The sequence below is a fragment of the Ranitomeya imitator genome, chromosome 1 (genome assembly GCF_032444005.1).
Source record: "Ranitomeya imitator isolate aRanImi1 chromosome 1, aRanImi1.pri, whole genome shotgun sequence".
NCBI classification, from domain to species: domain Eukaryota; kingdom Metazoa; phylum Chordata; class Amphibia; order Anura; family Dendrobatidae; genus Ranitomeya; species Ranitomeya imitator.
The window spans coordinates 159,293,572-159,437,750 of record NC_091282.1 but is presented as its reverse complement, the minus strand read 5'-3'; positions in this window follow the sequence as shown (position 1 = coordinate 159,437,750).

The following is a 144,179-nucleotide window of genomic DNA, read 5'->3' as shown; positions in this document are numbered from 1 at the left end:
GTCTCCTTACTTCTTGGCCAATGTGCAGTTGCACAATTCCACCAATAACATGTCTGCCTCTGTCCACCCCTGAATGTAACCATAGGAAAGATGACACTACAGCTACAAAGGTGACCGTCTGATAGCCTAGCTCGACTACCCACCTCTCCTGAAGACCCTTCCAGCTTTTTGAGACTTGGGTGGAGGACAACATCTCTGAAAATAGGGTCCCACAGCTGCACCCAATCAGTTTGAGTAGCACTCTTAGATGAGTAAATAGCCTCAGAGAAGAAGAGGGTGCGCAACCCCTCACTATGTCACTGAGGATTTTAGCATTCTACCGTGATTACTCCGGAGTGTTTCTTGTGGTGGGATGCAGGTCTGGACAGCTGTCGTCATCCTATTAGATAGATAAGAATTAATATATGTGTGTTTATGCCCCATTGGGAATCTGTCACCCCTCGAGACATATATAACCTATTAATATGGGCATACAGGTAATAGAAATGTTAAGCTTGTCCTACCTGAATGCCTCATATTAATGGTTTTGTTGGGCAGAAATGTTATATTCTGTCTTTATGCTAGTGATCAGACCAATCACTCATCAAAAAGCACAATTTCATATACTTTGAAGGTGGAAATGGGTCCCCTTACTTCTTGGCCTATGTGCAGTTGCACAATTCCACCAATAACATGTCTGCCTCTGTCCACCCCTGAATGTAACCATAGGAAAGATGACACTACAGCTACAAAGGTGACCGTCTGATAGCCTAGCTCGACTACCCACCTCTCCTGAAGACCCTTCCAGTTTTTTGACACTTGGGTGGAGGACATCATCTCTGAAAATAGGGTCCCACAGCTGCACCCCATCAGTTTGAGTAGCACTCTTAGATGAGTAAATAGCCTCAGAGAAGAAGAGGGTGCGCAACCCCTCACTATGTCACTGAGGATTTTATCATTCTCCCGTGATTACTCCGGAGTGTTTCTTGTGGTGGGATGCAGGTCTGGACAGCTGTCGTCATCCTATTAGATAGATAAGAATTAATATATGTGTGCTTATGCCTCATTGGGAATCTGTCACCCCTCGAGTCATATATAACCTATTAATATAGGCATACAGGTAATAGAAATGTTAAGCTTGTCCTACTTGTATGCCTCATATTAATGGTTTTGTTGTGGAGAAATGTTATATTCTGTCTTTATGCTAATGATCAGACCAATAACTCAACATAAAGCACAATTTCATAGGCTTTGAAGGTGGAAATGGGTCCCTTTATTTCTTGGCCAATGTGCAGCTGCACAATTCCACCAATAACATGTCTGCCTCTGTCCACCCCTGAATGTAACCATAGGAAAGATGACACTACAGCTACAAAGGTGACCGTCTGATAGCCTAGCTCGACTACCCACCTCTCCAGAAGACCCTTCCAGCTTTTTGAGACTTGGGTGGAGGACATCATCTCTGAAAATAGGGTCCCACAGCTGCACCCTATCAGATTGAGTAGCACTCTTAGATGAGTAAATAGCCTCAGAGAAGAAGAGGGTGCGCAACCCCTCACTATGTCACTGAGGATTTTAGCATTCTCCCGTGATTACTCCGGAGTGTTTCTTGTGGTGGGATGCAGGTCTGGACAGCTGTCGTCATCCTATTAGATAGATAAGAATTAATATATGTGTGTTTATGCCTCATTGGGAATCTGTCCCCCCTTGAGACATATATAACCTATTAATATGGGCATACAGGTAATAGAAATGTTAAGCTTGTCCTACCTAAATGCCTCATATTAATGGTTTTGTTGGGCAGAAATGTTATATTCTGTCTTTATGCTAATGATCAGACCAATAACTCATCAAAAAGCACAATTTCATATGCTTTGAAGGTGGAAATGGGTCCCCTTACTTCTTGGCCAATGTGCAGTTGCACAATTCCACCAATAACATGTCTGCCTCTGTCCACCCCTGAATGTAACCATAAGAAAGATGACACTACAGCTACAAAGGTGACCGTCTGATAGCCTAGCTCGACTACCCACCTCTCCTGAAGACCCTTCCAGCTTTTTGAGACTTGGGTGGAGGACATCATCTCTGAAAATAGGGTCCCACAGCTGCACCCCATCAGTTTGAGTAGCACTATTAGATGAGTAAATAGCCTCAGAGAAGAAGAGTGTGCGCAACCCCTCACTACGTCACTGAGGATTTTAGCATTCTCCCGTGATTACTCCGGAGTGTTTCTTGTGGTGGGATGCAGGTCTGGACAGCTGTCGTCATCCTATTAGATAGATAAGAATTAATATATGTGTGTTTATGCCTCATTGGGAATCTGTCACCCCTTGAGACATATATAACCTATTAATATAGGCATACAGGTAATAGAAATGTTAAGCTTGTCCTACTTGTATGCCTCATATTAATGATTTTGTTGTGGAGAAATGTTATATTCTGTCTTTATGCTAATGATCAGACCAATAACTCAACATAAAGCACAATTTCATATGCTTTGAAGGTGGAAATGGGTCCCTTTACTTCTTGGCCAATGTGCAGCTGCACAATTCCACCAATAACATGTCTGCCTCTATCCACCCCTGAATGTAACCATAGGAAAGATGACACTACAGCTACAAAGGTGACCGTCTGATAGCCGAGCTCGACTACCCACCTCTCCTGAAGACCCTTCCAGCTTTTTGAGACTTGGGTGGAGGACATCATCTCTGAAAATAGGGTCCCACAGCTGCACCCCATCAGTTTGAGTAGCACTCTTAGATGAGTAAATAGCCTCAGAGAAGAAGAGGGTGCGCAACCCCTCACTATGTCACTGAGGATTTTAGCATTCTCCCGTGATTACTCCGGAGTGTTTCTTGTGGTGGGATGCAGGTCTGGACAGCTGTCGTCATCCTATTAGATAGATAAGAATTAATATATGTGTGTTTATGCCTCATTGGGAATCTGTCACCCCTCGAGACATATATAACCTATTAATATAGGCATTCAGGTAATAGAAATGTTAAGCTTGTCCTACTTGTATGCCTCATATTAATGGTTTTGTTGTGGAGAAATGTTATATTCTGTCTTTATGCTAATGATCAGACCAATAACTCAACATAAAGCACAATTTCATATGCTTTGAAGGTGGAAATGGGTCCCTTTACTTCTTGGCCAATGTGCAGCTGCACAATTCCACCAATAACATGTCTGCCTCTGTCCACCCCTGAATGTAACCATAGGAAAGATGACACTACAGCTACAAAGGTGACCGTCTGATAGCCTAGCTCGACTACCCACCTCTCCTGAAGACCCTTCCAGCTTTTTGAGACTTGGGTGGAGGACATCATCTCTGAAAATAGGGTCCCACAGCTGCACCCTATCAGTTTGAGTAGCACTCTTAGATGAGTAAATAGCCTCAGAGAAGAAGAGGGTGCGCAACCCCTCACTATGTCACTGAGGATTTTAGCATTCTACCGTGATTACTCCGGAGTGTTTCTTGTGGTGGGATGCAGGTCTGGACAGCTGTCGTCATCCTATTAGATAGATAAGAATTAATATATGTGTGTTTATGCCCCATTGGGAATCTGTCACCCCTCGAGACATATATAACCTATTAATATGGGCATACAGGTAATTGAAATGTTAAGCTTGTCCTACCTGAATGCCTCATATTAATGGTTTTGTTGGGCAGAAATGTTATATTCTGTCTTTATGCTAGTGATCAGACCAATCACTCATCAAAAAGCACAATTTCATATGCTTTGAAGGTGGAAATGGGTCCCCTTACTTCTTGGCCAATGTGCAGTTGCACAATTCCACCAATAACATGTCTGCCTCTGTCCACCCCTGAATGTAACCATAGGAAAGATGACACTACAGCTACAAAGGTGACCGTCTGATAGCCTAGCTCGACTACCCACCTCTCCTGAAGACCCTTCCAGCTTTTTGAGACTTGGGTGGAGGACATCATCTCTGAAAATAGGGTCCCACAGCTGCACCCCATCAGTTTGAGTAGCACTCTTAGATGAGTAAATAGTCTCAGAGAAGAAGAGGGTGCGCAACCCCTCACTATGTCACTGAGGATTTTAGCATTCTCCCGTGATTACTCCGGAGTGTTTCTTGTGGTGGGATGCAGGTCTGGACAGCTGTCGTCATCCTATTAGATAGATAAGAATTAATATATGTGTGTTTATGCCTCATTGGGAATCTGTCACCCCTCGAGACATATATAACCTATTAATATAGGCATACAGGTAATAGAAATGTTAAGCTTGTCCTACTTGTATGCCTCATATTAATGGTTTTGTTGTGGAGAAATGTTATATTCTGTCTTTATGCTAATGATCAGACCAATAACTCAACATAAAGCACAATTTCATATGCTTCGAAGGTGGAAATGGGTCCCTTTACTTCTTGGCCAATGTGCAGCTGCACAATTCCACCAATAACATATCTGCCTCTGTCCACCCCTGAATGTAACCATAGGAAAGATGACACTACAGCTACAAAGGTGACCGTCTGATAGCCTAGCTCGACTACCCATCTCTCCTGAGGACCCTTCCAGCTTTTTGAGACTTGGGTGGAGGACATCATCTCTGAAAATAGGGTCCCACAGCTGCACCCCATCAGTTTGAGTAGCACTCTTAGATGAGTAAATAGCCTCAGAGAAGAAGAGGGTGCGCAACCCCTCACTATGTCACTGAGGATTTTAGCATTCTCCCGTGATTACTCCGGAGTGTTTCTTGTGGTGGGATGCAGGTCTGGACAGCTGTCGTCATCCTATTAGATAGATAAGAATTAATATATGTGTGTTTATGCCTCATTGGGAATCTGTCACCCCTCGAGACATATATAACCTACTAATATAGGCATAAAGGTAATAGAAATGTTAAGCTTGTCCTACTTGTATGCCTCATTTTAATGGTTTTGTTGTGGAGAAATGTTATATTCTGTCTTTATGCTAATGATCAGACCAATAACTCAACATAAAGCACAATTTCATATGCTTTGAATGTGGAAATGGGTCCTTTTACTTCTTGGCCAATGTGCAGCTGCACAATTCCACCAATAACATGTCTGCCTCTGTCCACCCCTGAATGTAAGCATAGGAAAGATGACACTACAGCTACAAAGGTGACCATCTGATAGCCTAGCTCGACTACCCACCTCTCCTGAAGACCCTTCCAGCTTTTTGAGACTTGGGTGGAGGACAACATCTCTGAAAATAGGGTCCCACAGCTGCACCCCATCAGTTTGAGTAGCACTCTTAGATGAGTAAATAGCCTCAGAGAAGAAGAGGGTGCACAACCCCTCACTATGTCACTGAGGATTTTAGCATTCTCCCGTGATTACTCCGGAGTGTTTCTTGTGGTGGGATGCAGGTCTGGACAGCTGTCGTCATCCTATTAGATAGATAAGAATTAATATATGTGTGTTTATGCCCCATTGGGAATCTGTCACCCCTCGAGACATATATAACCTATAAATATGGGCATACAGGTAATCGAAATGTTAAGCTTGTCCTACTTGTATGCCTCATATTAATGGTTTTGTTGTGGAGAAATGTTATATTCTGTCTTTATGCTAATGATCAGACCAATAACTCAACATAAAGCACAATTTCATATGCTTTGAAGGTGGAAATGGGTCCCTTTACTTCTTGGCCAATGTGCAGCTGCACAATTCCACCAATAACATATCTGCCTCTGTCCACCCCTGAATGTAACCATAGGAAAGATGACACTACAGCTACAAAGGTGACCGTCTGATAGCCTAGCTCGACTACCCATCTCTCCTGAAGACCCTTTCAGCTTTTTGAGACTTGGGTGGAGGACATCATCTCTGAAAATAGGGTCCCACAGCTGCACCCCATCAGTTTGAGTAGCACTCTTAGATGAGTAAATAGCCTCAGAGAAGAAGAGGGTGCGCAACCCCTCACTATGTCACTGAGGATTTTAGCATTCTCCCGTGATTACTCCGGAGTGTTTCTTGTGGTGGGATGCAGGTCTGGACAGCTGTCGTCATCCTATTAGATAGATAAGAATTAATATATGTGTGTTTATGCCTCATTGGGAATCTGTCACCCCTCGAGACATATATAACCTACTAATATAGGCATAAAGGTAATAGAAATGTTAAGCTTGTCCTACTTGTATGCCTCATTTTAATGGTTTTGTTGTGGAGAAATGTTATATTCTGTCTTTATGCTAATGATCAGACCAATAACTCAACATAAAGCACAATTTCATATGCTTTGAAGGTGGAAATGGGTCCTTTTACTTCTTGGCCAATGTGCAGCTGCACAATTCCACCAATAACATGTCTGCCTCTGTCCACCCCTGAATGTAACCATAGGAAAGATGACACTACAGCTACAAAGGTGACCATCTGATAGCCTAGCTCGACTACCCACCTCTCCTGAAGACCCTTCCAGCTTTTTGAGACTTGGGTGGAGGACAACATCTCTGAAAATAGGGTCCCACAGCTGCACCCCATCAGTTTGAGTAGCACTCTTAGATGAGTAAATAGCCTCAGAGAAGAAGAGGGTGCGCAACCCCTCACTATGTCACTGAGGATTTTAGCATTCTCCCGTGATTACTCCGGAGTGTTTCTTGTGGTGGGATGCAGGTCTGGACAGCTGTCGTCATCCTATTAGATAGATAAGAATTAATATATGTGTGTTTATGCCCCATTGGGAATCTGTCACCCCTCGAGACATATATAACCTATAAATATGGGCATACAGGTAATAGAAATGTTAAGCTTGTCCTACCTGAATGCCTCATATTAATGGTTTTGTTGGGCAGAAATGTTATATTCTGTCTTTATGCTAATGATCAGACCAATAACTCATCAAAAAGCACAATTTCATATGCTTTGAAGGTGGAAATGGGTCCCCTTACTTCTTGGCCAATGTGCAGTTGCACAATTCCACCAATAATATGTCTGCCTCTGTCCACCCCTGAATGTAACCATAGGAAAGATGACACTACAGCTACAAAGGTGACCGTCTGATAGCCTAGCTCGACCACCCACCTCTCCTGAAGACCCTTCCAGCTTTTTGAGACTTGGGTGGAGGACATCATCTCTGAAAATAGGGTCCCACAGCTGCACCCCATCAGTTTGAGTAGCACTCTTAGATGAGTAAATAGCCTCAGAGAAGAAGAGTGTGCGCAAACCCTCACTACGTCACTGAGGATTTTAGCATTCTCCCGTGATTACTCCGGAGTGTTTCTTGTGGTGGGATGCAGGTCTGGACAGCTGTCGTCATCCTATTAGATAGATAAGAATTAATATATGTGTGTTTATGCCTCATTGGGAATCTGTCACCCCTCGAGACATATATAACCTATTAATATAGGCATACAGGTAATAGAAATGTTAAGCTTGTCCTACTTGTATGCCTCATATTAATGGTTTTGTTGTGGAGAAATGTTATATTCTGTCTTTATGCTAATGATCAGACCAATAACTCAACATAAAGCACAATTTCATATGCTTTGAAGGTGGAAATGGGTCCCTTTACTTCTTGGCCAATGTGCAGCTGCACAATTCCACCAATAACATGTCTGCCTCTATCCACCCCTGAATGTAAGCATAGGAAAGATGACACTACAGCTACAAAGGTGACCGTCTGATAGCCGAGCTCGACTACCCACCTCTCCTGAAGACCCTTCCAGCTTTTTGAGACTTGGGTAGAGGACATCATCTCTGAAAATAGGGTCCCACAGCTGCACCCTATCAGTTTGAGTAGCACTCTTAGATGAGTAAATAGCCTCAGAGAAGAAGAGGGTGCGCAACCCCTCACTATGTCACTGAGGATTTTAGCATTCTCCCGTGATTACTCCGGAGTGTTTCTTGTGGTGGGATGCAGGTCTGGACAGCTGTCGTCATCCTATTAGATAGATAAGAATTAATATATGTGTGTTTATGCCCCATTGGGAATCTGTCACCCCTCGAGACATATATAACCTATTAATATGGGCATACAGGTAATAGAAATGTTAAGCTTGTCCTACCTGAATGCCTCATATTAATGGTTTTGTTGGGCAGAAATGTTATATTCTGTCTTTTTGCTAGTGATCAGACCAATAACTCATCAAAAAGCACAATTTCATATGCTTTGAAGGTGGAAATGGGTCCCCTTACTTCTTGGCCAATGTGCAGTTGCACAATTCCACCAATAACATGTCTGCCTCTGTCCACCCCTGAATGTAACCATAGGAAAGATGACACTACAGCTACAAAGGTGACCGTCTGATAGCCTAGCTCGACTACCCACCTCTCCTGAAGACCCTTCCAGCTTTTTGAGACTTGGGTGGAGGACATCATCTCTGAAAATAGGGTCCCACAGCTGCACCCCATCAGTTTGAGTAGCACTCTTAGATGAGTAAATAGCCTCAGAGAAGAAGAGGGTGCGCAACCCCTCACTATGTCACTGAGGATTTTAGCATTCTCCCGTGATTACTCCGGAGTGTTTCTTGTGGTGGGATGCAGGTCTGGACAGCTGTCGTCATCCTATTAGATAGATAAGAATTAATATATGTGTGTTTATGCCTCATTGGGAATCTGTCACCCCTCGAGACATATATAACCTACTAATATAGGCATAAAGGTAATAGAAATGTTAAGCTTGTCCTACTTGTATGCCTCATATTAATGGTTTTGTTGTGGAGAAATGTTATATTCTGTCTTTATGCTAATGATCAGACCAATAACTCAACATAAAGCACAATTTCATATGCTTTGAAGGTGGAAATGGGTCCTTTTACTTCTTGGCCAATGTGCAGCTGCACAATTCCACCAATAACATGTCTGCCTCTGTCCACCCCTGAATGTAACCATAGGAAAGATGACACTACAGCTACAAAGGTGACCATCTGATAGCCTAGCTCGACTACCCACCTCTCCTGAAGACCCTTCCAGCTTTTTGAGACTTGGGTGGAGGACAACATCTCTGAAAATAGGGTCCCACAGCTGCACCCCATCAGTTTGAGTAGCACTCTTAGATGAGTAAATAGCCTCAGAGAAGAAGAGGGTGCGCAACCCCTCACTATGTCACTGAGGATTTTAGCATTCTCCCGTGATTACTCCGGAGTGTTTCTTGTGGTGGGATGCAGGTCTGGACAGCTGTCGTCATCCTATTAGATAGATAAGAATTAATATATGTGTGTTTATGCCCCATTGGGAATCTGTCACCCCTCGAGACATATATAACCTATTAATATGGGCATACAGTTAATAGAAATGTTAAGCTTGTCCTACCTGAATGCCTCATATTAATGGTTTTGTTGGGCAGAAATGTTATATTCTGTCTTTATGCTAATGATCAGACCAATAACTCATCAAAAAGTACAATTTCATATGCTTTGAAGGTGGAAATGGGTCCCCTTACTTCTTGGCCAATGTGCAGTTGCACAATTCCACCAATAATATGTCTGCCTCTGTCCACCCCTGAATGTAACCATAGGAAAGATGACACTACAGCTACAAAGGTGACCGTCTGATAGCCTAGCTCGACCACCCACCTCTCCTGAAGACCCTTCCAGCTTTTTGAGACTTGGGTGGAGGACATCATCTCTGAAAATAGGGCCCCACAGCTGCACGCTATCAGTTTGAGTAGCACTCTTAGATGAGTAAATAGCCTCAGAGAAGAAGAGGGTGCGCAACCCCTCACTATGTCACTGAGGATTTTAGCATTCTCCTGTGATTACTCCGGAGTGTTTCTTGTGGTGGGATGCAGGTCTGGACAGCTGTCGTCATCCTATTAGATAGATAAGAATTAATATATGTGTGTTTATGCCCCATTGGGAATCTGTCACCCCTCGAGACATATATAACCTATTAATATGGGCATACAGGTAATAGAAATGTTAAGCTTGTCCTACCTGAATGCCTCATATTAATGGTTTTGTTGGGCAGAAATGTTATATTCTGTCTTTATGCTAATGATCAGACCAATAACTCATCAAAAAGCACAATTTCATATGCTTTGAAGGTGGAAATGGGTCCCCTTACTTCTTGGCCAATGTGCAGTTGCACAATTCCACCAATAATATGTCTGCCTCTGTCCACCCCTGAATGTAACCATAGGAAAGATGACACTACAGCTACAAAGGTGACCGTCTGATAGCCTAGCTCGACCACCCACCTCTCCTGAAGACCCTTCCAGCTTTTTGAGACTTGGGTGGAGGACATCATCTCTGAAAATAGGGCCCCACAGCTGCATGCTATCAGTTTGAGTAGCACTCTTAGATGAGTAAATAGCCTCAGAGAAGAAGAGGGTGCGCAACCCCTCACTATGTCACTGAGGATTTTAGCATTCTCCTGTGATTACTCCGGAGTGTTTCTTGTGGTGGGATGCAGGTCTGGACAGCTGTCGTCATCCTATTAGATAGATAAGAATTAATATATGTGTGTTTATGCCCCATTGGGAATCTGTCACCCCTCGAGACATATATAACCTATTAATATGGGCATACAGGTAATAGAAATGTTAAGCTTGTCCTACCTGAATGCCTCATATTAATGGTTTTGTTGGGCAGAAATGTTATATTCTGTCTTTATGCTAATGATCAGACCAATAACTCATCAAAAAACACAATTTCATATGCTTTGAAGGTGGAAATGGGTCCCCTTACTTCTTGGCCAATGTGCAGTTGCACAATTCCACCAATAATATGTCTGCCTCTGTCCACCCCTGAATGTAACCATAGGAAAGATGACACTACAGCTACAAAGGTGACCGTCTGATAGCCTAGCTCGACCACCCACCTCTCCTGAAGACCCTTCCAGCTTTTTGAGACTTGGGTGGAGGACATCATCTCTGAAAATAGGGTCCCATAGCTGCACCCCATCAGTTTGAGTAGCACTCTTAGATGAGTAAATAGTCTCAGAGAAGAAGAGGGTGTGCAACCCCTCACTATGTCACTGAGGATTTTAGCATTCTCCCGTGATTACTCCGGAGTGTTTCTTGTGGTGGGATGCAGGTCTGGACAGCTGTCGTCATCCTATTAGATAGATAAGAATTAATTTATGTGTGTTTATGCCCCATTGGGAATCTGTCACCCCTCGAGACATATATAACCTATTAATATGGGCATACAGGTAATAGAAATGTTAAGCTTGTCCTACCTGAATGCCTCATATTAATGGTTTTGTTGGGCAGAAATGTTATATTCTGTCTTTATGCAAATGATCAGACCAATAACTCATCAAAAAGCACAATTTCATATGCTTTGAAGGTGGAAATGGGTCCCCTTACTTCTTGGCCAATGTGCAGTTGCACAATTCCACCAATAATATGTCTGCCTCTGTCCACCCCTGAATGTAACCATAGGAAAGATGACACTACAGCTACAAAGGTGACCGTCTGATAGCCTAGCTCGACCACCCACCTCTCCTGAAGACCCTTCCAGCTTTTTGAGACTTGGGTGGAGGACATCATCTCTGAAAATAGGGTCCCACAGCTGCACCCCATCAGTTTGAGTAGCACTCTTAGATGAGTAAATAGCCTCAGAGAAGAAGAGTGTGCGCAACCCCTCACTACGTCACTGAGGATTTTAGCATTCTCCCGTGATTACTCCGGAGTGTTTCTTGTGGTGGGATGCAGGTCTGGACAGCTGTCGTCATCCTATTAGATAGATAAGAATTAATATATGTGTGTCTATGCCTCATTGGGAATCTGTCACCCCTCGAGACATATATAACCTATTAATATAGGCATACAGGTAATAGAAATGTTAAGCTTGTCCTACTTGTATGCCTCATATTAATGGTTTTGTTGTGGAGAAATGTTATATTCTGTCTTTATGCTAATGATCAGACCAATAACTCAACATAAAGCACAATTTCATATGCTTTGAAGGTGGAAATGGGTCCCTTTACTTCTTGGCCAATGTGCAGCTGCACAATTCCACCAATAACATGTCTGCCTCTGTCCACCCCTGAATGTAACCATAGGAAAGATGACACTACAGCTACAAAGGTGACTGTCTGATAGCCTAGCTCGACTACCCACCTCTCCTGAAGACCCTTCCAGCTTTTTGAGACTTGGGTGGAGGACATCATCTCTGAAAATAGGGCCCCACAGCTGCACGCTATCAGTTTGAGTAGCACTCTTAGATGAGTAAATAGCCTCAGAGAAGAAGAGGGTGCGCAACCCCTCACTATGTCACTGAGGATTTTAGCATTCTCCTGTGATTACTCCGGAGTGTTTCTTGTGGTGGGATGCAGGTCTGGACAGCTGTCGTCATCCTATTAGATAGATAAGAATTAATATATGTGTGTTTATGCCCCATTGGGAATCTGTCACCCCTCGAGACATATATAACCTATTAATATGGGCATACAGGTAATAGAAATGTTAAGCTTGTCCTACCTGAATGCCTCATATTAATGGTTTTGTTGGGCAGAAATGTTATATTCTGTCTTTATGCTAGTGATCAGACCAATAACTCATCAAAAAGCACAATTTCATATGCTTTGAAGGTGGAAATGGGTCCCCTTACTTCTTGGCCAATGTGCAGTTGCACAATTCCACCAATAACATGTCTGCCTCTGTCCACCCCTGAATGTAACCATAGGAAAGATGACACTACAGCTACAAAGGTGACCGTCTGATAGCCTAGCTCGACTACCCACCTCTCCTGAAGACCCTTCCAGCTTTTTGAGACTTGGGTGGAGGACATCATCTCTGAAAATAGGGTCCCACAGCTGCACCCCATCAGTTTGAGTAGCACTCTTAGATGAGTAAATAGCCTCAGAGAAGAAGAGGGTGCGCAACCCCTCACTATGTCACTGAGGATTTTAGCATTCTCCCGTGATTACTCCGGAGTGTTTCTTGTGGTGGGATGCAGGTCTGGACAGCTGTCGTCATCCTATTAGATAGATAAGAATTAATATATGTGTGTTTATGCCTCATTGGGAATCTGTCACCCCTCGAGACATATATAACCTATTAATATAGGCATACAGGTAATAGAAATGTTAAGCTTGTCCTACTTGTATGCCTCATATTAATGGTTTTGTTGTGGAGAAATGTTATATTCTGTCTTTATGCTAATGATCAGACCAATAACTCAACATAAAGCACAATTTCATATGCTTTGAAGGTGGAAATGGGTCCCTTTACTTCTTGGCCAATGTGCAGCTGCACAATTCCACCAATAACATGTCTGCCTCTATCCACCCCTGAATGTAAGCATAGGAAAGATGACACTACAGCTACAAAGGTGACCGTCTGATAGCCGAGCTCGACTACCCACCTCTCCTGAAGACCCTTCCAGCTTTTTGAGACTTGGGTAGAGGACATCATCTCTGAAAATAGGGTCCCACAGCTGCACCCTATCAGTCTGAGTAGCACTCTTAGATGAGTAAATAGCCTCAGAGAAGAAGAGGGTGCGCAACCCCTCACTATGTCACTGAGGATTTTAGCATTCTCCCGTGATTACTCCGGAGTGTTTCTTGTGGTGGGATGCAGGTCTGGACAGCTGTCGTCATCCTATTAGATAGATAAGAATTAATATATGTGTGTTTATGCCCCATTGGGAATCTGTCACCCCTCGAGACATATATAACCTATTAATATGGGCATACAGGTAATAGAAATGTTAAGCTTGTCCTACCTGAATGCCTCATATTAATGGTTTTGTTGGGCAGAAATGTTATATTCTGTCTTTTTGCTAGTGATCAGACCACTAACTCATCAAAAAGCACAATTTCATATGCTTTGAAGGTGGAAATGGGTCCCCTTACTTCTTGGCCAATGTGCAGTTGCACAATTCCACCAATAACATGTCTGCCTCTGTCCACCCCTGAATGTAACTATAGGAAAGATGACACTACAGCTACAAAGGTGACCGTCTGATAGCCTAGCTCGACTACCCACCTCTCCTGAAGACCCTTCCAGCTTTTTGAGACTTGGGTGGAGGACATCATCTCTGAAAATAGGGTCCCACAGCTGCACCCCATCAGTTTGAGTAGCACTCTTAGATGAGTAAATAGCCTCAGAGAAGAAGAGGGTGCGCAACCCCTCACTATGTCACTGAGGATTTTAGCATTCTCCCGTGATTACTCCGGAGTGTTTCTTGTGGTGGGATGCAGGTCTGGACAGTTGTCGTCATCCTATTAGATAGATAAGAATTAATATATGTGTGTTTATGCCTCATTGGGAATCTGTCACCCCTCGAGACATATATAACCTATTAATATAGGCATACAGGTAATAGAAATGTTAAGCTTGTCCTACTTGTATGCCTCATATTAATAGTTTTGTTGTGGAGAAATGTTATATTCTGTCTTTATGCTAATGATCAGACCAATAACTCAACATAAAGCACAATTTCATATGCTTTGAAGGTGGAAATGGGTCCCTTTACTTCTTGGCCAATGTGCAGCTGCACAATTCCACCAATAACATGTCTGCCTCTGTCCACCCCTGAATGTAACCATAGGAAAGATGACACTACAGCTACAAAGGTGACTGTCTGATAGCCTAGCTCGACTACCCACCTCTCCTGAAGACCCTTAAAGCTTTTTGAGACTTGGGTGGAGGACATCATCTCTGAAAATAGGGCCCCACAGCTGCACGCTATCAGTTTGAGTAGCACTCTTAGATGAGTAAATAGCCTCAGAGAAGAAGAGGGTGCGCAACCCCTCACTATGTCACTGAGGATTTTAGCATTCTCCTGTGATTACTCCGGAGTGTTTCTTGTGGTGGGATGCAGGTCTGGACAGCTGTCGTCATCCTATTAGATAGATAAGAATTAATATATGTGTGTTTATGCCCCATTGGGAATCTGTCACCCCTCGAGACATATATAACCTATTAATATGGGCATACAGGTAATAGAAATGTTAAGCTTGTCCTACCTGAATGCCTCATATTAATGGTTTTGTTGGGCAGAAATGTTATATTCTGTCTTTTTGCTAGTGATCAGACCAATAACTCATCAAAAAGCACAATTTCATATGCTTTGAAGGTGGAAATGGGTCCCCTTACTTCTTGGCCAATGTGCAGTTGCACAATTCCACCAATAACATGTCTGCCTCTGTCCACCCCTGAATGTAACCATAGGAAAGATGACACTACAGCTACAAAGGTGACCGTCTGATAGCCTAGCTCGACTACCCACCTCTCTTGAAGACCCTTCCAGCTTTTTGAGACTTGGGTGGAGGACATCATCTCTGAAAATAGGGTCCCACAGCTGCACCCCATCAGTTTGAGTAGCACTCTTAGATGAGTAAATAGCCTCAGAGAAGAAGAGGGTGCGCAACCCCTCACTATGTCACTGAGGATTTTAGCATTCTCCCGTGATTACTCCGGAGTGTTTCTTGTGGTGGGATGCAGGTCTGGACAGCTGTCGTCATCCTATTAGATAGATAAGAATTAATATATGTGTGTTTATGCCTCATTGGGAATCTGTCACCCCTCGAGACATATATAACCTACTAATATAGGCATAAAGGTAATAGAAATGTTAAGCTTGTCCTACTTGTATGCCTCATATTAATGGTTTTGTTGTGGAGAAATGTTATATTCTGTCTTTATGCTAATGATCAGACCAATAACTCAACATAAAGCACAATTTCATATGCTTTGAAGGTGGAAATGGGTCCTTTTACTTCTTGGCCAATGTGCAGCTGCACAATTCCACCAATAACATGTCTGCCTCTGTCCACCCCTGAATGTAACCATAGGAAAGATGACACTACAGCTACAAAGGTGACCATCTGATAGCCTAGCTCGACTACCCACCTCTCCTGAAGACCCTTCCAGCTTTTTGAGACTTGGGTGGAGGACATCATCTCTGAAAATAGGGCCCCACAGCTGCACGCTATCAGTTTGAGTAGCACTCTTAGATGAGTAAATAGCCTCAGAGAAGAAGAGGGTGCGCAACCCCTCACTATGTCACTGAGGATTTTAGCATTCTCCTGTGATTACTCCGGAGTGTTTCTTGTGGTGGGATGCAGGTCTGGACAGCTGTCGTCATCCTATTAGATAGATAAGAATTAATATATGTGTGTTTATGCCCCATTGGGAATCTGTCACCCCTCGAGACATATATAACCTATTAATATGGGCATACAGGTAATAGAAATGTTAAGCTTGTCCTACCTGAATGCCTCATATTAATGGTTTTGTTGGGCAGAAATGTTATATTCTGTCTTTTTGCTAGTGATCAGACCAATAACTCATCAAAAAGCACAATTTCATATGCTTTGAAGGTGGAAATGGGTCCCCTTACTTCTTGGCCAATGTGCAGTTGCACAATTCCACCAATAACATGTCTGCCTCTGTCCACCCCTGAATGTAACCATAGGAAAGATGACATCACAGCTACAAAGATGACCGTCTGATAGCCTAGCTCGACTACCCACCTCTCCTGAAGACCCTTCCAGCATTTTGAGACTTGGGTGGAGGACATCATCTCTGAAAATAGGGTCCCACAGCTGCACCCCATCAGTTTGAGTAGCACTCTTAGATGAGTAAATAGCCTCAGAGAAGAAGAGGGTGCGCAACTCCTCACTATGTCACTGAGGATTTTAGCATTCTCCGGTGATTACTCCGGAGTGTTTCTTGTGGTGGGATGCAGGTCTGGACAGCTGTCGTCATCCTATTAGATAGATAAGAATTAATATATGTGTGTTTATGCCCCATTGGGAATCTGTCACCCCTCGAGACATATATAACCTATTAATATGGGCATACAGGTAATAGAAATGTTAAGCTTGTCCTACCTGAATGCCTCATATTAATGGTTTTGTTGGGCAGAAATGTTATATTCTGTCTTTTTGCTAGTGATCAGACCAATAACTCATCAAAAAGCACAATTTCATATGCTTTGAAGGTGGAAATGGGTCCCCTTACTTCTTGGCCAATGTGCAGTTGCACAATTCCACCAATAACATGTCTGCCTCTGTCCACCCCTGAATGTAACCATAGGAAAGATGACACTACAGCTACAAAGGTGACCGTCTGATAGCCTAGCTCGACTACCCACCTCTCCTGAAGACCCTTCCAGCTTTTTGAGACTTGGGTGGAGGACATCATCTCTGAAAATAGGGTCCCACAGCTGCACCCCATCAGTTTGAGTAGCACTCTTAGATGAGTAAATAGCCTCAGAGAAGAAGAGGGTGCGCAACCCCTCACTATGTCACTGAGGATTTTAGCATTCTCCCGTGATTACTCCGGAGTGTTTCTTGTGGTGGGATGCAGGTCTGGACAGCTGTCGTCATCCTATTAGATAGATAAGAATTAATATATGTGTGTTTATGCCTCATTGGGAATCTGTCACCCCTCGAGACATATATAACCTATTAATATAGGCATACAGGTAATAGAAATGTTAAGCTTGTCCTACTTGTATGCCTCATATTAATAGTTTTGTTGTGGAGAAATGTTATATTCTGTCTTTATGCTAATGATCAGACCAATAACTCAACATAAAGCACAATTTCATATGCTTTGAAGGTGGAAATGGGTCCCTTTACTTCTTGGCCAATGTGCAGCTGCACAATTCCACCAATAACATGTCTGCCTCTGTCCACCCCTGAATGTAATTATAGGAAAGATGACACTACAGCTACAAAGGTGACTGTCTGATAGCCTAGCTCGACTACCCACCTCTCCTGAAGACCCTTCCAGCTTTTTGAGACTTGGGTGGAGGACATCATCTCTGAAAATAGGGCCCCACAGCTGCACGCTATCAGTTTGAGTAGCACTCTTAGATGAGTAAATAGCCTCAGAGAAGAAGAGGGTGCGCAACCCCTCACTATGTCACTGAGGATTTTAGCATTCTCCTGTGATTACTCCGGAGTGTTTCTTGTGGTGGGATGCAGGTCTGGACAGCTGTCGTCATCCTATTAGATAGATAAGAATTAATATATGTGTGTTTATGCCCCATTGGGAATCTGTCACCCCTCGAGACATATATAACCTATTAATATGGGCATACAGGTAATAGAAATGTTAAGCTTGTCCTACCTGAATGCCTCATATTAATGGTTTTGTTGGGCAGAAATGTTATATTCTGTCTTTTTGCTAGTGATCAGACCAATAACTCATCAAAAAGCACAATTTCATATGCTTTGAAGGTGGAAATGGGTCCCCTTACTTCTTGGCCAATGTGCAGTTGCACAATTCCACCAATAACATGTCTGCCTCTGTCCACCCCTGAATGTAACCATAGGAAAGATGACACTACAGCTACAAAGATGACCGTCTGATAGCCTAGCTCGACTACCCACCTCTCCTGAAGACCCTTCCAGCTTTTTGAGACTTGGGTGGAGGACATCATCTCTGAAAATAGGGTCCCACAGCTGCACCCCATCAGTTTGAGTAGCACTCTTAGATGAGTAAATAGCCTCAGAGAAGAAGAGGGTGCGCAACTCCTCAGTATGTCACTGAGGATTTTAGCATTCTCCCGTGATTACTCCGGAGTGTTTCTTGTGGTGGGATGCAGGTCTGGACAGCTGTCGTCATCCTATTAGATAGATAAGAATTAATATATGTGTGTTTATGCCTCATTGGGAATCTGTCACCCCTCGAGACATATATAACCTATTAATATAGGCATACAGGTAATAGAAATGTTAAGCTTGTCCTACTTGTATGCCTCATATTAATGGTTTTGTTGTGGAGAAATGTTATATTCTGTCTTTATGCTAATGATCAGACCAATAACTCAACATAAAGCACAATTTCATATGCTTTGAAGGTGGAAATGGGTCCCTTTACTTCATGGCCAATGTGCAGCTGCACAATTCCACCAATAACATGTCTGCCTCTGTCCACCCCTGAATGTAACCATAGGAAAGATGACACTACAGCTACAAAGGTGACCGTCTGATAGCCTAGCTCGACTACCCACCTCTCCTGAAGACCCTTCCAGCTTTTTGAGACTTGGGTGGAGGACATCATCTCTGAAAATAGGGTTCCACAGCTGCACCCTATCAGTTTGAGTAGCACTCTTAGTTGAGTAAATAGCCTCAGAGAAGAAGAGGGTGCGCAACCCCTCACTATGTCACTGAGGATTTTAGAATTCTCCCGTGATTACTCCGGAGTGTTTCTTGTGGTGGGATGCAGGTCTGGACAGCTGTCGTCATCCTATTAGATAGATAAGAATTAATATATGTGTGTTCATGCTCCATTGGGAATCTGTCACCCCTCGAGACATATATAGCCTATTAATATGGGCATACAGGTAATAGAAATGTTAAGCTTGTCCTACCTGAATGCCTCATATTAATGGTTTTGTTGGGCAGAAATGTTATATTCTGTCTTTTTGCTAATGATCAGACCAATAACTCATCAAAAAGCACAATTTCATATGCTTTGAAGGTGGAAATGGGTCCCCTTACTTCTTGGCCAATGTGCAGTTGCACAATTCCACCAATAACATGTCTGCCTCTGTCCACCCCTGAATGTAACCATAGGAAAGATGACACTACAGCTACAAAGGTGACCGTCTGATAGCCTAGCTCGACTACCCACCTCTCCTGAAGACCCTTCCAGCTTCTTGAGACTTAGGTGGAGGACATCATCTCTGAAAATAGGGTCCCACAGCTGCACCCCATCAGTTTGAGTAGCACTCTTAGATGAGTAAATAGCCTCAGAGAAGAAGAGGGTGCGCAACCCCTCACTATGTCACTGAGGATTTTAGCATTCTCCCGTGATTACTCCGGAGTGTTTCTTGTGTTGGGATGCAGGTCTGGACAGCTGTCGTCATCCTATTAGATAGATAAGAATTAATATATGTGTGTTTATGCCTCATTGGGAATCTGTCACCCCTCGAGACATATATAACCTATTAATATGGGCATTCAGGTAATAGAAATGTTAAGCTTGTCCTACTTGTATGCCTCATATTAATGGTTTTGTTGTGGAGAAATGTTATATTCTGTCTTTATGCTAATGATCAGACCAATAACTCAACATAAAGCACAATTTCATATGCTTTGAAGGTGGAAATGGGTCCCTTTACTTCTTGGCCAATGTGCAGCTGCACAATTCCACCAATAACATGTCTGCCTCTGTCCACCCCTGAATGTAACCATAGGAAAGATGACACTACAGCTACAAAGGTGACCGTCTGATAGCCTAGCTCGACTACCCACCTCTCCTGAAAACCCTTCCAACTTTTTGAGACTTGGGTGGAGGACATCATCTCTGAAAATAGGGTCCCACAGCTGCACCCTATCAGTTTGAGTAGCACTCTTAGATGAGTAAATAGCCTCAGAGAAGAAGAGGGTGCGCAACCCCTCACTATGTCACTGAGGATTTTAGCATTCTACCGTGATTACTCCGGAGTGTTTCTTGTGGTGGGATGCAGGTCTGGACAGCTGTCGTCATCCTATTAGATAGATAAGAATTAATATATGTGTGTTTATGCCCCATTGGGAATCTGTCACCCCTCGAGACATATATAACCTATTAATATGGGCATACAGGTAATAGAAATGTTAAGCTTGTCCTACCTGAATGCCTCATATTAATGGTTTTGTTGGGCAGAAATGTTATATTCTGTCTTTATGCTAGTGATCAGACCAATCACTCATCAAAAAGCACAATTTCATATGCTTTGAAGGTGGAAATGGGTCCCCTTACTTCTTGGCCAATGTGCAGTTGTACAATTCCACCAATAACATGTCTGCCTCTGTCCACCCCTGAATGTAACCATAGGAAAGATGACACTACAGCTACAAAGGTGACCGTCTGATAGCCTAGCTCGACTACCCACCTCTCCTGAAGACCCTTCCAGCTTTTTGAGACTTGGGTGGAGGACATCATCTCTGAAAATAGGGTCCCACAGCTGCACCCCATCAGTTTGAGTAGCACTCTTAGATGAGTAAATAGTCTCAGAGAAGAAGAGGGTGCGCAACCCCTCACTATGTCACTGAGGATTTTAGCATTCTCCCGTGATTACTCCGGAGTGTTTCTTGTGGTGGGATGCAGGTCTGGACAGCTGTCGTCATCCTATTAGATAGATAAGAATTAATATATGTGTGTTTATGCCTCATTGGGAATCTGTCACCCCTCGAGACACATATAACCTATTAATATAGGCATACAGGTAATAGAAATGTTAAGCTTGTCCTAATTGTATGCCTCATATTAATGGTTTTGTTGTGGAGAAATGTTATATTCTGTCTTTATGCTAATGATCAGACCAATAACTCAACATAAAGCACAATTTCATATGCTTTGAAGGTGGAAATGGGTCCCTTTACTTCTTGGCCAATGTGCAGCTGCACAATTCCACCAATAACATATCTACCTCTGTCCACCCCTGAATGTAACCATAGGAAAGATGACACTACAGCTACAAAGGTGACCGTCTGATAGCCTAGCTCGACTACCCATCTCTCCTGAAGACCCTTCCAGCTTTTTGAGACTTGGGTGGAGGACATCATCTCTGAAAATAGGGCCCCCACAGCTGCACCCTATCAGTTTGAGTAGCACTCTTAGTTGAGTAAAGAGCCTCAGCGAAGAAGAGGGTGCGCAACCCCTCACTATGTCACTGAGGATTTTAGCATTCTCCCGTGATTACTCCGGAGTGTTTCTTGTGTTGGGATGCAGGTCTGGACAGCTGTCGTCATCCTATTAGATAGATAAGAATTAATATATGTGTGTTTATGCCCCATTGGGAATCTGTCACCCCTCGAGACATATATAACCTATTAATATGGGCATACAGGTAATAGAAATGTTTAGCTTGTCCTACCTGAATGCCTCATATTAATGGTTTTGTTGGGCAGAAATGTTATATTCTGTCTTTATGCTAGTGATCAGACCAATCACTCATCAAAAAGCACAATTTCATATGCTTTGAAGGTGGAAATGGGTCCCCTTACTTCTTGGCCTATGTGCAGTTGCACAATTCCACCAATAACATGTCTGCCTCTGTCCACCCCTGAATGTAACCATAGGAAAGATGACACTACAGCTACAAAGGTAACCGTCTGATAGCCTAGCTCGACTACCCACCTCTCCTGAAGACCCTTCCAGCTTTTTGAGACTTGGGTGGAGGACATCATCTCTGAAAATAGGGTCCCACAGCTGCACCCCATCAGTTTGAGTAGCACTCTTAGATGAGTAAATAGTCTCAGAGAAGAAGAGGGTGTGCAACCCCTCTCTATGTCACTGAGGATTTTAGCATTCTCCCGTGATTACTCCGGAGTGTTTCTTATGGTGGGATGCAGGTCTGGACAGCTGTCGTCATCCTATTAGATAGATAAGAATTAATATATGTGTGTTTATGCCCCATTGGGAATCTGTCACCCCTCGAGACATATATAACCTATTAATATGGGCATACAGAAAATAGAAATGTTAAGCTTGTCCTACCTGAATGCCTCACATTAATGGTTTTGTTGGGCAGAAATGTTATATTCTGTCTTTATGCTAATGATCAGACCAATAACTCATCAAAAAGCACAATTTCATATGCTTTGAAGGTGGAAATGGGTCCCCTTACTTCTTGGCCAATGTGCAGTTGCACAATTCCACCAATAATATGTCTGCCTCTGTCCACCCCTGAATGTAACCATAGGAAAGATGACACTACAGCTACAAAGGTGACCGTCTGATAGCCTAGCTCGACTACCCACCTCTCCTGAAGACCCTTCCAGCTTTTTGAGACTTGGGTGGAGGACATCATCTCTGAAAATAGGGCCCCCACAGCTGCACCCCATCAGTTTGAGTAGCACTCTTACATGAGTAAATAGCCTCAGAGAAGAAGAGGGTGCGCAACCCCTCACTATGTCACTGAGGATTTTAGCATTCTCCCGTGATTACTCCGGAGTGTTTCTTGTGGTGGGATGCAGGTCTGGACAGCTGTCGTCATCCTATTAGATAGATAAGAATTAATATATGTGTGTTTATGCCTCATTGGGAATCTGTCACCCCTCGAGGCATATATAACCTATTAATATAGGTATACAGGTAAGAGAAATGTTAAGCTTGTCCTACTTGTATGCCTCATATTAATGGTATTGTTGTGGAGAAATGTTATATTCTGTCTTTATGCTAATGATCAGACCAATAACTCAACACAAAGCACAATTTCATATGCTTTGAAGGTGGAAATGGGTCCCTTTACTTCATGGCCAATGTGCAGCTGCACATTTCCACCAATAACATGTCTGCCTCTGTCCACCCCTGAATGTAACCATAGGAAAGATGACACTACAGCTACAAAGGTGACCGTCTGATAGCCTAGCTCGACTACCCACCTCTCCTGAAGACCCTTCTAGCGTTTTGAGACTTGGGTGGAGGACATCATCTCTGAAAATAGGGTCCCACAGCTGCACCCTATCAGTTTGAGTAGCACTCTTAGTTGAGTAAAGAGCCTCAGCGAAGAAGAGGGTGCGCAACCCCTCACTATGTCACTGAGGATTTTAGCATTCTCCCGTGATTACTCCGGAGTGTTTCTTGTGTTGGGATGCAGGTCTGGACAGCTGTCGTCATCCTATTAGATAGATAAGAATTAATATATGTGTGTTTATGCCCCATTGGGAATCTGTCACCCCTCGAGATATATATAACCTACTAATATAGGCATAAAGGTAATAGAAATGTTAAGCTTGTCCTACTTGTATGCCTCATATTAATGGTTTTGTTGTGGAGAAATGTTATATTCTGTCTTTATGCTAATGATCAGACCAATAACTCAACATAAAGCACAATTTCATATGCTTTGAAGGTGGAAATGGGTCCTTTTACTTCTTGGCCAATGTGCAGCTGCACAATTCCACCAATAACATGTCTGCCTCTGTCCACCCCTGAATGTAACCATAGGAAAGATGACACTACAGCTACAAAGGTGACCGTCTGATAGCCTAGCTCGACTATCCACCTCTCCTGAAGACCCTTCCAGCTTTTTGAGACTTGGGTGGAGGACAACATCTCTGAAAATAGGGTCCCACAGCTGCACCCCATCAGTTTGAGTAGCACTCTTAGATGAGTAAATAACCTCAGAGAAGAAGAGGGTGCGCAACCCCTCACTATGTCACTGAGGATTTTAGCATTCTACCGAGATTACTCCGGAGTGTTTCTTGTGGTGGGATGCAGGTCTGGACAGCTGTCGTCATCCTATTAGATAGATAAAAATTAATATATGTGTGTTTATGCCCCATTGGGAATCTGTCACCCCTCGAGACATATATAACCTATTAATATGGGCATAAAGGTAATAGAAATGTTAAGCTTGTCCTACTTGTATGCCTCATATTAATGGTTTTGTTGTGGAGAAATGTTATATTCTGTCTTTATGCTAATGATCAGACCAATAACTCAACATAAAGCACAATTTCATATGCTTTGAAGGTGGAAATGGGTCCTTTTACTTCTTGGCCAATGTGCAGCTGCACAATTCCACCAATAACATGTCTGCCTCTGTCCACCCCTGAATGTAACCATAGGAAAGATGACACTACAGCTACAAAGGTGACCGTCTGATAGCCTAGCTCGACTATCCACCTCTCCTGAAGACCCTTCCAGCTTTTTGAGACTTGGGTGGAGGACAACATCTCTGAAAATAGGGTCCCACAGCTGCACCCCATCAGTTTGAGTAGCACTCTTAGATGAGTAAATAACCTCAGAGAAGAAGAGGGTGCGCAACCCCTCACTATGTCACTGAGGATTTTAGCATTCTACCGAGATTACTCCGGAGTGTTTCTTGTGGTGGGATGCAGGTCTGGACAGCTGTCGTCATCCTATTAGATAGATAAAAATTAATATATGTGTGTTTATGCCCCATTGGGAATCTGTCACCCCTCGAGACATATATAACCTATTAATATGGGCATACAGGTAATAGAAATGCTAAGCTTGTCCTACCTGAATGCCTCATATTAATGGTTTTGTTGGGCAGAAATGTTATATTCTGTCTTTATGCTAGTGATCAGACCAATCACTCATCAAAAAGCACAATTTCATATGCTTTGAAAGGTGGAAATGGGTCCCCTTACTTCTTGGCCTATGTGCAGTTGCACAATTCCACCAATAACATGTCTGCCTCTGTCCACCCCTGAATGTAACCATAGGAAAGATGACACTACAGCTACAAAGGTGACCGTCTGATAGCCTAGCTCGACTACCCACCTCTCCTGAAGACCCTTCCAGCTTTTTGAGACTTGGGTGGAGGACATCATCTCTGAAAATAGGGTCCCACAGCTGCACCCCATCAGTTTGAGTAGCACTCTTAGATGAGTAAATAGTCTCAGAGAAGAAGAGGGTGTGCAACCCCTCACTATGTCACTGAGGATTTTAGCATTCTCCCGTGATTACTCCGGAGTGTTTCTTGTGGTGGGATGCAGGTCTGGACAGCTGTCGTCATCCTATTAGATAGATAAGAATTAATATATGTGTGTTTATGCCCCATTGGGAATCTGTCACCCCTCGAGACATATATAACCTATTAATATGGGCATACAGGTAATAGAAATGTTAAGCTTGTCCTACCTGAATGCCTCACATTAATGGTTTTGTTGGGCAGAAATGTTATATTCTGTCTTTATGCTAATGATCAGACCAATAACTCATCAAAAAGCACAATTTCATATGCTTTGAAGGTGGAAATGGGTCCCCTTACTTCTTGGCCAATGTGCAGTTGCAGAATTCCACCAATAATATGTCTGCCTCTGTCCACCCCTGAATGTAACCATAGGAAAGATGACACTACAGCTACAAAGGTGACCGTCTGATAGCCTAGCTCGACTACCCACCTCTCCTGAAGACCCTTCCAGCTTTTTGAGACTTGGGTGGAGGACATCATCTCTGAAAATAGGGTCCCACAGCTGCACCCCATTAGTTTGAGTAGCACTCTTAGATGAGTAAATAGCCTCAGAGAAGAAGAGGGTGCGCAACCCCTCACTATGTCACTGAGGATTTTAGCATTCTCCCGTGATTACTCCGGAGTGTTTCTTGTGGTGGGATGCAGGTCTGGACAGCTGTCGTCATCCTATTAGATAGATAAGAATCAATATATGTGTGCTTATGCCTCATTGGGAATCTGTCACCCCTCGAGTCATATATAACCTATTAATATAGGCATACAGGTAATAGAAATGTTAAGCTTGTCCTACTTGTATGCCTCATATTAATGGTTTTGTTGTGGAGAAATGTTATATTCTGTCTTTATGCTAATGATCAGACCAATAACTCAACATAAAGCACAATTTCATATGCTTTGAAGGTGGAAATGGGTCCCTTTACTTCTTGGCCAATGTGCAGCTGCACAATTCCACCAATAACATGTCTGCCTCTGTCCACCCCTGAATGTAACCATAGGAAAGATGACACTACAGCTACAAAGGTGACCGTCTGATAGCCTAGCTCGACTACCCACCTCTCCTGAAGACCCTTCCAGCTTTTTGAGACTTGGGTGGAGGACATCATCTCTGAAAATAGGGTCTCACAGCTGCACCCCATCAGTTTGAGTAGCACTCTTAGATGAGTAAATAGCCTCAGAGAAGAAGAGGGTGCGCAACCCCTCACTATGTCACTGAGGATTTTAGCATTCTCCCGTGATTACTCCGGAGTGTTTCTTGTGGTGGGATGCAGGTCTGGACAGCTGTCGTCATCCTATTAGATAGATAAGAATTAATATATGTGTGTTTATGCCTCATTGGGAATCTGTCACCCCTCGAGACATATATAACCTATTAATATGGGCATACATGTAAAAGAAATGTTAAGCTTGTCCTACCTGAATGCCTCATATTAATGGTTTTGTTGGGCAGAAATGTTATATTCTGTCTTTATGCTAATAATCAGACCAATAACTCATCAAAAAGCACAATTTCATATGCTTTGAAGGTGGAAATGGGTCCCCTTACTTCTTGGCCAATGTGCAGTTGCACAATTCCACCAATAACATGTCTGCCACTGTCCACCCCTGAATGTAAACATAAGAAAGATGACACTACAGCTACAAAGGTGACCGTCTGATAGCCTAGCTCGACTACCCACCTCTCCTGAAGACCCTTCCAGCTTTTTGACACTTGGGTGGAGGACATCATCTCTGAAAATAGGGTCCCACAGCTGCACCCCATCAGTTTGAGTAGCACTCTTAGATGAGTAAATAGTCTCAGAGAAGAAGAGGGTGTGCAACCCCTCACTATGTCACTGAGGATTTTAGCATTCTCCCGTGATTACTCCGGAGTGTTTCTTGTGGTGGGATGCAGGTCTGGACAGCTGTCATCATCCTATTAGATAGATAAGAATTAATATATGTGTGTTTATGCCCCATTGGGAATCTGTCACCCCTCGAGACATATATAACCTATTAATATGGGCATACAGGTAATAGAAATGTTAAGCTTGTCCTACCTGAATGCCTCATATTAATGGTTTTGTTGGGCAGAAATGTTATATTCTGTCTTTATGCTAATGATCAGACCAATAACTCATCAAAAAGCACAATTTCATATGCTTTGAAGGTGGAAATGGGTCCCCTTACTTCTTGGCCAATGTGCAGTTGCACAATTCCACCAATAATATGTCTGCCTCTGTCCACCCCTGAATGTAACCATAGGAAAGATGACACTACAGCTACAAAGGTGACCGTCTGATAGCCTAGCTCGACTACCCACCTCTCCAGAAGACCCTTCCAGCTTTTTGACACTTGGGTGGAGGACATCATCTCTGAAAATAGGGTCCCACAGCTGCACCCCATCAGTTTGAGTAGCACTCTTAGATGAGTAAATAGCCTCAGAGAAGAAGAGGGTGCGCAACCCCTCACTATGTCACTGAGGATTTTAGCATTCTCCCGTGATTACTCCGGAGTGTTTCTTGTGGTGGGATGCAGGTCTGGACAGCTGTCGTCATCCTATTAGATAGATAAGAATTAATATATGTGTGCTTATGCCTCATTGGGAATCTGTCACCCCTCGAGTCATATATAACCTAATAATATAGGCATACAGGTAATAGAAATGTTAAGCTTGTCCTACTTGTATGCCTCATATTAATGGTTTTGTTGTGGAGAAATGTTATATTCTGTCTTTATGCTAATGATCAGACCAATAACTCAACATAAAGCACAATTTCATATGCTTTGAAGGTGGAAATGGGTCCCTTTACTTCTTGGCCAATGTGCAGCTGCACAATTCCACCAATAACATGTCTGCCTCTGTCCACCCCTGAATGTAACCATAGGAAAGATGACACTACAGCTACAAAGGTGACCGTCTGATAGCCTAGCTCGACTACCCACCTCTCCAGAAGACCCTTCCAGCTTTTTGAGACTTGGGTGGAGGACATCATCTCTGAAAATAGGGTCCCACAGCTGCACCCTATCAGGTTGAGTAGCACTCTTAGATGAGTAAATAGCCTCAGAGAAGAAGAGGGTGCGCAACCCCTCACTATGTCACTGAGGATTTTAGCATTCTCCCGTGATTACTCCAGAGTGTTTCTTGTGGTGGGATGCAGGTCTGGACAGCTGTCGTCATCCTATTAGATAGATAAGAATTAATATATGTGTGTTTATGCCTCATTGGGAATCTGTCACCCCTCGAGACATATATAACCTATTAATATGGGCATACAGGTAATAGAAATGTTAAGCTTGTCCTTCCTGAATGCCTCATATTAATGGTTTTGTTGGGCAGAAATGTTATATTCTGTCTTTATGCTAATGATCAGACCAATAACTCATCAAAAAGCACAATTTCATATGCTTTGAAGGTGGAAATGGGTCCCCTTACTTCTTGGCCAATGTGCAGTTGCACAATTCCACCAATAACATGTCTGCCTCTGTCCACCCCTGAATGTAACCATAAGAAAGATGACACTACAGCTACAAAGGTGACCGTCTGATAGCCTAGCTCGACTACCCACCTCTCCTGAAGACCCTTCCAGCTTTTTGAGACTTGGGTGGAGGACATCATCTCTGAAAATAGGGTCCCACAGCTGCACCCCATCAGTTTGAGTAGCACTATTAGATGAGTAAATAGCCTCAGAGAAGAAGAGTGTGCGCAACCCCTCACTACGTCACTGAGGATTTTAGCATTCTCCCGTGATTACTCCGGAGTGTTTCTTGTGGTGGGATGCAGGTCTGGACAGCTGTCGTCATCCTATTAGATAGATAAGAATTAATATATGTGTGTTTATGCCTCATTGGGAATCTGTCACCCCTTGAGACATATATAACCTATTAATATAGGCATACAGGTAATAGAAATGTTAAGCTTGTCCTACTTGTATGCCTCATATTAATGGTTTTGTTGTGGAGAAATGTTATATTCTGTCTTTATGCTAATGATCAGACCAATAACTCAACATAAAGCACAATTTCATATGCTTTGAAGGTGGAAATGGGTCCCTTTACTTCTTGGCCAATGTGCAGCTGCACAATTCCACCAATAACATGTCTGCCTCTATCCACCCCTGAATGTAAGCATAGGAAAGATGACACTACAGCTACAAAGGTGACCGTCTGATAGCCGAGCTCGACTACCCACCTCTCCTGAAGACCCTTCCAGCTTTTTGAGACTTGGGTGGAGGACATCATCTCTGAAAATAGGGTCCCACAGCTGCACCCTATCAGTTTGAGTAGCACTCTTAGATGAGTAAATAGCCTTAGAGAAGAAGAGGGTGCGCAACCCCTCACTATGTCACTGAGGATTTTAGCATTCTCCCGTGATTACTCCGGAGTGTTTCTTGTGGTGGGATGCAGGTCTGGACAGCTGTCGTCATCCTATTAGATAGATAAGAATTAATATATGTGTGTTTATGCCTCATTGGGAATCTGTCACCCCTCGAGACATATATAACCTATTAATATGGGCATACAGGTAATAGAAATGTTAAGCTTGTCCTACCTGAATGCCTCATATTAATAGTTTTGTTGGGCAGAAATGTTATATTCTGTCTTTATGCTAATGATCAGACCAATAACTCATCAAAAAGCACAATTTCATATGCTTTGAAGGTGGAAATGGGTCCCCTTACTTCTTGGCCAATGTGCAGTTGCACAACTCCACCAATAACATGTCTGCCTCTGTCCACCCCTGAATGTAACCATAGGAAAGATGACACTACAGCTACAAAGGTGACCGTCTGATAGCCTACCTCGACTACCCACCTCTCCTGAAGACCCTTCCAGCTTTTTGAGACTTGGGTGGAGGACATCATCTCTGAAAATAGGGTCCCACAGCTGCACCCTATCAGTTTGAGTAGCACTCTTAGAAGAGTAAATAGCCTCAGAGAAGAAGAGGGTGCGCAACCCCTCACTATGTCACTGAGGATTTTAGCATTCTCCCGTGATTACTCCGGAGTGTTTCTTGTGGTGGGATGCAGGTCTGGACAGCTGTCGTCATCCTATTAGATAGATAAGAATTAATATATGTGTGTTTATGCCCCATTGGGAATCTGTCACCCCTCGAGACATATATAACCTATTAATATGGGCATACAGGTAATAGAAATGTTAAGCTTGTCCTACCTGAATGCCTCATATTAATGGTTTTGTTGGGCAGAAATGTTATATTCTGTCTTTATGCTAATGATCAGACCAATAACTCATCAAAAAGCACAATTTCATATGCTTTGAAGGTGGAAATGGGTCCCCTTACTTCTTGGCCAATGTGCAGTTGCACAATTCCACCAATAACATGTCTGCCTCTGTCCACCCCTGAATGTAACCATAAGAAATATGACACTACAGCTACAAAGGTGACCGTCTGATAGCCTAGCTCGACTACCCACCTCTCCTGAAGACCCTTCCAGCTTTTTGAGACTTGGGTGGAGGACATCATCTCTGAAAATAGGGTCCCACAGCTGCACCCCATCAGTTTGAGTAGCACTATTAGATGTGTAAATAGCCTCAGAGAAGAAGAGTGTGCGCAACCCCTCACTACGTCACTGAGGATTTTAGCATTCTCCCGTGATTACTCTGGAGTGTTTCTTGTGGTGGGATGCAGGTCTGGACAGCTGTCGTCATCCTATTAGATAGATAAGAATTAATATATGTGTGTTTATGCCTCATTGGGAATCTGTCACCCCTCAAGACATATATAACCTATTAATATAGGCATACAGGTAATAGAAATGTTAAGCTTGTCCTACTTGTATGCCTCATATTAATGGTTTTGTTGTGGAGAAATGTTATATTCTGTCTTTATGCTAATGATCAGACCAATAACTCAACATAAAGCACAATTTCATATGCTTTGAAGGTGGAAATGGGTCCCTTTACTTCTTGGCCAATGTGCAGCTGCACAATTCCACCAATAACATGTCTGCCTCTATCCACCCCTGAATGTAAGCATAGGAAAGATGACACTACAGCTACAAAGGTGACCGTCTGATAGCCGAGCTCGACTACCCACCTCTCCTGAAGACCCTTCCAGCTTTTTGAGACTTGGGTAGAGGACATCATCTCTGAAAATTGGGTCCCACAGCTGCACCCTATCAGTTTGAGTAGCACTCTTAGATGAGTAAATAGCCTCAGAGAAGAAGAGGGTGCGCAACCCCTCACTATGTCACTGAGGATTTTAGCATTCTCCTGTGATTACTCCGGAGTGTTTCTTGTGGTGGGATGCAGGTCTGGACAGCTGTCGTCATCCTATTAGATAGATAAGAATTAATATATGTGTGTTTATGCCCCATTGGGAATCTGTCACCCCTCGAGACATATATAACCTATTAATATGGGCATACAGGTAATAGAAATGTTAAGCTTGTCCTACCTGAATGCCTCATATTAATGGTTTTGTTGGGCAGAAATGTTATATTCTGTCTTTATGCTAGTGATCAGACCAATAACTCATCAAAAAGCACAATTTCATATGCTTTGAAGGTGGAAATGGGTCCCCTTACTTCTTGGCCAATGTGCAGTTGCACAATTCCACCAATAACATGTCTGCCTCTGTCCACCCCTGAATGTAACCATAGGAAAGATGACACTACAGCTACAAAGGTGACCGTCTGATAGCCTAGCTCGACTACCCACCTCTCCTGAAGACCCTTCCAGCTTTTTGAGACTTGGGTGGAGGACATCATCTCTGAAAATAGGGTCTCACAGCTGCACTCCATCAGTTTGAGTAGCACTCTTAGATGAGTAAATAGCCTCAGAGAAGAAGAGGGTGCGCAACCCCTCACTATGTCACTGAGGATTTTAGCATTCTCCCGTGATTACTCCGGAGTGTTTCTTGTGGTGGGATGCAGGTCTGGACAGCTGTCGTCATCCTATTAGATAGATAAGAATTAATATATGTGTGTTTATGCCTCATTGGGAATCTGTCACCCCTCGAGACATATATAACCTATTAATATAGGCATACAGGTAATAGAAATGTTAAGCTTGTCCTACTTGTATGCCTCATATTAATGGTTTTGTTGTGGAGAAATGTTATATTCTGTCTTTATGCTAATGATCAGACCAATAACTCAACATAAAGCACAATTTCATATGCTTTGAAGGTGGAAATGGGTCCCTTTACTTCATGGCCAATGTGCAGCTGCACAATTCCACCAATAACATGTCTGCCTCTGTCCACCCCTGAATGTAACCATAGGAAAGATGACACTACAGCTACAAAGGTGACCGTCTGATAGCCTAGCTCGACTACCCACCTCTCCTGAAGACCCTTCCAGCTTTTTGAGACTTGGGTGGAGGACATCATCTCTGAAAATAGGGTCCCACAGCTGCACCCCATCAGTTTGAGTAGCACTATTAGATGAGTAAATAGCCTCAGAGAAGAAGAGTGTGCGCAACCCCTCACTACATCACTGAGGATTTTAGCATTCTCCCGTGATTACTCCGGAGTGTTTCTTGTGGTGGGATGCAGGTCTGGACAGCTGTCGTCATCCTATTAGATAGATAAGAATTAATATATGTGTGTTTATGCCTCATTGGGAATCTGTCACCCCTTGAGACATATATAACCTATTAATATAGGCATACAGGTAATAGAAATGTTAAGCTTGTCCTACTTGTATGCCTCATATTAATGGTTTTGTTGTGGAGAAATGTTATATTCTGTCTTTATGCTAATGATCAGACCAATAACTCAACATAAAGCACAATTTCATATGCTTTGAAGGTGGAAATGGGTCCCTTTACTTCTTGGCCAATGTGCAGCTGCACAATTCCACCAATAACATGTCTGCCTCTATCCACCCCTGAATGTAAGCATAGGAAAGATGACACTACAGCTACAAAGGTGACCGTCTGATAGCCGAGCTCGACTACCCACCTCTCCTGAAGACCCTTCCAGCTTTTTGAGACTTGGGTAGAGGACATCATCTCTGAAAATAGGGTCCCACAGCTGCACCCTATCAGTTTGAGTAGCACTATTAGATGAGTAAATAGCCTCAGAGAAGAAGAGGGTGCGCAACCCCTCACTATGTCACTGAGGATTTTAGCATTCTCCCGTGATTACTCCGGAGTGTTTCTTGTGGTGGGATGCAGGTCTGGACAGCTGTCGTCATCCTATTAGATAGATAAGAATTAATATATGTGTGTTTATGCCCCATTGGGAATCTGTCACCCCTCGAGACATATATAACCTATTAATATGGGCATACAGGTAATAGAAATGTTCAGCTTGTCCTACCTGAATGCCTCATATTAATGGTTTTGTTGGGCAGAAATGTTATATTCTGTCATTATGCTAGTGATCAGACCAATCACTCATCAAAAAGCACAATTTCATATGCTTTGAAGGTGGAAATGGGTCCCCTTACTTCTTGGCCAATGTGCAGTTGCACAATTCCACCAATAACATGTCTGCCTCTGTCCACCCCTGAATGTAACCATAGGAAAGATGACACTACAGCTACAAAGGTGACCGTCTGATAGCCTAGCTCGACTACCCACCTCTCCTGAAGACCCTTCCAGCTTTTTGAGACTTGGGTGGAGGACATCATCTCTGAAAATAGGGTCCCACAGCTGCACCCCATCAGTTTCAGTAGCACTCTTAGATGAGTAAATAGTCTCAGAGAAGAAGAGGGTGCGCAACCTCTCACTATGTCACTGAGGATTTTAGCATTCTCCCGTGATTACTCCGGAGTGTTTCTTGTGGTGGGATGCAGGTCTGGACAGCTGTCGTCATCCTATTAGATAGATAAGAATTAATATATGTGTGTTTATGCCTCATTGGGAATCTGTCACCCCTCGAGACATATATAACCTATTAATATAGGCATACAGGTAATAGAAATGTTAAGCTTGTCCTACTTGTATGCCTCATATTAATGGTTTTGTTGTGGAGAAATGTTATATTCTGTCTTTATGCTAATGATCAGACCAATAACTCAACATAAAGCACAATTTCATATGCTTTGAAGGTGGAAATGGGTCCCTTTACTTCTTGGCCAATGTGCAGCTGCACAATTCCACCAATAACATATCTGCCTCTGTCCACCCCTGAATGTAACCATAGGAAAGATGACACTACAGCTACAAAGGTGACCGTCTGATAGCCTAGCTCGACTACCCATCTCTCCTGAAGACCCTTCCAGCTTTTTGAGACTTGGGTGGAGGACATCATCTCTGAAAATAGGGTCCCACAGCTGCACCCCATCAGTTTGAGTAGCACTCTTAGATGAGTAAATAGCCTCAGAGAAGAAGAGGGTGCGCAACCCCTCACTATGTCACTGAGGATTTTAGCATTCTCCCGTGATTACTCCGGAGTGTTTCTTGTGGTGGGATGCAGGTCTGGACAGCTGTCGTCATCCTATTAGATAGATAAGAATTAATATATGTGTGTTTATGCCTCAATGGGAATCTGTCACCCCTCGAGACATATATAACCTATTAATATAGGCATTCAGGTAATAGAAATGTTAAGCTTGTCCTACTTGTATGCCTCATATTAATGGTTTTGTTGTGGAGAAATGTTATATTCTGTCTTTATGCTAATGATCAGACCAATAACTCAACATAAAGCACAATTTCATATGCTTTGAAGGTGGAAATGGGTCCCTTTACTTCTTGGCCAATGTGCAGCTGCACAATTCCACCAATAACATATCTGCCTCTGTCCACCCCTGAATGTAACCATAGGAAAGATGACACTACAGCTACAAAGGTGACCGTCTGATAGCCTAGCTCGACTACCCATCTCTCCTGAAGACCCTTCCAGCTTTTTGAGACTTGGGTGGAGGACATCATCTCTGAAAATAGGGTCCCACAGCTGCACCCCATCAGTTTGAGTAGCACTCTTAGATGAGTAAATAGCCTCAGAGAAGAAGAGGGTGCGCAACCCCTCACTATGTCACTGAGGATTTTAGCATTCTCCCGTGATTACTCCGGAGTGTTTCTTGTGGTGGGATGCAGGTCTGGACAGCTGTCGTCATCCTATTAGATAGATAAGAATTAATATATGTGTGTTTATGCCTCAATGGGAATCTGTCACCCCTCGAGACATATATAACCTATTAATATAGGCATTCAGGTAATAGAAATGTTAAGCTTGTCCTACTTGTATGCCTCATATTAATGGTTTTGTTGTGGAGAAATGTTATATTCTGTCTTTATGCTAATGATCAGACCAATAACTCAACATAAAGCACAATTTCATATGCTTTGAAGGTGGAAATGGGTCCCTTTACTTCTTGGCCAATGTGCAGCTGCACAATTCCACCAATAACATGTCTGCCTCTGTCCACCCCTGAATGTAACCATAGGAAAGATGACACTACAGCTACAAAGGTGACCGTCTGATAGCCTAGCTCGACTACCCACCTCTCCTGAAGACCCTTCCAGCTTTTTGAGACTTGGGTGGAGGACATCATCTCTGAAAATAGGGTCCCACAGCTGCACCCCATCAGTTTCAGTAGCACTCTTAGATGAGTAAATAGTCTCAGAGAAGAAGAGGGTGCGCAACCTCTCACTATGTCACTGAGGATTTTAGCATTCTCCCGTGATTACTCCGGAGTGTTTCTTGTGGTGGGATGCAGGTCTGGACAGCTGTCGTCATCCTATTAGATAGATAAGAATTAATATATGTGTGTTTATGCCTCATTGGGAATCTGTCACCCCTCGAGACATATATAACCTATTAATATAGGCATACAGGTAATAGAAATGTTAAGCTTGTCCTACTTGTATGCCTCATATTAATGGTTTTGTTGTGGAGAAATGTTATATTCTGTCTTTATGCTAATGATCAGACCAATAACTCAACATAAAGCACAATTTCATATGCTTTGAAGGTGGAAATGGGTCCCTTTACTTCTTGGCCAATGTGCAGCTGCACAATTCCACCAATAACATGTCTGCCTCTGTCCACCCCTGAATGTAACCATAGGAAAGATGACACTACAGCTACAAAGGTGACCGTCTGATAGCCTAGCTCGACTACCCACCTCTCCTGAAGACCCTTCCAGCTTTTTGAGACTTGGGTGGAGGACATCATCTCTGAAAATAGGGTCTCACAGCTGCACCCCATCAGTTTGAGTAGCACTCTTAGATGAGTAAATAGCCTCAGAGAAGAAGAGGGTGCGCAACCCCTCACTATGTCACTGAGGATTTTAGCATTCTCCCGTGATTACTCCGGAGTGTTTCTTGTGGTGGGATGCAGGTCTGGACAGCTGTCGTCATCCTATTAGATAGATAAGAATTAATATATGTGTGTTTATGCCTCATTGGGAATCTGTCACCCCTCGAGACATATATAACCTATTAATATAGGCATACAGGTAATAGAAATGTTAAGCTTGTCCTACTTGTATGCCTCATATTAATGGTTTTGTTGTGGAGAAATGTTATATTCTGTCTTTATGCTAATGATCAGACCAATAACTCAACATAAAGCACAATTTCATATGCTTTGAAGGTGGAAATGGGTCCCTTTACTTCATGGCCAATGTGCAGCTGCACAATTCCACCAATAACATGTCTGCCTCTGTCCACCCCTGAATGTAACCATAGGAAAGATGACACTACAGCTACAAAGGTGACCGTCTGATAGCCTAGCTCGACTACCCACCTCTCCTGAAGACCCTTCCAGCTTTTTGAGACTTGGGTGGAGGACATCATCTCTGAAAATAGGGTCCCACAGCTGCACCCCATCAGTTTGAGTAGCACTATTAGATGAGTAAATAGCCTCAGAGAAGAAGAGTGTGCGCAACCCCTCACTACATCACTGAGGATTTTAGCATTCTCCCGTGATTACTCCGGAGTGTTTCTTGTGGTGGGATGCAGGTCTGGACAGCTGTCGTCATCCTATTAGATAGATAAGAATTAATATATGTGTGTTTATGCCTCATTGGGAATCTGTCACCCCTTGAGACATATATAACCTATTAATATAGGCATACAGGTAATAGAAATGTTAAGCTTGTCCTACTTGTATGCCTCATATTAATGGTTTTGTTGTGGAGAAATGTTATATTCTGTCTTTATGCTAATGATCAGACCAATAACTCAACATAAAGCACAATTTCATATGCTTTGAAGGTGGAAATGGGTCCCTTTACTTCTTGGCCAATGTGCAGCTGCACAATTCCACCAATAACATGTCTGCCTCTATCCACCCCTGAATGTAAGCATAGGAAAGATGACACTACAGCTACAAAGGTGACCGTCTGATAGCCGAGCTCGACTACCCACCTCTCCTGAAGACCCTTCCAGCTTTTTGAGACTTGGGTAGAGGACATCATCTCTGAAAATAGGGTCCCACAGCTGCACCCTATCAGTTTGAGTAGCACTATTAGATGAGTAAATAGCCTCAGAGAAGAAGAGGGTGCGCAACCCCTCACTATGTCACTGAGGATTTTAGCATTCTCCCGTGATTACTCCGGAGTGTTTCTTGTGGTGGGATGCAGGTCTGGACAGCTGTCGTCATCCTATTAGATAGATAAGAATTAATATATGTGTGTTTATGCCCCATTGGGAATCTGTCACCCCTCGAGACATATATAACCTATTAATATGGGCATACAGGTAATAGAAATGTTCAGCTTGTCCTACCTGAATGCCTCATATTAATGGTTTTGTTGGGCAGAAATGTTATATTCTGTCATTATGCTAGTGATCAGACCAATCACTCATCAAAAAGCACAATTTCATATGCTTTGAAGGTGGAAATGGGTCCCCTTACTTCTTGGCCAATGTGCAGTTGCACAATTCCACCAATAACATGTCTGCCTCTGTCCACCCCTGAATGTAACCATAGGAAAGATGACACTACAGCTACAAAGGTGACCGTCTGATAGCCTAGCTCGACTACCCACCTCTCCTGAAGACCCTTCCAGCTTTTTGAGACTTGGGTGGAGGACATCATCTCTGAAAATAGGGTCCCACAGCTGCACCCCATCAGTTTCAGTAGCACTCTTAGATGAGTAAATAGTCTCAGAGAAGAAGAGGGTGCGCAACCTCTCACTATGTCACTGAGGATTTTAGCATTCTCCCGTGATTACTCCGGAGTGTTTCTTGTGGTGGGATGCAGGTCTGGACAGCTGTCGTCATCCTATTAGATAGATAAGAATTAATATATGTGTGTTTATGCCTCATTGGGAATCTGTCACCCCTCGAGACATATATAACCTATTAATATGGGCATACAGGTAATAGAAATGTTAAGCTTGTCCTACTTGTATGCCTCATATTAATGGTTTTGTTGTGGAGAAATGTTATATTCTGTCTTTATGCTAATGATCAGACCAATAACTCAACATAAAGCACAATTTCATATGCTTTGAAGGTGGAAATGGGTCCCTTTACTTCTTGGCCAATGTGCAGCTGCACAATTCCACCAATAACATATCTGCCTCTGTCCACCCCTGAATGTAACCATAGGAAAGATGACACTACAGCTACAAAGGTGACCGTCTGATAGCCTAGCTCGACTACCCATCTCTCCTGAAGACCCTTCCAGCTTTTTGAGACTTGGGTGGAGGACATCATCTCTGAAAATAGGGTCCCACAGCTGCACCCCATCAGTTTGAGTAGCACTCTTAGATGAGTAAATAGCCTCAGAGAAGAAGAGGGTGCGCAACCCCTCACTATGTCACTGAGGATTTTAGCATTCTCCCGTGATTACTCCGGAGTGTTTCTTGTGGTGGGATGCAGGTCTGGACAGCTGTCGTCATCCTATTAGATAGATAAGAATTAATATATGTGTGTTTATGCCTCAATGGGAATCTGTCACCCCTCGAGACATATATAACCTATTAATATAGGCATTCAGGTAATAGAAATGTTAAGCTTGTCCTACTTGTATGCCTCATATTAATGGTTTTGTTGTGGAGAAATGTTATATTCTGTCTTTATGCTAATGATCAGACCAATAACTCAACATAAAGCACAATTTCATATGCTTTGAAGGTGGAAATGGGTCCCTTTACTTCTTGGCCAATGTGCAGCTGCACAATTCCACCAATAACATGTCTGCCTCTGTCCACCCCTGAATGTAACCATAGGAAAGATGACACTACAGCTACAAAGGTGACCGTCTGATAGCCTAGCTCGACTACCCACCTCTCCTGAAGACCCTTCCAGCTTTTTGAGACTTGGGTGGAGGACATCATCTCTGAAAATAGGGTCCCACAGCTGCACCCTATCAGTTTGAGTAGCACTCTTAGATGAGTAAATAGCCTCAGAGAAGAAGAGGGTGCGCAACCCCTCACTATGTCACTGAGGATTTTAGCATTCTACCGTGATTACTCCGGAGTGTTTCTTGTGGTGGGATGCAGGTCTGGACAGCTGTCGTCATCCTATTAGATAGATAAGAATTAATATATGTGTGTTTATGCCCCATTGGGAATCTGTCACCCCTCGAGACATATATAACCTATTAATATGGGCATACAGGTAATAGAAATGTTAAGCTTGTCCTACCTGAATGCCTCATATTAATGGTTTTGTTGGGCAGAAATGTTATATTCTGTCTTTATGCTAGTGATCAGACCAATCACTCATCAAAAAGCACAATTTCATATGCTTTGAAGGTGGAAATGGGTCCCCTTACTTCTTGGCCAATGTGCAGTTGCACAATTCCACCAATAACATGTCTGCCTCTGTCCACCCCTGAATGTAACCATAGGAAAGATGACACTACAGCTACAAAGGTGACCGTCTGATAGCCTAGCTCGACTACCCACCTCTCCTGAAGACCCTTCCAGCTTTTTGAGACTTGGGTGGAGGACATCATCTCTGAAAATAGGGTCCCACAGCTGCACCCCATCAGTTTGAGTAGCACTCTTAGATGAGTAAATAGTCTCAGAGAAGAAGAGGGTGCGCAACCCCTCACTATGTCACTGAGGATTTTAGCATTCTCCCGTGATTACTCCGGAGTGTTTCTTGTGGTGGGATGCAGGTCTGGACAGCTGTCGTCATCCTATTAGATAGATAAGAATTAATATATGTGTGTTTATGCCTCATTGGGAATCTGTCACCCCTCGAGACATATATAACCTATTAATATAGGCATACAGGTAATAGAAATGTTAAGCTTGTCCTACTTGTATGCCTCATATTAATGGTTTTGTTGTGGAGAAATGTTATATTCTGTCTTTATGCTAATGATCAGACCAATAACTCAACATAAAGCACAATTTCATATGCTTTGAAGGTGGAAATGGGTCCCCTTACTTCTTGGCCAATGTGCAGCTGCACAATTCCACCAATAACATGTCTGCCTCTATCCACCCCTGAATGTAAGCATAGGAAAGATGACACTACAGCTACAAAGGTGACCGTCTGATAGCCGAGCTCGACTACCCACCTCTCCTGAAGACCCTTCCAGCTTTTTGAGACTTGGGTAGAGGACATCATCTCTGAAAATAGGGTCCCACAGCTGCACCCTATCAGTTTGAGTAGCACTATTAGATGAGTAAATAGCCTCAGAGAAGAAGAGGGTGCGCAACCCCTCACTATGTCACTGAGGATTTTAGCATTCTCCCGTGATTACTCCGGAGTGTTTCTTGTGGTGGGATGCAGGTCTGGACAGCTGTCGTCATCCTATTAGATAGATAAGAATTAATATATGTGTGTTTATGCCCCATTGGGAATCTGTCACCCCTCGAGACATATATAACCTATTAATATGGGCATACAGGTAATAGAAATGTTCAGCTTGTCCTACCTGAATGCCTCATATTAATGGTTTTGTTGGGCAGAAATGTTATATTCTGTCATTATGCTAGTGATCAGACCAATCACTCATCAAAAAGCACAATTTCATATGCTTTGAAGGTGGAAATGGGTCCCCTTACTTCTTGGCCAATGTGCAGTTGCACAATTCCACCAATAACATGTCTGCCTCTGTCCACCCCTGAATGTAACCATAGGAAAGATGACACTACAGCTACAAAGGTGACCGTCTGATAGCCTAGCTCGACTACCCACCTCTCCTGAAGACCCTTCCAGCTTTTTGAGACTTGGGTGGAGGACATCATCTCTGAAAATAGGGTCCCACAGCTGCACCCTATCAGTTTGAGTAGCACTCTTAGATGAGTAAATAGCCTCAGAGAAGAAGAGGGTGCGCAACCCCTCACTATGTCACTGAGGATTTTAGCATTCTACCGTGATTACTCCGGAGTGTTTCTTGTGGTGGGATGCAGGTCTGGACAGCTGTCGTCATCCTATTAGATAGATAAGAATTAATATATGTGTGTTTATGCCCCATTGGGAATCTGTCACCCCTCGAGACATATATAACCTATTAATATGGGCATACAGGCAATAGAAATGTTAAGCTTGTCCTACCTGAATGCCTCATATTAATGGTTTTGTTGGGCAGAAATGTTATATTCTGTCTTTATGCTAGTGATCAGACCAATCACTCATCAAAAAGCACAATTTCATATGCTTTGAAGGTGGAAATGGGTCCCCTTACTTCTTGGCCAATGTGCAGTTGCACAATTCCACCAATAACATGTCTGCCTCTGTCCACCCCTGAATGTAACCATAGGAAAGATGACACTACAGCTACAAAGGTGACCGTCTGATAGCCTAGCTCGACTACCCACCTCTCCTGAAGACCCTTCCAGCTTTTTGAGACTTGGGTGGAGGACATCATCTCTGAAAATAGGGTCCCACAGCTGCACCCCATCAGTTTGAGTAGCACTCTTAGATGAGTAAATAGTCTCAGAGAAGAAGAGGGTGCGCAACCCCTCACTATGTCACTGAGGATTTTAGCATTCTCCCGTGATTACTCCGGAGTGTTTCTTGTGGTGGGATGCAGGTCTGGACAGCTGTCGTCATCCTATTAGATAGATAAGAATTAATATATGTGTGTTTATGCCTCATTGGGAATCTGTCACCCCTCGAGACATATATAACCTATTAATATAGGCATACAGGTAATAGAAATGTTAAGCTTGTCCTACTTGTATGCCTCATATTAATGGTTTTGTTGTGGAGAAATGTTATATTCTGTCTTTATGCTAATGATCAGACCAATAACTCAACATAAAGCACAATTTCATATGCTTTGAAGGTGGAAATGGGTCCCTTTAATTCTTGGCCAATGTGCAGCTGCACAATTCCACCAATAACATATCTGCCTCTGTCCACCCCTGAATGTAACCATAGGAAAGATGACACTACAGCTACAAAGGTGACCGTCTGATAGCCTAGCTCGACTACCCATCTCTCCTGAAGACCCTTCCAGCTTTTTGAGACTTGGGTGGAGGACATCATCTCTGAAAATAGGGTCCCACAGCTGCACCCCATCAGTTTGAGTAGCACTCTTAGATGAGTAAATAGCCTCAGAGAAGAAGAGGGTGCGCAACCCCTCACTATGTCACTGAGGATTTTAGCATTCTCCCGTGATTACTCCGGAGTGTTTCTTGTGGTGGGATGCAGGTCTGGACAGCTGTCGTCATCCTATTAGATAGATAAGAATTAATATATGTGTGTTTATGCCTCAATGGGAATCTGTCACCCCTCGAGACATATATAACCTATTAATATAGGCATTCAGGTAATAGAAATGTTAAGCTTGTCCTACTTGTATGCCTCATATTAATGGTTTTGTTGTGGAGAAATGTTATATTCTGTCTTTATGCTAATGATCAGACCAATAACTCAACATAAAGCACAATTTCATATGCTTTGAAGGTGGAAATGGGTCCCTTTACTTCTTGGCCAATGTGCAGCTGCACAATTCCACCAATAACATGTCTGCCTCTGTCCACCCCTGAATGTAACCATAGGAAAGATGACACTACAGCTACAAAGGTGACCGTCTGATAGCCTAGCTCGACTACCCACCTCTCCTGAAGACCCTTCCAGCTTTTTGAGACTTGGGTGGAGGACATCATCTCTGAAAATAGGGTCCCACAGCTGCACCCTATCAGTTTGAGTAGCACTCTTAGATGAGTAAATAGCCTCAGAGAAGAAGAGGGTGCGCAACCCCTCACTATGTCACTGAGGATTTTAGCATTCTACCGTGATTACTCCGGAGTGTTTCTTGTGGTGGGATGCAGGTCTGGACAGCTGTCGTCATCCTATTAGATAGATAAGAATTAATATATGTGTGTTTATGCCCCATTGGGAATCTGTCACCCCTCGAGACATATATAACCTATTAATATGGGCATACAGGTAATAGAAATGTTAAGCTTGTCCTACCTGAATGCCTCATATTAATGGTTTTGTTGGGCAGAAATGTTATATTCTGTCTTTATGCTAGTGATCAGACCAATCACTCATCAAAAAGCACAATTTCATATGCTTTGAAGGTGGAAATGGGTCCCCTTACTTCTTGGCCAATGTGCAGTTGCACAATTCCACCAATAACATGTCTGCCTCTGTCCACCCCTGAATGTAACCATAGGAAAGATGACACTACAGCTACAAAGGTGACCGTCTGATAGCCTAGCTCGACTACCCACCTCTCCTGAAGACCCTTCCAGCTTTTTGAGACTTGGGTGGAGGACATCATCTCTGAAAATAGGGTCCCACAGCTGCACCCCATCAGTTTGAGTAGCACTCTTAGATGAGTAAATAGTCTCAGAGAAGAAGAGGGTGCGCAACCCCTCACTATGTCACTGAGGATTTTAGCATTCTCCCGTGATTACTCCGGAGTGTTTCTTGTGGTGGGATGCAGGTCTGGACAGCTGTCGTCATCCTATTAGATAGATAAGAATTAATATATGTGTGTTTATGCCTCATTGGGAATCTGTCACCCCTCGAGACATATATAACCTATTAATATAGGCATACAGGTAATAGAAATGTTAAGCTTGTCCTACTTGTATGCCTCATATTAATGGTTTTGTTGTGGAGAAATGTTATATTCTGTCTTTATGCTAATGATCAGACCAATAACTCAACATAAAGCACAATTTCATATGCTTTGAAGGTGGAAATGGGTCCCTTTAATTCTTGGCCAATGTGCAGCTGCACAATTCCACCAATAACATATCTGCCTCTGTCCACCCCTGAATGTAACCATAGGAAAGATGACACTACAGCTACAAAGGTGACCGTCTGATAGCCTAGCTCGACTACCCATCTCTCCTGAAGACCCTTCCAGCTTTTTGAGACTTGGGTGGAGGACATCATCTCTGAAAATAGGGTCCCACAGCTGCACCCCATCAGTTTGAGTAGCACTCTTAGATGAGTAAATAGCCTCAGAGAAGAAGAGGGTGCGCAACCCCTCACTATGTCACTGAGGATTTTAGCATTCTCCCGTGATTACTCCGGAGTGTTTCTTGTGGTGGGATGCAGGTCTGGACAGCTGTCGTCATCCTATTAGATAGATAAGAATTAATATATGTGTGTTTATGCCTCATTGGGAATCTGTCACCCCTCAAGACATATATAACCTATTAATATAGGCATACAGGTAATAGAAATGTTAAGCTTGTCCTACTTGTATGCCTCATATTAATGGTTTTGTTGTGGAGAAATGTTATATTCTGTCTTTATGCTAATGATCAGACCAATAACTCAACATAAAGCACAATTTCATATGCTTTGAAGGTGGAAATGGGTCCCTTTACTTCTTGGCCAATGTGCAGCTGCACAATTCCACCAATAACATGTCTGCCTCCATCCACCCCTGAATGTAAGCATAGGAAAGATGACACTACAGCTACAAAGGTGACCGTCTGATAGCCGAGCTCGACTACCCACCTCTCCTGAAGACCCTTCCAGCTTTTTGAGACTTGGGTAGAGGACATCATCTCTGAAAATTGGGTCCCACAGCTGCACCCTATCAGTTTGAGTAGCACTCTTAGATGAGTAAATAGCCTCAGAGAAGAAGAGGGTGCGCAACCCCTCACTATGTCACTGAGGATTTTAGCATTCTCCCGTGATTACTCCGGAGTGTTTCTTGTGGTGGGATGCAGGTCTGGACAGCTGTCGTCATCCTATTAGATAGATAAGAATTAATATATGTGTGTTTATGCCCCATTGGGAATCTGTCACCCCTCAAGACATATATAACCTATTAATATGGGCATACAGGTAATAGAAATGTTAAGCTTGTCCTACCTGAATGCCTCATATTAATGGTTTTGTTGGGCAGAAATGTTATATTCTGTCTTTTTGCTAGTGATCAGACCAATAACTCATCAAAAAGCACAATTTCAAATGCTTTGAAAGTGGAAATGGGTCCCCTTACTTCTTGGCCAATGTGCAGTTGCACAATTCCACCAATAACATGTCTGCCTCTGTCCACCCCTGAATGTAACCATAGGAAAGATGACACTACAGCTACAAAGGTGACCGTCTGATAGCCTAGCTCGACTACCCACCTCTCCTGAAGACCCTTCCAGCTTTTTGAGACTTGGGTGGAGGACATCATCTCTGAAAATAGGGTCCCACAGCTGCACCCCATCAGTTTGAGTAGCACTCTTAGATGAGTAAATAGCCTCAGAGAAGAAGAGGGTGCGCAACCCCTCACTATGTCACTGAGGATTTTAGCATTCTCCCGTGATTACTCCGGAGTGTTTCTTGTGGTGGGATGCAGGTCTGGACAGCTGTCGTCATCCTATTAGATAGATAAGAATTAATATATGTGTGTTTATGCCTCATTGGGAATCTGTCACCCCTCAAGACATATATAACCTATTAATATAGGCATACAGGTAATAGAAATGTTAAGCTTGTCCTACTTGTATGCCTCATATTAATGGTTTTGTTGTGGAGAAATGTTATATTCTGTCTTTATGCTAATGATCAGACCAATAACTCAACATAAAGCACAATTTCATATGCTTTGAAGGTGGAAATGGGTCCCTTTACTTCTTGGCCAATGTGCAGCTGCACAATTCCACCAATAACATATCTGCCTCTGTCCACCCCTGAATGTAACCATAGGAAAGATGACACTACAGCTACAAAGGTGACTGTCTGATAGCCTAGCTCGAATACCCACCTCTCCTGAAGACCCTTCCAGCTTTTTGAGACTTGGGTGGAGGACATCATCTCTGAAAATAGGGCCCCACAGCTGCACGCTATCAGTTTGAGTAGCACTCTTAGATGAGTAAATAGCCTCAGAGAAGAAGAGGGTGCGCAACCCCTCACTATGTCACTGAGGATTTTAGCATTCTCCTGTGATTACTCCGGAGTGTTTCTTGTGGTGGGATGCAGGTCTGGACAGCTGTCGTCATCCTATTAGATAGATAAGAATTAATATATGTGTGTTTATGCCCCATTGGGAATCTGTCACCCCTCGAGACATATATAACCTATTAATATGGGCATACAGGTAATAGAAATGTTAAGCTTGTCCTACCTGAATGCCTCATATTAATGGTTTTGTTGTGGAGAAATGTTATATTCTGTCTTTATGCTAATGATCAGACCAATAACTCAACATAAAGCACAATTTCATATGCTTTGAAGGTGGAAATGGGTCCCTTTACTTCTTGGCCAATGTGCAGCTGCACAATTCCACCAATAACATGTCTGCCTCTATCCACCCCTGAATGTAAGCATAGGAAAGATGACACTACAGCTACAAAGGTGACCGTCTGATAGCCGAGCTCGACTACCCACCTCTCCTGAAGACCCTTCCAGCTTTTTGAGACTTGGGTGGAGGACATCATCTCTGAAAATAGGGTCCCACAGCTGCACCCTATCAGTTTGAGTAGCACTCTTAGATGAGTAAATAGCCTTAGAGAAGAAGAGGGTGCGCAACCCCTCACTATGTCACTGAGGATTTTAGCATTCTCCCGTGATTACTCCGGAGTGTTTCTTGTGGTGGGATGCAGGTCTGGACAGCTGTCGTCATCCTATTAGATAGATAAGAATTAATATATGTGTGTTTAAGCCTCATTGGGAATCTGTCACCCCTCGAGACATATATAACCTATTAATATGGGCATACAGGTAATAGAAATGTTAAGCTTGTCCTACCTGAATGCCTCATATTAATAGTTTTGTTGGGCAGAAATGTTATATTCTGTCTTTATGCTAATGATCAGACCAATAACTCATCAAAAAGCACAATTTCATATGCTTTGAAGGTGGAAATGGGTCCAAGGTGGAAACTTCTTGGCCAATGTGCAGCTGCACAATTCCACCAATAACATGTCTGCCTCTGTCCACCCCTGAATGTAACCATAAGAAAGATGACACTACAGCTACAAAGGTGACCGTCTGATAGCCTAGCTCGACTACCCACCTCTCCTGAAGACCCTTCCAGCTTTTTGAGACTTGGGTAGAGGACATCATCTCTGAAAATAGGGTCCCACAGCTGCACCCTATCAGTTTGAGTAGCACTATTAGATGAGTAAATAGCCTCAGAGAAGAAGAGGGTGCGCAACCCCTCACTATGTCACTGAGGATTTTAGCATTCTCCCGTGATTACTCCGGAGTGTTTCTTGTGGTGGGATGCAGGTCTGGACAGCTGTCGTCATCCTATTAGATAGATAAGAATTAATATATGTGTGTTTATGCCCCATTGGGAATCTGTCACCCCTCGAGACATATATAACCTATTAATATGGGCATACAGGTAATAGAAATGTTCAGCTTGTCCTACCTGAATGCCTCATATTAATGGTTTTGTTGGGCAGAAATGTTATATTCTGTCATTATGCTAGTGATCAGACCAATCACTCATCAAAAAGCACAATTTCATATGCTTTGAAGGTGGAAATGGGTCCCCTTACTTCTTGGCCAATGTGCAGTTGCACAATTCCACCAATAAAATGTCTGCCTCTGTCCACCCCTGAATGTAACCATAGGAAAGATGACACTACAGCTACAAAGGTGACCGTCTGATAGCCTAGCTCGACTACCCACCTCTCCTGAAGACCCTTCCAGCTTTTTGAGACTTGGGTGGAGGACATCATCTCTGAAAATAGGGTCCCACAGCTGCACCCCATCAGTTTCAGTAGCACTCTTAGATGAGTAAATAGTCTCAGAGAAGAAGAGGGTGCGCAACCCCTCACTATGTCACTGAGGATTTTAGCATTCTCCCGTGATTACTCCGGAGTGTTTCTTGTGGTGGGATGCAGGTCTGGACAGCTGTCGTCATCCTATTAGATAGATAAGAATTAATATATGTGTGTTTATGCCTCATTGGGAATCTGTCACCCCTCGAGACATATATAACCTATTAATATAGGCATACAGGTAATAGAAATGTTAAGCTTGTCCTACTTGTATGCCTCATATTAATGGTTTTGTTGTGGAGAAATGTTATATTCTGTCTTTATGCTAATGATCAGACCAATAACTCAACATAAAGCACAATTTCATATGCTTTGAAGGTGGAAATGGGTCCCTTTACTTCTTGGCCAATGTGCAGCTGCACAATTCCACCAATAACATATCTGCCTCTGTCCACCCCTGAATGTAACCATAGGAAAGATGACACTACAGCTACAAAGGTGACCGTCTGATAGCCTAGCTCGACTACCCATCTCTCCTGAAGACCCTTCCAGCTTTTTGAGACTTGGGTGGAGGACATCATCTCTGAAAATAGGGTCCCACAGCTGCACCCCATCAGTTTGAGTAGCACTCTTAGATGAGTAAATAGCCTCAGAGAAGAAGAGGGTGCGCAACCCCTCACTATGTCACTGAGGATTTTAGCATTCTCCCGTGATTACTCCGGAGTGTTTCTTGTGGTGGGATGCAGGTCTGGACAGCTGTCGTCATCCTATTAGATAGATAAGAATTAATATATGTGTGTTTATGCCTCATTGGGAATCTGTCACCCCTCGAGACATATATAACCTATTAATATAGGCATTCAGGTAATAGAAATGTTAAGCTTGTCCTACTTGTATGCCTCATATTAATGGTTTTGTTGTGGAGAAATGTTATATTCTGTCTTTATGCTAATGATCAGACCAATAACTCAACATAAAGCACAATTTCATATGCTTTGAAGGTGGAAATGGGTCCCTTTACTTCTTGGCCAATGTGCAGCTGCACAATTCCACCAATAACATGTCTGCCTCTGTCCACCCCTGAATGTAACCATAGGAAAGATGACACTACAGCTACAAAGGTGACCGTCTGATAGCCTAGCTCGACTACCCACCTCTCCTGAAGACCCTTCCAGCTTTTTGAGACTTGGGTGGAGGACATCATCTCTGAAAATAGGGTCCCACAGCTGCACCCTATCAGTTTGAGTAGCACTTTTAGATGAGTAAATAGCCTCAGAGAAGAAGAGGGTGCGCAACCCCTCACTATGTCACTGAGGATTTTAGCATTCTACCGTGATTACTCCTGAGTGTTTCTTGTGGTGGGATGCAGGTCTGGACAGCTGTCGTCATCCTATTAGATAGATAAGAATTAATATATGTGTGTTTATGCCCCATTGGGAATCTGTCACCCCTCGAGACATATATAACCTATTAATATGGGCATACAGGTAATAGAAATGTTAAGCTTGTCCTACCTGAATGCCTCATATTAATGGTTTTGTTGGGCAGAAATGTTATATTCTGTCTTTATGCTAGTGATCAGACCAATCACTCATCAAAAAGCACAATTTCATATGCTTTGAAGGTGGAAATGGGTCCCCTTACTTCTTGGCCAATGTGCAGTTGCACAATTCCACCAATAACATATCTGCCTCTGTCCACCCCTGAATGTAACCATAGGAAAGATGACACTACAGCTACAAAGGTGACCGTCTGATAGCCTAGCTCGACTACCCACCTCTCCTGAAGACCCTTCCAGCTTTTTGAGACTTGGGTGGAGGACATCATCTCTGAAAATAGGGTCCCACAGCTGCACCCCATCAGTTTGAGTAGCACTCTTAGATGAGTAAATAGTCTCAGAGAAGAAGAGGGTGCGCAACCCCTCACTATGTCACTGAGGATTTTAGCATTCTCCCGTGATTACTCCGGAGTGTTTCTTGTGGTGGGATGCAGGTCTGGACAGCTGTCGTCATCCTATTAGATAGATAAGAATTAATATATGTGTGTTTATGCCTCATTGGGAATCTGTCACCCCTCGAGACATATATAACCTATTAATATAGGCATACAGGTAATAGAAATGTTAAGCTTGTCCTACTTGTATGCCTCATATTAATGGTTTTGTTGTGGAGAAATGTTATATTCTGTCTTTATGCTAATGATCAGACCAATAACTCAACATAAAGCACAATTTCATATGCTTTGAAGGTGGAAATGGGTCCCTTTACTTCTTGGCCAATGTGCAGCTGCACAATTCCACCAATAACATATCTGCCTCTGTCCACCCCTGAATGTAACCATAGGAAAGATGACACTACAGCTACAAAGGTGACCGTCTGATAGCCTAGCTCGACTACCCATCTCTCCTGAAGACCCTTCCAGCTTTTTGAGACTTGGGTGGAGGACATCATCTCTGAAAATAGGGTCCCACAGCTGCACCCCATCAGTTTGAGTAGCACTCTTAGATGAGTAAATAGCCTCAGAGAAGAAGAGGGTGCGCAACCCCTCACTATGTCACTGAGGATTTTAGCATTCTCCCGTGATTACTCCGGAGTGTTTCTTGTGGTGGGATGCAGGTCTGGACAGCTGTCGTCATCCTATTAGATAGATAAGAATTAATATATGTGTGTTTATGCCTCATTGGGAATCTGTCACCCCTCGAGACATATATAACCTACTAATATAGGCATAAAGGTAATAGAAATGTTAAGCTTGTCCTACTTGTATGCCTCATTTTAATGGTTTTGTTGTGGAGAAATGTTATATTCTGTCTTTATGCTAATGATCAGACCAATAACTCAACATAAAGCACAATTTCATATGCTTTGAAGGTGGAAATGGGTCCTTTTACTTCTTGGCCAATGTGCAGCTGCACAATTCCACCAATAACATGTCTGCCTCTGTCCACCCCTGAATGTAACCATAGGAAAGATGACACTACAGCTACAAAGGTGACCATCTGATAGCCTAGCTCGACTACCCACCTCTCCTGAAGACCCTTCCAGCTTTTTGAGACTTGGGTGGAGGACAACATCTCTGAAAATAGGGTCCCACAGCTGCACCCCATCAGTTTGAGTAGCACTCTTAGATGAGTAAATAGCCTCAGAGAAGAAGAGGGTGCGCAACCCCTCACTATGTCACTGAGGATTTTAGCATTCTCCCGTGATTACTCCGGAGTGTTTCTTGTGGTGGGATGCAGGTCTGGACAGCTGTCGTCATCCTATTAGATAGATAAGAATTAATATATGTGTGTTTATGCCTCATTGGGAATCTGTCACCCCTCGAGACATATATAACCTATTAATATAGGCATACAGGTAATAGAAATGTTAAGCTTGTCCTACTTGTATGCCTCATATTAATGGTTTTGTTGTGGAGAAATGTTATATTCTGTTTTATGCTAATGATCAGACCAATAACTCAACATAAAGCACAATTTCATATGCTTTGAAGGTGGAAATGGGTCCCTTTACTTCTTGGCCAATGTGCAGCTGCACAATTCCACCAATAACATGTCTGCCTCTATCCACCCCTGAATGTAAGCATAGGAAAGATGACACTACAGCTACAAAGGTGACCGTCTGATAGCCTAGCTCGACTACCCACCTCTCCTGAAGACCCTTCCAGCTTTTTGAGACTTGGGTAGAGGACATCATCTCTGAAAATAGGGTCCCACAGCTGCACCCTATCAGTTTGAGTAGCACTCTTAGATGAGTAAATAGCCTCAGAGAAGAAGAGGATGCGCAACCCCTCACTATGTCACTGAGGATTTTAGCATTCTCCCGTGATTACTCCGGAGTGTTTCTTGTGGTGGGATGCAGGTCTGGACAGCTGTCGTCATCCTATTAGATAGATAAGAATTAATATATGTGTGTTTATGCCTCATTGGGAATCTGTCACCCCTTGAGACATATATAACCTATTAATATAGGCATACAGGTAATAGAAATGTTAAGCTTGTCCTACTTGTATGCCTCATATTAATGGTTTTGTTGTGGAGAAATGTTATATTCTGTCTTTATGCTAATGATCAGACCAATAACTCAACATAAAGCACAATTTCATATGCTTTGAAGGTGGAAATGGGTCCCTTTACTTCTTGGCCAATGTGCAGCTGCACAATTCCACCAATAACATGTCTGCCTCTGTCCACCCCTGAATGTAACCATAGGAAAGATGACACTACAGCTACAAAGGTGACTGTCTGACAGCCTAGCTCGACTACCCACCTCTCCTGAAGACCCTTCCAGCTTTTTGAGACTTGGGTGGAGGACATCATCTCTGAAAATAGGGCCCCACAGCTGCACGCTATCAGTTTGAGTAGCACTCTTAGATGAGTAAATAGCCTCAGAGAAGAAGAGGGTGCGCAACCCCTCACTATGTCACTGAGGATTTTAGCATTCTCCTGTGATTACTCCGGAGTGTTTCTTGTGGTGGGATGCAGGTCTGGACAGCTGTCGTCATCCTATTAGATAGATAAGAATTAATATATGTGTGTTTATGCCCCATTGGGAATCTGTCACCCCTCGAGACATATATAACCTATTAATATGGGCATACAGGTAATAGAAATGTTAAGCTTGTCCTACCTGAATGCCTCATATTAATGGTTTTGTTGGGCAGAAATGTTATATTCTGTCTTTATGCTAGTGATCAGACCAATAACTCATCAAAAAGCACAATTTCATATGCTTTGAAGGTGGAAATGGGTCCCCTTACTTCTTGGCCAATGTGCAGTTGCACAATTCCACCAATAACATGTCTGCCTCTGTCCACCCCTGAATGTAACCATAGGAAAGATGACACTACAGCTACAAAGGTGACCGTCTGATAGCCTAGCTCGACTACCCACCTCTCCTGAAGACCCTTCCAGCTTTTTGAGACTTGGGTGGAGGACATCATCTCTGAAAATAGGGTCTCACAGCTGCACCCCATCAGTTTGAGTAGCACTCTTAGATGAGTAAATAGCCTCAGAGAAGAAGAGGGTGCGCAACCCCTCACTATGTCACTGAGGATTTTAGCATTCTCCCGTGATTACTCCGGAGTGTTTCTTGTGGTGGGATGCAGGTCTGGACAGCTGTCGTCATCCTATTAGATAGATAAGAATTAATATATGTGTGTTTATGCCTCATTGGGAATCTGTCACCCCTCGAGACATATATAACCTATTAATATAGGCATACAGGTAATAGAAATGTTAAGCTTGTCCTACTTGTATGCCTCATATTAATGGTTTTGTTGTGGAGAAATGTTATATTCTGTCTTTATGCTAATGATGAGACCAATAACTCAACATAAAGCACAATTTCATATGCTTTGAAGGTGGAAATGGGTCCCTTTACTTCATGGCCAATGTGCAGCTGCACAATTCCACCAATAACATGTCTGCCTCTGTCCACCCCTGAATGTAACCATAGGAAAGATGACACTACAGCTACAAAGGTGACCGTCTGATAGCCTAGCTCGACTACCCACCTCTCCTGAAGACCCTTCCAGCTTTTTGAGACTTGGGTGGAGGACATCATCTCTGAAAATAGGGTCCCACAGCTGCACCCCATCAGTTTGAGTAGCACTATTAGATGAGTAAATAGCCTCAGAGAAGAAGAGTGTGCGCAACCCCTCACTACGTCACTGAGGATTTTAGCATTCTCCCGTGATTACTCCGGAGTGTTTCTTGTGGTGGGATGTAGGTCTGGACAGCTGTCGTCATCCTATTAGATAGATAAGAATTAATATATGTGTGTTTATGCCTCATTGGGAATCTGTCACCCCTTGAGACATATATAACCTATTAATATAGGCATACAGGTAATAGAAATGTTAAGCTTGTCCTACTTGTATGCCTCATATTAATGGTTTTGTTGTGGATAAATGTTATATTCTGTCTTTATGCTAATGATCAGACCAATAACTCAACATAAAGCACAATTTCATATGCTTTGAAGGTGGAAATGGGTCCCTTTACTTCTTGGCCAATGTGCAGCTGCACAATTCCACCAATAACATGTCTGCCTCTATCCACCCCTGTATGTAAGCATAGGAAAGATGACACTACAGCTACAAAGGTGACCGTCTGATAGCCTACCTCGACTACCCACCTCTCCTGAAGACCCTTCCAGCTTTTTGAGACTTGGGTGGAGGACATCATCTCTGAAAACAGGGTCCCACAGCTGCACCCCATCAGTTTGAGTAGCACTCTTAGATGAGTAAATAGCCTCAGAGAAGAAGAGGGTGCGCAACCCCTCACTATGTCACTGAGGATTTTAGCATTCTCCCGTGATTACTCCGGAGTGTTTCTTGTGTTGGGATGCAGGTCTGGACAGCTGTCGTCATCCTATTAGATAGATAAGAATTAATATATGTGTGTTTCTGCCCCATTGGGAATCTGTCACCCCTCGAGACATATATAACCTACTAATATAGGCATAAAGGTAATAGAAATGTTAAGCTTGTCCCACTTGTATGCCTCATAGTAATGGTTTTGTTGTGGAGAAATGTTATATTCTGTCTTTATGCTAATGATCAGACCAATAACTCAACATAAAGCACAATTTCATATGCTTTGAAGGTGGAAATGGGTCCTTTTACTTCTTGGCCAATGTGCAGCTGCACAATTCCACCAATAACATGTCTGCCTCTGTCCACCCCTCAATGTAACCATAGGAAAGATGACACTACAGCTACAAAGGTGACCGTCTGATAGCCTAGCTCGACTACCCACCTCTCCTGAAGACCCTTCCAGCTTTTTGAGACTTGGGTGGAGGACATCATCTCTGAAAATAGGGTCCCACAACTGCACCCCATCAGTTTGAGTAGCACTCTTAGATGAGTAAATAGCCTCAGAGAAGAAGAGGGTGCGCAACCCCTCACTGTGTCACTGAGGATTTTAGCATTCTCCCGTGATTACTCCGGAGTGTTTCTTGTGGTGGGATGCAGGTCTGGACAGCTGTCGTCATCCTATTAGATAGATAAGAATTAATATATGTGTGTTTATGCCTCATTGGGAATCTGTCACCCCTCGAGACATATATAACCTATTAATATGGGCATTCAGGTAATAGAAATGTTAAGCTTGTCCTACTTGTATGCCTCATATTAATGGTTTTGTTGTGGAGAAATGTTATATTCTGTCTTTATGCTAATGATCAGACCAATAACTCAACATAAAGCACAATTTCATATGCTTTGAAGGTGGAAATGGGTCCCTTTACTTCTTGGCCAATGTGCAGCTGCACAATTCCACCAATAACATGTCTGCCTCTGTCCACCCCTGAATGTAACCATAAGAAAGATGACACTACAGCTACAAAGGTGACCGTCTGATAGCCTAGCTCGACTACCCACCTCTCCTGAAGACCCTTCCAACTTTTTGAGACTTGGGTGGAGGACATCATCTCTGAAAATAGGGTCCCACAGCTGCACCCTATCAGTTTGAGTAGCACTCTTAGATGAGTAAATAGCCTCAGAGAAGAAGAGGGTGCGCAACCCCTCACTATGTCACTGAGGATTTTAGCATTCTACCGTGATTACTCCGGAGTGTTTCTTGTGGTGGGATGCAGGTCTGGACAGCTGTCGTCATCCTATTAGATAGATAAGAATTAATATATGTGTGTTTATGCCCCATTGGGAATCTGTCACCCCTCGAGACATATATAACCTATTAATATGGGCATACAGGTAATAGAAATGTTAAGCTTGTCCTACCTGAATGCCTCATATTAATGGTTTTGTTGGGCAGAAATGTTATATTCTGTCTTTATGCTAGTGATCAGACCAATCACTCATCAAAAAGCACAATTTCATATGCTTTGAAGGTGGAAATGGGTCCCCTTACTTCTTGGCCAATGTGCAGTTGCACAATTCCACCAATAACATGTCTGCCTCTGTCCACCCCTGAATGTAACCATAGGAAAGATGACACTACAGCTACAAAGGTGACCGTCTGATAGCCTAGCTCGACTACCCACCTCTCCTGAAGACCCTTCCAGCTTTTTGAGACTTGGGTGGAGGACATCATCTCTGAAAATAGGGTCCCACAGCTGCACCCCATCAGTTTGAGTAGCACTCTTAGATGAGTAAATAGTCTCAGAGAAGAAGAGGGTGCGCAACCCCTCACTATGTCACTGAGGATTTTAGCATTCTCCCGTGATTACTCCGGAGTGTTTCTTGTGGTGGGATGCAGGTCTGGACAGCTGTCGTCATCCTATTAGATAGATAAGAATTAATATATGTGTGTTTATGCCTCATTGGGAATCTGTCACCCCTCGAGACATATATAACCTATTAATATAGGCATTCAGGTAATAGAAATGTTAAGCTTGTCCTACTTGTATGCCTCATATTAATGGTTTTGTTGTGGAGAAATGTTATATTCTGTCTTTATGCTAATGATCAGACCAATAACTCAACATAAAGCACAATTTCATATGCTTTGAAGGTGGAAATGGGTCCCTTTACTTCTTGGCCAATGTGCAGCTGCACAATTCCACCAATAACATGTCTGCCTCTGTCCACCCCTGAATGTAACCATAGGAAAGATGACACTACAGCTACAAAGGTGACCGTCTGATAGCCTAGCTCGACTACCCACCTCTCCTGAAGACCCTTCCAGCTTTTTGAGACTTGGGTGGAGGACATCATCTCTGAAAATAGGGTCCCACAGCTGCACCCTATCAGTTTGAGTAGCACTCTTAGATGAGTAAATAGCCTCAGAGAAGAAGAGGGTGCGCAACCCCTCACTATGTCACTGAGGATTTTAGCATTCTACCGTGATTACTCCGGAGTGTTTCTTGTGGTGGGATGCAGTTCTGGACAGCTGTCGTCATCCTATTAGATCGATAAGAATTAATATATGTGTGTTTATGCCCCATTGGGAATCTGTCACCCCTCGAGACATATATAACCTATTAATATGGGCATACAGGTAATAGAAATGTTAAGCTTGTCCTACCTGAATGCCTCATATTAATGGTTTTGTTGGGCAGAAATGTTATATTCTGTCTTTATGCTAGTGATCAGACCAATCACTCATCAAAAAGCACAATTTCATATGCTTTGAAGGTGGAAATGGGTCCCCTTACTTCTTGGCCAATGTGCAGTTGCACAATTCCACCAATAACATGTCTGCCTCTGTCCACCCCTGAATGTAACCATAGGAAAGATGACACTACAGCTACAAAGGTGACCGTCTGATAGCCTAGCTCGACTACCCACCTCTCCTGAAGACCCTTCCAGCTTTTTGAGACTTGGGTGGAGGACATCATCTCTGAAAATAGGGTCCCACAGCTGCACCCCATCAGTTTGAGTAGCACTCTTAGATGAGTAAATAGTCTCAGAGAAGAAGAGGGTGCGCAACCCCTCACTATGTCACTGAGGATTTTAGCATTCTCCCGTGATTACTCCGGAGTGTTTCTTGTGGTGGGATGCAGGTCTGGACAGCTGTCGTCATCCTATTAGATAGATAAGAATTAATATATGTGTGTTTATGCCTCATTGGGAATCTGTCACCCCTTGAGACATATATAACCTATTAATATAGGCATACAGGTAATAGAAATGTTAAGCTTGTCCTACTTGTATGCCTCATATTAATGGTTTTGTTGTGGAGGAATGTTATATTCTGTCTTTATGCTAATGATCAGACCAATAACTCAACATAAAGCACAATTTCATATGCTTTGAAGGTGGAAATGGGTCCCTTTACTTCTTGGCCAATGTGCAGCTGCACAATTCCACCAATAACATCTACCTCTGTCCACCCCTGAATGTAACGATAGGAAAGATGACACTACAGCTACAAAGGTGACCGTCTGATAGCCTAGCTCGACTACCCATCTCTCCTGAAGACCCTTCCAGCTTTTTGAGACTTGGGTGGAGGACATCATCTCTGAAAATAGGGTCCCACAGCTGCACCCCATCAGTTTGAGTAGCACTCTTAGATGAGTAAATAGCCTCAGAGAAGAAGAGGGTGCGCAACCCCTCACTATGTCACTGAGGATTTTAGCATTCTCCCGTGATTACTCCGGAGTGTTTCTTGTGGTGGGATGCAGGTCTGGACAGCTGTCGTCATCCTATTAGATAGATAAGAATTAATATATGTGTGTTTATGCCTCATTGGGAATCTGTCACCCCTCGAGACATATATAACCTATTAATATAGATATACAGGTAAGAGAAATGTTAAGCTTGTCCTACTTGTATGCCTCATATTAATGGTATTGTTGTGGAGAAATGTTATATTTTGTCTTTATGCTAATGATCAGACCAATAACTCAACATAAAGCACAATTTCATATGCTTTGAAGGTGGAAATGGGTCCCTTTACTTCATGGCCAATGTGCAGCTGCACAATTCCACCAATAACATGTCTGCCTCTGTCCACCCCTGAATGTAACCATAGGAAAGATGACACTACAGCTACAAAGGTGACCGTCTGATAGCCTAGCTCGACTACCCACCTCTCCTGAAGACCCTTCTAGCTTTTTGAGACTTGGGTGGAGGACATCATCTCTGAAAATAGGGTCCCACAGCTGCACCCTATCAGTTTGAGTAGCACTCTTAGATAAGTAAATAGCCTCAGAGAAGAAGAGGGTGCGCAACCCCTCACTATGTCACTGAGGATTTTAGCATTCTACCGTGATTACTCCGGAGTGTTTCTTGTGGTGGGATGCAGGTCTGGACAGCTGTCGTCATCCTATTAGATAGATAAGAATTAATATATGTGTGTTTATGCCCCATTGGGAATCTGTCACCCCTCGAGACATATATAACCTATTAATATGGGCATACAGGTAATAGAAATGTTAAGCTTGTCCTACCTGAATGCCTCATATTAATGGTTTTGTTGGGCAGAAATGTTATATTCTGTCTTTATGCTAGTGATCAAACCAATCACTCATCAAAAAGCACAATTTCATATGCTTTGAAGGTGGAAATGGGTCCCCTTACTTCTTGGCCAATGTGCAGTTGCACAATTCCACCAATAACATGTCTGCCTCTGTCCACCCCTGAATGTAACCATAGGAAAGATGACACTACAGCTACAAAGGTGACCGTCTGATAGCCTAGCTCGACTACCCACCTCTCCTGAAGACCCTTCCAGCTTTTTGAGACTTGGGTGGAGGACATCATCTCTGAAAATAGGGTCCCACAGCTGCACCCCATCAGTTTGAGTAGCACTCTTAGATGAGTAAATAGTCTCAGAGAAGAAGAGGGTGCGCAACCCCTCACTATGTCACTGAGGATTTTAGCATTCTCCCGTGATTACTCCGGAGTGTTTCTTGTGGTGGGATGCAGGTCTGGACAGCTGTCGTCATCCTATTAGATAGATAAGAATTAATATATGTGTGTTTATGCCTCATTGGGAATCTGTCACCCCTTGAGACATATATAACCTATTAATATAGGCATACAGGTAATAGAAATGTTAAGCTTGTCCTACTTGTATGCCTCATATTAATGGTTTTGTTGTGGAGAAATGTTATATTCTGTCTTTATGCTAATGATCAGACCAATAACTCAACATAAAGCACAATTTCATATGCTTTGAAGGTGGAAATGGGTCCCTTTACTTCTTGGCCAATGTGCAGCTGCACAATTCCACCAATAACATATCTACCTCTGTCCACCCCTGAATGTAACCATAGGAAAGATGACACTACAGCTACAAAGGTGACCGTCTGATAGCCTAGCTCGACTACCCATCTCTCCTGAAGACCCTTCCAGCTTTTTGAGACTTGGGTGGAGGACATCATCTCTGAAAATAGGGTCCCACAGCTGCACCCCATCAGTTTGAGTAGCACTCTTAGATGAGTAAATAGCCTCAGAGAAGAAGAGGGTGCGCAACCCCTCACTATGTCACTGAGGATTTTAGCATTCTCCCGTGATTACTCCGGAGTGTTTCTTGTGGTGGGATGCAGGTCTGGACAGCTGTCGTCATCCTATTAGATAGATAAGAATTAATATATGTGTGTTTATGCCTCATTGGGAATCTGTCACCCCTCGAGACATATATAACCTATTAATATAGGTATACAGGTAAGAGAAATGTTAAGCTTGTCCTACTTGTATGCCTCATATTAATGGTATTGTTGTGGAGAAATGTTATATTCTGTCTCTATGCTAATGATCAGACCAATAACTCAACATAAAGCACAATTTCATATGCTTTGAAAGTGGAAATGGGTCCCTTTACTTCATGGCCAATGTGCAGCTGCACAATTCCACCAATAACATGTCTGCCTCTGTCCACCCCTGAATGTAACCATAGGAAAGATGACACTACAGCTACAAAGGTGACCGTCTGATAGCCTAGCTCGACTACCCACCTCTCCTGAAGACCCTTCTAGCTTTTTGAGACTTGGGTGGAGGACATCATCTCTGAAAATAGGGTCCCACAGCTGCACCCTATCAGTTTGAGTAGCACTCTTAGTTGAGTAAAGAGCCTCAGCGAAGAAGAGGGTGCGCAACCCCTCACTATGTCACTGAGGATTTTAGCATTCTCCCGTGATTACTCCGGAGTGTTTCTTGTGTTGGGATGCAGGTCTGGACAGCTGTCGTCATCCTATTAGATAGATAAGAATTAATATATGTGTGTTTATGCCCCATTGGGAATCTGTCACCCCTCGAGACATATATAACCTACTAATATAGGCATAAAGGTAATAGAAATGTTAAGCTTGTCCTACTTGTATGCCTCATATTAATGGTTTTGTTGTGGAGAAATGTTATATTCTGTCTTTATGCTAATGATCAGACCAATAACTCAACATAAAGCACAATTTCATATGCTTTGAAGGTGGAAATGGGTCCTTTTACTTCTTGGCCAATGTGCAGCTGCACAATTCCACCAATAACATGTCTGCCTCTGTCCACCCCTGAATGTAACCATAGGAAAGATGACACTACAGCTACAAAGGTGACCGTCTGATAGCCTAGCTCGACTACCCACCTCTCCTGAAGACCCTTCCAGCTTTTTGAGACTTGGGTAGAGGACAACATCTCTGAAAATAGGGTCCCACAGCTGCACCCCATCAGTTTGAGTAGCACTCTTAGATGAGTAAATAACCTCAGAGAAGAAGAGGGTGCGCAACCCCTCACTATGTCACTGAGGATTTTAGCATTCTACCGTGATTACTCCGGAGTGTTTCTTGTGGTGGGATGCAGGTCTGGACAGCTGTCGTCATCCTATTAGATAGATAAAAATTAATATATGTGTGTTTATGCCCCATTGGGAATCTGTCACCCCTCGAGACATATATAACCTATTAATATGGGCATACAGGTAATAGAAATGTTAAGCTTGTCCTACCTGAATGCCTCATATTAATGGTTTTGTTGGGCAGAAATGTTATATTCTGTCTTTATGCTAGTGATCAGACCAATCACTCATCAAAAAGCACAATTTCATATGCTTTGAAGGTGGAAATGGGTCCCCTTACTTCTTGGCCTATGTGCAGTTGCACAATTCCACCAATAACATGTCTGCCTCTGTCCACCCCTGAATGTAACCATAGGAAAGATGACACTACAGCTACAAAGGTGACCGTCTGATAGCCTAGCTCGACTACCCACCTCTCCTGAAGACCCTTCCAGCTTTTTGAGACTTGGGTGGAGGACATCATCTCTGAAAATAGGGTCCCACAGCTGCACCCCATCAGTTTGAGTAGCACTCTTAGATGAGTAAATAGTCTCAGAGAAGAAGAGGGTGTGCAACCCCTCACTATGTCACTGAGGATTTTAGCATTCTCCCGTGATTACTCCGGAGTGTTTCTTGTGGTGGGATGCAGGTCTGGACAGCTGTCGTCATCCTATTAGATAGATAAGAATTAATATATGTGTGTTTATGCCCCATTGGGAATCTGTCACCCCTCGAGACATATATAACCTATTAATATGGGCATACAGGTAATAGAAATGTTAAGCTTGTCCTACCTGAATGCCTCACATTAATGGTTTTGTTGGGCAGAAATGTTATATTCTGTCTTTATGCTAATGATCAGACCAATAACTCATCAAAAAGCACAATTTCATATGCTTTGAAGGTGGAAATGGGTCCCCTTACTTCTTGGCCAATGTGCAGTTGCACAATTCCACCAATAATATGTCTGCCTCTGTCCACCCCTGAATGTAACCATAGGAAAGATGACACTACAGCTACAAAGGTGACCTTCTGATAGCCTAGCTCGACTACCCACCTCTCCTGAAGACCCTTCCAGCTTTTTGAGACTTGGGTGGAGGACATCATCTCTGAAAATAGGGTCCCACAGCTGCACCCCATTAGTTTGAGTAGCACTCTTAGATGAGTAAATAGCCTCAGAGAAGAAGAGGGTGCGCAACCCCTCACTATGTCACTGAGGATTTTAGCATTCTCCCGTGATTACTCCGGAGTGTTTCTTGTGGTGGGATGCAGGTCTGGACAGCTGTCGTCATCCTATTAGATAGATAAGAATTAATATATGTGTGTTTATGCCCCATTGGGAATCTGTCACCCCTCGAGACATATATAACCTATTAATATGGGCATACAGGTAATAGAAATGTTAAGCTTGTCCTACCTGAATGCCTCATATTAATGGTTTTGTTGGGCAGAAATGTTATTCTGTCTTTTTGCTAGTGATCAGACCAATAACTCATCAAAAAGCACAATTTCATATGCTTTGAAGGTGGAAATGGGTCCCCTTACTTCTTGGCCAATGTGCAGTTGCACAATTCCACCAATAACATGTCTGCCTCTGTCCACCCCTGAATGTAACCATAGGAAAGATGACACTACAGCTACAAAGGTGACCGTCTGATAGCCTAGCTCGACTACCCACCTCTCCTGAAGACCCTTCCAGCTTTTTGAGACTTGGGTGGAGGACATCATCTCTGAAAATAGGGTCCCACAGCTGCACCCCATCAGTTTGAGTAGCACTCTTAGATGAGTAAATAGCCTCAGAGAAGAAGAGTGTGCGCAACCCCTCACTACGTCACTGAGGATTTTAGCATTCTCCCGTGATTACTCCGGAGTGTTTCTTGTGGTGGGATGCAGGTCTGGACAGCTGTCGTCATCCTATTAGATAGATAAGAATTAATATATGTGTGTTTATGCCTCATTGGGAATCTGTCACCCCTCGAGACATATATAACCTATTAATATAGGCATACAGGTAATAGAAATGTTAAGCTTGTCCTACTTGTATGCCTCATATTAATGGTTTTGTTGTGGAGAAATGTTATATTCTGTCTTTATGCTAATGATCAGACCAATAACTCAACATAAAGCACAATTTCATATGCTTTGAAGGTGGAAATGGGTCCCTTTACTTCTTGGCCAATGTGCAGCTGCACAATTCCACCAATAACATGTCTGCCTCTATCCACCCCTGAATGTAAGCATAGGAAAGATGACACTACAGCTACAAAGGTGACCGTCTGATAGCCGAGCTCGACTACCCACCTCTCCTGAAGACCCTTCCAGCTTTTTGAGACTTGGGTAGAGGACATCATCTCTGAAAATAGGGTCCCACAGCTGCACCCTATCAGTTTGAGTAGCACTCTTAGATGAGTAAATAGCCTCAGAGAAGAAGAGGGTGCGCAACCCCTCACTATGTCACTGAGGATTTTAGCATTCTCCCGTGATTACTCCGGAGTGTTTCTTGTGGTGGGATGCAGGTCTGGACAGCTGTCGTCATCCTATTAGATAGATAAGAATTAATATATGTGTGTTTATGCCCCATTGGGAATCTGTCACCCCTCGAGACATATATAACCTATTAATATGGGCATACAGGTAATAGAAATGTTAAGCTTGTCCTACCTGAATGCCTCATATTAATGGTTTTGTTGGGCAGAAATGTTATATTCTGTCTTTTTGCTAGTGATCAGACCAATAACTCATCAAAAAGCACAATTTCATATGCTTTGAAGGTGGAAATGGGTCCCCTTACTTCTTGGCCAATGTGCAGTTGCACAATTCCACCAATAACATGTCTGCCTCTGTCCACCCCTGAATGTAACCATAGGAAAGATGACACTACAGCTACAAAGGTGACCGTCTGATAGCCTAGCTCGACTACCCACCTCTCCTGAAGACCCTTCCAGCTTTTTGAGACTTGGGTGGAGGACATCATCTCTGAAAATAGGGTCCCACAGCTGCACCCCATCAGTTTGAGTAGCACTCTTAGATGAGTAAATAGTCTCAGAGAAGAAGAGGGTGCGCAACCCCTCACTATGTCACTGAGGATTTTAGCATTCTCCCGTGATTACTCCGGAGTGTTTCTTGTGGTGGGATGCAGGTCTGGACAGCTGTCGTCATCCTATTAGATAGATAAGAATTAATATATGTGTGTTTATGCCTGATTGGGAATCTGTCACCCCTCGAGACATATATAACCTATTAATATAGGCATACAGGTAATAGAAATGTTAAGCTTGTCCTACTTGTATGCCTCATATTAATGGTTTTGTTGTGGAGAAATGTTATATTCTGTCTTTATGCTAATGATCAGACCAATAACTCAACATAAAGCACAATTTCATATGCTTTGAAGGTGGAAATGGGTCCCTTTACTTCTTGGCCAATGTGCAGCTGCACAATTCCACCAATAACATATCTGCCTCTGTCCACCCCTGAATGTAACCATAGGAAAGATGACACTACAGCTACAAAGGTGACCGTCTGATAGCCTAGCTCGACTACCCATCTCTCCTGAAGACCCTTTCAGCTTTTTGAGACTTGGGTGGAGGACATCATCTCTGAAAATAGGGTCCCACAGCTGCACCCCATCAGTTTGAGTAGCTCTCTTAGATGAGTAAATAGCCTCAGAGAAGAAGAGGGTGCGCAACCCCTCACTATGTCACTGAGGATTTTAGCATTCTCCCGTGATTACTCCGGAGTGTTTCTTGTGGTGGGATGCAGGTCTGGACAGCTGTCGTCATCCTATTAGATAGATAAGAATTAATATATGTGTGTTTATGCCTCATTGGGAATCTGTCACCCCTCGAGACATATATAACCTACTAATATAGGCATAAAGGTAATAGAAATGTTAAGCTTGTCCTACTTGTATGCCTCATTTTAATGGTTTTGTTGTGGAGAAATGTTATATTCTGTCTTTATGCTAATGATCAGACCAATAACTCAACATAAAGCACAATTTCATATGCTTTGAAGGTGGAAATGGGTCCTTTTACTTCTTGGCCAATGTGCAGCTGCACAATTCCACCAATAACATGTCTGCCTCTGTCCACCCCTGAATGTAACCATAGGAAAGATGACACTACAGCTACAAAGGTGACCATCTGATAGCCTAGCTCGACTACCCACCTCTCCTGAAGACCCTTCCAGCTTTTTGAGACTTGGGTGGAGGACAACATCTCTGAAAATAGGGTCCCACAGCTGCACCCCATCAGTTTGAGTAGCACTCTTAGATGAGTAAATAGCCTCAGAGAAGAAGAGGGTGCGCAACCCCTCACTATGTCACTGAGGATTTTAGCATTCTCCCGTGATTACTCCGGAGTGTTTCTTGTGGTGGGATGCAGGTCTGGACAGCTGTCGTCATCCTATTAGATAGATAAGAATTAATATATGTGTGTTTATGCCCCATTGGGAATCTGTCACCCCTCGAGACATATATAACCTATAAATATGGGCATACAGGTAATAGAAATGTTAAGCTTGTCCTACCTGAATGCCTCATATTAATGGTTTTGTTGGGCAGAAATGTTATATTCTGTCTTTATGCTAATGATCAGACCAATAACTCATCAAAAAGCACAATTTCATATGCTTTGAAGGTGGAATTGGGTCCCCTTACTTCTTGGCCAATGTGCAGTTGCACAATTCCACCAATAATATGTCTGCCTCTGTCCACCCCTGAATGTAACCATAGGAAAGATGACACTACAGCTACAAAGGTGACCGTCTGATAGGCTAGCTCGACCACCCACCTCTCCTGAAGACCCTTCCAGCTTTTTGAGACTTGGGTGGAGGACATCATCTCTGAAAATAGGGTCCCACAGCTGCACCCCATCAGTTTGAGTAGCACTCTTAGATGAGTAAATAGCCTCAGAGAAGAAGAGTGTGCGCAACCCCTCACTACGTCACTGAGGATTTTAGCATTCTCCCGTGATTACTCCGGAGTGTTTCTTGTGGTGGGATGCAGGTCTGGACAGCTGTCGTCATCCTATTAGATAGATAAGAATTAATATATGTGTGTTTATGCCTCATTGGGAATCTGTCACCCCTCGAGACATATATAACCTATTAATATAGGCATACAGGTAATAGAAATGTTAAGCTTGTCCTACTTGTATGCCTCATATTAATGGTTTTGTTGTGGAGAAATGTTATATTCTGTCTTTATGCTAATGATCAGACCAATAACTCAACATAAAGCACAATTTCATATGCTTTGAAGGTGGAAATGGGTCCCTTTACTTCTTGGCCAATGTGCAGCTGCACAATTCCACCAATAACATGTCTGCCTCTATCCACCCCTGAATGTAAGCATAGGAAAGATGACACTACAGCTACAAAGGTGACCGTCTGATAGCCGAGCTCGACTACCCACCTCTCCTGAAGACCCTTCCAGCTTTTTGAGACTTGGGTAGAGGACATCATCTCTGAAAATAGGGTCCCACAGCTGCACCCTATCAGTTTGAGTAGCACTCTTAGATGAGTAAATAGCCTCAGAGAAGAAGAGGGTGCGCAACCCCTCACTATGTCACTGAGGATTTTAGCATTCTCCCGTGATTACTCCGGAGTGTTTCTTGTGGTGGGATGCAGGTCTGGACAGCTGTCGTCATCCTATTAGATAGATAAGAATTAATATATGTGTGTTTATGCCCCATTGGGAATCTGTCACCCCTCGAGACATATATAACCTATTAATATGGGCATACAGGTAATAGAAATGTTAAGCTTGTCCTACCTGAATGCCTCATATTAATGGTTTTGTTGGGCAGAAATGTTATATTCTGTCTTTTTGCTAGTGATCAGACCAATAACTCATCAAAAAGCACAATTTCATATGCTTTGAAGGTGGAAATGGGTCCCCTTACTTCTTGGCCAATGTGCAGTTGCACAATTCCACCAATAACATGTCTGCCTCTGTCCACCCCTGAATGTAACCATAGGAAAGATGACACTACAGCTACAAAGGTGACCGTCTGATAGCCTAGCTCGACTACCCACCTCTCCTGAAGACCCTTCCAGCTTTTTGAGACTTGGGTGGAGGACATCATCTCTGAAAATAGGGTCCCACAGCTGCACCCCATCAGTTTGAGTAGCACTCTTAGATGAGTAAATAGCCTCAGAGAAGAAGAGGGTGCGCAACCCCTCACTATGTCACTGAGGATTTTAGCATTCTCCCGTGATTACTCCGGAGTGTTTCTTGTGGTGAGATGCAGGTCTGGACAGCTGTCGTCATCCTATTAGATAGATAAGAATTAATATATGTGTGTTTATGCCCCATTGGGAATCTGTCACCCCTCGAGACATATATAACCTATTAATATGGGCATACAGGTAATAGAAATGTTAAGCTTGTCCTACCTGAATGCCTCATATTAATGGTTTTGTTGGGCAGAAATGTTATATTCTGTCTTTATGCTAATGATCAGACCAATAACTCATCAAAAAGTACAATTTCATATGCTTTGAAGGTGGAAATGGGTCCCCTTACTTCTTGGCCAATGTGCAGTTGCACAATTCCACCAATAATATGTCTGCCTCTGTCCACCCCTGAATGTAACCATAGGAAAGATGACACTACAGCTACAAAGGTGACCGTCTGATAGCCTAGCTCGACCACCCACCTCTCCTGAAGACCCTTCCAGCTTTTTGAGACTTGGGTGGAGGACATCATCTCTGAAAATAGGGCCCCACAGCTGCACGCTATCAGTTTGAGTAGCACTCTTAGATGAGTAAATAGCCTCAGAGAAGAAGAGGGTGCGCAACCCCTCACTATGTCACTGAGGATTTTAGCATTCTCCTGTGATTAATCCGGAGTGTTTCTTGTGGTGGGATGCAGGTCTGGACAGCTGTCGTCATCCTATTAGATAGATAAGAATTAATATATGTGTGTTTATGCCCCATTGGGAATCTGTCACCCCTCGAGACATATATAACCTATTAATATGGGCATACAGGTAATAGAAATGTTAAGCTTGTCCTACCTGAATGCCTCATATTAATGGTTTTGTTGGGCAGAAATGTTATATTCTGTCTTTATGCTAATGATCAGACCAATAACTCATCAAAAAGCACAATTTCATATGCTTTGAAGGTGGAAATGGGTCCCCTTACTTCTTGGCCAATGTGCAGTTGCACAATTCCACCAATAATATGTCTGCCTCTGTCCACCCCTGAATGTAACCATAGGAAAGATGACACTACAGCTACAAAGGTGACCGTCTGATAGCCTAGCTCGACCACCCACCTCTCCTGAAGACCCTTCCAGCTTTTTGAGACTTGGGTGGAGGACATCATCTCTGAAAATAGGGTCCCATAGCTGCACCCCATCAGTTTGAGTAGCACTCTTAGATGAGTAAATAGTCTCAGAGAAGAAGAGGGTGTGCAACCCCTCACTATGTCACTGAGGATTTTAGCATTCTCCCGTGATTACTCCGGAGTGTTTCTTGTGGTGGGATGCAGGTCTGGACAGCTGTCGTCATCCTATTAGATAGATAAAAATTAATATATGTGTGTTTATGCCCCATTGGGAATCTGTCACCCCTCGAGACATATATAACCTATTAATATGGGCATACAGGTAATAGAAATGTTAAGCTTGTCCTACCTGAATGCCTCATATTAATGGTTTTGTTGGGCAGAAATGTTATATTCTGTCTTTATGCAAATGATCAGACCAATAACTCATCAAAAAGCACAATTTCATATGCTTTGAAGGTGGAAATGGGTCCCCTTACTTCTTGGCCAATGTGCAGTTGCACAATTCCACCAATAATATGTCTGCCTCTGTCCACCCCTGAATGTAACCATAGGAAAGATGACACTACAGCTACAAAGGTGACCGTCTGATAGCCTAGCTCGACCACCCACCTCTCCTGAAGACCCTTCCAGCTTTTTGAGACTTGGGTGGAGGACATCATCTCTGAAAATAGGGTCCCACAGCTGCACCCCATCAGTTTGAGTAGCACTCTTAGATGAGTAAATAGCCTCAGAGAAGAAGAGGGTGCGCAACCCCTCACTATGTCACTGAGGATTTTAGCATTCTCCTGTGATTACTCCGGAGTGTTTCTTGTGGTGGGATGCAGGTCTGGACAGCTGTCGTCATCCTATTAGATAGATAAGAATTAATATATGTGTGTTTATGCCCCATTGGGAATCTGTCACCCCTCGAGACATATATAACCTATTAATATGGGCATACAGGTAATAGAAATGTTAAGCTTGTCCTACCTGAATGCCTCATATTAATGGTTTTGTTGGGCAGAAATGTTATATTCTGTCTTTTTGCTAGTGATCAGACCAATAACTCATCAAAAAGCACAATTTCATATGCTTTGAAGGTGGAAATGGGTCCCCTTACTTCTTGGCCAATGTGCAGTTGCACAATTCCACCAATAACATGTCTGCCTCTGTCCACCCCTGAATGTAACTATAGGAAAGATGACACTACAGCTACAAAGGTGACCGTCTGATAGCCTAGCTCGACTACCCACCTCTCCTGAAGACCCTTCCAGCTTTTTGAGACTTGGGTGGAGGACATCATCTCTGAAAATAGGGTCCCACAGCTGCACCCCATCAGTTTGAGTAGCACTCTTAGATGAGTAAATAGCCTCAGAGAAGAAGAGGGTGCGCAACCCCTCACTATGTCACTGAGGATTTTAGCATTCTCCCGTGATTACTCCGGAGTGTTTCTTGTGGTGGGATGCAGGTCTGGACAGCTGTCGTCATCCTATTAGATAGATAAGAATTAATATATGTGTGTTTATGCCTCATTGGGAATCTGTCACCCCTAGAGACATATATAACCTATTAATATAGGCATACAGGTAATAGAAATGTTAAGCTTGTCCTACTTGTATGCCTCATATTAATAGTTTTGTTGTGGAGAAATGTTATATTCTGTCTTTATGCTAATGATCAGACCAATAACTCAACATAAAGCACAATTTCATATGCTTTGAAGGTGGAAATGGGTCCCTTTACTTCTTGGCCAATGTGCAGCTGCACAATTCCACCAATAACATGTCTGCCTCTGTCCACCCCTGAATGTAACCATAGGAAAGATGACACTACAGCTACAAAGGTGACTGTCTGATAGCCTAGCTCGACTACCCACCTCTCCTGAAGACCCTTAAAGCTTTTTGAGACTTGGGTGGAGGACATCATCTCTGAAAATAGGGCCCCACAGCTGCACGCTATCAGTTTGAGTAGCACTCTTAGATGAGTAAATAGCCTCAGAGAAGAAGAGGGTGCGCAACCCCTCACTATGTCACTGAGGATTTTAGCATTCTCCTGTGATTACTCCGGAGTGTTTCTTGTGGTGGGATGCAGGTCTGGACAGCTGTCGTCATCCTATTAGATAGATAAGAATTAATATATGTGTGTTTATGCCCCATTGGGAATCTGTCACCCCTCGAGACATATATAACCTATTAATATGGGCATACAGGTAATAGAAATGTTAAGCTTGTCCTACCTGAATGCCTCATATTAATGGTTTTGTTGGGCAGAAATGTTATATTCTGTCTTTTTGCTAGTGATCAGACCAATAACTCATCAAAAAGCACAATTTCATATGCTTTGAAGGTGGAAATGGGTCCCCTTACTTCTTGGCCAATGTGCAGTTGCACAATTCCACCAATAACATGTCTGCCTCTGTCCACCCCTGAATGTAACCATAGGAAAGATGACACTACAGCTACAAAGGTGACCGTCTGATAGCCTAGCTCGACTACCCACCTCTCCTGAAGACCCTTCCAGCTTTTTGAGACTTGGGTGGAGGACATCATCTCTGAAAATAGGGTCCCACAGCTGCACCCCATCAGTTTGAGTAGCACTCTTAGATGAGTAAATAGCCTCAGAGAAGAAGAGGGTGCGCAACCCCTCACTATGTCACTGAGGATTTTAGCATTCTCCCGTGATTACTCCGGAGTGTTTCTTGTGGTGGGATGCAGGTCTGGACAGCTGTCGTCATCCTATTAGATAGATAAGAATTAATATATGTGTGTTTATGCCTCATTGGGAATCTGTCACCCCTCGAGACATATATAACCTACTAATATAGGCATAAAGGTAATAGAAATGTTAAGCTTGTCCTACTTGTATGCCTCATATTAATGGTTTTGTTGTGGAGAAATGTTATATTCTGTCTTTATGCTAATGATCAGACCAATAACTCAACATAAAGCACAATTTCATATGCTTTGAAGGTGGAAATGGGTCCTTTTACTTCTTGGCCAATGTGCAGCTGCACAATTCCACCAATAACATGTCTGCCTCTGTCCACCCCTGAATGTAACCATAGGAAAGATGACACTACAGCTACAAAGGTGACCATCTGATAGCCTAGCTCGACTACCCACCTCTCCTGAAGACCCTTCCAGCTTTTTGAGACTTGGGTGGAGGACATCATCTCTGAAAATAGGGCCCCACAGCTGCACGCTATCAGTTTGAGTAGCACTCTTAGATGAGTAAATAGCCTCAGAGAAGAAGAGGGTGCGCAACCCCTCACTATGTCACTGAGGATTTTAGCATTCTCCTGTGATTAGTCCGGAGTGTTTCTTGTGGTGGGATGCAGGTCTGGACAGCTGTCGTCATCCTATTAGATAGATAAGAATTAATATATGTGTGTTTATGCCCCATTGGGAATCTGTCACCCCTCGAGACATATATAACCTATTAATATGGGCATACAGGTAATAGAAATGTTAAGCTTGTCCTACCTGAATGCCTCATATTAATGGTTTTGTTGGGCAGAAATGTTATATTCTGTCTTTTTGCTAGTGATCAGACCAATAACTCATCAAAAAGCACAATTTCATATGCTTTGAAGGTGGAAATGGGTCCCCTTACTTCTTGGCCAATGTGCAGTTGCACAATTCCACCAATAACATGTCTGCCTCTGTCCACCCCTGAATGTAACCATAGGAAAGATGACACTACAGCTACAAAGATGACCGTCTGATAGCCTAGCTCGACTACCCACCTCTCCTGAAGACCCTTCCAGCTTTTTGAGACTTGGGTGGAGGACATCATCTCTGAAAATAGGGTCCCACAGCTGCACCCCATCAGTTTGAGTAGCACTCTTAGATGAGTAAATAGCCTCAGAGAAGAAGAGGGTGCGCAACTCCTCACTATGTCACTGAGGATTTTAGCATTCTCCGGTGATTACTCCGGAGTGTTTCTTGTGGTGGGATGCAGGTCTGGACAGCTGTCGTCATCCTATTAGATAGATAAGAATTAATATATGTGTGTTTATGCCCCATTGGGAATCTGTCACCCCTCGAGACATATATAACCTATTAATATGGGCATACAGGTAATAGAAATGTTAAGCTTGTCCTACCTGAATGCCTCATATTAATGGTTTTGTTGGGCAGAAATGTTATATTCTGTCTTTTTGCTAGTGATCAGACCAATAACTCATCAAAAAGCACAATTTCATATGCTTTGAAGGTGGAAATGGGTCCCCTTACTTCTTGGCCAATGTGCAGTTGCACAATTCCACCAATAACATGTCTGCCTCTGTCCACCCCTGAATGTAACCATAGGAAAGATGACACTACAGCTACAAAGGTGACCGTCTGATAGCCTAGCTCGACTACCCACCTCTCCTGAAGACCCTTCCAGCTTTTTGAGACTTGGGTGGAGGACATCATCTCTGAAAATAGGGTCCCACAGCTGCACCCCATCAGTTTGAGTAGCACTCTTAGATGAGTAAATAGCCTCAGAGAAGAAGAGGGTGCGCAACCCCTCACTATGTCACTGAGGATTTTAGCATTCTCCCGTGATTACTCCGGAGTGTTTCTTGTGGTGGGATGCAGGTCTGGACAGCTGTCGTCATCCTATTAGATAGATAAGAATTAATATATGTGTGTTTATGCCTCATTGGGAATCTGTCACCCCTCGAGACATATATAACCTATTAATATAGGCATACAGGTAATAGAAATGTTAAGCTTGTCCTACTTGTATGCCTCATATTAATAGTTTTGTTGTGGAGAAATGTTATATTCTGTCTTTATGCTAATGATCAGACCAATAACTCAACATAAAGCACAATTTCATATGCTTTGAAGGTGGAAATGGGTCCCTTTACTTCTTGGCCAATGTGCAGCTGCACAATTCCACCAATAACATGTCTGCCTCTGTCCACCCCTGAATGTAACCATAGGAAAGATGACACTACAGCTACAAAGGTGACTGTCTGATAGCCTAGCTCGACTACCCACCTCTCCTGAAGACCCTTCCAGCTTTTTGAGACTTGGGTGGAGGACATCATCTCTGAAAATAGGGCCCCACAGCTGCACGCTATCAGTTTGAGTAGCACTCTTAGATGAGTAAATAGCCTCAGAGAAGAAGAGGGTGCGCAACCCCTCACTATGTCACTGAGGATTTTAGCATTCTCCTGTGATTACTCCGGAGTGTTTCTTGTGGTGGGATGCAGGTCTGGACAGCTGTCGTCATCCTATTAGATAGATAAGAATTAATATATGTGTGTTTATGCCCCATTGGGAATCTGTCACCCCTCGAGACATATATAACCTATTAATATGGGCATACAGGTAATAGAAATGTTAAGCTTGTCCTACCTGAATGCCTCATATTAATGGTTTTGTTGGGCAGAAATGTTATATTCTGTCTTTTTGCTAGTGATCAGACCAATAACTCATCAAAAAGCACAATTTCATATGCTTTGAAGGTGGAAATGGGTCCCCTTACTTCTTGGCCAATGTGCAGTTGCACAATTCCACCAATAACATGTCTGCCTCTGTCCACCCCTGAATGTAACCATAGGAAAGATGACACTACAGCTACAAAGATGACCGTCTGATAGCCTAGCTCGACTACCCACCTCTCCTGAAGACCCTTCCAGCTTTTTGAGACTTGGGTGGAGGACATCATCTCTGAAAATAGGGTCCCACAGCTGCACCCCATCAGTTTGAGTAGCACTCTTAGATGAGTAAATAGCCTCAGAGAAGAAGAGGGTGCGCAACTCCTCACTATGTCACTGAGGATTTTAGCATTCTCCCGTGATTACTCCGGAGTGTTTCTTGTGGTGGGATGCAGGTCTGGACAGCTGTCGTCATCCTATTAGATAGATAAGAATTAATATATGTGTGTTTATGCCTCATTGGGAATCTGTCACCCCTCGAGACATATATAACCTATTAATATAGGCATACAGGTAATAGAAATGTTAAGCTTGTCCTACTTGTATGCCTCATATTAATGGTTTTGTTGTGGAGAAATGTTATATTCTGTCTTTATGCTAATGATCAGACCAATAACTCAACATAAAGCACAATTTCATATGCTTTGAAGGTGGAAATGGGTCCCTTTACTTCATGGCCAATGTGCAGCTGCACAATTCCACCAATAACATGTCTGCCTCTGTCCACCCCTGAATGTAACCATAGGAAAGATGACACTACAGCTACAAAGGTGACCGTCTGATAGCCTAGCTCGACTACCCACCTCTCCTGAAGACCTTTCCAGCTTTTTGAGACTTGGGTGGAGGACATCATCTCTGAAAATAGGGTTCCACAGCTGCACCCTATCAGTTTGAGTAGCACTCTTAGTTGAGTAAATAGCCTCAGAGAAGAAGAGGGTGCGCAACCCCTCACTATGTCACTGAGGATTTTAGAATTCTCCCGTGATTACTCCGGAGTGTTTCTTGTGGTGGGATGCAGGTCTGGACAGCTGTCGTCATCCTATTAGATAGATAAGAATTAATATATGTGTGTTTATGCTCCATTGGGAATCTGTCACCCCTCGAGACATATATAGCCTATTAATATGGGCATACAGGTAATAGAAATGTTAAGCTTGTCCTACCTGAATGCCTCATATTAATGGTTTTGTTGGGCAGAAATGTTATATTCTGTCTTTTTGCTAATGATCAGACCAATAACTCATCAAAAAGCACAATTTCATATGCTTTGAAGGTGGAAATGGGTCCCCTTACTTCTTGGCCAATGTGCAGTTGCACAATTCCACCAATAACATGTCTGCCTCTGTCCACCCCTGAATGTAACCATAGGAAAGATGACACTACAGCTACAAAGGTGACCGTCTGATAGCCTAGCTCGACTACCCACCTCTCCTGAAGACCCTTCCAGCTTCTTGAGACTTAGGTGGAGGACATCATCTCTGAAAATAGGGTCCCACAGCTGCACCCCATCAGTTTGAGTAGCACTCTTAGATGAGTAAATAGCCTCAGAGAAGAAGAGGGTGCGCAACCCCTCACTATGTCACTGAGGATTTTAGCATTCTCCCGTGATTACTCCGGAGTGTTTCTTGTGTTGGGATGCAGGTCTGGACAGCTGTCGTCATCCTATTAGATAGATAAGAATTAATATATGTGTGTTTATGCCTCATTGGGAATCTGTCACCCCTCGAGACATATATAACCTATTAATATGGGCATTCAGGTAATAGAAATGTTAAGCTTGTCCTACTTGTATGCCTCATATTAATGGTTTTGTTGTGGAGAAATGTTATATTCTGTCTTTATGCTAATGATCAGACCAATAACTCAACATAAAGCACAATTTCATATGCTTTGAAGGTGGAAATGGGTCCCTTTACTTCTTGGCCAATGTGCAGCTGCACAATTCCACCAATAACATGTCTGCCTCTGTCCACCCCTGAATGTAACCATAGGAAAGATGACACTACAGCTACAAAGGTGACCGTCTGATAGCCTAGCTCGACTACCCACCTCTCCTGAAAACCCTTCCAACTTTTTGAGACTTGGGTGGAGGACATCATCTCTGAAAATAGGGTCCCACAGCTGCACCCTATCAGTTTGAGTAGCACTCTTAGATGAGTAAATAGCCTCAGAGAAGAAGAGGGTGCGCAACCCCTCACTATGTCACTGAGGATTTTAGCATTCTACCGTGATTACTCCGGAGTGTTTCTTGTGGTGGGATGCAGGTCTGGACAGCTGTCGTCATCCTATTAGATAGATAAGAATTAATATATGTGTGTTTATGCCCCATTGGGAATCTGTCACCCCTCGAGACATATATAACCTATTAATATGGGCATACAGGTAATAGAAATGTTAAGCTTGTCCTACCTGAATGCCTCATATTAATGGTTTTGTTGGGCAGAAATGTTATATTCTGTCTTTATGCTAGTGATCAGACCAATCACTCATCAAAAAGCACAATTTCATATGCTTTGAAGGTGGAAATGGGTCCCCTTACTTCTTGGCCAATGTGCAGTTGCACAATTCCACCAATAACATGTCTGCCTCTGTCCACCCCTGAATGTAACCATAGGAAAGATGACACTACAGCTACAAAGGTGACCGTCTGATAGCCTAGCTCGACTACCCACCTCTCCTGAAGACCCTTCCAGCTTTTTGAGACTTGGGTGGAGGACATCATCTCTGAAAATAGGGTCCCACAGCTGCACCCCATCAGTTTGAGTAGCACTCTTAGATGAGTAAATAGTCTCAGAGAAGAAGAGGGTGCGCAACCCCTCACTATGTCACTGAGGATTTTAGCATTCTCCCGTGATTACTCCGGAGTGTTTCTTGTGGTGGGATGCAGGTCTGGACAGCTGTCGTCATCCTATTAGATAGATAAGAATTAATATATGTGTGTTTATGACTCATTGGGAATCTGTCACCCCTCGAGACATATATAACCTATTAATATAGGCATACAGGTAATAGAAATGTTAAGCTTATCCTACTTGTATCCCTCATATTAATGGTTTTGTTGTGGAGAAATGTTATATTCTGTCTTTATGCTAATGATCAGACCAATAACTCAACATAAAGCACAATTTCATATGCTTTGAAGGTGGAAATGGGTCCCTTTACTTCTTGGCCAATGTGCAGCTGCACAATTCCACCAATAACATATCTGCCTCTGTCCACCCCTGAATGTAACCATAGGAAAGATGACACTACAGCTACAAAGGTGACCGTCTGATAGCCTAGCTCGAATACCCATCTCTCCTGAAGACCCTTCCAGCTTTTTGAGACTTGGGTGGAGGACATCATCTCTGAAAATAGGGTCCCACAGCTGCACCCCATCAGTTTGATTAGCACTCTTAGATGAGTAAATAGCCTCAGAGAAGAAGAGGGTGCGCAACCCCTCACTATGTCACTGAGGATTTTAGCATTCTCCCGTGATTACTCCGGAGTGTTTCTTGTGGTGGGATGCAGGTCTGGACAGCTGTCGTCATCCTATTAGATAGATAAGAATTAATATATGTGTGTTTATGCCTCATTGGGAATCTGTCACCCCTCGAGACATATATAACCTATTAATATAGGCATTCAGGTAATAGAAATGTTAAGCTTGTCCTACTTGTATGCCTCATATTAATGGTTTTGTTGTGGAGAAATGTTATATTCTGTCTTTATGCTAATGATCAGACCAATAACTCAACATAAAGCACAATTTCATATGCTTTGAAGGTGGAAATGGGTCCCTTTACTTCTTGGCCAATGTGCAGCTGCACAGTTCCACCAATAACATGTCTGCCTCTGTCCACCCCTGAATGTAACCATAGGAAAGATGACACTACAGCTACAAAGGTGACCGTCTGATAGCCTAGCTCGACTACCCACCTCTCCTGAAGACCCTTCCAGCTTTTTGAGACTTGGGTGGAGGACATCATCTCTGAAAATAGGGTCCCACAGCTGCACCCTATCAGTTTGAGTAGCACTCTTAGTTGAGTAAAGAGCCTCAGCGAAGAAGAGGGTGCGCAACCCCTCACTATGTCACTGAGGATTTTAGCATTCTCCCGTGATTACTCCGGAGTGTTTCTTGTGTTGGGATGCAGGTCTGGACAGCTGTCGTCATCCTATTAGATAGATAAGAATTAATATATGTGTGTTTATGCCCCATTGGGAATCTGTCACCCCTCGAGACATATATAACCTATTAATATGGGCATACAGGTAATAGAAATGTTAAGCTTGTCCTACCTGAATGCCTCATATTAATGGTTTTGTTGGGCAGAAATGTTATATTCTGTCTTTATGCTAGTGATCAGACCAATCACTCATCAAAAAGCACAATTTCATATGCTTTGAAGGTGGAAATGGGTCCCCTTACTTCTTGGCCTATGTGCAGTTGCACAATTCCACCAATAACATGTCTGCCTCTGTCCACCCCTGAATGTAACCATAGGAAAGATGACACTACAGCTACAAAGGTGACCGTCTGATAGCCTAGCTCGACTACCCACCTCTCCTGAAGACCCTTCCAGCTTTTTGAGACTTGGGTGGAGGACATCATCTCTGAAAATAGGGTCCCACAGCTGCACCCCATCAGTTTGAGTAGCACTCTTAGATGAGTAAATAGTCTCAGAGAAGAAGAGGGTGTGCAACCCCTCACTATGTCACTGAGGATTTTAGCATTCTCCCGTGATTACTCCGGAGTGTTTCTTGTGGTGGGATGCAGGTCTGGACAGCTGTCGTCATCCTATTAGATAGATAAGAATTAATATATGTGTGTTTATGCCCCATTGGGAATCTGTCACCCCTCGAGACATATATAACCTATTAATATGGGCATACAGGTAATAGAAATGTTAAGCTTGTCCTACCTGAATGCCTCACATTAATGGTTTTGTTGGGCAGAAATGTTATATTCTGTCTTTATGCTAATGATCAGACCAATAACTCATCAAAAAGCACAATTTCATATGCTTTGAAGGTGGAAATGGGTCCCCTTACTTCTTGGCCAATGTGCAGTTGCACAATTCCACCAATAATATGTCTGCCTCTGTCCACCCCTGAATGTAACCATAGGAAAGATGACACTACAGCTACAAAGGTGACCGTCTGATAGCCTAGCTCGACTACCCACCTCTCCTGAAGACCTTTCCAGCTTTTTGAGACTTGGGTGGAGGACATCATCTCTGAAAATAGGGTCCCACAGCTGCACCCCATCAGTTTGAGTAGCACTATTAGATGAGTAAATAGCCTCAGAGTAGAAGAGTGTGCGCAACCCCTCACTACGTCACTGAGGATTTTAGCATTCTCCCGTGATTACTCCGGAGTGTTTCTTGTGGTGGGATGCAGGTCTGGACAGCTGTCGTCATCCTATTAGATAGATAAGAATTAATATATGTGTGTTTATGCCTTATTGGGAATCTGTCACCCCTCGAGACACATATAACCTATTAATATAGGCATACAGGTAATAGAAATGTTAAGCTTGTCCTAATTGTATGCCTCATATTAATGGTATTGTTGTGGAGAAATGTTATATTCTGTCTTTATGCTAATGATCAGACCAATAACTCAACATAAAGCACAATTTCATATGCTTTGAAGGTGGAAATGGGTCCCTTTACTTCTTGGCCAATGTGCAGCTGCACAATTCCACCAATAACATATCTACCTCTGTCCACCCCTGAATGTAACCATAGGAAAGATGACACTACAGCTACAAAGGTGACCGTCTGATAGCCTAGCTCGACTACCCATCTCTCCTGAAGACCCTTCCAGCTTTTTGAGACTTGGGTGGAGGACATCATCTCTGAAAATAGGGCCCCCACAGCTGCACCCCATCAGTTTGAGTAGCACTCTTAGATGAGTAAATAGCCTCAGAGAAGAAGAGGGTGCGCAACCCCTCACTATGTCACTGAGGATTTTAGCATTCTCCCGTGATTACTCCGGAGTGTTTCTTGTGGTGGGATGCAGGTCTGGACAGCTGTCGTCATCCTATTAGATAGATAAGAATTAATATATGTGTGTTTATGCCTCATTGGGAATCTGTCACCCCTCGAGACATATATAACCTATTATTATAGGTATACAGGTAAGAGAAATGTTAAGCTTGTCCTACTTGTATGCCTCATATTAATGGTATTGTTGTGGAGAAATGTTATATTCTGTCTTTATGCTAATGATCAGACCAATAACTCAACATAAAGCACAATTTCATATGCTTTGAAGGTGGAAATGGGTCCCTTTACTTCATGGCCAATGTGCAGCTGCACAATTCCACCAATAACATGTCTGCCTCTGGCCACCCCTGAATGTAACCATAGGAAAGATGACACTACAGCTACAAAGGTGACCGTCTGATAGCCTAGCTCGACTACCCACCTCTCCTGAAGACCCTTCTAGCTTTTTGAGACTTGGGTGGAGGACATCATCTCTGAAAATAGGGTCCCACAGCTGCACCCCATCAGTTTGAGTAGCACTCTTAGATGAGTAAATAGTCTCAGAGATGAAGAGGGTGTGCAACCCCTCACTATGTCACTGAGGATTTTAGCATTCTCCCGTGATTACTCCGGAGTGTTTCTTGTGGTGGGATGCAGGTCTGGACAGCTGTCGTCATCCTATTAGATAGATAAGAATTAATATATGTGTGTTTATGCCCCATTGGGAATCTGTCACCCCTCGAGACATATATAACCTATTAATATGGGCATACAGGTAATAGAAATGTTAAGCTTGTCCTACCTGAATGCCTCACATTAATGGTTTTGTTGGGCAGAAATGTTATATTCTGTCTTTATGCTAATGATCAGACCAATAACTCATCAAAAAGCACAATTTCATATGCTTTGAAGGTGGAAATGGGTCCCCTTACTTCTTGGCCAATGTGCAGTTGCACAATTCCACCAATAATATGTCTGCCTCTGTCCACCCCTGAATGTAACCATAGGAAAGATGACACTACAGCTACAAAGGTGACCGTCTGATAGCCTAGCTCGACTACCCACCTCTCCTGAAGACCCTTCCAGCTTTTTGAGACTTGGGTGGAGGACATCATCTCTGAAAATAGGGCCCCCACAGCTGCACCCCATCAGTTTGAGTAGCACTCTTACATGAGTAAATAGCCTCAGAGAAGAAGAGGGTGCGCAACCCCTCACTATGTCACTGAGGATTTTAGCATTCTCCCGTGATTACTCCGGAGTGTTTCTTGTGGTGGGATGCAGGTCTGGACAGCTGTCGTCATCCTATTAGATAGATAAGAATTAATATATTTGTGTTTATGCCTCATTGGGAATCTGTCACCCCTCGAGACATATATAACCTATTAATATAGGTATACAGGTAAGAGAAATGTTAAGCTTGTCCTACTTGTATGCCTCATATTAATGGTATTGTTGTGGAGAAATGTTATATTCTGTCTTTATGCTAATGATCAGACCAATAACTCAACATAAAGCACAATTTCATATGCTTTGAAGGTGGAAATGGGTCCCTTTACTTCATGGCCAATGTGCAGCTGCACAATTCCACCAATAACATGTCTGCCTCTGTCCACCCCTGAATGTAACCATAGGAAAGATGACACTACAGCTACAAAGGTGACCGTCTGATAGCCTAGCTCGACTACCCACCTCTCCTGAAGACCCTTCTAGCGTTTTGAGACTTGGGTGGAGGACATCATCTCTGAAAATAGGGTCCCACAGCTGCACCCTATGAGTTTGAGTAGCACTCTTAGTTGAGTAAAGAGCCTCAGCGAAGAAGAGGGTGCGCAACCCCTCACTATGTCACTGAGGATTTTAGCATTCTCCCGTGATTACTCCGGAGTGTTTCTTGTGTTGGGATGCAGGTCTGGACAGCTGTCGTCATCCTATTAGATAGATAAGAATTAATATATGTGTGTTTATGCCCCATTGGGAATCTGTCACCCCTCGAGACATATATAACCTACTAATATAGGCATAAAGGTAATAGAAATGTTAAGCTTGTCCTACTTGTATGCCTCATATTAATGGTTTTGTTGTGGAGAAATGTTATATTCTGTCTTTATGCTAATGATCAGACCAATAACTCAACATAAAGCACAATTTCATATGCTTTGAAGGTGGAAATGGGTCCTTTTACTTCTTGGCCAATGTGCAGCTGCACAATTCCACCAATAACATGTCTGCCTCTTTCCACCCCTGAATGTAACCATAGGAAAGATGACACTACAGCTACAAAGGTGACCGTCTGATAGCCTAGCTCGACTATCCACCTCTCCTGAAGACCCTTCCAGCTTTTTGAGACTTGGGTGGAGGACAACATCTCTGAAAATAGGGTCCCACAGCTGCACCCCATCAGTTTGAGTAGCACTCTTAGATGAGTAAATAACCTCAGAGAAGAAGAGGGTGCGCAACCCCTCACTATGTCACTGAGGATTTTAGCATTCTACCGAGATTACTCCGGAGTGTTTCTTGTGGTGGGATGCAGGTCTGGACAGCTGTCGTCATCCTATTAGATAGATAAAAATTAATATATGTGTGTTTATGCCCCATTGGGAATCTGTCACCCCTCGAGACATATATAACCTATTAATATGGGCATACAGGTAATAGAAATGTTAAGCTTGTCCTACCTGAATGCCTCATATTAATGGTTTTGTTGGGCAGAAATGTTATATTCTGTCTTTATGCTAGTGATCAGACCAATCACTCATCAAAAAGCACAATTTCATATGCTTTGAAAGGTGGAAATGGGTCCCCTTACTTCTTGGCCTATGTGCAGTTGCACAATTCCACCAATAACATGTCTGCCTCTGTCCACCCCTGAATGTAACCATAGGAAAGATGACACTACAGCTACAAAGGTGACCGTCTGATAGCCTAGCTCGACTACCCACCTCTCCTGAAGACCCTTCCAGCTTTTTGAGACTTGGTGGAGGACATCATCTCTGAAAATAGGGTCCCACAGCTGCACCCCATCAGTTTGAGTAGCACTCTTAGATGAGTAAATAGTCTCAGAGAAGAAGAGGGTGTGCAACCCCTCACTATGTCACTGAGGATTTTAGCATTCTCCCGTGATTACTCCGGAGTGTTTCTTGTGGTGGGATGCAGGTCTGGACAGCTGTCGTCATCCTATTAGATAGATAAGAATTAATATATGTGTGTTTATGCCCCATTGGGAATCTGTCACCCCTCGAGACATATATAACCTATTAATATGGGCATACAGGTAATAGAAATGTTAAGCTTGTCCTACCTGAATGCCTCACATTAATGGTTTTGTTGGGCAGAAATGTTATATTCTGTCTTTATGCTAATGATCAGACCAATAACTCATCAAAAAGCACAATTTCATATGCTTTGAAGGTGGAAATGGGTCCCCTTACTTCTTGGCCAATGTGCAGTTGCACAATTCCACCAATAATATGTCTGCCTCTGTCCACCCCTGAATGTAACTATAGGAAAGATGACACTACAGCTACAAAGGTGACCGTCTGATAGCCTAGCTCGACTACCCACCTCTCCTGAAGACCCTTCCAGCTTTTTGAGACTTGGGTGGAGGACATCATCTCTGAAAATAGGGTCCCACAGCTGCACCCCATTAGTTTGAGTAGCACTCTTAGATGAGTAAATAGCCTCAGAGAAGAAGAGGGTGCGCAACCCCTCACTATGTCACTGAGGATTTTAGCATTCTCCCGTGATTACTCCGGAGTGTTTCTTGTGGTGGGATGCAGGTCTGGACAGCTGTCGTCATCCTATTAGATAGATAAGAATCAATATATGTGTGCTTATGCCTCATTGGGAATCTGTCACCCCTCGAGTCATATATAACCTATTAATATAGGCATACAGGTAATAGAAATGTTAAGCTTGTCCTACTTGTATGCCTCATATTAATGGTTTTGTTGTGGAGAAATGTTATATTCTGTCTTTATGCTAATGATCAGACCAATAACTCAACATAAAGCACAATTTCATATGCTTTGAAGGTGGAAATGGGTCCCTTTACTTCTTGGCCAATGTGCAGCTGCACAATTCCACCAATAACATGTCTGCCTCTGTCCACCCCTGAATGTAACCATAGGAAAGATGACACTACAGCTACAAAGGTGACCGTCTGATAGCCTAGCTCGACTACCCACCTCTCCTGAAGACCCTTCCAGCTTTTTGAGACTTGGGTGGAGGACATCATCTCTGAAAATAGGGTCCCACAGCTGCACCCTATCAGTTTGAGTAGCACTCTTAGATGAGTAAATAGCCTCAGAGAAGAAGAGGGTGCGCAACCCCTCACTATGTCACTGAGGATTTTAGCATTCTCCCGTGATTACTCCGGAGTGTTTCTTGTGGTGGGATGCAGGTCTGGACAGCTGTCGTCATCCTATTAGATAGATAAGAATTAATATATGTGTGTTTATGCCCCATTGGGAATCTGTCACCCCTCGAGACATATATAACCTATTAATATGGGCATACAGGTAATAGAAATGTTAAGCTTGTCCTACCTGAATGCCTCATATTAATGGTTTTGTTGGGCAGAAATGTTATATTCTGTCTTTATGCTAATGATCAGACCAATAACTCATCAAAAAGCACAATTTCATATGCTTTGAAGGTGGAAATGGGTCCCCTTACTTCTTGGCCAATGTGCAGTTGCACAATTCCACCAATAACATGTCTGCCTCTGTCCACCCCTGAATGTAACCATAAGAAAGATGACACTACAGCTACAAAGGTGACCGTCTGATAGCCTAGCTCGACTACCCACCTCTCCTGAAGACCCTTCCAGCTTTTTGAGACTTGGGTGGAGGACATCATCTCTGAAAATAGGGTCCCACAGCTGCACCCCATCAGTTTGAGTAGCACTCTTAGATGAGTAAATAGCCTCAGAGAAGAAGAGGGTGCGCAACCCCTCACTATGTCACTGAGGATTTTAGCATTTTCCCGTGATTACTCCGGAGTGTTTCTTGTGGTGGGATGCAGGTCTGGACAGCTGTCGTCATCCTATTAGATAGATAAGAATTAATATATGTGTGTTTATGCCTCATTGGGAATCTGTCACCCCTTGAGACATATATAACCTATTAATATAGGCATACAGGTAATAGAAATGTTAAGCTTGTCCTACTTGTATGCCTCATATTAATGGTTTTGTTGTGGAGAAATGTTATATTCTGTCTTTATGCTAATGATCAGACCAATAACTCAACATAAAGCACAATTTCATATGCTTTGAAGGTGGAAATGGGTCCCTTTACTTCTTGGCCAATGTGCAGCTGCACAATTCCACCAATAACATGTCTGCCTCTATCCACCCCTGAATGTAACCATAGGAAAGATGACACTACAGCTACAAAGGTGACCGTCTGATAGCCTAGCTCGACTACCCACCTCTCCTGAAGACCCTTCCAGCTTTTTGAGACTTGGGTAGAGGACATCATCTCTGAAAATAGGGTCCCACAGCTGCACCCTATCAGTTTGAGTAGCACTCTTAGATGAGTAAATAGCCTCAGAGAAGAAGAGGGTGCGCAACCCCTCACTATGTCACTGAGGATTTTAGCATTCTCCCGTGATTACTCCGGAGTGTTTCTTGTGGTGGGATGCAGGTCTGGACAGCTGTCGTCATCCTATTAGATAGATAAGAATTAATATATGTGTGTTTATGCCCCATTGGGAATCTGTCACCCCTCGAGACATATATAACCTATTAATATGGGCATACAGGTAATAGAAATGTTAAGCTTGTCCTACCTGAATGCCTCATATTAATGGTTTTGTTGGGCAGAAATGTTATATTCTGTCTTTTTGCTAGTGATCAGACCAATAACTCATCAAAAAGCACAATTTCATATGCTTTGAAGGTGGAAATGGGTCCCCTTACTTCTTGGCCAATGTGCAGTTGCACAATTCCACCAATAACATGTCTGCCTCTGTCCACCCCTGAATGTAACCATAGGAAAGATGACACTACAGCTACAAAGGTGACCGTCTGATAGCCTAGCTCGACTACCCACCTCTCCTGAAGACCCTTCCAGCTTTTTGAGACTTGGGTGGAGGACATCATCTCTGAAAATAGGGTCCCACAGCTGCACCCCATCAGTTTGAGTAGCACTCTTAGATGAGTAAATAGCCTCAGAGAAGAAGAGGGTGCGCAACCCCTCACTATGTCACTGAGGATTTTAGCATTCTCCCGTGATTACTCCGGAGTGTTTCTTGTGGTGGGATGCAGGTCTGGACAGCTGTCGTCATCCTATTAGATAGATAAGAATTAATATATGTGTGTTTATGCCTCATTGGTAGTGTTGAGCATTCCGATACCGCAAGTATCGGGTATCGGCCGATACTTGCGGTATCGGAATTCCGATACCGAGATCCGATATTTTTGTGATATCGGGTATCGGTATCGGAAGTGTAAAATAAAGAATTAAAATAAAAAATATTGTTATATTCACCTCTCCGGCGGCCCCTGGACATCAGCGGGAGGATCCGGCGTCCGGCACGGCTTCTTTCTTCAAAATGCGCGCCTTCAGGACCTGTGGAATGACGTCCCGGCTTCTGATTGGTCGCGTGCCGCCCATGTGACCGCCACGCGACCAATCAGAAGCCGCGACGTCATTCCTCAGCTAAAGTCCTAGAATGAGCGCCTTCTAGGACCTGAGGAATGAAGTCGCGGCTTCTGATTGGTCGCGTGGCGGTCACATGGGCGGCACGCGACCAATCAGAAGCCAGGACGTCATTCCACAGGTCCTGAAGGCGCGCATTTTGAAGAAAGAAGCCGTGCCGGACGCCGGATCCTCCCGCTGATGTCCAGGGGCCGCCGGAGAGGTGAATATAACAATATTTTTTATTTTAATTCTTTATTTTACACTTTAATATGGATCCCAGGGCCTGAAGGAGAGTTTCCTCTCCTTCAGACCCTGGGATCCATGAGGATACATTCCGATACTTGATGTCCCATTGACTTGTATTGGTATCGGATATCGGTATCGGCGATATCCGATATTTTTCGGGTATCGGCCGATACTATCCGATACCGATACTTTCAAGTATCGGACGGTATCGCTCAACACTACTCATTGGGAATCTGTCACCCCTCGAGACATATATAACCTATTAATATAGGCATACAGGTAATAGAAATGTTAAGCTTGTCCTACTTGTATGCCTCATATTAATGGTTTTGTTGTGGAGAAATGTTATATTCTGTCTTTATGCTAATGATCAGACCAATAACTCAACATAAAGCACAATTTCATATGCTTTGAAGGTGGAAATGGGTCCCTTTACTTCTTGGCCAATGTGCAGCTGCACAATTCCACCAATAACATGTCTGCCTCTGTCCACCCCTGAATGTAACCATAGGAAAGATGACACTACAGCTACAAAGGTGACTGTCTGATAGCCTAGCTCGACTACCCACCTCTCCTGAAGACCCTTCCAGCTTTTTGAGACTTGGGTGGAGGACATCATCTCTGAAAATAGGGCCCCACAGCTGCACGCTATCAGTTTGAGTAGCACTCTTAGATGAGTAAATAGCCTCAGAGAAGAAGAGGGTGTGCAACCCCTCACTATGTCACTGAGGATTTTAGCATTCTCCCGTGATTACTCCGGAGTGTTTCTTGTGGTGGGATGCAGGTCTGGACAGCTGTCGTCATCCTATTAGATAGATAAGAATTAATATATGTGTGTTTATGCCCCTTTGGGAATCTGTCACCCCTCGAGACATATATAGCCTATTAATATGGGCATACAGGTAATAGAAATGTTAAGCTTGTCCTACCTGAATGCCTCATATTAATGGTTTTGTTGGGCAGAAATGTTATATTCTGTCTTTATGCTAATGATCAGACCAATAACTCATCAAAAAGCACAATTTCATATGCTTTGAAGGTGGAAATGGGTCCCCTTACTTCTTGGCCAATGTGCAGTTGCACAATTCCACCAATAACATGTCTGCCTCTGTCCACCCCTGAATGTAACCATAGGAAAGATGACACTACAGCTACAAAGGTGACCGTCTGATAGCCTAGCTCGACTACCCACCTCTCCTGAAGACCCTTCCAGCTTCTTGAGACTTGGGTGGAGGACATCATCTCTGAAAATAGGCTCCCACAGCTGCACCCCATCAGTTTGAGTAGCACTCTTAGATGAGTAAATAGCCTCAGAGAAGAAGAGGGTGCGCAACCCCTCACTATGTCACTGAGGATTTTAGCATTCTCCCGTGATTACTCCGGAGTGTTTCTTGTGTTGGGATGCAGGTCTGGACAGCTGTCGTCATCCTATTAGATAGATAAGAATTAATATATGTGTGTTTATGCCTCATTGGGAATCTGTCACCCCTCGAGACATATATAACCTACTAATATAGGCATAAAGGTAATAGAAATGTTAAGCTTGTCCTACTTGTATGCCTCATATTAATGGTTTTGTTGTGGAGAAATGTTATATTCTGTCTTTATGCTAATGATCAGACCAATAACTCAACATAAAGCACAATTTCATATGCTTTGAAGGTGGAAATGGGTCCTTTTACTTCTTGGCCAATGTGCAGCTGCACAATTCCACCAATAACATGTCTGCCTCTGTCCACTCCTCAATGTAACCATAGGAAAGATGACACTACAGCTACAAAGGTGACCGTCTGATAGCCTAGCTCGACTACCCACCTCTCCTGAAGACCCTTCCAGCTTTTTGAGACTTGGGTGGAGGACATCATCTCTGAAAATAGGGTCCCACAGCTGCACCCCATCAGTTTGAGTAGCACTCTTAGATGAGTAAATAGCCTCAGAGAAGAAGAGGGTGCGCAACCCCTCACTATGTCACTGAGGATTTTAGCATTCTCCCGTGATTACTCCGGAGTGTTTCTTGTGGTGGGATGCAGGTCTGGACAGCTGTCGTCATCCTATTAGATAGATAAGAATTAATATATGTGTGTTTATGCCTCATTGGGAATCTGTCACCCCTCGAGATATATATAACCTATTAATATAGGCATTCAGGTAATAGAAATGTTAAGCTTGTCCTACTTGTATGCCTCATATTAATGGTTTTGTTGTGGAGAAATGTTATATTCTGTCTTTATGCTAATGATCAGACCAATAACTCAACATAAAGCACAATTTCATATGCTTTGAAGGTGGAAATGGGTCCCTTTACTTCTTGGCCAATGTGCAGCTGCACAATTCCACCAATAACATGTCTGCCTCTGTCCACCCCTGAATGTAACCATAGGAAAGATGACACTACAGCTACAAAGGTGACCGTCTGATAGCCTAGCTCGACTACCCACCTCTCCTGAAGACCCTTCCAGCTTTTTGAGACTTGGGTGGAGGACATCATCTCTGAAAATAGGGCCCCACAGCTGCACGCTATCAGTTTGAGTAGCGCTCTTAGATGAGTAAATAGCCTCAGAGAAGAAGATGGTGCGCAACCCCTCACTATGTCACTGAGGATTTTAGCATTCTCCTGTGATTACTCCGGAGTGTTTCTTGTGGTGGGATGCAGGTCTGGACAGCTGTCGTCATCCTATTAGATAGATAAGAATTAATATATGTGTGTTTATGCCTCATTGGGAATCTGTCACCCCTCGAGACATATATAACCTATTAATATAGGCATACAGGTAATAGAAATGTTAAGCTTGTCCTACCTGAATGCCTCATATTAATGGTTTTGTTGGGCAGAAATGTTATATTCTGTCTTTATGCTAGTGATCAGACCAATAACTCATCAAAAAGCACAATTTCATATGCTTTGAAGGTGGAAATGGGTCCCCTTACTTCTTGGCCAATGTGCAGTTGCACAATTCCACCAATAACATGTCTGCCTCTGTCCACCCCTGAATGTAACCATAGGAAAGATGACACTACAGCTACAAAGGTGACCGTCTGATAGCCTAGCTCGACTACCCACCTCTCCTGAAGACCCTTCCAGCTTTTTGAGACTTGGGTGGAGGACATCATCTCTGAAAATAGGGTCTCACAGCTGCACCCCATGAGTTTGAGTAGCACTCTTAGATGAGTAAATAGCCTCAGAGAAGAAGAGGGTGCGCAACCCCTCACTATGTCACTGAGGATTTTAGCATTCTCCCGTGATTACTCCGGAGTGTTTCTTGTGGTGGGATGCAGGTCTGGACAGCTGTCGTCATCCTATTAGATAGATAAGAATTAATATATGTGTGTTTATGCCTCATTGGGAATCTGTCACCCCTCGAGACATATATAACCTATTAATATAGGCATACAGGTAACAGAAATGTTAAGCTTGTCCTACTTGTATGCCTCATATTAATGGTTTTGTTGTGGAGAAATGTTATATTCTGTCTTTATGCTAATGATCAGACCAATAACTCAACATAAAGCACAATTTCATATGCTTTGAAGGTGGAAATGGGTCCCTTTACTTCATGGCCAATGTGCAGCTGCACAATTCCACCAATAACATGTCTGCCTCTGTCCACCCCTGAATGTAACCATAGGAAAGATGACACTACAGCTACAAAGGTGACCGTCTGATAGCCTAGCTCGACTACCCACCTCTCCTGAAGACCCTTCCAGCTTTTTGAGACTTGGGTGGAGGACAACATCTCTGAAAATAGGGTCCCACAGCTGCACCCCATCAGTTTGAGTAGCACTATTAGATGAGTAAATAGCCTCAGAGAAGAAGAGTGTGCGCAACCCCTCACTACGTCACTGAGGATTTTAGCATTCTCCCGTGATTACTCCGGAGTGTTTCTTGTGGTGGGATGCAGGTCTGGACAGCTGTCGTCATCCTATTAGATAGATAAGAATTAATATATGTGTGTTTATGCCTCATTGGGAATCTGTCACCCCTTGAGACATATATAACCTATTAATATGGGCATACAGGTAATAGAAATGTTAAGCTTGTCCTACTTGTATGCCTCATATTAATGGTTTTGTTGTGGAGAAATGTTATATTCTGTCTTTATGCTAATGATCAGACCAATAACTCAACATAAAGCACAATTTCATATGCTTTGAAGGTGGAAATGGGTCCCTTTACTTCTTGGCCAATGTGCAGCTGCACAATTCCACCAATAACATGTCTGCCTCTATCCACCCCTGTATGTAAGCATAGGAAAGATGACACTACAGCTACAAAGGTGACCGTCTGATATCCGAGCTCGACTACCCACCTCTCCTGAAGACCCTTCCAGCTTTTTGAGACTTGGGTGGAGGACATCATCTCTGAAAATAGGGTCCCACAGCTGCACCCTATCAGTTTGAGTAGCACTCTTAGATGAGTAAATAGCCTCAGAGAAGAAGAGGGTGCGCAACCCCTCACTATGTCACTGAGGATTTTAGCATTCTCCCGTGATTACTCCGGAGTGTTTCTTGTGGTGGGATGCAGGTCTGGACAGCTGTCGTCATCCTATTAGATAGATAAGAATTAATATATGTGTGTTTATGCCTCATTGGGAATCTGTCACCCCTCGAGACATATATAACCTATTAATATAGGCATACAGGTAACAGAAATGTTAAGCTTGTCCTACTTGTATGCCTCATATTAATGGTTTTGTTGTGGAGAAATGTTATATTCTGTCTTTATGCTAATGATCAGACCAATAACTCAACATAAAGCACAATTTCATATGCTTTGAAGGTGGAAATGGGTCCCTTTACTTCATGGCCAATGTGCAGCTGCACAATTCCACCAATAACATGTCTGCCTCTGTCCACCCCTGAATGTAACCATAGGAAAGATGACACTACAGCTACAAAGGTGACCGTCTGATAGCCTAGCTCGACTACCCACCTCTCCTGAAGACCCTTCCAGCTTTTTGAGACTTGGGTGGAGGACATCATCTCTGAAAATAGGGTCCCACAGCTGCACCCCATCAGTTTGAGTAGCACTATTAGATGAGTAAATAGCCTCAGAGAAGAAGAGTGTGCGCAACCCCTCACTATGTCACTGAGGATTTTAGCATTCTCCCGTGATTACTCCGGAGTGTTTCTTGTGGTGGGATGCAGGTCTGGACAGCTGTCGTCATCCTATTAGATAGATAAGAATTAATATATGTGTGTTTATGCCTCATTGGGAATCTGTCACCCCTTGAGACATATATAACCTATTAATATGGGCATACAGGTAATAGAAATGTTAAGCTTGTCCTACTTGTATGCCTCATATTAATGGTTTTGTTGTGGAGAAATGTTATATTCTGTCTTTATGCTAATGATCAGACCAATAACTCAACATAAAGCACAATTTCATATGCTTTGAAGGTGGAAATGGGTCCCTTTACTTCTTGGCCAATGTGCAGCTGCACAATTCCACCAATAACATGTCTGCCTCTATCCACCCCTGTATGTAAGCATAGGAAAGATGACACTACAGCTACAAAGGTGACCGTCTGATATCCGAGCTCGACTACCCACCTCTCCTGAATACCCTTCCAGCTTTTTGAGACTTGGGTGGAGGACATCATCTCTGAAAATAGGGTCCCACAGCTGCACCCTATCAGTTTGAGTAGCACTCTTAGATGAGTAAATAGCCTTAGAGAAGAAGAGGGTGCGCAACCCCTCACTATGTCACTGAGGATTTTAGCATTCTCCCGTGATTACTCCGGAGTGTTTCTTGTGGTGGGATGCAGGTCTGGACAGCTGTCGTCATTCTATTAGATAGATAAGAATTAATATATGTGTGTTTATGCCTCATTGGGAATCTGTCACCCCTCGAGACATATATAACCTATTAATATGGGCATACAGGTAATAGAAATGTTAAGCTTGTCCTACCTGAATGCCTCATATTAATAGTTTTGTTGGGCAGAAATGTTATATTCTGTCTTTATGCTAATGATCAGACCAATAACTCATCAAAAAGCACAATTTCATATGCTTTGAAGGTGGAAATGGGTCCCCTTACTTCTTGGCCAATGTGCAGTTGCACAATTCCACCAATAACATGTCTGCCTCTGTCCACCCCTGAATGTAACCATAGGAAAGATGACACTACAGCTACAAAGGTGACCGTCTGATAGCCTACCTCGACTACCCACCTCTCCTGAAGACCCTTCCAGCTTTTTGAGACTTGGGTGGAGGACATCATCTCTGAAAATAGGGTCCCACAGCTGCACCCTATCAGTTTGAGTAGCACTCTTACATGAGTAAATAGCCTCAGAGAAGAAGAGGGTGCGCAACCCCTCACTATGTCACTGAGGATTTTAGCATTCTCCCGTGATTACTCCGGAGTGTTTCTTGTGGTGGGATGCAGGTCTGGACAGCTGTCGTCATCCTATTAGATAGATAAGAATTAATATATGTGTGTTTATGCCTCATTGGGAATCTGTCACCCCTCGAGACATATATAACCTATTAATATAGGCATACAGGTAATAGAAATGTTAAGCTTGTCCTACTTGTATGCCTCATATTAATGGTTTTGTTGTGGAGAAATGTTATATTCTGTCTTTATGCTAATGATCAGACCAATAACTCAACATAAAGCACAATTTCATATGCTTTGAAGGTGGAAATGGGTCCCTTTACTTCTTGGCCAATGTGCAGCTGCACAATTCCACCAATAACATGTCTGCCTCTATCCACCCCTGAATGTAAGCATAGGAAAGATGACACTACAGCTACAAAGGTGACCGTCTGATAGCCTAGCTCAACTACCCACCTCTCCTGAAGACCCTTCCAGCTTTTTGAGACTTGGGTAGAGGACATCATCTCTGAAAATAGGGTCCCACAGCTGCACCCTATCAGTTTGAGTAGCACTTTTAGATGAGTAAATAGCCTCAGAGAAGAAGAGGGTGCGCAACCCCTCACTATGTCACTGAGGATTTTAGCATTCTCCCGTGATTACTCCGGAGTGTTTCTTGTGGTGGGATGCAGGTCTGGACAGCTGTCGTCATCCTATTAGATAGATAAGAATTAATATATGTGTGTTTATGCCCCATTGGGAATCTGTCACCCCTCGAGACATATATAACCTATTAATATGGGCATACAGGTAATAGAAATGTTAAGCTTGTCCTACCTGAATGCCTCATATTAATGGTTTTGTTGGGCAGAAATGTTATATTCTGTCTTTTTGCTAGTGATCAGACCAATAACTCATCAAAAAGCACAATTTCATATGCTTTGAAGGTGGAAATGGGTCCCCTTACTTCTTGGCCAATGTGCAGCTGCACAATTCCACCAATAACATGTCTGCCTCTGTCCACCCCTGAATGTAACCATAGGAAAGATGACACTACAGCTACAAAGGTGACCATCTGATAGCCTAGCTCGACTACCCACCTCTCCTGAAGACCCTTCCAGCTTTTTGAGACTTGGGTGGAGGACAACATCTCTGAAAATAGGGTCCCACAGCTGCACCCCATCAGTTTGAGTAGCACTCTTAGATGAGTAAATAACCTCAGAGAAGAAGAGGGTGCGCAACCCCTCACTATGTCACTGAGGATTTTAGCATTCTACCGTGATTACTCCGGAGTGTTTCTTGTGGTGGGATGCAGGTCTGGACAGCTGTCGTCATCCTATTAGATAGATAAAAATTAATATATGTGTGTTTATGCCCCATTGGGAATCTGTCACCCCTCGAGACATATATAACCTATTAATATGGGCATACAGGTAATAGAAATGTTAAGCTTGTCCTACCTGAATGCCTCATATTAAAGGTTTTGTTGGGCAGAAATGTTATATTCTGTCTTTATGCTAGTGATCAGACCAATCACTCATCAAAAAGCACAATTTCATATGCTTTGAAGGTGGAAATGGGTCCCCTTACTTCTTGGCCTATGTGCAGTTGCACAATTCCACCAATAACATGTCTGCCTCTGTCCACCCCTGAATGTAACCATAGGAAAGATGACACTACAGCTACAAAGGTGACCGTCTGATAGCCTAGCTCGACTACCCACCTCTCCTGAAGACCCTTCCAGCTTTTTGAGACTTGGGTGGAGGACATCATCTCTGAAAATAGGGTCCCACACCTGCACCCTATCAGTTTGAGTAGCACTCTTAGATGAGTAAATAGCCTCAGAGAAGAAGAGGGTGCGCAACCCCTCACTATGTCACTGAGGATTTTAGCATTCTCCCGTGATTTCTCCGGAGTGTTTCTTGTGGTGGGATGCAGGTCTGGACAGCTGTCGTCATCCTATTAGATAGATAAGAATTAATATATGTGTGTTTATGCCTCATTGGGAATCTGTTACCCCTCGAGACATATATAACCTATTAATATGGGCATACAGGTAATAGAAATGTTAAGCTTGTCCTACCTGAATGCCTCATATTAATGGTTTTGTTGGGCAGAAATGTTATATTCTGTCTTTATGCTAATGATCAGACCAATAACTCATCAAAAAGCACAATTTCATATGCTTTGAAGGTGGAAATGGGTCCCCTTACTTCTTGGCCAATGTGCAGTTGCACAATTCCACCAATAACATGTCTGCCTCTGTCCACCCCTGAATGTAACCATAGGAAAGATGACACTACAGCTACAAAGGTGACCGTCTGATAGCCTACCTCGACTACCCGCCTCTCCTGAAGACCCTTCCAGCTTTTTGAGACTTGGGTGGAGGACATCATCTCTGAAAATAGGGTCCCACAGCTGCACCCTATCAGTTTGAGTAGCACTCTTAGATGAGTAAATAGCCTCAGAGAAGAAGAGGGTGCGCAACCCCTCACTATTGTCACTGAGGATTTTAGCATTCTCCCGTGATTACTCCGGAGTGTTCCTTGTGGTGGGATGCAGGTCTGGACAGCTGTCGTCATCCTATTAGATAGATAAGAATTAATATATGTGTGTTTATGTCCCATTGGGAATCTGTCACCCCTCGAGACATATATAACCTATTAATATGGGCATACAGGTAATAGAAATGTTAAGCTTGTCCTACCTGAATGCCACATATTAATGGTTTTGTTGGGCAGAAATGTTATATTCTGTCTTTATGCTAATGATCAGACCAATAACTCATCAAAAAGTACAATTTCATATGCTTTGAAGGTGGAAATGGGTCCCCTTACTTCTTGGCCAATGTGCAGTTGCACAATTCCACCAATAACATGTCTGCCTCTGTCCACCCCTGAATGTAACCATAAGAAAGATGACACTACAGCTACAAAGGTGACCGTCTGATAGCCTAGCTCGACTACCCACCTCTCCTGAAGACCCTTCCAGCTTTTTGAGACTTGGGTGGAGGACATCATCTCTGAAAATAGGGTCCCACAGCTGCACCCCATCAGTTTGAGTAGCACTCTTAGATGAGTAAATAGCCTCAGAGAAGAAGAGGGTGCGCAAGCCCTCACTATGTCACTGAGGATTTTAGCATTCTCCCGTGATTACTCCGGAGTGTTTCTTGTGGTGGGATGCAGGTCTGGACAGCTGTCGTCATCCTATTAGATAGATAAGAATTAATATATGTGTGTTTATGCCTCATTGGGAATCTGTCACCCCTTGAGACATATATAACCTATTAATATAGGCATACAGGTAATAGAAATGTTAAGCTTGTCCTACTTGTATGCCTCATATTAATGGTTTTGTTGTGGAGAAATGTTATATTCTGTCTTTATGCTAATGATCAGACCAATAACTCAACATAAAGCACAATTTCATATGCTTTGAAGGTGGAAATGGGTCCCTTTACTTCTTGGCCAATGTGCAGCTGCACAATTCCACCAATAACATGTCTGCCTCTATCCACCCCTGAATGTAAGCATAGGAAAGATGACACTACAGCTACAAAGGTGACCGTCTGATAGCCGAGCTCGACTACCCACCTCTCCTGAAGACCCTTCCAGCTTTTTGAGACTTGGGTGGAGGACATCATCTCTGAAAATAGGGTCCCACAGCTTCACCCTATCAGTTTGAGTAGCACTCTTAGATGAGTAAATAGCCTTAGAGAAGAAGAGGGTGCGCAACCCCTCACTATGTCACTGAGGATTTTAGCATTCTCCCGTGATTACTCCGGAGTGTTTCTTGTGGTGGGATGCAGGTCTGGACAGCTGTCGTCATCCTATTAGATAGATAAGAATTAATATATGTGTGTTTATGCCTCATTGGGAATCTGTCACCCCTCGAGACATATATAACCTATTAATATGGGCATACAGGTAATAGAAATGTTAAGCTTGTCCTACCTGAATGCCTCATATTAATAGTTTTGTTGGGCAGAAATGTTATATTCTGTCTTTATGCTAATGATCAGACCAATAACTCATCAAAAAGCACAATTTCATATGCTTTGAAGGTGGAAATGGGTCCCCTTACTTCTTGGCCAATGTGCAGTTGCACAATTCCACCAATAACATGTCTGCCTCTGTCCACCCCTGAATGTAACCATAGGAAAGATGACACTACAGCTACAAAGGTGACCGTCTGATAGCCTACCTCGACTACCCACCTCTCCTGAAGACCCTTCCAGCTTTTTGAGACTTGGGTGGAGGACATCATCTCTGAAAATAGGGTCCCACAGCTGTACCCTATCAGTTTGAGTAGCACTCTTAGATGAGTAAATAGCCTCAGAGAAGAAGAGGGTGCGCAACCCCTCACTATGTCACTGAGGATTTTAGCATTCTCCCGTGTTTACTCCGGAGTGTTTCTTGTGGTGGGATGCAGGTCTGGACAGCTGTCGTCATCCTATTAGATAGATAAGAATTAATATATGTGTGTTTATGCCCCATTGGGAATCTGTCACCCCTCGAGACATATATAACCTATTAATATGGGCATACAGGTAATAGAAATGTTAAGCTTGTCCTACCTGAATGCCTCATATTAATGGTTTTGTTGGGCAGAAATGTTATATTCTGTCTTTATGCTAATGATCAGACCAATAACTCATCAAAAAGCACAATTTCATATGCTTTGAAGGTGGAAATGGGTCCCCTTACTTCTTGGCCAATGTGCAGTTGCACAATTCCACCAATAACATGTCTGCCTCTGTCCACCCCTGAATGTAACCATAAGAAAGATGACACTACAGCTACAAAGGTGACCGTCTGATAGCCTAGCTCGACTACCCACCTCTCCTGAAGACCTTTCCAGCTTTTTGAGACTTGGGTGGAGGACATCATCTCTGAAAATAGGGTCCCACAGCTGCACCCCATCAGTTTGAGTAGCACTATTAGATGAGTAAATAGCCTCAGAGAAGAAGAGTGTGCGCAACCCCTCACTACGTCACTGAGGATTTTAGCATTCTCCCGTGATTACTCCGGAGTGTTTCTTGTGGTGGGATGCAGGTCTGGACAGCTGTCGTCATCCTATTAGATAGATAAGAATTAATATATGTGTGTTTATGCCTCATTGGGAATCTGTCACCCCTCGAGACATATATAACCTATTAATATAGGCATACAGGTAATAGAAATGTTAAGCTTGTCCTACTTGTATGCCTCATATTAATGGTTTTGTTGTGGAGAAATGTTATATTCTGTCTTTATGCTAATGATCAGACCAATAACTCAACATAAAGCACAATTTCATATGCTTTGAAGGTGGAAATGGGTCCCTTTACTTCTTGGCCAATGTGCAGCTGCACAATTCCACCAATAACATGTCTGCCTCTATCCACCCCTGAATGTAAGCATAGGAAAGATGACACTACAGCTACAAAGGTGACCGTCTGATAGCCGAGCTCGACTACCCACCTCTCCTGAAGACCCTTCCAGCTTTTTGAGACTTGGGTAGAGGACATCATCTCTGAAAATAGGGTCCCACAGCTGCACCCTATCAGTTTGAGTAGCACTCTTAGATGAGTAAATAGCCTCAGAGAAGAAGAGGGTGCGCAACCCCTCACTATGTCACTGAGGATTTTAGCATTCTCCCGTGATTACTCCGGAGTGTTTCTTGTGGTGGGATGCAGGTCTGGACAGCTGTCGTCATCCTATTAGATAGATAAGAATTAATATATGTGTGTTTATGCCCCATTGGGAATCTGTCACCCCTCGAGACATATATAACCTATTAATATGGGCATACAGGTAATAGAAATGTTAAGCTTGTCCTACCTGAATGCCTCATATTAATGGTTTTGTTGGGCAGAAATGTTATATTCTGTCTTTTTGCTAGTGATCAGACCAATAACTCATCAAAAAGCACAATTTCATATGCTTTGAAGGTGGAAATGGGTCCCCTTACTTCTTGGCCAATGTGCAGTTGCACAATTCCACCAATAACATGTCTGCCTCTGTCCACCCCTGAATGTAACCATAGGAAAGATGACACTACAGCTACAAAGGTGACCGTCTGATAGCCTAGCTCGACTACCCACCTCTCCTGAAGACCCTTCCAGCTTTTTGAGACTTGGGTGGAGGACATAATCTCTGAAAATAGGGTCCCACAGCTGCACCCCATCAGTTTGAGTAGCACTCTTAGATGAGTAAATAGCCTCAGAGAAGAAGAGGGTGCGCAACCCCTCACTATGTCACTGAGGATTTTAGCATTCTCCCGTGATTACTCCGGAGTGTTTCTTGTGGTGGGATGCAGGTCTGGACAGCTGTCGTCATCCTATTAGATAGATAAAAATTAATATATGTGTGTTTATGCCCCATTGGGAATCTGTCACCCCTCGAGACATATATAACCTATTAATATGGGCATACAGGTAATAGAAATGTTAAGCTTGTCCTACCTGAATGCCTCATATTAAAGGTTTTGTTGGGCAGAAATGTTATATTCTGTCTTTATGCTAGTGATCAGACCAATAACTCATCAAAAAGCACAATTTCATATGCTTTGAAGGTGGAAATGGGTCCCCTTACTTCTTGGCCTATGTGCAGTTGCACAATTCCACCAATAACATGTCTGCCTCTGTCCACCCCTGAATGTAACCATAGGAAAGATGACACTACAGCTACAAAGGTGACCGTCTGATAGCCTAGCTCGACTACCCACCTCTCCTGAAGACCCTTCCAGCTTTTTGAGACTTGGGTGGAGGACATCATCTCTGAAAATAGGGTCCCACAGCTGCACCCCATCAGTTTGAGTAGCACTCTTAGATGAGTAAATAGTCTCAGAGAAGAAGAGGGTGTGCAACCCCTCACTATGTCACTGAGGATTTTAGCATTCTCCCGTGATTACTCCGGAGTGTTTCTTGTGGTGGGATGCAGGTCTGGACAGCTGTCGTCATCCTATTAGATAGATAAGAATTAATATATGTGTGTTTATGCCCCATTGGGAATCTGTCACCCCTCGAGACATATATAACCTATTAATATGGGCATACAGGTAATAGAAATGTTAAGCTTGTCCTACCTGAATGCCTCACATTAATGGTTTTGTTGGGCAGAAATGTTATATTCTGTCTTTATGCTAATGATCAGACCAATAACTCATCAAAAAGCACAATTTCATATGCTTTGAAGGTGGAAATGGGTCCCCTTACTTCTTGGCCAATGTGCAGTTGCACAATTCCACCAATAATATGTCTGCCTCTGTCCACCCCTGAATGTAACCATAGGAAAGATGACACTACAGCTACAAAGGTGACCGTCTGATAGCCTAGCTCGGCTACCCACCTCTCCTGAAGACCCTTCCAGCTTTTTGAGACTTGGGTGGAGGACATCATCTCTGAAAATAGGGTCCCACAGCTGCACCCCATTAGTTTGAGTAGCACTCTTAGATGTGTAAATAGCCTCAGAGAAGAAGAGGGTGCGCAACCCCTCACTATGTCACTGAGGATTTTAGCATTCTCCCGTGATTACTCCGGAGTGTTTCTTGTGGTGGGATGCAGGTCTGGACAGCTGTCGTCATCCTATTAGATAGATAAGAATCAATATATGTGTGCTTATGCCTCATTGGGAATCTGTCACCCCTTGAGTCATATATAACCTATTAATATAGGCATACAGGTAATAGAAATGTTAAGCTTGTCCTACTTGTATGCCTCATATTAATGGTTTTGTTGTGGAGAAATGTTATATTCTGTCTTTATGCTAATGATCAGACCAATAACTCAACATAAAGCACAATTTCATATGCTTTGAAGGTGGAAATGGGTCCCTTTACTTCTTGGCCAATGTGCAGCTGCACAATTCCACCAATAACATGTCTGCCTCTGTCCACCCCTGAATGTAACCATAGGAAAGATGACACTACAGAAACAAAGGTGACCGTCTGATAGCCTAGCTCGACTACCCACGTCTCCAGAAGACCCTTCCAGCTTTTTGAGACTTGGGTGGAGGACATCATCTCTGAAAATAGGGTCCCACACCTGCACCCTATCAGTTTGAGTAGCACTCTTAGATGAGTAAATAGCCTCAGAGAAGAAGAGGGTGCGCAACCCCTCACTATGTCACTGAGGATTTTAGCATTCTCCCGTGATTACTCCGGAGTGTTTCTTGTGGTGGGATGCAGGTCTGGACAGCTGTCGTCATCCTATTAGATAGATAAGAATTAATATATGTGTGTTTATGCCTCATTGGGAATCTGTCACCCCTCGAGACATATATAACCTATTAATATGGGCATACAGGTAATAGAAATGTTAAGCTTGTCCTACCTGAATGCCTCATATTAATGGTTTTGTTGGGCAGAAATGTTATATTCTGTCTTTATGCTAATGATCAGACCAATAACTCATCAAAAAGCACAATTTCATATGCTTTGAAGGTGGAAATGGGTCCCCTTACTTCTTGGCCAATGTGCAGTTGCACAATTCCACCAATAACATGTCTGCCTCTGTCCACCCCTGAATGTAACCATAGGAAAGATGACACTACAGCTACAAAGGTGACCGTCTGATAGCCTACCTCGACTACCCACCTCTCCTGAAGACCCTTCCAGCTTTTTGAGACTTGGGTGGAGGACATCATCTCTGAAAATAGGGTCCCACAGCTGCACCCTATCAGTTTGAGTAGCACTCTTAGATGAGTAAATAGCCTCAGAGAAGAAGAGGGTGCGCAACCCCTCACTATTGTCACTGAGGATTTTAGCATTCTCCCGTGATTACTCCGGAGTGTTCCTTGTGGTGGGATGCAGGTCTGGACAGCTGTCGTCATCCTATTAGATAGATAAGAATTAATATATGTGTGTTTATGTCCCATTGGGAATCTGTCACCCCTCGAGACATATATAACCTATTAATATGGGCATACAGGTAATAGAAATGTTAAGCTTGTCCTACCTGAATGCCTCATATTAATGGTTTTGTTGGGCAGAAATGTTATATTCTGTCTTTATGCTAATGATCAGACCAATAACTCATCAAAAAGTACAATTTCATATGCTTTGAAGGTGGAAATGGGTCCCCTTACTTCTTGGCCAATGTGCAGCTGCACAATTCCACCAATAACATGTCTGCCTCTGTCCACCCCTGAATGTAACCATAAGAAAGATGACACTACAGCTACAAAGGTGACCTTCTGATAGCCTAGCTCGACTACCCACCTCTCCTGAAGACCCTTCCAGCTTTTTGAGACTTGGGTGGAGGACATCATCTCTGAAAATAGGGTCCCACAGCTGCACCCCATCAGTTTGAGTAGCACTCTTAGATGAGTAAATAGCCTCAGAGAAGAAGAGGGTGCGCAAGCCCTCACTATGTCACTGAGGATTTTAGCATTCTCCCGTGATTACTCCGGAGTGTTTCTTGTGGTGGGATGCAGGTCTGGACAGCTGTCGTCATCCTATTAGATAGATAAGAATTAATATATGTGTGTTTATGCCTCATTGGGAATCTGTCACCCCTTGAGACATATATAACCTATTAATATAGGCATACAGGTAATAGAAATGTTAAGCTTGTCCTACTTGTATGCCTCATATTAATGGTTTTGTTGTGGAGAAATGTTATATTCTGTCTTTATGCTAATGATCAGACCAATAACTCAACATAAAGCACAATTTCATATGCTTTGAAGGTGGAAATGGGTCCCTTTACTTCTTGGCCAATGTGCAGCTGCACAATTCCACCAATAACATGTCTGCCTCTATCCACCCCTGAATGTAAGCATAGGAAAGATGACACTACAGCTACAAAGGTGACCGTCTGATAGCCGAGCTCGACTACCCACCTCTCCTGAAGACCCTTCCAGCTTTTTGAGACTTGGGTGGAGGACATCATCTCTGAAAATAGGGTCCCACAGCTTCACCCTATCAGTTTGAGTAGCACTCTTAGATGAGTAAATAGCCTTAGAGAAGAAGAGGGTGCGCAACCCCTCACTATGTCACTGAGGATTTTAGCATTCTCCCGTGATTACTCCGGAGTGTTTCTTGTGGTGGGATGCAGGTCTGGACAGCTGTCGTCATCCTATTAGATAGATAAGAATTAATATATGTGTGTTTATGCCTCATTGGGAATCTGTCACCCCTCGAGACATATATAACCTATTAATATGGGCATACAGGTAATAGAAATGTTAAGCTTGTCCTACCTGAATGCCTCATATTAATAGTTTTGTTGGGCAGAAATGTTATATTCTGTCTTTATGCTAATGATCAGACCAATAACTCATCAAAAAGCACAATTTCATATGCTTTGAAGGTGGAAATGGGTCCCCTTACTTCTTGGCCAATGTGCAGTTGCACAATTCCACCAATAACATGTCTGCCTCTGTCCACCCCTGAATGTAACCATAGGAAAGATGACACTACAGCTACAAAGGTGACCGTCTGATAGCCTACCTCGACTACCCACCTCTCCTGAAGACCCTTCCAGCTTTTTGAGACTTGGGTGGAGGACATCATCTCTGAAAATAGGGTCCCACAGCTGTACCCTATCAGTTTGAGTAGCACTCTTAGATGAGTAAATAGCCTCAGAGAAGAAGAGGGTGCGCAACCCCTCACTATGTCACTGAGGATTTTAGCATTCTCCCGTGATTACTCCGGAGTGTTTCTTGTGGTGGGATGCAGGTCTGGACAGCTGTCGTCATCCTATTAGATAGATAAGAATTAATATATGTGTGTTTATGCCCCATTGGGAATCTGTCACCCCTCGAGACATATATAACCTATTAATATGGGCATACAGGTAATAGAAATGTTAAGCTTGTCCTACCTGAATGCCTCATATTAATGGTTTTGTTGGGCAGAAATGTTATATTCTGTCTTTATGCTAATGATCAGACCAATAACTCATCAAAAAGCACAATTTCATATGCTTTGAAGGTGGAAATGGGTCCCCTTACTTCTTGGCCAATGTGCAGTTGCACAATTCCACCAATAACATGTCTGCCTCTGTCCACCCCTGAATGTAACCATAAGAAAGATGACACTACAGCTACAAAGGTGACCGTCTGATAGCCTAGCTCGACTACCCACCTCTCCTGAAGACCTTTCCAGCTTTTTGAGACTTGGGTGGAGGACATCATCTCTGAAAATAGGGTCCCACAGCTGCACCCCATCAGTTTGAGTAGCACTATTAGATGAGTAAATAGCCTCAGAGAAGAAGAGTGTGCGCAACCCCTCACTACGTCACTGAGGATTTTAGCATTCTCCCGTGATTACTCCGGAGTGTTTCTTGTGGTGGGATGCAGGTCTGGACAGCTGTCGTCATCCTATTAGATAGATAAGAATTAATATATGTGTGTTTATGCCTCATTGGGAATCTGTCACCCCTCGAGACATATATAACCTATTAAGATAGGCATACAGGTAATAGAAATGTTAAGCTTGTCCTACTTGTATGCCTCATATTAATGGTTTTGTTGTGGAGAAATGTTATATTCTGTCTTTATGCTAATGATCAGACCAATAACTCAACATAAAGCACAATTTCATATGCTTTGAAGGTGGAAATGGGTCCCTTTACTTCTTGGCCAATGTGCAGCTGCACAATTCCACCAATAACATGTCTGCCTCTATCCACCCCTGAATGTAAGCATAGGAAAGATGACACTACAGCTACAAAGGTGACCGTCTGATAGCCGAGCTCGACTACCCACCTCTCCTGAAGACCCTTCCAGCTTTTTGAGACTTGGGTAGAGGACATCATCTCTGAAAATAGGGTCCCACAGCTGCACCCTATCAGTTTGAGTAGCACTCTTAGATGAGTAAATAGCCTCAGAGAAGAAGAGGGTGCGCAACCCCTCACTATGTCACTGAGGATTTTAGCATTCTCCCGTGATTACTCCGGAGTGTTTCTTGTGGTGGGATGCAGGTCTGGACAGCTGTCGTCATCCTATTAGATAGATAAGAATTAATATATGTGTGTTTATGCCCCATTGGGAATCTGTCACCCCTCGAGACATATATAACCTATTAATATGGGCATACAGGTAATAGAAATGTTAAGCTTGTCCTACCTGAATGCCTCATATTAATGGTTTTGTTGGGCAGAAATGTTATATTCTGTCTTTTTGCTAGTGATCAGACCAATAACTCATCAAAAAGCACAATTTCATATGCTTTGAAGGTGGAAATGGGTCCCCTTACTTCTTGGCCAATGTGCAGTTGCACAATTCCACCAATAACATGTCTGCCTCTGTCCACCCCTGAATGTAACCATAGGAAAGATGACACTACAGCTACAAAGGTGACCGTCTGATAGCCTAGCTCGACTACCCACCTCTCCTGAAGACCCTTTCAGCTTTTTGAGACTTGGGTGGAGGACATAATCTCTGAAAATAGGGTCCCACAGCTGCACCCCATCAGTTTGAGTAGCACTCTTAGATGAGTAAATAGCCTCAGAGAAGAAGAGGGTGCGCAACCCCTCACTATGTCACTGAGGATTTTAGCATTCTCCCGTGATTACTCCGGAGTGTTTCTTGTGGTGGGATGCAGGTCTGGACAGCTGTCGTCATCCTATTAGATAGATAAGAATTAATATATGTGTGTTTATGCCTCATTGGGAATCTGTCACCCCTCGAGACATATATAACCTATTAATATAGGCATACAGGTAATAGAAATGTTAAGCTTGTCCTACTTGTATGCCTCATATTAATGGTTTTGTTGTGGAGAAATGTTATATTCTGTCTTTATGCTAATGATCAGACCAATAACTCAACATAAAGCACAATTTCATATGCTTTGAAGGTGGAAATGGGTCCCTTTACTTCTTGGCCAATGTGCAGCTGCACAATTCCACCAATAACATGTCTGCCTCTGTCCACCCCTGAATGTAACCATAGGAAAGATGACACTACAGCTACAAAGGTGACTGTCTGATAGCCTAGCTCGACTACCCACCTCTCCTGAAGACCCTTCCAGCTTTTTGAGACTTGGGTGGAGGACATCATCTCTGAAAATAGGGTCCCACAGCTGCACCCCATCAGTTTCAGTAGCACTCTTAGATGAGTAAATAGCCTCAGAGAAGAAGAGGGTGCGCAACCCCTCACTATGTCACTGAGGATTTTAGCATTCTCCCGTGATTACTCCGGAGTGTTTCTTGTGGTGGGATGCAGGTCTGGACAGCTGTCGTCATCCTATTAGATAGATAAGAATTAATATATGTGTGTTTATGCCTCATTGGGAATCTGTCACCCCTCGAGACATATATAACCTATTAATATAGGCATTCAGGTAATAGAAATGTTAAGCTTGTCCTACTTGTATGCCTCATATTAATGGTTTTGTTGTGGAGAAATGTTATATTCTGTCTTTATGCTAATGATCAGACCAATAACTCAATATAAAGCACAATTTCATATGCTTTGAAGGTGGAAATGGGTCCCTTTACTTCTTGGCCAATGTGCAGCTGCACAATTCCACCAATAACATGTCTGCCTCTGTCCACCCCTGAATGTAACCATAGGAAAGATGACACTACAGCTACAAAGGTGACCGTCTGATAGCCTAGCTCGACTACCCACCTCTCCTGAAGACCCTTCCAGCTTTTTGAGACTTGGGTGGAGGACATCATCTCTGAAAATAGGGTCCCACAGCTGCACCCTATCAGTTTGAGTAGCACTCTTAGATGAGTAAATAGCCTCAGAGAAGAAGAGGGTGCGCAACCCCTCACTATGTCACTGAGGATTTTAGCATTCTCCCGTGATTACTCCGGAGTGTTTCTTGTGGTGGGATGCAGGTCTGGACAGCTGTCGTCATCCTATTAGATAGATAAGAATTAATATATGTGTGTTTATGCCCCTTTGGGAATCTGTCACCCCTCGAGACATATATAGCCTATTAATATGGGCATACAGGTAATAGAAATGTTAAGCTTGTCCTACCTGAATGCCTCATATTAATGATTTTGTTGGGCAGAAATTTTATATTCTGTCTTTATGCTAATGATCAGACCAATAACTCATCAAAAAGCACAATTTCATATGCTTTGAAGGTGGAAATGGGTCCCCTTACTTCTTGGCCAATGTGCAGTTGCACAATTCCACCAATAACATGTCTGCCTCTGTCCACCCCTGAATGTAACCATAGGAAAGATGACACTACAGCTACAAAGGTGACCGTCTGATAGCCTAGCTCGACTACCCACCTCTCCTGAAGACCCTTCCAGCTTCTTGAGACTTGGGTGGAGGACATCATCTCTGAAAATAGGGTCCCACAGCTGCACCCCATCAGTTTCAGTAGCACTCTTAGATGAGTAAATAGCCTCAGAGAAGAAGAGGGTGCGCAACCCCTCACTATGTCACTGAGGATTTTAGCATTCTCCCGTGATTACTCCGGAGTGTTTCTTGTGGTGGGATGCAGGTCTGGACAGCTGTCGTCATCCTATTAGATAGATAAGAATTAATATATGTGTGTTTATGCCTCATTGGGAATCTGTCACCCCTCGAGACATATATAACCTATTAATATAGGCATTCAGGTAATAGAAATGTTAAGCTTGTCCTACTTGTATGCCTCATATTAATGGTTTTGTTGTGGAGAAATGTTATATTCTGTCTTTATGCTAATGATCAGACCAATAACTCAATATAAAGCACAATTTCATATGCTTTGAAGGTGGAAATGGGTCCCTTTACTTCTTGGCCAATGTGCAGCTGCACAATTCCACCAATAACATGTCTGCCTCTGTCCACCCCTGAATGTAACCATAGGAAAGATGACACTACAGCTACAAAGGTGACCGTCTGATAGCCTAGCTCGACTACCCACCTCTCCTGAAGACCCTTCCAGCTTTTTGAGACTTGGGTGGAGGACATCATCTCTGAAAATAGGGTCCCACAGCTGCACCCTATCAGTTTGAGTAGCACTCTTAGATGAGTAAATAGCCTCAGAGAAGAAGAGGGTGCGCAACCCCTCACTATGTCACTGAGGATTTTAGCATTCTACCGTGATTACTCCGGAGTGTTTCTTGTGGTGGAATGCAGGTCTGGACAGCTGTCGTCATCCTATTAGATAGATAAGAATTAATATATGTGTGTTTATGCCCCATTGGGAATCTGTCACCCCTCGAGACATATATAACCTATTAATATGGGCATACAGGTAATAGAAATGTTAAGCTTGTCCTACCTGAATGCCTCATATTAATGGTTTTGTTGGGCAGAAATGTTATATTCTGTCTTTATGCTAGTGATCAGACCAATCACTCATCAAAAAGCACAATTTCATATGCTTTGAAGGTGGAAATGGGTCCCCTTACTTCTTGGCCAATGTGCAGTTGCACAATTCCACCAATAACATGTCTGCCTCTGTCCACCCCTGAATGTAACCATAGGAAAGATGACACTACAGCTACAAAGGTGACCGTCTGATAGCCTAGCTCGACTACCCACCTCTCCTGAAGACCCTTCCAGCTTTTTGAGACTTGGGTGGAGGACATCATCTCTGAAAATAGGGTCCCACAGCTGCACCCCATCAGTTTGAGTAGCACTCTTAGATGAGTAAATAGCCTCAGAGAAGAAGAGGGTGCGCAACCCCTCACTATGTCACTGAGGATTTTAGCATTCTCCCGTGATTACTCCGGAGTGTTTCTTGTGGTGAGATGCAGGTCTGGACAGCTGTCGTCATCCTATTAGATAGATAAGAATTAATATGTGTGTTTATGCCTCATTGGGAATCTGTCACCCCTTGAGACATATATAACCTATTAATATAGGCATACAGGTAATAGAAATGTTAAGCTTGTCCTACCTGAATGCCTCATATTAATGGTTTTGTTGGGCAGAAATGTTATATTCTGTCTTTATGCTAATGATCAGACCAATAACTCATCAAAAAGCACAATTTCATATGCTTTGAAGGTGGAAATGGGTCCCCTTACTTCTTGGCCAATGTGCAGTTGCACAATTCCACCAATAACATGTCTGCCTCTTTCCACCCCTGAATGTAACCATAAGAAAGATGACACTACAGCTACAAAGGTGACCGTCTGATAGCCTAGCTCGACTACCCACCTCTCCTGAAGACCTTTCCAGCTTTTTGAGACTTGGGTGGAGGACATCATCTCTGAAAATAGGGTCCCACAGCTGCACCCCATCAGTTTGAGTAGCACTATTAGATGAGTAAATAGCCTCAGAGAAGAAGAGTGTGCGCAACCCCTCACTACGTCACTGAGGATTTTAGCATTCTCCCGTGATTACTCCGGAGTGTTTCTTGTGGTGGGATGCAGGTCTGGACAGCTGTCGTCATCCTATTAGATAGATAAGAATTAATATATGTGTGTTTATGCCTCATTGGGAATCTGTCACCCCTCGAGACATATATAACCTATTAATATAGGCATACAGGTAATAGAAATGTTAAGCTTGTCCTACTTGTATGCCTCATATTAATGGTTTTGTTGTGGAGAAATGTTATATTCTGTCTTTATGCTAATGATCAGACCAATAACTCAACATAAAGCACAATTTCATATGCTTTGAAGGTGGAAATGGGTCCCTTTACTTCTTGGCCAATGTGCAGCTGCACAATTCCACCAATAACATGTCTGCCTCTATCCACCCCTGAATGTAAGCATAGGAAAGATGACACTACAGCTACAAAGGTGACCGTCTGATAGCCGAGCTCGACTACCCACCTCTCCTGAAGACCCTTCCAGCTTTTTGAGACTTGGGTAGAGGACATCAACACTGAAAATAGGGTCCCACAGCTGCACCCTATCAGTTTGAGTAGCACTCTTAGATGAGTAAATAGCCTCAGAGAAGAAGAGGGTGCGCAACCCCTCACTATGTCACTGAGGATTTTAGCATTCTCCTGTGATTACTCCGGAGTGTTTCTTGTGGTGGGATGCAGGTCTGGACAGCTGTAGTCATCCTATTAGATAGATAAGAATTAATATATGTGTGTTTATGCCTCATTGGGAATCTGTAACCCCTCGAGACATATATAACCTATTAATATGGGCATACAGGTAATAGAAATGTTAAGCTTGTCCTACCTGAATGCCTCATATTAATGGTTTTGTTGGGCAGAAATGTTATATTCTGTCTTTTTGCTAGTGATCAGACCAATAACTCATCAAAAAGCACAATTTCATATGCTTAGAAGGTGGAAATGGGTCCCCTTACTTCTTGGCCAATGTGCAGTTGCACAATTCCACCAATAACATGTCTGCCTCTGTCCACCACTGAATGTAACCATAGGAAAGATGACACTACAGCTACAAAGGTGACCGTCTGATAGCCTAGCTCGACTACCCACCTCTCCTGAAGACCCTTCCAGCTTTTTGAGACTTGGGTGGAGGACATCATCTCTGAAAATAGGGTCCCACAGCTGCACCCCATCAGTTTGAGTAGCACTCTTAGATGAGTAAATAGCCTCAGAGAAGAAGAGGGTGCGCAACCCCTCACTATGTCACTGAGGATTTTACCATTCTCCCGTGATTACTCCGGAGTGTTTCTTGTGGTGGGATGCAGGTCTGGACAGCTGTCGTCATCCTATTAGATAGATAAGAATTAATATATGTGTGTTTATGCCTCATTGGGAATCTGTCACCCCTCGAGACATATATAACCTATTAATATAGGCATACAGGTAATAGAAATGTTAAGCTTGTCCTACTTGTATGCCTCATATTAATGGTTTTGTTGTGGAGAAATGTTATATTCTGTCTTTATGCTAATGATCAGACCAATAACTCAACATAAAGCACAATTTCATATGCTTTGAAGGTGGAAATGGGTCCCTTTATTTCTTGGCCAATGTGCAGCTGCACAATTCCACCAATAACATGTCTGCCTCTGTCCACCCCTGAATGTAACCATAGGAAAGATGACACTACAGCTACAAAGGTGACTGTCTGATAGCCTAGCTCGACTACCCACCTCTCCTGAAGACCCTTCCAGCTTTTTGAGACTTGGGTGGAGGACATCATCTCTGAAAATAGGGCCCCACAGCTGCACGCTATCAGTTTGAGTAGCACTCTTAGATGAGTAAGTAGCCTCAGAGAAGAAGAGGGTGCGCAACCCCTCACTATGTCACTGAGGATTTTAGCATTCTCCCGTGATTACTCCGGAGTGTTTCTTGTGGTGGGATGCAGGTCTGGACAGCTGTCGTCATCCTATTAGATAGATAAGAATTAATATATGTGTGTTTATGCCCCTTTGGGAATCTGTCACCCCTCGAGACATATATAGCCTATTAATATGGGCATACAGGTAATAGAAATGTTAAGCTTGTCCTACCTGAATGCCTCATATTAATGGTTTTGTTGGGCAGAAATGTTATATTCTGTCTTTATGCTAATGATCAGACCAATAACTCATCAAAAAGCACAATTTCATATGCTTTGAAGGTGGAAATGGGTCCCCTTACTTCTTGGCCAATGTGCAGTTGCACAATTCCACCAATAACATGTCTGCCTCTTTCCACCCCTGAATGTAACCATAAGAAAGATGACACTACAGCTACAAAGGTGACCGTCTGATAGCCTAGCTCGACTACCCACCTCTCCTGAAGACCTTTCCAGCTTTTTGAGACTTGGGTGGAGGACATCATCTCTGAAAAAAGGGTCCCACAGCTGCACCCCATCAGTTTGAGTAGCACTATTAGATGAGTAAATAGCCTCAGAGAAGAAGAGTGTGCGCAACCCCTCACTACGTCACTGAGGATTTTAGCATTCTCCCATGATTACTCCGGAGTGTTTCTTGTGGTGGGATGCAGGTCTGGACAGCTGTCGTCATCCTATTAGATAGATAAGAATTAATATATGTGTGTTTATGCCTCATTGGGAATCTGTCACCCCTCGAGACATATATAACCTATTAATATAGGCATACAGGTAATAGAAATGTTAAGCTTGTCCTACTTGTATGCCTCATATTAATGGTTTTGTTGTGGAGAAATGTTATATTCTGTCTTTATGCTAATGATCAGACCAATAACTCAACATAAAGCACAATTTCATATGCTTTGAAGGTGGAAATGGGTCCCTTTACTTCTTGGCCAATGTGCAGCTGCACAATTCCACCAATAACATGTCTGCCTCTATCCACCCCTGAATGTAAGCATAGGAAAGATGACACTACAGCTACAAAGGTGACCGTCTGATAGCCGAGCTCGACTACCCACCTCTCCTGAAGACCCTTCCAGCTTTTTGAGACTTGGGTAGAGGACATCAACACTGAAAATAGGGTCCCACAGCTGCACCCTATCAGTTTGAGTAGCACTCTTAGATGAGTAAATAGCCTCAGAGAAGAAGAGGGTGCGCAACCCCTCACTATGTCACTGAGGATTTTAGCATTCTCCTGTGATTACTCCGGAGTGTTTCTTGTGGTGGGATGCAGGTCTGGACAGCTGTAGTCATCCTATTAGATAGATAAGTATTAATATATGTGTGTTTATGCCTCATTGGGAATCTGTAACCCCTCGAGACATATATAACCTATTAATATGGGCATACAGGTAATAGAAATGTTAAGCTTGTCCTACCTGAATGCCTCATATTAATGGTTTTGTTGGGCAGAAATGTTATATTCTGTCTTTTTGCTAGTGATCAGACCAATAACTCATCAAAAAGCACAATTTCATATGCTTAGAAGGTGGAAATGGGTCCCCTTACTTCTTGGCCAATGTGCAGTTGCACAATTCCACCAATAACATGTCTGCCTCTGTCCACCACTGAATGTAACCATAGGAAAGATGACACTACAGCTACAAAGGTGACCGTCTGATAGCCTAGCTCGACTACCCACCTCTCCTGAAGACCCTTCCAGCTTTTTGAGACTTGGGTGGAGGACATCATCTCTGAAAATAGGGTCCCACAGCTGCACCCCATCAGTTTGAGTAGCACTCTTAGATGAGTAAATAGCCTCAGAGAAGAAGAGGGTGCGCAACCCCTCACTATGTCACTGAGGATTTTACCATTCTCCCGTGATTACTCCGGAGTGTTTCTTGTGGTGGGATGCAGGTCTGGACAGCTGTCGTCATCCTATTAGATAGATAAGAATTAATATATGTGTGTTTATGCCTCATTGGGAATCTGTCACCCCTCGAGACATATATAACCTATTAATATAGGCATACAGGTAATAGAAATGTTAAGCTTGTCCTACTTGTATGCCTCATATTAATGGTTTTGTTGTGGAGAAATGTTATATTCTGTCTTTATGCTAATGATCAGACCAATAACTCAACATAAAGCACAATTTCATATGCTTTGAAGGTGGAAATGGGTCCCTTTACTTCTTGGCCAATGTGCAGCTGCACAATTCCACCAATAACATGTCTGCCTCTGTCCACCCCTGAATGTAACCATAGGAAAGATGACACTACAGCTACAAAGGTGACTGTCTGATAGCCTAGCTCGACTACCCACCTCTCCTGAAGACCCTTCCAGCTTTTTGAGACTTGGGTGGAGGACATCATCTCTGAAAATAGGGCCCCACAGCTGCACGCTATCAGTTTGAGTAGCACTCTTAGATGAGTAAGTAGCCTCAGAGAAGAAGAGGGTGCGCAACCCCTCACTATGTCACTGAGGATTTTAGCATTCTCCCGTGATTACTCCGGAGTGTTTCTTGTGGTGGGATGCAGGTCTGGACAGCTGTCGTCATCCTATTAGATAGATAAGAATTAATATATGTGTGTTTATGCCCCTTTGGGAATCTGTCACCCCTCGAGACATATATAGCCTATTAATATGGGCATACAGGTAATAGAAATGTTAAGCTTGTCCTACCTGGATGCCTCATATTAATGGTTTTGTTGGGCAGAAATGTTATATTCTGTCTTTATGCTAATGATCAGACCAATAACTCATCAAAAAGCACAATTTCATATGCTTTGAAGGTGGAAATGGGTCCCCTTACTTCTTGGCCAATGTGCAGTTGCACAATTCCACCAATAACATGTCTGCCTCTGTCCACCCCTGAATGTAACCATAGGAAAGATGACACTACAGCTACAAAGGTGACCGTCTGATAGCCTAGCTCGACTACCCACCTCTCCTGAAGACCCTTCCAGCTTCTTGAGACTTGGGTGGAGGGCATCATCTCTGAAAATAGGGTCCCACAGCTGCACCCCATCAGTTTGAGTAGCACTCTTAGATGAGTAAATAGCCTCAGAGAAGAAGAGGGTGCGCAACCCCTCACTATGTCACTGAGGATTTTAGCATTCTCCCGTGATTACTCCGGAGTGTTTCTTGTGTTGGGATGCAGGTCTGGACAGCTGTCGTCATCCTATTAGATAGATAAGAATTAATATATGTGTGTTTATGCCTCATTGGGAATCTGTCACCCCTCGAGACATATATAACCTACTAATATAGGCATAAAGGTAATAGAAATGTTAAGCTTGTCCTACTTGTATGCCTCATATTAATGGTTTTGTTGTGGAGAAATGTTATATTCTGTCTTTATGCTAATGATCAGACCAATAACTCAACATAAAGCACAATTTCATATGCTTTGAAGGTGGAAATGGGTCCTTTTACTTCTTGGCCAATGTGCAGCTGCACAATTCCACCAATAACATGTCTGCCTCTGTCCACTCCTCAATGTAACCATAGGAAAGATGACACTACAGCTACAAAGGTGACCGTCTGATAGCCTAGCTCGACTACCCACCTCTCCTGAAGACCCTTCCAGCTTTTTGAGACTTGGGTGGAGGACATCATCTCTGAAAATAGGGTCCCACAGCTGCACCCCATCAGTTTGAGTAGCACTCTTAGATGAGTAAATAGCCTCAGAGAAGAAGAGGGTTGCCAACCCCTCACTATGTCACTGAGGATTTTAGCATTCTCCCGTGATTACTCCGGAGTGTTTCTTGTGGTGGGATGCAGGTCTGGACAGCTGTCGTCATCCTATTAGATAGATAAGAATTAATATATGTGTGTTTATGCCTCATTGGGAATCTGTCACCCCTCGAGACATATATAACCTATTAATATAGGCATTCAGGTAATAGAAATGTTAAGCTTGTCCTACTTGTATGCCTCATATTAATGGTTTTGTTGTGGAGAAATGTTATATTCTGTCTTTATGCTAATGATCAGACCAATAACTCAACATAAAGCACAATTTCATATGCTTTGAAGGTGGAAATGGGTCCCTTTACTTCTTGGCCAAAGTGCAGCTGCACAATTCCACCAATAACATGTCTGCCTCTGTCCACCCCTGAATGTAACCATAGGAAAGATGACACTACAGCTACAAAGGTGACCGTCTGATAGCCTAGCTCGACTACCCACCTCTCCTGAAGACCCTTCCAGCTTTTTGAGACTTGGGTGGAGGACATCATCTCTGAAAATAGGGTCCCACAGCTGCACCCTATCAGTTTGAGTAGCACTCTTAGATGAGTAAATAGCCTCAGAGAAGAAGAGGGTGCGCAACCCCTCACTATGTCACTGAGGATTTTAGCATTCTCCCGTGATTACTCCGGAGTGTTAATTGTGGTGGGATGCAGGTCTGGACAGCTGTCGTCATCCTATTAGATAGATAAGAATTAATATATGTGTGTTTATGCCTCATTGGGAATCTGTCACCCCTCGAGACATATATAACCTATTAATATAGGCATACAGGTAATAGAAATGTTAAGCTTGTCCTACTTGTATGCCTCATATTAATGGTTTTGTTGTGGAGAAATGTTATATTCTGTCTTTATGCTAATGATCAGACCAATAACTCAACATAAAGCACAATTTCATATGCTTTGAAGGTGGAAATGGGTCCCTTTACTTCTTGGCCAATGTGCAGCTGCACAATTCCACCAATAACATATCTGCCTCTGTCCACCCCTGAATGTAACCATAGGAAAGATGACACTACAGCTACAAAGGTGACCGTCTGATAGCCTAGCTCGACTACCCATCTCTCCTGAAGACCCTTCCAGCTTTTTGAGACTTGGGTGGAGGACATCATCTCTGAAAATAGGGTCCCACAGCTGCACCCCATCAGTTTGAGTAGCACTCTTAGATGAGTAAATAGCCTCAGAGAAGAAGAGGGTGCGCAACCCCTCACTATGTCACTGAGGATTTTAGCATTCTCCCGTGATTACTCCGGAGTGTTTCTTGTGGTGGGATGCAGGTCTGGACAGCTGTCGTCATCCTATTAGATAGATAAGAATTAATATATGTGTGTTTATGCCCCATTGGGAATCTGTCACCCCTCGAGACATATATAACCTATTAATATGGGCATACAGGTAATAGAAATGTTAAGCTTGTCCTACCTGAATGCCTCATATTAATGGTTTTGTTGGGCAGAAATGTTATATTCTGTCTTTATGCTAGTGATCAGACCAATCACTCATCAAAAAGCACAATTTCATATGCTTTGAAGGTGGAAATGGGTCCCCTTACTTCTTGGCCAATGTGGAGTTGCACAATTCCACCAATAACATGTCTGCCTCTGTCCACCCCTGAATGTAACCATAGGAAAGATGACACTACAGCTACAAAGGTGACCGTCTGATAGCCTAGCTCGACTACCCACCTCTCCTGAAGACCCTTCCAGCTTTTTGAGACTTGGGTGGAGGACATCATCTCTGAAAATAGGGTCCCACAGCTGCACCCCATCAGTTTGAGTAGCACTCTTAGATGAGTAAATAGCCTCAGAGAAGAAGAGGGTGCGCAACCCCTCACTATGTCACTGAGGATTTTAGCATTCTCCCGTGATTACTCCGGAGTGTTTCTTGTGGTGGGATGCAGGTCTGGACAGCTGTCGTCATCCTATTAGATAGATAAGAATTAATATATGTGTGTTTATGCCCCATTGGGAATCTGTCACCCCTCGAGACATATATAACCTATTAATATGGGCATACAGGTAAAAGAAATGTTAAGCTTGTCCTACCTGAATGCCTCATATTAATGGTTTTGTTGGGCAGAAATGTTATATTCTGTCTTTATGCTAATAATCAGACCAATAACTCATCAAAAAGCACAATTTCATATGCTTTGAAGGTGGAAATGGGTCCCCTTACTTCTTGGCCAATGTGCAGTTGCACAATTCCACCAATAACATGTCTGCCACTGTCCACCCCTGAATGTAACCATAAGAAAGATGACACTACAGCTACAAAGGTGACCGTCTGATAGCCTAGCTCGACTACCCACCTCTCCTGAAGACCCTTCCAGCTTTTTGAGACTTGGGTGGAGGACATCATCTCTGAAAATAGGGTCCCACAGCTGCACCCCATCAGTTTGAGTAGCACTATTAGATGAGTAAATAGCCTCAGAGAAGAAGAGTGTGCGCAACCCCTCACTACGTCACTGAGGATTTTAGCATTCTCCCGTGATTACTCCGGAGTGTTTCTTGTGGTGGGATGCAGGTCTGGACAGCTGTCGTCATCCTAATAGATAGATAAGAATTAATATATGTGTGTTTATGCCTCATTGGGAATCTGTCACCCCTCGAGACATATATAACCTATTAATATAGGCATACAGGTAATAGAAATGTTAAGCTTGTCCTACTTGTATGCCTCATATTAATGGTTTTGTTGTGGAGAAATGTTATATTCTGTCTTTATGCTAGTGATCAGACCAATCACTCATCAAAAAGCACAATTTCATATGCTTTGAAGGTGGAAATGGGTCCCCTTACTTCTTGGCCTATGTGCAGTTGCACAATTCCACCAATAACATGTCTGCCTCTGTCCACCCCTGAATGTAACCATAGGAAAGATGACACTACAGCTACAAAGGTGACCGTCTGATAGCCGAGCTCGACTACCCACCTCTCCTGAAGACCCTTCCAGCTTTTTGAGACTTGGGTGGAGGACATCATCTCTGAAAATAGGGTCCCACAGCTGCACCCCATCAGTTTGAGTAGCACTCTTAGATGAGTAAATAGTCTCAGAGAAGAAGAGGGTGTGCAACCCCTCACTATGTCACTGAGGATTTTAGCATTCTCCCGTGATTACTCCGGAGTGTTTCTTGTGGTGGGATGCAGGTCTGGACAGCTGTCATCATCCTATTAGATAGATAAGAATTAATATATGTGTGTTTATGCCCCATTGGGAATCTGTCACCCCTCGAGACATATATAACCTATTAATATGGGCATACAGGTAATAGAAATGTTAAGCTTGTCCTACCTGAATGCCTCATATTAATGGTTTTGTTGGGCAGAAATGTTATATTCTGTCTTTATGCTAATGATCAGACCAATAACTCATCAAAAAGCACAATTTCATATGCTTTGAAGGTGGAAATGGGTCCCCTTACTTCTTGGCCAATGTGCAGTTGCACAATTCCACCAATAATATGTCTGCCTCTGTCCACCCCTGAATGTAACCATAGGAAAGATGACACTACAGCTACAAAGGTGACCGTCTGATAGCCTAGCTCGACTACCCACCTCTCCAGAAGACCCTTCCAGCTTTTTGACACTTGGGTGGAGGACATCATCTCTGAAAATAGGGTCCCACAGCTGCACCCCATCAGTTTGAGTAGCACTCTTAGATGAGTAAATAGCCTCAGAGAAGAAGAGGGTGCGCAACCCCTCACTATGTCACTGAGGATTTTAGCATTCTCCCGTGATTACTCCGGAGTGTTTCTTGTGGTGGGATGCAGGTCTGGACAGCTGTCGTCATCCTATTAGATAGATAAGAATTAATATATGTGTGCTTATGCCTCATTGGGAATCTGTCACCCCTCGAGTCATATATAACCTAATAATATAGGCATACAGGTAATAGAAATGTTAAGCTTGTCCTACTTGTATGCCTCATATTAATGGTTTTGTTGTGGAGAAATGTTATATTCTGTCTTTATGCTAATGATCAGACCAATAACTCAACATAAAGCACAATTTCATATGCTTTGAAGGTGGAAATGGGTCCCTTTACTTCTTGGCCAATGTGCAGCTGCACAATTCCACCAATAACATGTCTGCCTCTGTCCACCCCTGAATGTAACCATAGGAAAGATGACACTACAGCTACAAAGGTGACCGTCTGATAGCCTAGCTCGACTACCCACCTCTCCAGAAGACCCTTCCAGCTTTTTGAGACTTGGGTGGAGGACATCATCTCTGAAAATAGAGTCCCACAGCTGCACCCCATCAGGTTGAGTAGCACTCTTAGATGAGTAAATAGCCTCAGAGAAGAAGAGGGTGCGCAACCCCTCACTATGTCACTGAGGATTTTAGCATTCTCCCGTGATTACTCCGGAGTGTTTCTTGTGGTGGGATGCAGGTCTGGACAGCTGTCATCATCCTATTAGATAGATAAGAATTAATATATGTGTGTTTATGCCTCATTGGGAATCTGTCACCCCTCGAGATATATATAACCTATTAATATGGGCATACAGGTAATAGAAATGTTAAGCTTGTCCTTCCTGAATGCCTCATATTAATGGTTTTGTTGGGCAGAAATGTTATATTCTGTCTTTATGCTAATGATCAGACCAATAACTCATCAAAAAGCACAATTTCATATGCTTTGAAGGTGGAAATGGGTCCCCTTACTTCTTGGCCAATGTGCAGTTGCACAATTCCACCAATAACATGTCTGCCTCTGTCCACCCCTGAATGTAACCATAAGAAAGATGACACTACAGCTACAAAGGTGACCGTCTGATAGCCTAGCTCGACTACCCACCTCTCCTGAAGACCCTTCCAGCTTTTTGAGACTTGGGTGGAGGACATCATCTCTGAAAATAGGGTCCCACATCTGCACCCCATCAGTTTGAGTAGCACTATTAGATGAGTAAATAGCCTCAGAGAAGAAGAGTGTGCGCAACCCCTCACTACGTCACTGAGGATTTTAGCATTCTCCCGTGATTACTCCGGAGTGTTTCTTGTGGTGGGATGCAGGTCTGGACAGCTGTCGTCATCCTATTAGATAGATAAGAATTAATATATGTGTGTTTATGCCTCATTGGGAATCTGTCACCCCTTGAGACATATATAACCTATTAATATAGGCATACAGGTAATAGAAATGTTAAGCTTGTCCTACTTGTATGCCTCATATTAATGGTTTTGTTGTGGAGAAATGTTATATTCTGTCTTTATGCTAATGATCAGACCAATAACTCAACATAAAGCACAATTTCATATGCTTTGAAGGTGGAAATGGGTCCCTTTACTTCTTGGCCAATGTGCAGCTGCACAATTCCACCAATAACATGTCTGCCTCTATCCACCCCTGAATGTAAGCATAGGAAAGATGACACTACAGCTACAAAGGTGACCGTCTGATAGCCGAGCTCGACTACCCACCTCTCCTGAAGACCCTTCCAGCTTTTTGAGACTTGGGTGGAGGACATCATCTCTGAAAATAGGGTCCCACAGCTGCACCCTATCAGTTTGAGTAGCACTCTTAGATGAGTAAATAGCCTTAGAGAAGAAGAGGGTGCGCAACCCCTCACTATGTCACTGAGGATTTTAGCATTCTCCCGTGATTACTCCGGAGTCTTTCTTGTGGTGGGATGCAGGTCTGGACAGCTGTCGTCATCCTATTAGATAGATAAGAATTAATATATGTGTGTTTATGCCTCATTGGGAATCTGTCACCCCTCGAGACATATATAACCTATTAATATGGGCATACAGGTAATAGAAATGTTAAGCTTGTCCTACCTGAATGCCTCATATTAATAGTTTTGTTGGGCAGAAATGTTATATTCTGTCTTTATGCTAATGATCAGACCAATAACTCATCAAAAAGCACAATTTCATATGCTTTGAAGGTGGAAATGGGTCCCCTTACTTCTTGGCCAATGTGCAGTTGCACAATTCCACCAATAACATGTCTGCCTCTGTCCACCCCTGAATGTAACCATAGGAAAGATGACACTACAGCTACAAAGGTGACCGTCTGATAGCCTACCTCGACTACCCACCTCTCCTGAAGACCCTTCCAGCTTTTTGAGACTTGGGTGGAGGACATCATCTCTGAAAATAGGGTCCCACAGCTGCACCCTATCAGTTTGAGTAGCACTCTTAGAAGAGTAAATAGCCTCAGAGAAGAAGAGGGTGCGCAACCCCTCACTATGTCACTGAGGATTTTAGCATTCTCCCGTGATTACTCCGGAGTGTTTCTTGTGGTGGGATGCAGGTCTGGACAGCTGTCGTCATCCTATTAGATAGATAAGAATTAATATATGTGTGTTTATGCCCCATTGGGAATCTGTCACCCCTCGAGACATATATAACCTATTAATATGGGCATACAGGTAATAGAAATGTTAAGCTTGTCCTACCTGAATGCCTCATATTAATGGTTTTGTTGGGCAGAAATGTTATATTCTGTCTTTATGCTAATGATCAGACCAATAACTCATCAAAAAGCACAATTTCATATGCTTTGAAGGTGGAAATGGGTCCCCTTACTTCTTGGCCAATGTGCAGTTGCACAATTCCACCAATAACATGTCTGCCTCTGTCCACCCCTGAATGTAACCATAAGAAATATGACACTACAGCTACAAAGGTGACCGTCTGATAGCCTAGCTCGACTACCCACCTCTCCTGAAGACCCTTCCAGCTTTTTGAGACTTGGGTGGAGGACATCATCTCTGAAAATAGGGTCCCACAGCTGCACCCCATCAGTTTGAGTAGCACTATTAGATGAGTAAATAGCCTCAGAGAAGAAGAGTGTGCGCAACCCCTCACTACGTCACTGAGGATTTTAGCATTCTCCCGTGATTACTCTGGAGTGTTTCTTGTGGTGGGATGCAGGTCTGGACAGCTGTCGTCATCCTATTAGATAGATAAGAATTAATATATGTGTGTTTATGCCTCATTGGGAATCTGTCACCCCTCGAGACATATATAACCTATTAATATAGGCATACAGGTAATAGAAATGTTAAGCTTGTCCTACTTGTATGCCTCATATTAATGGTTTTGTTGTGGAGAAATGTTATATTCTGTCTTTATGCTAATGATCAGACCAATAACTCAACATAAAGCACAATTTCATATGCTTTGAAGGTGGAAATGGGTCCCTTTACTTCTTGGCCAATGTGCAGCTGCACAATTCCACCAATAACATATCTGCCTCTGTCCACCCCTGAATGTAACCATAGGAAAGATGACACTACAGCTACAAAGGTGACCGTCTGATAGCCTAGCTCGACTACCCATCTCTCCTAAAGACCCTTTCAGCTTTTTGAGACTTGGGTGGAGGACATCATCTCTGAAAATAGGGTCCCACAGCTGCACCCCATCAGTTTGAGTAGCACTCTTAGATGAGTAAATAGCCTCAGAGAAGAAGAGGGTGCGCAACCCCTCACTATGTCACTGAGGATTTTAGCATTCTCCCGTGATTACTCCGGAGTGTTTCTTGTGGTGGGATGCAGGTCTGGACAGCTGTCGTCATCCTATTAGATAGATAAGAATTAATATATGTGTGTTTATGCCTCATTGGGAATCTGTCACCCCTCGAGACATATATAACCTACTAATATAGGCATAAAGGTAATAGAAATGTTAAGCTTGTCCTACTTGTATGCCTCATTTTAATGGTTTTGTTGTGGAGAAATGTTATATTCTGTCTTTATGTTAATGATCAGACCAATAACTCAACATAAAGCACAATTTCATATGCTTTGAAGGTGGAAATGGGTCCTTTTACTTCTTGGCCAATGTGCAGCTGCACAATTCCACCAATAACATGTCTGCCTCTGTCCACCCCTGAATGTAACCATAGGAAAGATGACACTACAGCTACAAAGGTGACCATCTGATAGCCTAGCTCGACTACCCACCTCTCCTGAAGACCCTTCCAGCTTTTTGAGACTTGGGTGGAGGACAACATCTCTGAAAATAGGGTCCCACAGCTGCACCCCATCAGTTTGAGTAGCACTCTTAGATGAGTAAATAGCCTCAGAGAAGAAGAGGGTGCGCAACCCCTCACTATGTCACTGAGGATTTTAGCATTCTCCCGTGATTACTCCGGAGTGTTTCTTGTGGTGGGATGCAGGTCTGGACAGCTGTCGTCATCCTATTAGATAGATAAGAATTAATATATGTGTGTTTATGCCCCATTGGGAATCTGTCACCCCTCGAGACATATATAACCTATAAATATGGGCATACAGGTAATAGAAATGTTAAGCTTGTCCTACCTGAATGCCTCATATTAATGGTTTTGTTGGGCAGAAATGTTATATTCTGTCTTTATGCTAATGATCAGACCAATAACTCATCAAAAAGCACAATTTCATATGCTTTGAAGGTGGAAATGGGTCCCCTTACTTCTTGGCCAATGTGCAGTTGCACAATTCCACCAATAATATGTCTGCCTCTGTCCACCCCTGAATGTAACCATAGGAAAGATGACACTACAGCTACAAAGGTGACCGTCTGATAGCCTAGCTCGACCACCCACCTCTCCTGAAGACCCTTCCAGCTTTTTGAGACTTGGGTGGAGGACATCATCTCTGAAAATAGGGTCCCACAGCTGCACCCCATCAGTTTGAGTAGCACTCTTAGATGAGTAAATAGCCTCAGAGAAGAAGAGTGTGCGCAACCCCTCACTACGTCACTGAGGATTTTAGCATTCTCCCGTGATTACTCCGGAGTGTTTCTTGTGGTGGGATGCAGGTCTGGACAGCTGTCGTCATCCTATTAGATAGATAAGAATTAATATATGTGTGTTTATGCCTCATTGGGAATCTGTCACCCCTCGAGACATATATAACCTATTAATATAGGCATACAGGTAATAGAAATGTTAAGCTTGTCCTACTTGTATGCCTCATATTAATGGTTTTGTTGTGGAGAAATGTTATATTCTGTCTTTATGCTAATGATCAGACCAATAACTCAACATAAAGCACAATTTCATATGCTTTGAAGGTGGAAATGGGTCCCTTTACTTCTTGGCCAATGTGCAGCTGCACAATTCCACCAATAACATGTCTGCCTCTATCCACCCCTGAATGTAAGCATAGGAAAGATGACACTACAGCTACAAAGGTGACCGTCTGATAGCCGAGCTCGACTACCCACCTCTCCTGAAGACCCTTCCAGCTTTTTGAGACTTGGGTAGAGGACATCATCTCTGAAAATAGGGTCCCACAGCTGCACCCTATCAGTTTGAGTAGCACTCTTAGATGAGTAAATAGCCTCAGAGAAGAAGAGGGTGCGCAACCCCTCACTATGTCACTGAGGATTTTAGCATTCTCCCGTGATTACTCCGGAGTGTTTCTTGTGGTGGGATGCAGGTCTGGACAGCTGTCGTCATCCTATTAGATAGATAAGAATTAATATATGTGTGTTTATGCCCCATTGGGAATCTGTCACCCCTCGAGACATATATAACCTATTAATATGGGCATACAGGTAATAGAAATGTTAAGCTTGTCCTACCTGAATGCCTCATATTAATGGTTTTGTTGGGCAGAAATGTTATATTCTGTCTTTTTGCTAGTGATCAGACCAATAACTCATCAAAAAGCACAATTTCATATGCTTTGAAGGTGGAAATGGGTCCCCTTACTTCTTGGCCAATGTGCAGTTGCACAATTCCACCAATAACATGTCTGCCTCTGTCCACCCCTGAATGTAACCATAGGAAAGATGACACTACAGCTACAAAGGTGACCGTCTGATAGCCTAGCTCGACTACCCACCTCTCCTGAAGACCCTTCCAGCTTTTTGAGACTTGGGTGGAGGACATCATCTCTGAAAATAGGGTCCCACAGCTGCACCCCATCAGTTTGAGTAGCACTCTTAGATGAGTAAATAGCCTCAGAGAAGAAGAGGGTGCGCAACCCCTCACTATGTCACTGAGGATTTTAGCATTCTCCCGTGATTACTCCGGAGTGTTTCTTGTGGTGGGATGCAGGTCTGGACAGCTGTCGTCATCCTATTAGATAGATAAGAATTAATATATGTGTGTTTATGCCTCATTGGGAATCTGTCACCCCTCGAGACATATATAACCTACTAATATAGGCATAAAGGTAATAGAAATGTTAAGCTTGTCCTACTTGTATGCCTCATATTAATGGTTTTGTTGTGGAGAAATGTTATATTCTGTCTTTATGCTAATGATCAGACCAATAACTCAACATAAAGCACAATTTCATATGCTTTGAAGGTGGAAATGGGTCCTTTTACTTCTTGGCCAATGTGCAGCTGCACAATTCCACCAATAACATGTCTGCCTCTGTCCACCCCTGAATGTAACCATAGGAAAGATGACACTACAGCTACAAAGGTGACCATCTGATAGCCTAGCTCGACTACCCACCTCTCCTGAAGACCCTTCCAGCTTTTTGAGACTTGGGTGGAGGACAACATCTCTGAAAATAGGGTCCCACAGCTGCACCCCATCAGTTTGAGTAGCACTCTTAGATGAGTAAATAGCCTCAGAGAAGAAGAGGGTGCGCAACCCCTCACTATGTCACTGAGGATTTTAGCATTCTCCCGTGATTACTCCGGAGTGTTTCTTGTGGTGGGATGCAGGTCTGGACAGCTGTCGTCATCCTATTAGATAGATAAGAATTAATATATGTGTGTTTATGCCCCATTGGGAATCTGTCACCCCTCGAGACATATATAACCTATTAATATGGGCATACAGGTAATAGAAATGTTAAGCTTGTCCTACCTGAATGCCTCATATTAATGGTTTTGTTGGGCAGAAATGTTATATTCTGTCTTTATGCTAATGATCAGACCAATAACTCATCAAAAAGTACAATTTCATATGCTTTGAAGGTGGAAATGGGTCCCCTTACTTCTTGGCCAATGTGCAGTTGCACAATTCCACCAATAATATGTCTGCCTCTGTCCACCCCTGAATGTAACCATAGGAAAGATGACACTACAGCTACAAAGGTGACCGTCTGATAGCCTAGCTCGACCACCCACCTCTCCTGAAGACCCTTCCAGCTTTTTGAGACTTGGGTGGAGGACATCATCTCTGAAAATAGGGCCCCACAGCTGCACGCTATCAGTTTGAGTAGCACTCTTAGATAAGTAAATAGCCTCAGAGAAGAAGAGGGTGCGCAACCCCTCACTATGTCACTGAGGATTTTAGCATTCTCCCGTGATTACTCCGGAGTGTTTCTTGTGGTGGGATGCAGGTCTGGACAGCTGTCGTCATCCTATTAGATAGATAAGAATTAATATATGTGTGTTTATGCCCCATTGGGAATCTGTCACCCCTCGAGACATATATAACCTATTAATATGGGCATACAGGTAATAGAAATGTTAAGCTTGTCCTACCTGAATGCCTCATATTAATGGTTTTGTTGGGCAGAAATGTTATATTCTGTCTTTATGCTAATGATCAGACCAATAACTCATCAAAAAGCACAATTTCATATGCTTTGAAGGTGGAAATGGGTCCCCTTACTTCTTGGCCAATGTGCAGTTGCACAATTCCACCAATAATATGTCTGCCTCTGTCCACCCCTGAATGTAACCATAGGAAAGATGACACTACAGCTACAAAGGTGACCGTCTGATAGCCTAGCTCGACCACCCACCTCTCCTGAAGACCCTTCCAGCTTTTTGAGACTTGGGTGGAGGACATCATCTCTGAAAATAGGGTCCCATAGCTGCACCCCATCAGTTTGAGTAGCACTCTTAGATGAGTAAATAGTCTCAGAGAAGAAGAGGGTGTGCAACCCCTCATTATGTCACTGAGGATTTTAGCATTCTCCCGTGATTACTCCGGAGTGTTTCTTGTGGTGGGATGCAGGTCTGGACAGCTGTCGTCATCCTATTAGATAGATAAAAATTAATATATGTGTGTTTATGCCCCATTGGGAATCTGTCACCCCTCGAGACATATATAACCTATTAATATGGGCATACAGGTAATAGAAATGTTAAGCTTGTCCTACCTGAATGCCTCATATTAATGGTTTTGTTGGGCAGAAATGTTATATTCTGTCTTTATGCAAATGATCAGACCAATAACTCATCAAAAAGCACAATTTCATATGCTTTGAAGGTGGAAATGGGTCCCCTTACTTCTTGGCCAATGTGCAGTTGCACAATTCCACCAATAATATGTCTGCCTCTGTCCACCCCTGAATGTAACCATAGGAAAGATGACACTACAGCTACAAAGGTGACCGTCTGATAGCCTAGCTCGACCACCCACCTCTCCTGAAGACCCTTCCAGCTTTTTGAGACTTGGGTGGAGGACATCATCTCTGAAAATAGGGTCCCACAGCTGCACCCCATCAGTTTGAGTAGCACTCTTAGATGAGTAAATAGCCTCAGAGAAGAAGAGTGTGCGCAACCCCTCACTACGTCACTGAGGATTTTAGCATTCTCCCGTGATTACTCCGGAGTGTTTCTTGTGGTGGGATGCAGGTCTGGACAGCTGTCGTCATCCTATTAGATAGATAAGAATTAATATATGTGTGTCTATGCCTCATTGGGAATCTGTCACCCCTCGAGACATATATAACCTATTAATATAGGCATACAGGTAATAGAAATGTTAAGCTTGTCCTACTTGTATGCCTCATATTAATGGTTTTGTTGTGGAGAAATGTTATATTCTGTCTTTATGCTAATGATCAGACCAATAACTCAACATAAAGCACAATTTCATATGCTTTGAAGGTGGAAATGGGTCCCTTTACTTCTTGGCCAATGTGCAGCTGCACAATTCCACCAATAACATGTCTGCCTCTGTCCACCCCTGAATGTAACCATAGGAAAGATGACACTACAGCTACAAAGGTGACTGTCTGATAGCCTAGCTCGACTACCCACCTCTCCTGAAGACCCTTCCAGCTTTTTGAGACTTGGGTGGAGGACATCATCTCTGAAAATAGGGCCCCACAGCTGCACGCTATCAGTTTGAGTAGCACTCTTAGATGAGTAAATAGCCTCAGAGAAGAAGAGGGTGCGCAACCCCTCACTATGTCACTGAGGATTTTAGCATTCTCCTGTGATTACTCCGGAGTGTTTCTTGTGGTGGGATGCAGGTCTGGACAGCTGTCGTCATCCTATTAGATAGATAAGAATTAATATATGTGTGTTTATGCCCCATTGGGAATCTGTCACCCCTCGAGACATATATAACCTATTAATATGGGCATACAGGTAATAGAAATGTTAAGCTTGTCCTACCTGAATGCCTCATATTAATGGTTTTGTTGGGCAGAAATGTTATATTCTGTCTTTTTGCTAGTGATCAGACCAATAACTCATCAAAAAGCACAATTTCATATGCTTTGAAGGTGGAAATGGGTCCCCTTACTTCTTGGCCAATGTGCAGTTGCACAATTCCACCAATAACATGTCTGCCTCTGTCCACCCCTGAATGTAACTATAGGAAAGATGACACTACAGCTACAAAGGTGACCGTCTGATAGCCTAGCTCGACTACCCACCTCTCCTGAAGACCCTTCCAGCTTTTTGAGACTTGGGTGGAGGACATCATCTCTGAAAATAGGGTCCCACAGCTGCACCCCATCAGTTTGAGTAGCACTCTTAGATGAGTAAATAGCCTCAGAGAAGAAGAGGGTGCGCAACCCCTCACTATGTCACTGAGGATTTTAGCATTCTCCCATGATTACTCCGGAGTGTTTCTTGTGGTGGGATGCAGGTCTGGACAGCTGTCGTCATCCTATTAGATAGATAAGAATTAATATATGTGTGTTTATGCCTCATTGGGAATCTGTCACCCCTCGAGACATATATAACCTATTAATATAGGCATACAGGTAATAGAAATGTTAAGCTTGTCCTACTTGTATGCCTCATATTAATAGTTTTGTTGTGGAGAAATGTTATATTCTGTCTTTATGCTAATGATCAGACCAATAACTCAACATAAAGCACAATTTCATATGCTTTGAAGGTGGAAATGGGTCCCTTTACTTCTTGGCCAATGTGCAGCTGCACAATTCCACCAATAACATGTCTGCCTCTGTCCACCCCTGAATGTAACCATAGGAAAGATGACACTACAGCTACAAAGGTGACTGTCTGATAGCCTAGCTCGACTACCCACCTCTCCTGAAGACCCTTAAAGCTTTTTGAGACTTGGGTGGAGGACATCATCTCTGAAAATAGGGCCCCACAGCTGCACGCTATCAGTTTGAGTAGCACTCTTAGATGAGTAAATAGCCTCAGAGAAGAAGAGGGTGCGCAACCCCTCACTATGTCACTGAGGATTTTAGCATTCTCCTGTGATTACTCCGGAGTGTTTCTTGTGGTGGGATGCAGGTCTGGACAGCTGTCGTCATCCTATTAGATAGATAAGAATTAATATATGTGTGTTTATGCCCCATTGGGAATCTGTCACCCCTCGAGACATATATAACCTATTAATATGGGCATACAGGTAATAGAAATGTTAAGCTTGTCCTACCTGAATGCCTCATATTAATGGTTTTGTTGGGCAGAAATGTTATATTCTGTCTTTTTGCTAGTGATCAGACCAATAACTCATCAAAAAGCACAATTTCATATGCTTTGAAGGTGGAAATGGGTCCCCTTACTTCTTGGCCAATGTGCAGTTGCACAATTCCACCAATAACATGTCTGCCTCTGTCCACCCCTGAATGTAACCATAGGAAAGATGACACTACAGCTACAAAGGTGACCGTCTGATAGCCTAGCTCGACTACCCACCTCTCCTGAAGACCCTTCCAGCTTTTTGAGACTTGGGTGGAGGACATCATCTCTGAAAATAGGGTCCCACAGCTGCACCCCATCAGTTTGAGTAGCACTCTTAGATGAGTAAATAGCCTCAGAGAAGAAGAGGGTGCGCAACCCCTCACTATGTCACTGAGGATTTTAGCATTCTCCCGTGATTACTCCGGAGTGTTTCTTGTGGTGGGATGCAGGTCTGGACAGCTGTCGTCATCCTATTAGATAGATAAGAATTAATATATGTGTGTTTATGCCTCATTGGGAATCTGTCACCCCTCGAGACATATATAACCTACTAATATAGGCATAAAGGTAATAGAAATGTTAAGCTTGTCCTACTTGTATGCCTCATATTAATGGTTTTGTTGTGGAGAAATGTTATATTCTGTCTTTATGCTAATGATCAGACCAATAACTCAACATAAAGCACAATTTCATATGCTTTGAAGGTGGAAATGGGTCCTTTTACTTCTTGGCCAATGTGCAGCTGCACAATTCCACCAATAACATGTCTGCCTCTGTCCACCCCTGAATGTAACCATAGGAAAGATGACACTACAGCTACAAAGGTGACCATCTGATAGCCTAGCTCGACTACCCACCTCTCCTGAAGACCCTTCCAGCTTTTTGAGACTTGGGTGGAGGACATCATCTCTGAAAATAGGGCCCCACAGCTGCACGCTATCAGTTTGAGTAGCACTCTTAGATGAGTAAATAGCCTCAGAGAAGAAGAGGGTGCGCAACCCCTCACTATGTCACTGAGGATTTTAGCATTCTCCTGTGATTACTCCGGAGTGTTTCTTGTGGTGGGATGCAGGTCTGGACAGCTGTCGTCATCCTATTAGATAGATAAGAATTAATATATGTGTGTTTATGCCCCATTGGGAATCTGTCACCCCTCGAGACATATATAACCTATTAATATGGGCATACAGGTAATAGAAATGTTAAGCTTGTCCTACCTGAATGCCTCATATTAATGGTTTTGTTGGGCAGAAATGTTATATTCTGTCTTTTTGCTAGTGATCAGACCAATAACTCATCAAAAAGCACCATTTCATATGCTTTGAAGGTGGAAATGGGTCCCCTTACTTCTTGGCCAATGTGCAGTTGCACAATTCCACCAATAACATGTCTGCCTCTGTCCACCCCTGAATGTAACCATAGGAAAGATGACACTACAGCTACAAAGATGACCGTCTGATAGCCTAGCTCGACTACCCACCTCTCCTGAAGACCCTTCCAGCTTTTTGAGACTTGGGTGGAGGACATCATCTCTGAAAATAGGGTCCCACAGCTGCACCCCATCAGTTTGAGTAGCACTCTTAGATGAGTAAATAGCCTCAGAGAAGAAGAGGGTGCGCAACTCCTCACTATGTCACTGAGGATTTTAGCTTTCTCCGGTGATTACTCCGGAGTGTTTCTTGTGGTGGGATGCAGGTCTGGACAGCTGTCGTCATCCTATTAGATAGATAAGAATTAATATATGTGTGTTTATGCCCCATTGGGAATCTGTCACCCCTCGAGACATATATAACCTATTAATATGGGCATACAGGTAATAGAAATGTTAAGCTTGTCCTACCTGAATGCCTCATATTAATGGTTTTGTTGGGCAGAAATGTTATATTCTGTCTTTTTGCTAGTGATCAGACCAATAACTCATCAAAAAGCACAATTTCATATGCTTTGAAGGTGGAAATGGGTCCCCTTACTTCTTGGCCAATGTGCAGTTGCACAATTCCACCAATAACATGTCTGCCTCTGTCCACCCCTGAATGTAACCATAGGAAAGATGACACTACAGCTACAAAGATGACCGTCTGATAGCCTAGCTCGACTACCCACCTCTCCTGAAGACCCTTCCAGCTTTTTGAGACTTGGGTGGAGGACATCATCTCTGAAAATAGGGTCCCACAGCTGCACCCCATCAGTTTGAGTAGCACTCTTAGATGAGTAAATAGCCTCAGAGAAGAAGAGGGTGCGCAACTCCTCACTATGTCACTGAGGATTTTAGCATTCTCCCGTGATTACTCCGGAGTGTTTCTTGTGGTGGGATGCAGGTCTGGACAGCTGTCGTCATCCTATTAGATAGATAAGAATTAATATATGTGTGTTTATGCCTCATTGGGAATCTGTCACCCCTCGAGACATATATAACCTATTAATATAGGCATACAGGTAATAGAAATGTTAAGCTTGTCCTACTTGTATGCCTCATATTAATGGTTTTGTTGTGGAGAAATGTTATATTCTGTCTTTATGCTAATGATCAGACCAATAACTCAACATAAAGCACAATTTCATATGCTTTGAAGGTGGAAATGGGTCCCTTTACTTCATGGCCAATGTGCAGCTGCACAATTCCACCAATAACATGTCTGCCTCTGTCCACCCCTGAATGTAACCATAGGAAAGATGACACTACAGCTACAAAGGTGACCGTCTGATAGCCTAGCTCGACTACCCACCTCTCCTGAAGACCCTTCCAGCTTTTTGAGACTTGGGTGGAGGACATCATCTCTGAAAATAGGGTTCCACAGCTGCACCCTATCAGTTTGAGTAGCACTCTTAGTTGAGTAAATAGCCTCAGAGAAGAAGAGGGTGCGCAACCCCTCACTATGTCACTGAGGATTTTAGAATTCTCCCGTGATTACTCCGGAGTGTTTCTTGTGGTGGGATGCAGGTCTGGACAGCTGTCGTCATCCTATTAGATAGATAAGAATTAATATATGTGTGTTTATGCTCCATTGGGAATCTGTCACCCCTCGAGACATATATAGCCTATTAATATGGGCATACAGGTAATAGAAATGTTAAGCTTGTCCTACCTGAATGCCTCATATTAATGGTTTTGTTGGGCAGAAATGTTATATTCTGTCTTTTTGCTAATGATCAGACCAATAACTCATCAAAAAGCACAATTTCATATGCTTTGAAGGTGGAAATGGGTCCCCTTACTTCTTGGCCAATGTGCAGTTGCACAATTCCACCAATAACATGTCTGCCTCTGTCCACCCCTGAATGTAACCATAGGAAAGATGACACTACAGCTACAAAGGTGACCGTCTGATAGCCTAGCTCGACTACCCACCTCTCCTGAAGACCCTTCCAGCTTCTTGAGACTTAGGTGGAGGACATCATCTCTGAAAATAGGGTCCCACAGCTGCACCCCATCAGTTTGAGTAGCACTCTTAGATGAGTAAATAGCCTCAGAGAAGAAGAGGGTGCGCAACCCCTCACTATGTCACTGAGGATTTTAGCATTCTCCCGTGATTACTCCGGAGTGTTTCTTGTGTTGGGATGCAGGTCTGGACAGCTGTCGTCATCCTATTAGATAGATAAGAATTAATATATGTGTGTTTATGCCTCATTGGGAATCTGTCACCCCTCGAGACATATATAACCTATTAATATGGGCATTCAGGTAATAGAAATGTTAAGCTTGTCCTACTTGTATGCCTCATATTAATGGTTTTGTTGTGGAGAAATGTTATATTCTGTCTTTATGCTAATGATCAGACCAATAACTCAACATAAAGCACAATTTCATATGCTTTGAAGGTGGAAATGGGTCCCTTTACTTCTTGGCCAATGTGCAGCTGCACAATTCCACCAATAACATGTCTGCCTCTGTCCACCCCTGAATGTAACCATAGGAAAGATGACACTACAGCTACAAAGGTGACCGTCTGATAGCCTAGCTCGACTACCCACCTCTCCTGAAAACCCTTCCAACTTTTTGAGACTTGGGTGGAGGACATCATCTCTGAAAATAGGGTCCCACAGCTGCACCCTATCAGTTTGAGTAGCACTCTTAGATGAGTAAATAGCCTCAGAGAAGAAGAGGGTGCGCAACCCCTCACTATGTCACTGAGGATTTTAGCATTCTACCGTGATTACTCCGGAGTGTTTCTTGTGGTGGGATGCAGGTCTGGACAGCTGTCGTCATCCTATTAGATAGATAAGAATTAATATATGTGTGTTTATGCCCCATTGGGAATCTGTCACCCCTCGAGACATATATAACCTATTAATATGGGCATACAGGTAATAGAAATGTTAAGCTTGTCCTACCTGAATGCCTCATATTAATGGTTTTGTTGGGCAGAAATGTTATATTCTGTCTTTATGCTAGTGATCAGACCAATCACTCATCAAAAAGCACAATTTCATATGCTTTGAAGGTGGAAATGGGTCCCCTTACTTCTTGGCCAATGTGCAGTTGCACAATTCCACCAGTAACATGTCTGCCTCTGTCCACCCCTGAATGTAACCATAGGAAAGATGACACTACAGCTACAAAGGTGACCGTCTGATAGCCTAGCTCGACTACCCACCTCTCCTGAAGACCCTTCCAGCTTTTTGAGACTTGGGTGGAGGACATCATCTCTGAAAATAGGGTCCCACAGCTGCACCCCATCAGTTTGAGTAGCACTCTTAGATGAGTAAATAGTCTCAGAGAAGAAGAGGGTGCGCAACCCCTCACTATGTCACTGAGGATTTTAGCATTCTCCCGTGATTACTCCGGAGTGTTTCTTGTGGTGGGATGCAGGTCTGGACAGCTGTCGTCATCCTATTAGATAGATAAGAATTAATATATGTGTGTTTATGACTCATTGGGAATCTGTCACCCCTCGAGACATATATAACCTATTAATATAGGCATACAGGTAATAGAAATGTTAAGCTTATCCTACTTGTATCCCTCATATTAATGGTTTTGTTGTGGAGAAATGTTATATTCTGTCTTTATGCTAATGATCAGACCAATAACTCAACATAAAGCACAATTTCATATGCTTTGAAGGTGGAAATGGGTCCCTTTACTTCTTGGCCAATGTGCAGCTGCACAATTCCACCAATAACATATCTGCCTCTGTCCACCCCTGAATGTAACCATAGGAAAGATGACACTACAGCTACAAAGGTGACCGTCTGATAGCCTAGCTCGACTACCCATCTCTCCTGAAGACCCTTCCAGCTTTTTGAGACTTGGGTGGAGGACATCATCTCTGAAAATAGGGTCCCACAGCTGCACCCCATCAGTTTGATTAGCACTCTTAGATGAGTAAATAGCCTCAGAGAAGAAGAGGGTGCGCAACCCCTCACTATGTCACTGAGGATTTTAGCATTCTCCCGTGATTACTCCGGAGTGTTTCTTGTGGTGGGATGCAGGTCTGGACAGCTGTCGTCATCCTATTAGATAGATAAGAATTAATATATGTGTGTTTATGCCTCATTGGGAATCTGTCACCCCTCGAGACATATATAACCTATTAATATAGGCATTCAGGTAATAGAAATGTTAAGCTTGTCCTACTTGTATGCCTCATATTAATGGTTTTGTTGTGGAGAAATGTTATATTCTGTCTTTATGCTAATGATCAGACCAATAACTCAACATAAAGCACAATTTCATATGCTTTGAAGGTGGAAATGGGTCCCTTTACTTCTTGGCCAACGTGCAGCTGCACAGTTCCACCAATAACATGTCTGCCTCTGTCCACCCCTGAATGTAACCATAGGAAAGATGACACTACAGCTACAAAGGTGACCGTCTGATAGCCTAGCTCGACTACCCACCTCTCCTGAAGACCCTTCCAGCTTTTTGAGACTTGGGTGGAGGACATCATCTCTGAAAATAGGGTCCCACAGCTGCACCCTATCAGTTTGAGTAGCACTCTTAGATGAGTAAATAGCCTCAGAGAAGAAGAGGGTGCGCAACCCCTCACTATGTCACTGAGGATTTTAGCATTCTACCGTGATTACTCCGGAGTGTTTCTTGTGGTGGGATGCAGGTCTGGACAGCTGTCGTCATCCTATTAGATAGATAAGAATTAATATATGTGTGTTTATGCCCCATTGGGAATCTGTCACCCCTCGAGACATATATAACCTATTAATATGGGCATACAGGTAATAGAAATGTTAAGCTTGTCCTACCTTAATGCCTCATATTAATGGTTTTGTTGGGCAGAAATGTTATATTCTGTCTTTATGCTAGTGATCAGACCAATCACTCATCAAAAAGCACAATTTCATATGCTTTGAAGGTGGAAATGGGTCCCCTTACTTCTTGGCCAATGTGCAGTTGCACAATTCCACCAATAACATGTCTGCCTCTGTCCACCCCTGAATGTAACCATAGGAAAGATGACACTACAGCTACAAAGGTGACCGTCTGATAGCCTAGCTCGACTACCCACCTCTCCTGAAGACCCTTCCAGCTTTTTGAGACTTGGGTGGAGGACATCATCTCTGAAAATAGGGTCCCACAGCTGCACCCCATCAGTTTGAGTAGCACTCTTAGATGAGTAAATAGTCTCAGAGAAGAAGAGGGTGCGCAACCCCTCACTATGTCACTGAGGATTTTAGCATTCTACCGTGATTACTCCGGAGTGTTTCTTGTGGTGGGATGCAGGTCTGGACAGCTGTCGTCATCCTATTAGATAGATAAGAATTAATATATGTGTGTTTATGCCTTATTGGGAATCTGTCACCCCTTGAGACATATATAACCTATTAATATGGGCATACAGGTAATAGAAATGTTAAGCTTGTCCTACTTGTATGCCTCATATTAATGGTTTTGTTGTGGAGAAATGTTATATTCTGTCTTTATGCTAATGATCAGACCAATAACTCAACATAAAGCACAATTTCATATGCTTTGAAGGTGGAAATTGGTCCCTTTACTTCTTGGCCAATGTGCAGCTGCACAATTCCACCAATAACATATCTACCTCTGTCCACCCCTGAATGTAACCATAGGAAAGATGACACTACAGCTACAAAGGTGACCGTCTGATAGCCTAGCTCGACTACCCATCTCTCCTGAAGACCCTTCCAGCTTTTTGAGACTTGGGTGGAGGACATCATCTCTGAAAATAGGGCCCCCACAGCTGCACCCCATCAGTTTGAGTAGCACTCTTAGATGAGTAAATAGCCTCAGAGAAGAAGAGGGTGCGCAACCCCTCACTATGTCACTGAGGATTTTAGCATTCTCCCGTGATTACTCCGGAGTGTTTCTTGTGGTGGGATGCAGGTCTGGACAGCTGTCGTCATCCTATTAGATAGATAAGAATTAATATATGTGTGTTTATGCCTCATTGGGAATCTGTCACCCCTCGAGACATATACAACCTATTATTATAGGTATACAGGTAAGAGAAATGTTAAGCTTGTCCTACTTGTATGCCTCATATTAATGGTATTGTTGTGGAGAAATGTTATATTCTGTCTTTATGCTAATGATCAGACCAATAACTCAACATAAAGTACAATTTCATATGCTTTGAAGGTGGAAATGGGTCCCTTTACTTCATGGCCAATGTGCAGCTGCACAATTCCACCAATAACATGTCTGCCTCTGTCCACCCCTGAATGTAACCATAGGAAAGATGACACTACAGCTACAAAGGTGACCGTCTGATAGCCTAGCTCGACTACCCACCTCTCCTGAAGACCCTTCTAGCTTTTTGAGACTTGGGTGGAGGACATCATCTCTGAAAATAGGGTCCCACAGCTGCACCCTATCAGTTTGAGTAGCACTCTTAGTTGAGTAAAGAGCCTCAGCGAAGAAGAGGGTGCGCAACCCCTCACTATGTCACTGAGGATTTTAGCATTCTCCCGTGATTACTCCGGAGTGTTTCTTGTGTTGGGATGCAGGTCTGGACAGCTGTCGTCATCCTATTAGATAGATAAGAATTAATATATGTGTGTTTATGCCCCATTGGGAATCTGTCACCCCTCGAGACATATATAACCTATTAATATGGGCATACAGGTAATAGAAATGTTAAGCTTGTCCTACCTGAATGCCTCATATTAATGGTTTTGTTGGGCAGAAATGTTATATTCTGTCTTTATGCTAGTGATCAGACCAATCACTCATCAAAAAGCACAATTTCATATGCTTTGAAGGTGGAAATGGGTCCCCTTACTTCTTGGCCTATGTGCAGTTGCACAATTCCACCAATAACATGTCTGCCTCTGTCCACCCCTGAATGTAACCATAGGAAAGATGACACTACAGCTACAAAGGTGACCGTCTGATAGCCTAGCTCGACTACCCACCTCTCCTGAAGACCCTTCCAGCTTTTTGAGACTTGGGTGGAGGACATCATCTCTGAAAATAGGGTCCCACAGCTGCACCCCATCAGTTTGAGTAGCACTCTTAGATGAGTAAATAGTCTCAGAGAAGAAGAGGGTGTGCAACCCCTCACTATGTCACTGAGGATTTTAGCATTCTCCCGTGATTACTCCGGAGTGTTTCTTGTGGTGGGATGCAGGTCTGGACAGCTGTCGTCATCCTATTAGATAGATAAGAATTAATATATGTGTGTTTATGCCCCATTGGGAATCTGTCACCCCTCGAGACATATATAACCTATTAATATGGGCATACAGGTAATAGAAATGTTAAGCTTGTCCTACCTGAATGCCTCACATTAATGGTTTTGTTGTGGAGAAATGTTATATTCTGTCTTTATGCTAATGATCAGACCAATAACTCATCAAAAAGCACAATTTCATATGCTTTGAAGGTGGAAATGGGTCCCCTTACTTCTTGGCCAATGTGCAGTTGCACAAATCCACCAATAATATGTCTGCCTCTGTCCACCCCTGAATGTAACCATAGGAAAGATGACACTACAGCTACAAAGGTGACCGTCTGATAGTCTAGCTCGACTACCCACCTCTCCTGAAGACCCTTCCAGCTTTTTGAGACTTGGGTGGAGGACATCATCTCTGAAAATAGGGCCCCCACAGCTGCACCCCATCAGTTTGAGTAGCACTCTTACATGAGTAAATAGCCTCAGAGAAGAAGAGGGTGCGCAACCCCTCACTATGTCACTGAGGATTTTAGCATTCTCCCGTGATTACTCCGGAGTGTTTCTTGTGGTGGGATGCAGGTCTGGACAGCTGTCGTCATCTTATTAGATAGATAAGAATTAATATATGTGTGTTTATGCCTCATTGGGAATCTGTCACCCCTCGAGACATATATAACCTATTAATATAGGTATACAGGTAAGAGAAATGTTAAGCTTGTCCTACTTGTATGCCTCATATTAATGGTATTGTTGTGGAGAAATGTTATATTCTGTCTTTATGCTAATGATCAGACCAATAACTCAACATAAAGCACAATTTCATATGCTTTGAAGGTGGAAATGGGTCCCTTTACTTCATGGCCAATGTGCAGCTGCACAATTCCACCAATAACATGTCTGCCTCTGTCCACCCCTGAATGTAACCATAGGAAAGATGACACTACAGCTACAAAGGTGACCGTCTGATAGCCTAGCTCGACTACCCACCTCTCTTGAAGACCCTTCTAGCTTTTTGAGACTTGGGTGGAGGACATCATCTCTGAAAATAGGGTCCCACAGCTGCACCCTATCAGTTTGAGTAGCACTCTTAGTTGAGTAAAGAGCCTCAGCGAAGAAGAGGGTGCGCAACCCCTCACTATGTCACTGAGGATTTTAGCATTCTCCCGTGATTACTCCGGAGTGTTTCTTGTGTTGGGATGCAGGTCTGGACAGCTGTCGTCATCCTATTAGATAGATAAGAATTAATATATGTGTGTTTATGCCCCATTGGGAATCTGTCACCCCTCGAGACATATATAACCTACTAATATAGGCATAAAGGTAATAGAAATGTTAAGCTTGTCCTACTTGTATGCCTCATATTAATGGTTTTGTTGTGGAGAAATGTTATATTCTGTCTTTATGCTAATGATCAGACCAATAACTCAACATAAAGCACAATTTCATATGCTTTGAAGGTGGAAATGGGTCCTTTTACTTCTTGTCCAATGTGCAGCTGCACAATTCCACCAATAACATGTCTGCCTCTGTCCACCCCTGAATGTAACCATAGGAAAGATGACACTACAGCTACAAAGGTGACCGTCTGATAGCCTAGCTCGACTATCCACCTCTCCTGAAGACCCTTCCAGCTTTTTGAGACTTGGGTGGAGGACAACATCTCTGAAAATAGGGTCCCACAGCTGCACCCATCAGTTTGAGTAGCACTCTTAGATGAGTAAATAACCTCAGAGAAGAAGAGGGTGCGCAACCCCTCACTATGTCACTGAGGATTTTAGCATTCTACCGAGATTACTCCGGAGTGTTTCTTGTGGTGGGATACAGGTCTGGACAGCTGTCGTCATCCTATTAGATAGATAAGAATTAATATATGTGTGTTTATGCCCCATTGGGAATCTGTCACCCCTCGAGACATATATAACCTATTAATATGGGCATACAGGTAATAGAAATGTTAAGCTTGTCCTACCTGAATGCCTCATATTAATGGTTTTGTTGGGCAGAAATGTTATATTCTGTCTTCATGCTAATGATCAGACCAATAACTCATCAAAAAGCACAATTTCATATGCTTTGAAGGTGGAAATGGGTCCCCTTACTTCTTGGCCAATGTGCAGTTGCACAATTCCACCAATAACATGTCTGCCTCTGTCCACCCCTGAATGTAACCATAGGAAAGATGACACTACAGCTACAAAGGTGACCGTCTGATAGCCTAGCTCGACTACCCACCTCTCCTGAAGACCTTTCCAGCTTTTTGAGACTTGGGTGGAGGACATCATCTCTGAAAATAGGGTCCCACAGCTGCACCCTATCAGTTTGAGTAGCACTCTTAGTTGAGTAAAGAGCCTCAGCGAAGAAGAGGGTGCGCAACCCCTCACTATGTCACTGAGGATTTTAGCATTCTCCCGTGATTACTCCGGAGTGTTTCTTGTGTTGGGATGCAGGTCTGGACAGCTGTCGTCATCCTATTAGATAGATAAGAATTAATATATGTGTGTTTATGCCCCATTGGGAATCTGTCACCCCTCGAGACATATATAACCTACTAATATAGGCATAAAGGTAATAGAAATGTTAAGCTTGTCCTACTTGTATGCCTCATATTAATGGTTTTGTTGTGGAGAAATGTTATATTCTGTCTTTATGCTAATGATCAGACCAATAACTCAACATAAAGCACAATTTCATATGCTTTGAAGGTGGAAATGGGTCCCTTTACTTCTTGGCCAATGTGCAGCTGCACAATTCCACCAATAACATATCTACCTCTGTCCACCCCTGAATGTAACCATAGGAAAGATGACACTACAGCTACAAAGGTGACCGTCTGATAGCCTAGCTCGACTACCCATCTCTCCTGAAGACCCTTCCAGCTTTTTGAGACTTGGGTGGAGGACATCATCTCTGAAAATAGGGCCCCCACAGCTGCACCCCATCAGTTTGAGTAGCACTCTTAGATGAGTAAATAGCCTCAGAGAAGAAGAGGGTGCGCAACCCCTCACTATGTCACTGAGGATTTTAGCATTCTCCCGTGATTACTCCGGAGTGTTTCTTGTGGTGGGATGCAGGTCTGGACAGCTGTCGTCATCCTATTAGATAGATAAGAATTAATATATGTGTGTTTATGCCTCATTGGGAATCTGTCACCCCTCGAGACATAAATAACCTATTATTATAGGTATACAGGTAAGAGAAATGTTAAGCTTGTCCTACTTGTATGCCTCATATTAATGGTATTGTTGTGGAGAAATGTTATATTCTGTCTTTATGCTAATGATCAGACCAATAACTCAACATAAAGCACAATTTCATATGCTTTGAAGGTGGAAATGGGTCCCTTTACTTCATGGCCAATGTGCAGCTGCACAATTCCACCAATAACATGTCTGCCTCTGTCCACCCCTGAATGTAACCATAGGAAAGATGACACTACAGCTACAAAGGTGACCGTCTGATAGCCTAGCTCGACTACCCACCTCTCCTGAAGACCCTTCTAGCTTTTTGAGACTTGGGTGGAGGACATCATCTCTGAAAATAGGGTCCCACAGCTGCACCCTATCAGTTTGAGTAGCACTCTTAGTTGAGTAAAGAGCCTCAGCGAAGAAGAGGGTGCGCAACCCCTCACTATGTCACTGAGGATTTTAGCATTCTCCCGTGATTACTCCGGAGTGTTTCTTGTGTTGGGATGCAGGTCTGGACAGCTGTCGTCATCCTATTAGATAGATAAGAATTAATATATGTGTGTTTATGCCCCATTGGGAATCTGTCACCCCTCGAGACATATATAACCTATTAATATGGGCATACAGGTAATAGAAATGTTTAGCTTGTCCTACCTGAATGCCTCATATTAATGGTTTTGTTGGGCAGAAATGTTATATTCTGTCTTTATGCTAGTGATCAGACCAATCACTCATCAAAAAGCACAATTTCATATGCTTTGAAGGTGGAAATGGGTCCCCTTACTTCTTGGCCTATGTGCAGTTGCACAATTCCACCAATAACATGTCTGCCTCTGTCCACCCCTGAATATAACCATAGGAAAGATGACACTACAGCTACAAAGGTGACCGTCTGATAGCCTAGCTCGACTACCCACCTCTCCTGAAGACCCTTCCAGCTTTTTGAGACTTGGGTGGAGGACATCATCTCTGAAAATAGGGTCCCACAGCTGCACCCCATCAGTTTGAGTAGCACTCTTAGATGAGTAAATAGTCTCAGAGAAGAAGAGGGTGTGCAACCCCTCACTATGTCACTGAGGATTTTAGCATTCTCCCGTGATTACTCCGGAGTGTTTCTTGTGGTGGGATGCAGGTCTGGACAGCTGTCGTCATCCTATTAGATAGATAAGAATTAATATATGTGTGTTTATGCCCCATTGGGAATCTGTCACCCCTCGAGACATATATAACCTATTAATATGGGCATACAGGTAATAGAAATGTTAAGCTTGTCCTACCTGAATGCCTCACATTAATGGTTTTGTTGGGCAGAAATGTTATATTCTGTCTTTATGCTAATGATCAGACCAATAACTCATCAAAAAGCACAATTTCATATGCTTTGAAGGTGGAAATGGGTCCCCTTACTTCTTGGCCAATGTGCAGTTGCACAATTCCACCAATAATATGTCTGCCTCTGTCCACCCCTGAATGTAACCATAGGAAAGATGACACTACAGCTACAAAGGTGACCGTCTGATAGCCTAGCTCGACTACCCACCTCTCCTGAAGACCCTTCCAGCTTTTTGAGACTTGGGTGGAGGACATCATCTCTGAAAATAGGGCCCCCACAGCTGCACCCCATCAGTTTGAGTAGCACTCTTACATGAGTAAATAGCCTCAGAGAAGAAGAGGGTGCGCAACCCCTCACTATGTCACTGAGGATTTTAGCATTCTCCCGTGATTACTCCGGAGTGTTTCTTGTGGTGGGATGCAGGTCTGGACAGCTGTCGTCATCCTATTAGATAGATAAGAATTAATATATGTGTGTTTATGCCTCATTGGGAATCTGTCACCCCTCGAGACATATATAACCTATTAATATAGGTATACAGGTAAGAGAAATGTTAAGCTTGTCCTACTTGTATGCCTCATATTAATGGTATTGTTGTGGAGAAATGTTATATTCTGTCTTTATGCTAATGATCAGACCAATAACTCAACATAAAGCACAATTTCATATGCTTTGAAGGTGGAAATGGGTCCCTTTACTTCATGGCCAATGTGCAGCTGCACAATTCCACCAATAACATGTCTGCCTCTGTCCACCCCTGAATGTAACCATAGGAAAGATGACACTACAGCTACAAAGGTGACCGTCTGATAGCCTAGCTCGACTACCCACCTCTCCTGAAGACCCTTCTAGCGTTTTGAGACTTGGGTGGAGGACATCATCTCTGAAAATAGGGTCCCACAGCTGCACCCTATCAGTTTGAGTAGCACTCTTAGTTGAGTAAAGAGCCTCAGCGAAGAAGAGGGTGCGCAACCCCTCACTCTGTCACTGAGGATTTTAGCATTCTCCCGTGATTACTCCGGAGTGTTTCTTGTGTTGGGATGCAGGTCTGGACAGCTGTCGTCATCCTATTAGATAGATAAGAATTAATATATGTGTGTTTATGCCCCATTGGGAATCTGTCACCCCTCGAGACATATATAACCTACTAATATAGGCATAAAGGTAATAGAAATGTTAAGCTTGTCCTACTTGTATGCCTCATATTAATGGTTTTGTTGTGGAGAAATGTTATATTCTGTCTTTATGCTAATGATCAGACCAATAACTCAACATAAAGCACAATTTCATATGCTTTGAAGGTGGAAATGGGTCCTTTTACTTCTTGGCCAATGTGCAGCTGCACAATTCCACCAATAACATGTCTGCCTCTGTCCACCCCTGAATGTAACCATAGGAAAGATGACACT